The 144,179-nt window shown below is 41.2% G+C and overlaps 1 protein-coding gene across 1 annotated transcript; it reads right to left on the minus strand.

Annotated features, from left to right (window-relative positions):
• Positions 1 to 5,123: 5,123 nt before the first annotated feature.
• Positions 5,124 to 113,623, minus strand: LOC126272408 (chymotrypsin-1-like). The gene is made up of 5 exons (XM_049975281.1): positions 113,575 to 113,623; positions 111,572 to 111,728; positions 92,615 to 92,753; positions 74,420 to 74,558; positions 5,124 to 5,275 (listed from the first exon to the last, which is right to left on the minus strand). Exons 1-5 carry the CDS (start codon positions 113,621 to 113,623, stop codon positions 5,124 to 5,126), a joined length of 636 nt encoding a protein of 211 aa, XP_049831238.1.
• Positions 113,624 to 144,179: the final 30,556 nt, after the last annotated feature.

Here is a 144,179-nt window from a genome sequence, read left to right on the forward strand (position 1 = left end):
TAAACTCAATACAGTTAATGCCTACAGATTCGAAACAGAGGGTGCACAGACATGTCTTCTGAGCACCAGCTAATTGCTAATGACCGTGCTAAACGGATAACATTACCATCCCTCAGTATCCTCTTATAATACCCTGGTGCCACTCAATGCAGTCTTTTAGGTTACTGAATTTTTTTTCTGGCTGTGTACAATACGCATTTCGGTCATAAGCAGTTGCCACCCATTCCCCTATTCTGCCTAATGTTTATACACAAAATTGTGTAATTTAATTATGTTTCTGTAGCGCGTTAACTCTCTAAACAGTAGAGCAAGCTTTCAACTGAGAAATTGTTCTCTTTTTGCTTATTGGTAGCGGATTTTAGCGTGATATTCCCATTACTTGTTTACTTCAGATATAAACTAGTGTCTCTCTTCCATCACGGCCTCATTAGCAAACAAAACATTGATTTTACATTCTAACAACCGACTGGACGAAAATCATCTATAGGTGTATTTACAAATGCAAGTAACACCATGAACTAAAATTAAGTATTTGTAAACATAATAGAAGTGGTGGGAATAAAGAAGCACGTAATAAGAAATAGACGTTAACATTTACTTTCGTGTCGTGATGCGAAATAAGTCGTTTTTATGTGAGCTGAAGAAACTGAAAAAAGGTGGGAATTTAAGGAGATGGGACATGGATAAACTAAAAGAACAGAGGTTGTACAGAGTTTCAGGGAGAGCTTAAGGGAGCAGTTGACAGGAATGGGGGAAAGAAATTCAGTAGAAGAAGAATGGGTAGCTTTGAGGGATGAAGTCGTGAAGGCAGCAGAGGATCAAGTAGGTAAAAAGACGAGGGCTAGTAGAAATCCTTGGGTAACAGATGAAATATTGAATTTAATTGATGAAAGGAGAAAATATAAAAATGCAATAAATGAAGCAGGCAAAAATGAATACAAACGTCTCAAAAATGAGATCGACAGGAAGTGCAAAATGGCTAAGCAGGGATAGATAGAGGACAAATGTAACGATGTAGAGGCTTATCTCACAAGGGGTAAGATAGACACTGCCTACAGGAAAGTTAGAGACCTTTGGAGATAAGAGAACCACTTGTATGAATATCAAGAGCTCAGATGGAAACCCAGTTCTAAGCAAAGAAGGGAAAGCAGAAAGGTGGAAGGAGTATATAGAGGGTCTATATAAGGGCGATGTACTTGAGGACAATATTATGGAAATGGAAGAGGTTGTAGATGAAAACGAAATGGGAGATACGATACTGCGTGTAGAGTTTGACAGAGCACTGAAAGACCTGAGTCGAAACAACGAAACAAGGTCCCCGGAGTAGACAATATTCCATTGGAACTACTGACGGCCTTGGGAGAGCCAGTCCTGACAAAACTCTACCATCTGGTGAGCAAGATGTACGAGACAGGCGAAATACCCTCAGACTTCGAGAAGAATATAATAATTCCAATCCCAAAGAAAGCAGGTGTCGACAGAGGTGAAAATTACCGAACTATCAGTTTAATAAGTCACAGTTGCAAAATACTAACGCGAATTCTTTACAGACGAATGGAAAAACTAGTAGAAGCCCACCTGGGGGAAGATCAGTTTGGATTCCGTAGAAATGTTGGAACATGTGAGGCGATACTGACCCTACGACTTATCTTGGAAGCTAGATTAAAAAAAAGGGCAAACCTACGTTTCTAGCATTTGTAGACTTAGAGAAAGCTTTTGACAATGTTGACTGGAATACTCTTTCAAATTCTGAAGGTGGCAGGGGTAAAATATAGGGAGCGAAACGCTATTTACAATTTGTACAGAAACCAGATGGCAGTTATGAGTCGAGGGACATGAAAGGGAAGCAGTGGTTGGGAAGAGAGTGAGACAGGGTTGTAGTATCTCCCCGTTGTTACTCAATCTGTGTATTGAGTAAGCAGTAAAGGAAACAAAAGAAAAATTAGGAGTAGGTATTAAAATCCATGGGAAGAAATAAAAACTTTGAGGTTCGCCGATTACATCGTAATTCTCTTAGAGACAGCAAAGGACTTGGAAGAGCAGTTGAACGGAATGGATAGTCTTGAAAGGAGGATATAAGATGAACATCAACAAAAGCAAAACAAGGATAATGGAATGTAGTCCAATTAAATCGGGTGATGCTGAGGGAATTAGATTAGGAAATGAGACACTTAAAGTAGTAAAGGAGTTTTGCTATTTAGGAAGTAAAATAACTGATGATGGTCGAAGTAGAGAGGATATAAAATGTAGACTGGCAATGGCAAGGAAAGTGTTTCTGAAGAAGAGAAATTTGTTAACATCGGGTATAGATTTAAGTGTCAGGAAGTCATTTCTGAAAGAATTTGTATGGACTGTAGCCATGTATGGAAGTGAAACATGGACGATAAATAGTTTGGACAAGAAGAGAATAGAAGCTTTCGAAATGTGGTGCTACAGAAGAATGCTGAAGATTAGATGGGTAGATCACATAACTAATGAGGAAGTGTTGAATAGGATTGGGGAGAAGAGAAGTTTGTGGCACAACTTGACCAGAAGAAGGGATCGGTTGGTAGGACATGTTCTGAGGCATCAAGGGATCACTAATTTAGTATTGGAGGGCAGCGTAGAGGGTAAAAATCGTAAAGGGAGAACAAGAGATGACTACACTAAGCAGATTCAGAAGGGTGTGCGTTGCAGTGGGTTCAGAGAGATGAAGAAGCTTGCACAGGATAGAGTAGCATGGAGAGCTGCATCAAACCAGTCTCAGGACTGAGGGCCACAACAACAACATGTGAATTACCATGAGAAATGTGAAGACTAATCGACCGTCACCACTCCTGTAGGAACTAGCCTTCAGGAACTCTAAACCTCCAACGGAGCCTACGGCGTCAGTGTAGTTCTCATGAACGATGGTCTCTTCCACTTGGTGGATCCAGCCTCTTCTGGTCTGGGAGTTGTTACGGACCAACACGTGTTGTTGACAAAAACCTTTTTGTTCAGCAATCACAGAACAAACGTAACGCTCAGTATGTAGTTGTTAAATGTGACACGCATAGAAACTTTCAGCAGGTCGTTGAAGTTACCTACAAAGATGTTTTGGTAGAATAACATTTCAATTCCTCATTTTTCACTTTGAAGTACTTAGCATTCAGTTTTAGTAAAAATATCTCTTAACATGAGGAAGACACTGTTGACAGAACCTACTAATTCACAAATGTTAACAGAAAAAGTTTTCATTCTAGTGTGGAGTGTCCGCTAATTGAAACTTTCTGACAGACTGAAACCTTCGTGTTTCTGTCTGTCACACGGTTTTAATCTGGCAGGTAGTTACATTCACAGATTCTGTCAAATGTACGATAGTGACGGATTAAAAGTGGTTTGACTGCGATGAGTACAAACACTTCGTGGACTGAAACTCCATGACAGATGAAAAATTTCCAATGAAATTGAACACTCACCCGATCCACTGGTTTCAGGATAAATACTTCTGAAAACTGAGATATCCAGACATGATCCACGACCGTTCCTCACAGCATCAGGTATGCAATATCCGAAACATTAAGACTGACCCATCTCTAAACAGTTCAGCTAGTTAGAACATTAGGCAGAAAAAGCAAGATTTATGATGTGTCACTTTCCACAACCGAATGGTAGCTTCCTTATGGACAACGCTAATTATTTAGCAAAGAAATTTGTTCCACTTGTCCTATAACACGACCCTTAGTATATTTTGCGATTATGGGGGACGAACTGGCACCGCATTCTCTGAGGAGGCCAAAGTTACTCATTGATATTCTCGATGAATAGCAGGAGGCTAGTGTGAAATGAAAGTCAGAGGTATGTCAGTCAAGTAACTCTTCAACATTTCTAATCTGGAAGATGGTTATTGTGGTGTTCATAACTAATTTTATAACGTAATATCTGTGCTATACACGTACGATTAGTGCCACAAATCTCCAATACTTGTCCATAGCTCGCCCTTGCAGAGAAATAATAGTCGTAAAACGAATCCACAAAGCAGCGTACTGAGTCAACACATGTTTACGATAGAAACATCTTCCAGTACATAAATACCGACAGACTGATTGAAGGCGGACAGAAAAGGTTCATCAGTCAATGTTATTATCAATCCTTGATCCTAAAATGAGGCTTCGAGTGACTTCTTGGTTCCACAATGTAGTTTTGGTGACTGCAGTGCGAGCGTGGTTATTCACATTGCCTACACTTGCGTCTGAAAGAATAGTGATAAAAAGTGGTAGAATAAGGTAACTGAGTTTGTCCCCTGCGTCAAATAAGTCAATAGTGCGTAGATGTAATCTCCTTCAAAATTCGGCTATCCTAATCACAGTGGTCTGAATTCGATTTATCGTTTATGATATTAGGCCAACAATGCCAAATCCTTAAAAAGAAAGGAAACTTTTCATGATTGAGTCTGCTATCAATGTAGATATTTTGTGTGTAAAACCGCCTACTGTAGATAGCTTAATATAATTTGTATTTAACGTAGTTTATATTACTTATATTTCGGCTGCTGTCATCGTAAATCTCCAATCAAGATTGAAGGATGATGAAAATGAGAGGTGTTGGTTGCACGTCATCAAGTTGCAAAAGACGAAAACTTAAAACGTTAAAAGTTTGTAACAAGTTCACTCACAAAACTAGTTCAAAATGTTCAGATATGTGTGAAATCTTATGGGACTTAACCGCTAAGGTCATAAGTCCCTAAGCTTACACAACACATAACCTAAATTATCCTAAGGACAAACACACAAACAACCATGCCTGAGAGAGGATTCGAACCTCCGCCGGGACCAGCCGCACAGTCCAGGACTGCAGCGCCCAAGACCGCTCGGCTAATCCCGCGCGGTTTCACCGAACTTACAGCCCGTAAAAGAACGTATCAGGGAAACCTATTTCCATTTGGGCATCAACTGTTGGAATTACAACGTTAACTGCGTGATCAGCGTTGTCACAATATAATAATGATGCCCACCATGATACAGAAGTTTGCCCGCATGGCTATCCATGTGTCTGAATGGTAAGGACACGTGCCACAGTGGATCTCTGCCTATTTGTAGCGAGAGTTTGGCAGCATTAACTCTCCTACTTGGTCCTGCCGCAGTGTGCAGCGTGACCAGATAGTATTAGGACAGCACGTTGGCACGGCAGTAGTGGCTGCCGTTCATGTGCAGCGACGCCATCGCCGGGAACTCTTCGTCTGCTGCCGGCTCGCCGTTTACGATGAGGCCACCGTGTCCAGACACCTCAACAGCAGGCGGGACTAGTAGCTGGCAGTCTGGGAAATGTATCAGCTATAAATCGTCTCTGTGACGCAACCATCCCGTTTTCTCTTTCGGCCCTTAATTCACTCCTGTTATCTGTTGAGCTGGACGGACCTTCATATGGTGAATGATGAGAACACGAAATGCACCCAGGTACATCGTCGAACAAAATCGTTTTGGTGGTCCAGGTATTGTGGTGTGGGTAGGCCTAATGTTGCATAGGCGTACTCATTTTCAAATGTTTGAACGCGGAACACGCACCTGTGAACGTTATTGCGACACAGCACCCCTTCCTCATGTTGGACTTTTCAGGGGTGTATTAAGCCCTGTCTTCATATTTGTGGATGACAATGTGTAACAATATTGAACAATTCGGGTGGGGAACTCCTGGCACGAGAAGGTATTCAATGAATGGAGTGGCCTACCCTTTTGCCTGACTTACATCTCATCGAACAACATCAACGCGTTGGGGAGGCGAATTTCAGCATATCCACCTGCACCAACGACAAGCCAACAGTTCACAACCGCACTGGTGGAGGAGGAACGCCCTACTGCAACAACTCCTTGCCAACCACGCGGCCAGCGGTGGGCACATTGGGGCGCATGCTTGCCTACCCTGATGATCACACATCCTATTAACATCCACGTCCCGCGGTTAGTAAGGTCCAGGATACCTTCATGGATCGCAGGGAATAGAGAGTAAATATTGCCATTGAACAAAAGTGTCATTTCTGTTCGTTTAATTGCGTCTTTCTTTCACTTACTTCCTACGTATGATCTAAGTTTCATATAATGATGTTATTTGGCAGTTACACTTCATGCGAAAGTTACTTTCTTAAATTTTCCACATCAGTGTATTATGTGCCTCTAGAGACAAAATTCAAAGCCGGCCCGTGTGGCCGAGCGGTTCTAGCCGCTTCAGTGTGGAACCGCGCGATCACTATTGTCCCAGGTTCGAATCCCGCCTCGGGCATGGATGTGTGTGATGTCCTTAGGTTAGTTAGGTTTAAGTAGTTCTAAGTTCTAGGGGACTGATGACCTCAGAAGCTTAGTCCCATGGTGCTCAGCCATTTGAACCATTTTTGAACAAAATTCAAATGGTTTTGAGCACTATGGGTACACTATGAGTACATCTCAGGTCATCAGTTCATCAGTTCCCTTGAACGTAGACCTACTTACACCTAACTAACCTAAGGACATCATACACATCCAAACCCGAGGCAGGATTCGAACCTGCGACCGTAGCTGTCTCGCGGTTCCGGACTGAAGCGCCTGGAACCGCACGATCACAACGGCCGACCTGTAGAGACATATTTCATGTAAACTTGAGTATTACATACGGTAAGTAGTTGTACGGCTTATGCCATTAAATAAAGTATAAAATAAAATAATTATTTAAAATTTTTCCCTTGTCTGCAAGGAAACCAAATGTGACAGGCGAGCTTCATACCTAAGTATCACTGCGATTGTAATGGTAAGTGAAAAATTATGAGTAGTGCTTACAAAGAAACTAGATCTGCCAGTTCCCCAGTTTTAATTCATTCAAACTGCAGCAATTCGAACTCCAATCCTACATTTATTAATATTTCCTAAGCAGGAATGTCATTGTCAAAGTATTTATTTCTTGATGCTAAAATTTCATAAAAACATTATGAATGACTATAGGGCGTGGTAAAGACAATATATTGATACTTTAATTTTGCTTCATTATAAATTTAGTCTTTCACAACAGAATGTTTCGTTTACGTGTGCCCAACAGGTCTATTCAAGCAAGGAATTCCGTTGCAAAAGGCGGACTTTTTATTATGTGAATAATAAAGCGTAATTCAATATGTTTGTATCCCTAGCTATACAATCTTGAAATCTCGATTACACGCAGATCCAGGTTAGGGAGATACAAGAAGCCTGTGGACACCATTGTAGTGACACACAATAGAGCAGAATGCAAATTCAGGCGTGCATTAACTCATGGCGCCAAATTTTCGTTGAAAACTTATAAACCAATTTTATGTAGGACTTACGCGTTTACTCAGACGCCATACGATGATGAATGCTCAGAAAAGGAAGCGATTAGCTCCATCTTTAGAAATACGTCTCCTCTTTTATATCATCAACATACATATTAATTTATGTTGCGATGCATCCTAGATATGCTTAGAGTAGGAAATTTGATAGTAATTGGGAATTTCTGAGGTGAAGAACCACACGAATAGTATGAAACACCTGCACTGATAAAATTCATTTAATATCAACTCATAAAATTAATAAATTAAGCCAAAATGACTGAAGCATTTTCAATTTTTTTACAGTACCTTGTATATCAAAAATATGTATAATGAATAAAGGAAATAACAGTAGATACATCTAGAGTACATAATACTCAATAACACACTTTCGCATTCATACAAGTTCTAATCTGACTTTCGAAGAATTTCTCATCAGACTGTAAATCGATTGCAAATTTCAGCTTGCAAGTTACGTGTGGACTATCTGTATTAGTAGTGTAACAGCAGTCTACTAGAATATCAGGTCTCTTCCCTGTATCCCTCAACTCGATGACTGATGTACCCTGAAGGAAGTGCCGAGCTAGGCATTTCATAACGTGACAACATCTCTGTCACATGATCTTTGTACTTTTGGTCTTTCTTATTTCCTACGAAATTGAAACAAACAGTCCATAGAAAACTTCTCATTGTCATGTAACATGTCATTAACTGCAGTTCTCTGACAATATCTCGAACCTGTGTACCAACGCTGATACTCTTTTTTGACTTTTGATTCACTTATTCATTGGAATTTTTCCGTCACGTGCTTACAGACTTAGACTTCTTGAATGAGTTTCTAATACAAAATTTTTCATGAGTTATATGAATTCACTTTAGAACAAAACATGGAGTTACTATTACGCACGATATCAACTGAAGTGTAGTAACCTGAAAAATGAATGATTTTTTATTTTACATTCTTGTCTTAAATAACAATTATACATATTTTACTTTATGGATGGAAATCTTTGTACACCAAAAACCAGAACTAAGTTTAAATTTCCTTTGTGAAACTAATTATGAGCAAAAAGGAACAGAAAATAATTAGTTGTTTCATACAGTTTATAGTTTCATTGCTGTAGTGTGTAATATAAAGCCACGTACACACCTAGTAGCAAAACTCACGGAACACGTGTTCCCAGACAGGTCTCAGTGTTGTTCCGGGACATTTTCTCGTGTTGCGAGGCTGTCGCTATACAGAAGTCTAGAGTCACACGTTCCCCGTCAAAACGGGGAACATGATGTAATGTCGAGCGAAATTTCGCAGTCTGTACGTGTACTTTGACGTGTGTGCGTTATTTTGTACCTGGCGACAATGGAGGCAACAATGAAAATAATTGAAGGTTTTCAAGCTTGCCCTTCTCTTTGGGATATGACATGTGGGGAATATAAAAACAGAAATATGAGGAGGGATGCTATGGAATCTCTAGCTAAAAAATACCAGATGTCACACCATGTTATGGAGAAAAAATCCACAATTTAAAATCACAGTTTAGGCGCGAACATAAAAAGTTATCAGAGTCAAAAGAAAGTGGTTCGTCCCCCAAAAAGCGCAACTGGTTTTGGTACAAACCATTACTGTTTTTGTTACAAGGAACGGAATCCATAGGAAGCCGGAACACTGATTGTGATGAAGCAGAAGAAGAAACATATATACCGTAGTAAGTGAACTTTATTTAATTTTACACTTTTTACTCTTTCCACAAGTATTTTGTATATTTGTATCTTTCACAGAATTTTAAAAGTAATTTATCAAAGCTTTTAAATTTATTTCTAACTCGAATTTTGTGCACATCGGTAGGTGTTCTTACAGGAATACTTTACAATTTTATTAGAATATTTGGTGATTCAGATCTCCACTGTCCTTCTATCAAACTTCCGTCAATGTCTTCTAAATCAAACGATCCTAGAGGAGTATAAAACTTCCTTCATTCGAAATTTCTTCTTAGGAAGTTGTGCAGATAAATACATGCCATAACCACAGATTCGGGATCCAGTGCAATAGGTTTTAAGAGCACTCTGAATTTGGAACTTAAAGTTCCAAATATGTTTTCAATAACGCGTCGAGCTCTACAGAGCCTGTAATTGAAAATCCTTTCTGCTAATGTTGAACACAATCACTGGCCTGGGTAAGGTTTCATCACATGGGTGGATAATGCAAACGCATCTGCTACAAATACATAAGGAACAGGGATAGACCTGCCTGCCAATGCTTTATCTGTGGGGATATTTAGTTTCTTTAGCACCATTTTCTTGTACAAAGATGTAAATTTTAAGACACCACCATCCGATATTAGGCCCTGACATCCCACATCAGCATATATAAAGTTATAGTTGGCATCACCTACTCCAAGAAGCACAATACTAAAGTTTCCTTTATAACTGAAATACATCCTGCTTCTTTTTTCTGGGGCCACTATCTGTATGTGTTTACCGTCTATACTACCTAGACACTGTAGAAAGTTCCATCTCGTTGCGAATTGTTCTGCTATTGCTATCTATTCGGAGATCAGATTTTGGCGTCTGAAATATTGAACAAAATAGAATATCATTAAAGCAATAAATACAAGTAACAGGTGTTAAACAAAATAAGTTCAATGAAATTGTTGGTTTTTCCCGAGGAGGATGTCGACAACGGAACATAAGAAGAGCGATATGATGAACAACAGTCCACTCTACCAAAAGAAGAATTCAGAAGGTCACCGATACCCAAAAGGAGGAAGAATGCAAATCACAATGTTGAAATTGCAAGGGGTACAGTAAGCTGCATGAAATCTTTAACAGAGGCTTTTAGGAGCCAAGGTGAATTTGTGGTTTACGGAGAGCATGTTGCTAATAAATCGAGAAACTGCAGTAGAAGTCGCATCAAAATTGCCTTAGCCCAGCGTGAAGTTGATGACTATTCTTAAAATTGGAACTGGGAATGTACAGTGCGATAGGATATTCACCCCAGATCAGTTCAAACCAGTTACGCCCACTTCAAACAATTTCACCTCCATTCCATTCTTCACCATCAACATCCAATAGTACAGACGGCCAAACCTCATACTCTTCAGACTGTTCCTTTTCACCCTCAACATCTTCGCAAGATCTGGAACCTCCTTCTCAAAATGGAGGGACCAGAGAAGACCAAACCATAGAGGTTTTTTTGAAAATTTCAAATCATTGTAATTTAAAAAATGACAAAATTGTATACTTCTAATTAATTCATTCTTAAAATAAAAAATGTAAAAAATAAAGGTTGAGTTATTTCTTACGTTTACGAACCCTTTCCGCGAAGTAATTATGGCTTCACAGACTTTTGGATCTATACTTGAAATTGATTGTTTTGACGCTCGAAAGGAGCTGGTAAATTATTCGCGGCTAGAAGGGAACCGGAGAGTGATAGCTAGCCTGATTGAGGCTGGAATGGTTTCCCCAAATATAATGTTTTCTTTCGAAATCTTTTCTCCAACCATTGCAGAAGGGTTTCGAAATTGGTAGGGCTCATTCTGACAAAATTTCTGAAACCAATGCCATCTTCTAGCTTCAGTTTTTCAAGATGATTCCAAGCTGTAGTAACTCCGCCAGAAAATAAATTCCTCGTCCAGTACCGTTCAGGTTCACGCTTTTTGCTTCTTAGCAACATTAAATAATTTAACAGAGATGAACAGCACAAACAGATATTTCTTGTGACATCGAGTTCTGATTTCTGTATCACAACTGGCTTGGTACATGTGGACGCGTGACGTTGTTTAGCGACAGTCTCGAGACATTGTGTCACGACTGTCCCCATACAAACTCCCGTGACTTTACTGCAAGGTGTGTACGCGGCGTTACACAGGCAACTCAAGTAGGCTACGGTCAACAAATTTATGTGAGTCATCTTCCTTATGGGCTGATTGTTTCCATATGAGTCTTAGGAAATGTGATCAGTCTTAGTACAGTCAAAAAACAGTTATTGTCCGTGGCAGTAGAATATCAAATACATAATAGATAACCTGTTTCATTACTATATACACACATCAAAAACAGTTTCCCGTTACCCCAGTTCGCAGAACACCTGAAGATAGACGTTCACTGTGGGTATTGTATCACAGACACAGTCCCTTTGACTGTTCAAGGATGTCACTAAACCCGGACAAAGATGTAAACAACCATGCATGAGCAGCGTTTATTAGACGGAGGGGGTTCCACAACGGATCAGTTAAAGTAATTCCACCAGGAAGGAGGTAAACGGTTCAAATGGCTCTGAGCACTATGGGACATAACTTCTAAGGTCATCAGTCCCCTAGAACTTAGAACTACTTAAACCTAAGGACATCACCAACATCCATGCCCGAGGCAGGATTCGAACGTGCGACCAGAGCGGTCACGCGGTTCCTGACTGTAGCGCCTAGAACAACACAGCCACCCCGGCCGGCGAAAGGAGGTACACGGCTCGTGTTATCTGTAGTTCAATCATGCCTAGAGGGTCAATACTGCGGTTCGATCACGTCCGCATTGTAACTTTGCGTCAGGAAGGGCTCTCGACAAGGGAAGTGTCCAGGGGTCTTGGAGTGAACCAGAGCGATGTTGTTCGGACATGGGGGCGATACAGAGAGACAGGAAGTGTCGATGACAGGCCTCGCTCAGGCCGCCCAAGAGCTACTACTGCAGTGGATCACCGCTACCTTCGGACTATGGCTCTCAGGAACCCTGATAGCAACGCCACCATGTTGAATAATGCTCTTCGTGCAGCCACAAGACGTCTTATTATGACTCAAACTGAGCGCAATAGGCTGCATGATGCGCAACTTCATTCACGAAGTCCATGGCGAGGTCTATCTCTGAAACCACGGCATCATGCAGAGCAGTACAGATGGGCCCAACAACATACCGAATGGACCGCTCTGAATTGGCATCACGTCCTCTTCACCGTTGAGTGTTGAATACGTCTTCAACCAGACAATCGTCGGAGAGGTGTTTGGAGGAAACCGGTCAGGCTGAATGCCTTAGACACACTGTCTAGCGAGTGCAGCAAGATGGAAGTTCCCTTGCATACAGGCAAGGTATTCGTCTTCATGAACGTCAATTCGCGCCACAATCGTACTCATCTTGTGAATGACTTCCTTCTGAATAATGACATCGCTCGGCTAGAGTGGCCAGCATTTTCTCCAGACATGAATCCTATCGAAAATGCCTGGAATAGATTGAAAAGGGCTGTTTGTGGACGTCGTGTCCCACCAACCACCCTGAGGGATGTACGCCGAATCACAACTGAGGTGTTGGACAATCTGGACCAACAGTGCCTTGATGAACTTGTGGACAGTATGCCACGACGAATAGAGGCATGCATCAATGCAAGAGGACGTGCTACTGGGTATTAGAGGTACCGGTGTGTACAGCAATCTGGACCACCACCTCTGAAGGTCTCGCTGTATGTTGGTACAACAAGTAACTTGTTGTTTTCATGAGCAATAAAAAGAGCGGAAATGATGTTTATGTTGACATCTATTCCAATTTTCTGTACAGGTTCTGGAACTCTCGGAACCGAGGGGATGCAAAATTTTGTTGATATGTGTACAAGAATCTCCCACTCCATTCCCACCAAAAAGGCTTGCAGTTGGTCGATTTTTTTTTTTTTTTTTTTTTTTTTTTTTTTGGATCATCGGTCTTCTGACTGGTTTGATGCGGCCCGCCATGAATATGAATTCCTCTTCTGTACCAACCTCTTCATCTCAAAGTAGAGCTTGCAACCTACGTCCTCAATTATTTTCTGCGTATATTCCAGTCTCTGTCTTCGTCTACAGTTCCATCTACAGTTCCCTCTAGTACCATGGAAATCATTCCTGATGTCTTAACAGATGTCATATCGTCCCTTCTCCTTGTTAGTGTTTTCCACATATTCCTTTCCTCTTTGATTCTGTGCAGAATCTCCTCATTACTTACTTCAGCAGTTCACTTAATTTTCAACATTCGTCAGCGGCACCACATCTTAAATGCTTCGATTCTACTCTGTTTCGGTTTTCCCACAGCCAGTCCCACTACCATATAATGCTGTACTCCAGACGTACATTCTACGAAATTTCTTCCTCAAATTCAGGCCTATCTCTGATACTAGTAGACTTCTCTTGGCCTGGAATGCCCTTTTTTCTGCCTCTATTCTGATTTTGATGTCATCCTTGCTCCGTCCGCCATTGGTTATTTTACTGCCTAAGTAGCAGAATTCCTTAACTTAATCTACTTCGTTACCATCAATCCAGATGTCGAGTTTCTCGCTGATACCACGTATGCTACTTCTCATTACTTTCGTCTTTCTACGATTTATTCTCAGCCCATGTCCTGTACTCGTTAGATTGTTCATTCCATTCAGCAAATCCTGTAATTCTTGTTCACGTTCACTATGGATAGCAGTGTCATCAGCTAATTGTATCACTGGCATCCTTTCACCTTGAATTTCAGTTTCACTTCTCAGTCTTTCTTTTAGTTTCATCATTGTTTCTTCGATGTACAGATTGAACAGTATAGGGGCGAAAGACTACAAACCTGTCTTACGCCCTTCTTAATCCAAGCACTTCGTTCTAGGTCGTCCACTCTCTTTCTTTCTTCTTGTAAATATTCTATATTACCCGTCTCTCACTAGAGCTTACCCCTATGTTTCTTAGAATTTTGGACTTCTTGCACCATTTTACACTGTCGAACGATTTTTCCAAGTACACAAATCCTATGAACATGTCTTGATTTTTCTTTAGTCTTGCTTCCATTATCAACCACAATGCCAGAATAGTCTCGGTGGTGCCTTCACAATTCCTAAAGCCAAACTGATCCTCTTCTCACGTCCACAATTTTCTTTTCCATTATTCTGTATATAATTCTTGTCAGCCACTTGGATGCATGAGCTGTTAAGCTGAATGTGAGATAATTTTCGCACTTGTCAGCTCTTGCAGTCTTCGAAATTGTGTGGATGATACTTTTCCGAAAGCCAAACGGTATATTCTCAGATTCCTACATCGTACACACCAACTTGTATAGTCGTTTTGTTGCAACTTTCCCTAATGATTTTAGAAATTCTAATGGAATTTTGTCGATCCATTCTGCCTTATTTGATCTTAAGTCTTTAAAAGTGCTCTTAAATTCTGATTTTAATACTGGATCCCCTATCTCTTCTAAATCGACTCCTGTTTCTTCACATCAGACAAGTCATCCCCCTCCCAGCAGCTTTCAATGTATTCTATGCACCCATCCGCTTTCCACTCTGCATTTAACAACACTGTTCCCATTGCCCCGTGGTCTAGGGGTAGCGTCTTTGATTCATACTGAAAACGTCTTCCGTCCCGGGTTCGATCCTCGCCACTGCCTAAATTTTGATGAATAATCAGCATTGGCGGCCGAAGACTTCCGGCATAAGAAGTCAGCTTCATTCTGCCAACGGCCAACGGCCTTGTCAAAGAGGGCGGAGGAGCGGATGGAGGTTCAGGGCACTCTATTGTCCCAGGTGTGGGAAATTGCCCCTAAAGGCGGAAGAATCAGCAATGATCAACGACATGAGGATGCAGAAGGTAATGGAAACCACTGCATTAAAGACACGCAAAGTGTATCAACAGGACATGTGGCCTATAGTTGAAGCAGTTTCAAGATGATCTCTCCATTGGCAAAAGATTCCGAAATAGTCCCCCATTCGGATCTCCGGGAGGGGACAGCCAAGGGGGAGGTTACCATGAGAAAAAGATTGAATAATCAACGAAAGGATAACGTTCTACGGGTCGGGGCGTGGAATGTCAGAAGCTTGAACGTGGTAAGGAAACTAGAAAATCTGAAAAGGGAAATGCAAAGGCTCAATCTAGATATAGTAGGGGTCAGTGAAGTGAAGTGGAAGGAAGACAAGGATTTCTGGTCAGATGAGTATCGGGTAATATCAACAGCAGCAGAAAATGGTATAACAGGTGTAGGATTCGTTATGAATAGGAAGGTAGGTCAGAGGGTGTGTTACTGTGAACAGTTCAGTGACCGGGTTGTTCTAATCAGAATCGACAGCAGACCAACACCGACATGCCGACGTCGCAAGCTGAAGATGAACAGATAGAGAAAGTGTATGAGGATATTGAAAGGGTAATGCAGTATGTAAAGGGGGACGAAAATGTAATACTCAGGGACGACTGGAATGCAGTTGTAGGGGAAGGAGTAGAAGAAAAGGTTACAGGAGAATATGGGCTTGGGCCAAGGAATGAAAGAGGAGAAAGACTAATTGAGTTCCGTAACAAGTTTCAGCTAGTAATAGACAATACCCTGTTCAAGACTCACAAGAGGAGGAGGTATACTTGGAAAAGGCCGGGAGATACGGGAAGATTTCAATTAGATTACACCAGACAGAAATTCCGAAATCAGATATTGGATTGTAAGGCGTACCCAGGAGCAGATATAGACTCAGATCACAATATAGTAGTGATGAAGAGTAGGCTGAAGTTCAAGACATTAGTCAGGAAGAAACAATACGCAAAGAAGTGGGATACGGAAGTTCTAAGGAATGACGAGATAGTTTGAAGTTCTCTAACGCTATAGATACAGCAATAAGGAATAGCGCAGTAGGCAGTACAGTTAAAGAGGAGTGGACATCTCTAAAAAGGGCCATCACAGAAGTTGGGAAGGAAAACATAGGTACAAAGAAGGTAGCTGCGAAGAAACCAAGGGTAACAGAAGAAATACTCCAGTTGATTGATGAAAGGAGGAAGTACAAACATGTTCCGGGAAAATCAGGAGTACAGAAATACAGGTCGCTGAGGAATGAAATAAATAGGAAGTGCAGGGAAGCTAAGACGAAATGGCTGCAGGAAAAATGTGAAGACATCGAAAAAGATATGATTGTCGGAAGGACAGACTCAGCATACAGGAAAGTCAAAACAACCTTTGGTAACATTAAAAGCAACGGTGGTAACATTAAGAGTGCAACGGGAATTCCACTGTTAAATGCAGAGGAGAGAGCAGATAGGTGGAAAGAATACTTTGTAAGCCTCTATGAGAGTGAAGATTTGTCTGATGTGATAGAAGAAGAAACAGGAGTCGATTTAAAGCGATAGGGGATCCAGTATTAGAATCGGAATTTAAAAGAGCTTTGGAGGACTTACGGTCTAATAAGGCAGAAGGGATAGATAACATTCCATCAGAATTTCTAAAATCATTAGGGGAAGTGGCAACAAAACGACTATTCACATTGGTGTGTAGAATACATGAGTCTGCCGACATACCATCTGACTTTCGGAAAAGCATCATCCACACAATTCCGAAGACGGCAAGTGCTGACAAGTGCGAGAATTATCGCACAATCAGCTTAACAGCTCATGCTTCGAAGCTGCTTACAAGAATAATATACAGAAGAACGGAAAAGAAAATTGAGAATGCGCTGGGTGACAATCAGTTTGGCTTTAGGAAAAGTAAAGGCACGAGAGAGGCATTCTGACGTTACGGCTAATAATGGAAGCAAGGCTACAGAAAAATCAAGACACGTTAATAGGATCTGTCGAGCTGGAAAAAGCGTTCGACAATATAAAATGGTGCAAGCTGTTCGAGATACTTAAAAAAGTAGGGGTAAGCTATAGGGAGAGACGGGTCATATACAATATGTACAACAACCAAGAGGGAATAATAAGAGTGGACGATCAAGAACGAAGTGCTCGTATTAAGAAGGGTGTAAGACAAAGTTGTAGCCTTTCGCCCCTACTCGCTATGGCAAAAAAGGCATTTCTGGGGTAGAGAAGTCTACTAATATCAAATACCGGCCTTAATTTGAGGAAGAAATTTCTGAGGATGTGCGTCTGGATTACAGCATTGTATGGTAGTGAAACATGGACTGTGGGAAAACCGGAACAGAAGAGAATCGAAACATTTGAGATGTGGTGTATAGACGAATGTTGCAAGTTAGGTGGACTGATAAGTTAAGGAATGAGGAGGTTCTACGCAGTTTTGGAGAAGAAAGGAATATGTGGAAAACACTGATAAGGAGAAGGGACAGGATGATAGGACATCTGCTAAGACATGAGGGAATGACTTCCATGGTACTAGAGGGAGCTGTAGAGGGCAAAAACTGTAAAGGAAGACAGAGATTGGAATACGTCAAGCAAATAATTGAGGACGTAGGTTACAAGTACTACTGTGAGATGAAGAGGTTAGCACAGGGGAGGAATTCGTGGTGGGCCGCATCAAACTAGTCAGTAGACTGATGACAAAAAAAAAAAAAAAAAAAAAAAAAAAAAACCATTGCAGTCTTAATGTTACCACCCCTCCTTGTAATGTCACCGAAGGTTGTTTTAAGTTTCATGTATGCTGTGTCTGTCCTCCCGACAATCACTTCTTTTTAGATTTCTTTACATTTTTCATGTAGTCATTTCGTCTTATCTTCCCTGCACTTCCAATTTATTTCATTCCTGAGCGACTTGTATTTCTGTATTGCTGCATTTCCCGTTACATTTTTGTACTTCCTCCTTTCATCGATCAACTGAAGTATTTTTTCTGTTCCCACCGTTTCTTCGAAGTTACCTTCTATGTATCTTCCTTTCTAACTTGTGTGATGGCTCTTTGTAAAGATGTCCATTCGTCTTCAACTGTACTGCCTACTGAGCTATTCCTTATTTCTGCATCTATAGCCCAAGAGAACTTTAAGCGTATTTCGTCATTCTTTAGTACTACCCCTACTTCTTTGCGTATTGATTTTTCGTTACTAATGTCTTAAAGTTCAGCTTACGCTTCATCACAACTACTGTGTGATCTGTGTCCAAAATGTCTGACTGTGTGTGTTCACTTCGTAGGTGCTGCAAAGTGGTGGATGGCCTGTAATGTTGGTCTGTGGCGTTTGGTGAGTATCGTTCCTTGGTTTTCTGCAGTGTTACATCTTATCTGCTACTGAACACCCCTTGCTTCGAGGATTGTGCAAGCTTACTGCAGTCTCTGGTTTACTGCGTGTGACCGTACGTCTGTTCTTGGTATATAAGTCAGCGTCCTCTGCGTAAGTAGCTGCGGAGACATTTGTTGTTGCCGGCAGTTTCGAAGTGTACAGAAAGTAGAGCACAGTGTTGGTGTCGGCCCCCTGTGACACTTTCACATTTCTGCTTGTACTCTTCTAATCGTGAAAGTTGCTTCGTCTACTTTGACAACGAAGATGCAGTTCTGTACGCAGTGTGTCCCTAAAACGTTGCGACAATCATCAAGGGGTTATAGAGTTTGTCTTGAGGAACAAATCGAGGATAAGAATGTGCGTCCGGTAACGTCAGCAAACGACCCCACGTAGCGTCGAAGCTATAGCCTCCTTCGCCTGCCACTATGCCACCTTTTAGGCAGCGAGTGTCGCTTAGTACGGATCGTACGCGATGTCTCGCCATGTTGCTTGTACAATGATCGCGACTGACTGGCACGATCGTCATTGATTGAGCTGGCTGCTGCGTAGACAGGCCTTATCACCTATGGCTCTGAGCACTATGGGACTTAATCTCTGACGTCATCAGTCCCCTAGAACATAGAACTACTTAAACCTAACTAACCTAAGGACATCTCACACATCCATGCCTGAGGCAGGATTCAAACCTGCGACCGTAGCGGTCACGCGGTTCCAGACTGTAGCGCCTAGAACCGCTCGGCCACCAGGACGGCTTATCACCTACGAATGCGGTGCTCTTTGGCTCGGTGGATTATTGTTTCAGACACGGGTCTCAATCCGCAGTTTGTTTTTCTCCTGGAACTCTTTGAAATCGGCAATGTTTTAGGTATACGAAAGAAAAATAAACTGAAGATGGGAAGCTGTATCCGAAATCATCATCCACCTAGAAAAAGAGCATCGCATTCATAGCAGACAAGGCCTGTCTACGCAGAACCTAGCTCCATCTTCTCCACTGTCGGTCGTGGCAGTCAGTTGCGATCACTGAATAACGAAAAACATTGCCAAGCGGACCGCTTACGGTCCGACAGCGTACAAAGTGACGTTTGCATCTTAAGGGGGTGGCTTAGTGGCATGCAGTATAGCCTACAACTTCGACGCTCTGTAACGCCGTTGAATGACGTTTCCGGGCACTAGTCCCTACCCTCGATTTGTTCCTTAAGACAATCTCTACAACCCCTCGATGTTTGTCGCAACATTTCTGGGACACCCTGTGTAAGACACCAAAGCAGCACATATGAGCTTTCGATGCGAAGGTCGATTAACTTGTACAATAGCCCTCTGTGATAACTTCTATCTAATGCCCTAGTAACATTCAGAAATTTGTCACCGCAATATTCTTTGTTACTGGACACCTGTGTAACGTCTCCACGACTCGAAAGAGTTGTAGGGTTGTGGAACGCACCTGTCTAAACCCAAGCGGCTCCTGAGGCAAAAGGTTGTCTATTTTAAGAACCTGTTCAGCAGTACTTTTTCCGTACATCTTATTTGATAACTGTGCCAAATTGTTATTCCGAGGCTCGATTATGCTCTCTGCACGTTTCGGCACAGGAGTGATGATGTTTTGCTTCCGGGGTCTTATGACGCTACAAACAATACGTCACATGTGTAAATTAATCGTGGAGGTTGGGTTGAGGATCATGTTGCTGGCAAACGAAGTAGCTGGGATGGTGCCAAGAGCCGTGCGATGGGAACGGGTAGCGGCTGCCGGCTGTGCTCGAGGTTCTTGGAGATCACATGACGTTAAGTGCTCCGCACCGCCGTTTGCTTGCAAGAAACTCGGTAACATGGCAAAAACCTGATAGTATTAATTAGGAAACATCAGATATTCATAAAAAATATTAAAACTGTTTCCAGGCAACAAGAAAGAAGAAATATGTGGATCAGTGATCATAAACTATCCGTTTAACTAAGACTGTGTGAAACCGGAAGGAGAGAATAAATATCTACAGTTGATTAACACTTGCCGTTCCGATTTGAGCAAAGTAGAAAACGCAATTCCATGTTAGTTCTTTGACAATGTGTAAGAAAAAAGAAATGATGTTCTGTTGTAGTTGTTCAAATCTTTGTAGAACCGTATTCGTGGGCTGGTGTTCAGACATGGGGATACAATTTTGTTCAAGGTTACGAAAATGAAGGGGGCCACCAAAGAGAATTTCATAGCTCTCCGGCACTGCAGCCGTTATAATAATAAACCTGGCCAGATCAGAATTTAAAAAAAAATAAAAAGCCAAGTTAATCATGAATGTTCATGACTGCATTAGCAGCACCTGGGACCTCTGTCACATTCTCACTTCTAGCACGGATAGTGACAGTAATAATGCAAGGCATCATTTGGCAAAGAGAAACTCTGTTAAAAGCAAGCAATAAAGAGCTGTCACCACAGTCTTCACACCTAGGCATCACACTAAGTTACTTTTCAAGAAAGCACACACAGAGCGTTGAGCAAACACAGATGTGGGCAGGCTTGTACAGTTTCTGTAAGCAAAACAGACCCCACTAAGTAGTTCCAAACTTCCCGCAAAGCACAGCTCAGGAGAAAATCACATAGGGCAGGGCAGTAACAACAGAGTCAGTAGGTCACAAAACACGGCACGACAACAGGAGGGAGGTGCTCTATCAGAGCACCAGAGTCAAATAATCATAATCAAAGTAGTTCCCGTTGCAACGGATCTGTCAGAGCAAATCGGTCAAGATACCGCCCAAGAACGCATCAGAACACACGTTTCCTACCGCCTTCCTTCCTCCTCGCCCCCGGTGACTGATTATTCCAACCCCTGCGTCGCAAACATTCCAAAGCAAAAGGCGCGGCGCTAGAGCGCCGCCCGCCGAAAAGAGGGTAAATGAACGAGGGATACTATCTACAGACCGCAACTAATACGAGCCGACACACTTCACTGGTCTTTCCCGATTCAGAAGATTTTATCGGGGCACAATGCAACAATGTAAAATCGGTCCCCTAGATTAGTAGTCGAGCAATTAAAATAATATATGATTATGTTCTCACCATTCGGTGGCTGGGAAGTAACAAAATAGTTTGATTTAACGGTTAATTGCTCTTCACAGTTCTGTTATTGTGAAGCCATCCAGGTTCGGTGTGCTTACCAGGCAAGTCCTGGTCAGAATACTCGTAAATTTGTTGGGAAAGTGCCTCGAGGGAGGGATGCTGTTAGCATCTCTGGTCTGATATTTCAGTGCCCATCCTTTGACTCCATCGTGGCTGGGCGCCTTGTCGTTGGGAAATTTCTGTATTGTAATGCCGTGCCGACTGTGTCGCAGTAGCTGTCTGCACGCGGAGCGTGGCGTCTGCCATGTAGCTTCCAGCCTGGCACTGTAGAAGTGGGTACATAAGACATACATAGTGAAGACGCGAATGTTACAAGAGTCTGAAAGTAAAAGTGACAGCGGCACAAGTGAAACCTCTAATTTTTGTGTGATATATTAGGCCAGTTCTGGCCAAACACTATAATCTGGTCAGCAAGATGTATGAGACAGGCGAAATTCCCTCAGACTTCCAGAAAAATATAATAATTACAATCCCAAAGAAAGCAGGTGTTGACAGATGTGAAAATTACCGAACTATCAGTTTAATAAGTCACAGCTGCAAAATACTAACGCGAATTATTTACAGACGAATGGAAAAACTGGTAGAAGCCGACCTTGGGAAAGATCAGTTTGGATTCAGTAGAAATGTTGGAACACGTGAGGCAACACTGACTCTAAGACCTATCTCAGAAGAAAGATTAAGGAAAGGCAAACCTACGTTTCTAGCATTTGTAGACTTAGAGAAAGCTTTTGACAATGCTGACTGGAATACTCTCTTTCAAATTCTAAAGGTAGCAGGGTAAAATACAGGGTGCGAAAGGCTATTTACAATTTGTACAGAAACCAGATGGCAGGGACATGAAAGGGAAGCAGTGGTTGGGAACGGAGTGAACAGGGTTGTAGCCTCTCCCCGATGCTATTCAATCTGTATATTGAGCAAGCAGTAAAGGAAACAAAAGAAAATATCGGAGTAGGTATCAAAATCCATGGAGATGAAATAAAAGCTTTGAGGTTCGCCGATGACATTGTAATTCTGTCAGAGACAGCAAAGGACTTGGAAGAGCGGTTGAACGTAATGGACAGTGTTTTGAAAGGAGGATATAAAATGAACATCAACAAAAGCAAAACGAGGTTAATGGAATGAAGTCGAATTAAGTCGGGTGATGCTGAGGGAATTAGATAAGGAAAAGAGACACTTAAAGTAGTGAAGGAGTTTTGCTATTTGGGGAGCAAAATAACTGATGAGGTCGAAGAAGAGAGGATGTAAAATGTAGACTGTCAATGGCAAGGAAAGCGTTTCTGAAGAAGAGAAATTTGTTAACATCGAGTATAGATTTAAATGTCAGGAAGTCGTCTCTGAAAGTATTTGTGTGGAGTGTAGCCAGGTATGGAAGTGAAACATGGACGATAAATAGTTTGAACAAGAAGAGAATAGAAGCTTTCGAAATGTGGTGCTACAGAAGAATGCTGAAGATTAGATGGGTTGTTGTTGTTGTTGTCTTCAGTCCTGAGACTGGTTTGATGCAGCTCTCCATGCTACTCTATCCTGTGCAAGCTGCTTCATCTCCCAGTACCTACTGCAACCTACATCCTTCTGAATCTGCTTAGTGTACTCATCTCTCGGTCTCCCTCTACGATTTTTACCCTCCACGCTGCCCTCCAATGCTAAATTTGTGATCCCTTGGTGCCTCAAAACATGTCCTACCAACCGATCCCTTCTTCTAGTCAAGTTGTGCCACAAACTTCTCTTCTCCCCAATCCTATTCAATACCTCCTCATTAGTTACGTGATCTATCCACCTTATCTTCAGTATTCTTCTGTAGCACCACATTTCGAAAGCTTCTATTCTCTTCTTGTCCAAACTAGTTATCGTCCATGTTTCACTTCCATACATGGCTACACTCCAAACAAATACTTTCAGAAACGACTTCCTGATACATAAATCTATATTCGATGTTAACAAATTTCTCTTCTTCAGAAACGCTTTCCTTGCCATTGCCAGTCTACATTTTATATCCTCTCTACTTCGACCATCATCAGTTATTTTACTTCCTAAATAGCAAAACTCTTTTACTACTTTAAGTGTCTCATTTCCTAATCTAATTCCCTCAGCATCACCCGATTTTGTTTGACTACATTCCATTATCCTCGTTTTGCTTTTGTTAATGTTCATCTTATATCCTCCTTTCAAGACACTGTCCATTCCGTTCAACTGCTCTTCCAAGTCCTTTGCCGTCTCTGACAGAATTACAATGTCATCGGCGAACCTCAAAGTTTTTACTTCGTCTCCATGAATTTTAATACCTACTCCAAATTTTTCTTTTGTTTCCTTTACTGCTTGCTCAATATACAGATTGAATAACATCGGGGAGAGGCTACAACCCTGTCTCACTCCTTTCCCAACCACTGCTTCCCTTTCATGCCCCTCGACTCTTATTACTGCCCTCTGGTTTCTGTACAAATTATAAATAGCCTTTCGCTCCCTGTATTTTACCCCTGCCACCTTTAGAATTTGAAAAAGAGTATTCCAATCAACATTGTCAAAAGCTTTCTCTAAGTCTACAAATGCTAGAAACGTAGGTTTGCCTTTTCTTAATCTTTCTTCTAAAATAAGTCGTAAGGTCAGTATTGCCTCACGTGTTCCAACATTTCGACGGAATCCAAACTGATCCTCCCCGAGGTCTGCATCTACCAGTTTTTCCATTCGTCTGTAAAGAATTCGCGTTAGTATTTTGCAGCCGTGGCTTATTAAACTGATAGTTCGGTAATTTTCACATCTGTCAGCACCTGCTTTCTTTGGGATTGGAATTATTATATTCTTCTTGAAGTCTGAGGGTATTTCGCCTGTCTCATACATCTTGCTCACCAGCTGGTAGAGTTTTGTCATGACTGGCTCTCCCAAGGCCGTCAGTAGTTCTAATGGAATGTTGTCTGCTCCGGGGGCCTTGTTTCGACTCAGGTCTTTCAGTGCTCTGTCAAACTTTTCACGCAGTATCGTATCTCCCATTTCGTCTTCATCTACATCCTCCTCTATTTCCATAATATTGTCCTCAAGTACATCGCCCTTGTATAAACCTTCTATATACTCCTTCCACCTTTCTGCCTTCCCTTCCTTGCTTAGAACTGGGCTGCCATCTGAGCTCTTGATATTCATACACGTGGTTCTCTTCTCTCCAAAGGTCTCTTTAATTTTCCTGTAGGCAGTATCTATCTTACCCCTAGTGAGATAAGCTTCTACATCCTTACATTTGTCCTCTAGCCATCCCTGTTTAGCCATTTTGCACTTCCTGTCGATCTCATTTTTGAGACGTTTGTATTCCTTTTTGCCTGCTTCATTTACTGCATTTTTATATTTTCTCCTTTCATCCATTACATTCAATATTTCTTCTGTTACCCAAGGATTTCTAGCAGCCCTCGTCTTTGTACCTACTTTATCCTCTGCTGCCTTCACTACTACATCCCTCAGAGCTACCCATTCTTCTTCTACTGTATTTCTTTCCCCTATTCCTGTCAATTGTTCCCTTATGCTCTCTCTGAAACTCTGTACAACCTCTGGTTCTTTCAGTTTATCCAGGTCCCATCTCCTTAATTTCCCACATTTTTGCAGTTTCTTCAGTTTTAATCTACAGGTCATAACCAATAGATTGTGGTCAGAGTCCACATCTGCCCCTGGAAATGTCTTACAACTTAAAACCTGGTTCCTAAATCTCTGTCTTACCATTATATAATCTATCTGATACCTTTTAGTATCTCCAGGGTTCTTCCACGTATACAACCTTCTTTCATGATTCTTAAACCAAGAGTTAGCTATGATTAAGTTGTGCTCTGTGCAAAATTCTACTAGGCGGCTTCCTCTTTCATTTCTTAGCCCCAATCCATATTCACCTACTATGTTTCCTTCTCTCCCTTTTCCTACACTCGAATTCCAGTCACCCATTACTATTAAATTTTCGTCTCCCTTCACTATCTGAATAATTTCTTTTATTTCATCGTACATTTCTTCAATTTCTTCATCATCTGCAGAGCTAGTTGGCATATAAACTTGTACTACTGTAGTAGGTGTGGGCTTCGTATCTATCTTGGCCACAATAATGCGTTCACTATGCTGTTTGTAGTAGCTTACCCGCATTCCTATTTTCCTATTCATTATTAAACCTACTCCTGCATTACCCCTATTTGATTTTGTGTTTATAACCCTGTAGTCACCTGACCAGAAGTCTTGTTCCTCCTGCCACCGAACTTCACTAATTCCCACTATATCTAACTTTAACCTATCCATTTCCCTTTTTAAATTTTCTAACCTACCTGCCCGATTAAGGGATCTGACATTCCACGCTCCGATCCGTAGAACGCCAGTTTTCTTTCTCCTGATAACGACATCCTCCTGAGTAGTCCCCGCCCGGAGATCCGAATGGGGGACTATTTTACCTCCGGAATATTTTACCCAAGAGGATGCCATCATCATTTAATCATACAGTAAAGCTGCATGTCCTCGGGAAAAATTACGGCTGTAGTTTCCCCTTGCTTTCAGCCGTTCGCAGTACCAGCACAGCAACGCCGTTTTGGTTAATGTTGCAAGGCCAGATCAGTCAATCATCCAGACTGTTGCCCCTGCAACTACTGAAAGGCTGCTGCCCCTCTTCAGGAACCACACGTTTGTCTGGCCTCTCAACAGATACCCCTCCGTTGTGGTTGCACCTACGGTACGGCCATCTGTATCGCTGAGGCACGCAAGCCTCCCCACCAACGGCAAGGTCCATGGTTCATGGGGGGTAATTAGATGGGTAGATCACATAACAGATGGGTAGATCACATAACTAATGAGGAGAAGTTGAATAGGATTGGGGAGAAGAGAAGTTTGTGGCACAACTTGACCAGAAGAAGGGATCGGTTGGTAGGACATGTTCTGAGGCATCAAGGGATCACCAATTTAGTATTGGAGGGTAGCGTGGAGGGTAAAAATCGTAGAGGGAGACCAAGAGATGAATACAATAAGCAGATTCAGAAGGACGTATGCTCCAGTAGGTGCTGGTAGGTGAAGAAGCTTGCACAGGATAGAGTAGCATGGAGAGCTGCATCAAACCAGTCTCAGGACTGAAGACCACAACAACAACAACAAATTAGGATTAAACAAGAAGATATTAGAATCCATTGCAGTCGAGAGGTAACGAAGACACACGATACCGTGTCACCAGAGTTGGGCATCAATGCGTCACATGACATGTGTTATACTGTACTACACAGTTAATTCATTTATGGAAGTTGCCACATGCGTGCTCGTTCGGTTTTTCTACACTCTAGGTTCCCAGTGGTCGGTAAAAGGCTATCGCACGAAATGAACAACATAAAATGTTATCCTGATTTGTTACCGAATTCACATCTCATAACACGGGTCAACGTGGACAACTTTCTTTTCCTGCTTAGAATACTGTAACTGATTTTATATAATTTGAATTCGTTGCTTACATATATGCAACCAAATACAGCCCATTTTATTACATTTTTTCATAGAATTTCCTTACCAATGTTTATAATTTTTATGTGTTCAGCAGCTTACTATAAAGTAGAACCTTTACGCGGTTGTTCTCTCGTTGTCGATGTATAATGACTGTACCGGGTGACAACAAACTTCTCTACATTGTCTAGGAACCTAGCAATTCTGAAAATGCTTGAGGCAGATTGTCTTGAGTGAACGGCTTACACGAATGTGTTCTTCGGACGCCACGAACTTTATTTCCTGGAATAATACACTCGTTATTGGAAGTGGAAGTTAAAAAATTAAGTAGGGGTAGGAAAATTGCAGCAATGTGGTGTGTGTCTTCTAGCCGACCAGAAGGAATTATGTTGCCTGACATGCTTTGACTTTGTTGAAGCCCTTCAACCAGAGAAGTTACAGCCTTTAATATGATCTCGCAGTTTCCGCCATACCCCTGTCATTCCAAAGCTGAGAATTTTTTTGTGTCTTTTAGTCCGCTGTCTGATGTTTTCAACGCATATTCGGGACTCAGCATTTGTTCTGATCACCGGTTGTAGCTCTGTAATAAGCATAACAGATTTTGGACCCAGTCTATCTTTTTTCTTTTCCCACAAATGGAGCAAAATACGTCTAGGTAATATTTACGTTTTCTAACAATAGCATTCAACTTTCATAGTAAAACGAAAAATGGTATAAGCTGAACGTTTTGCATCTGATGGTATAAAATAGTACATAATGGAGACTTTAAGGAACACTAATCAACGCTTTCAAACTTGAATTTTTTCTGGAGAAGGGAAATGATTTATTTGTCTGGTAATTCTCTCAGGTGATTTTTAAATTATTTTAGAGCAAAATTTATACAAAAGTATATACTCTTTTTCAAAACGTACTTTGACGCTTGGTTTCTCTCCGACAATCAAAGAAGAATAAGGTTAATTTTCTTCAGTGAGTTCTGGGGAGCAACATTTTATTTATTCCGTCCACATATTAGGAGTATGAAGGTTACGTTTCCACATAGTGACTTCAATTGTAAATGAACAGGAGAGGGTCACCTGGGTGATGTAGAAACGGCAGTAATCTTTAGGTGGTACCAAAGAAATCAGTTCACTAGACAAGTGTGCCTTGATGCTAAAATTATTGCTGCCACGTACCTTGAATTCGTCATGGAGGCTGTGACGTAGTTGCAGATTTCAATTTGCTGCTGACACGATCTTGATTTCCGGGGTGTCGAAGCACATGCAACGTTAGAAAATTGTGTATTCAAAAGAAGTGCTTCTTGTTACTGTGAGTTTTTTAAATCGATTCCATTAATTTACAAATCCCTGTTGCGGGAAATGTTCTTGAAAAAACAGTCCAGCTGGTGTACCGCATACCATTACGGTCCGAAGATTGGGATCACTTTATTTGTTTTCTCCATTACAAACTTGAGAGTTCCTGATGCAGAGCAAGTTTCCCACGCGCACTTCCTACAACACAAGTGAAACTTTTGTTTAGAATATGATGAGGTGACAAGTACTCAATCATGTAACAGGCCTATTTTCAACCATCCAGCAGTAAAGTATTATTAATTTTCTATCTACCTAGTCATATTTATTTTTTGTCTTCTTGTGAATAAAAATGTTGTATGAGTTTGTAATATCCTTCCGTCGATGCAACTATATGCATGATGATGATGATGATGGTGATGTTTGGTTTGTGGGGCGCTCAACTGCGCGGTTATCAACGCCGGTACTAAGTCCCAATTGTTTTACAGTCCAATTTTTTTCACAGTGCAATCTAGCCACTTTCACGAATGATGCGGATGATGATGAAATGATGAGGACAACAAAAAACATCCAGTCTCCGGGGAGAGAAAATACCCAACCCGGCCGGGAACCGAATTTGGTGTCCCGTGATCCACAGATAGCAATGCTAGCCACTAGACCACAAGCTGTGGACGTAATTATAAGGAGACATGCGTGTGCAAAGTTAATTGGTGGAAAAATTAATTGTTTTGAGAAAAGCAGAACAGTATTAGTAGCGGTAGAAAGTGGACAAGATTGAGAAGATCATCTAAACTGTGTATGTAGATGGAGAATTCAATAATTACACAGAGACGAAAAGAACACAAGATGTGTAATGGTTTATGTCTTGAATTTAGAAGATACTTACGTAATCTTTTTTACAAATCGTGTTGGAATAAAATGATTTATTTATATTTATTTTCAATATGTTGTTTTTAATTCCTTGCGTTTTGATAAATGTAACTTTCTTAACTACATTAGAACTAAAGGTTTTAGGTTTTATTGATGCAACAACTGACCGATATGTCGAGAAGAAAATTAATTCCGAATTTCGACACAGAAGAGGATTCACAACAGTGGAGCTAATATGAAGAAAAGAAAAGATCAAAAGAATCTGAAGAGGAAAGATTAACTAACTTATGACATCCAGATATAAATACAAATTTACAGAAACAGCCAAACAAGTATTGAAATTCTCTTCGGGTTTACTGTCAGATTCTAAAATCGACGTGATTCAATATTTCGGCGATACAACTGTCCGCCATCTTGAGGACAACGCTGCTCCTGCTGCATAGTTCCCATAAACTCCTCAGTTCTCAACGGGATTCAGCAGCAAAAGCGTTGTCCTCAAGATGGCAGACAGTTGGATCGCCGAATTATTGAATCGCGTTGATTTTAGGATGTGGCAGCAAACCCGAAGAGACTTTCAAGACTTACTATTCCAGAAAAGCCTTCGAAGTCGCACCAAACAAATATTATTTGTATATGAGTATACCTACACAAACGTAATAACAAGAGATATAAAAAACTAACTGTATACAAATAAATGGATACATAATAAAAAGGATAGCCTCTTGCTGGGAAGTGGATGGGGCCGGCCGATGTGGCCGGACGGTTCTAGGCGCTTCGGTCTGGAGCCCCGCGACCGTTATGGTCGCAGGATCGAATCCTACCTCGGGCATGGATGTGTGTGAGATCCATAGGTTAGTTAGGTTTAAGTAGTTCTAAGATCTAGGGGACATGACCTCAGATGTTAAGTCCCATAGTGCTCTGAGCCATCTAAACCACTTTTTGTTGTTGTTGTTGAGGCTTCCTCCAAACATTCACCTGGCCGTTGCTAATGCATGTGTTATACTAGCGGCAGCACAAGCAGAATCGCCCAGCGTTCGTTGGTTGGTTGGTTGGTTGGTTGGTTTGTTAGTTTGGAGAGTAAAGGGCTAAACAGCAGAGTCATCAGTCCTTTTTTCTTTATTCAAACATATCTCGAAGTAAAACCATTCCCCAGAAGAGGCTGGAGAAGTAAAAAAGCGTAAAACCAGCTGCGAACAACACTGAAGGAGAAAACGAAAGCAGCAAGCTTAGAGGGGAAAAGGTTCTAAAATAATAAAGCAGGTAACTCGGGATGGTTGATCACAAGAATAAAAAGGGATGAGCCAGCCTCTCTGCAATACACTAAAACCTTCAGCTTAAAAACACAAGGCTAGAGAATCATATATAGGAAAAACTCGAACATCAAGGACAACAAACAGCAAAGAAAGAGCAACGAAGATTTAAAATGGAGGGAGCATGAAGACCTAAGAGAGAAGGCCACAACCCACCCTCAGACTGAGTGATAGAATCACCCTTCTGAATAAAACATAAAACGTCGCCAACGCCATAGGCAGTGAATTGGGAAGGTTAAATGAGAGGCTCAGTGCGGCTAGATTGGGACAGTCAAACAGAATGTGGACTACTGCTAATTGTGAGCTGCAGTGACAATGGGACTGGTCTTCAAGACGGAGGAGATGACCAGCCAAGAATGGCGAAGCTGGCAAAGGACAACAGAGTCCCTGCACGTGGCTCACTTGGTTGATCTCCATACAGTCTTCGTCTCCTTTATGGCACATAATTTATTTGGCATGTTTAGGGTATGCCATTCGATATTCCAGGTCCTGAAAATTTCACTGTGTAAGACTTGTCAGAGACCAGTCTCCTGTGTGTCGATCTCCAGTCGATTTGCCAGTAGCTGCTCAATTTCTGGTATTCCGACATGTCCTGGGGTTCACATGAAAGCCATTGAACAGCCATGGGTAGAGGGCGTATATAGATAGACTCCTGGATACTCATTATCAGAGGATGGGAAGGGAAGCAGTGGTCGAGAGCTTGTAAGCTGCTTAAGGAGTCACTACAGATGAGGAAGGACCCACCTGCAAAGGAGCAGGTATGCTCAAGAGTGCGAGAGGGTGCTACCAACTGCAGTGAAAACACTGCAGCCATTTGGCAGTGAACACTGTTCAGTATGTCCAGCGTCAGTGTAATTTCTGAGCCCTGTAACTCGCTGAGAGTACACAAAAATTGGCGGCGGAGGGCCTCAGGAAGAAATGAATCTTTTGAGTCTAGCAATAGGTCCAGACGAAGCTGTGTGCAAGACATGGATCATGGAGATGTACGAGCTATGACAATAAAGTAATGAAATTGATTTTATTTGCAAGATGTGGCAACCCTGCAGGCTTGCGTAGGCACAATATCTTGGACTTTGGTCTATAAGCTGCTTCTGGTCCAAGTGGCACATCGATGCAACTGCTCAGTTATGAGTTGTGCTGTAATAAGTTAACACGTGTTTGTGTCGCTCGTCATGAAATGGAACCACATAATATTGCGCAATCATATGCTATTACTTTTTGCGTTAAATTGGGTGAAAACGCGACAGCAACTTACGGCACGCTTCAGAAGGATTTAGGTTAAGAGCTCAAGTTTTTCGTTGGCATAAAGTGTTTAGTGAAGGCAAAACTAATGTTGAAGATCAAGACCGCAGTGGTCGACCATCAACCTCATGGACGAATGACAACTTGGTTAGGGTGCGTGAACTCGTTCGATCTGATCGAACATTATCCGTGAAAATGATTGCAGAAGAACTGAACATCAATCGAGAGACGGTTTGTCTAATAATAACAGAAGATCTTGGTATGAGAAAGATTTGTGCAAAAATAGTCCCCAAAAATCTCACACCACAACAGCGAGAAACACGGAAAAATGTGGCAGCAGATCTGTTAGAGAAAACGGAAATCAATCCAGAATTGTTGAGCCATGTTATCACTGGTGATGAAAATTGTTTTTTCTCAGTACGATCCAGAGACAAAAGGCCAAAGTTCGCAATGGTGCTCAAAGGGATCACCCAAACCAAAAAAAGCTCTCATGTCAATGTCCAAAGTGAAATGCAAGTCTGTGTGCTTCATTGATTCACAGGGAATTGTTCATAAAGAGTGGGTGCCTCCTGGACAAACAGATAACCAATGTTACTACAAAGAAATTTTAGAAGGACTTCGTAAAAGAGTTCTTCTTGTGTGAGCCAACATTGCTGATAAATGGATTCTACATCACGATAATGCGCCATCCCATACTGCTCTGTCAGTGCAGCAATTTTTAACCAAGCGATATTTCTATTTCCAAGCGTCAAAACGGCTGTCAAGGGACACAATTTTCAAACAACACAAGATGTCCAAAAAGCTGTGACGAGAGTCTTGGAAGATATTACAGAAGATGAGTTCCAGAAATGTTACCATCAATGGCAGAAGCAATGGAAAAAGTGTGTGCAGTCAGAAGGGAACTACCTTGAAGGAGACAATACTAAACTTGACTAAAACGGTAAGCAACATTTTTTTTCATATCAGTCTCGTTACTTTATTGTCGCATCTCGTATGTGAGTGTACCCAGAGGAAAGGTGGTAGTGGAAAAGGCTCGAGTTCAGTGAGAAGGGACTGGTTACAGACCTCATTTGTAATCTCTGGCATGGGCCACCATTGTGTGAGATGGATTGCCATGTTAGGGGAAAGAAGACAGTAACTGAGCTGTTGAGCTGAGTTACGAATGTGGGCTGTATAATTGGCAACCAGCTGTTGCTACCTGATGTGCAGTGGAGGAACCTCAACTTTAACCAGGAGGCTGTTCAAAGGGCTTATATGGAAAGCTCCCCTCGCAAGTCAAACTCCACAGTGGAGTATAGGGTCCAGTTTCTACAATGTGGAGGGTGTTGCTGAACCATATGCCAGGATCCATAATCAAGGCAGGCCTGTAAAAGGGCTTTGTAGAGCTGCAACAATGGAGGGCAATCTGCATCCCAGTTGGGTTGAGTCAGCTATTGAAGAATGTTAAGATGCCACCAGCACTTTAGTTGACGGAGATGGCGAAGCTGAGCTACGTAGGCGTTGAAAACCAGTCCTAATGAGCGATAAGTCCTTGTTACATTAAGAAGCCGGTCATCAAGGTAAAGTTCTGGATGTTGATGGACTGTACAATGATGACAGCAGTGCATGATGCAAGTCTTGGCGGCTGAAAACTGAAAGCTGTGAGTGAGGGTTCATGCGTGCACCTTTCGTATGTCTCCCTACATTCGACATTCAGCCACACCAACATTAAATGAGCGAAGTGAAATATAAATGTGATAAGCATATAAGAAGGGTGATTTTAAGGTTTCGAGGGGTGATGTTAAGGTTCTGACTGCAGCTCAAAGACGATTAATGACTACTAAAAGAAATGGGACAGTCGCTACAGAGCCCTCTGGGATCCTATTCTCTTCGACATGGGAGAACTGTGTGAAGCACCGACTCGATTACCGCACGAGTGGAGCGGAAAAAATTTCTAAAATTGGGAGTGGCCCTGGAGACCCCACTCATGCAAAGTTGCAAGAATGTGGTGTCGCCAAGTGGTGTGGTTTTCGTCAGGTCAAAAAAGACGGCAATAAAGTGTTGAAAGCAGGAAAAGGCCGTCTGGATGGCGGACTCCAGGTATACTAACTTGTCAATGGTGGAGCGTCCATGGTTGAAACTGCCGTGGGATGGAGTCAGAAGGCCCAGATACTCACGGAACCAACACAACCGCCAGCTCACCATCTGTTCGAGCTTGCACGTTGGTGAGGCTGATAGGACATTAGCCAACCATATCTAGCAGGTCCTTACGACGTTTTAGCACTGGAACGACAATGCTTTTCCGCCATTGCGACGGGAATTTGCCGTAGCTCCAGATGCGGTTGAAGACGACAAGGAGATGGCACTGGTACTCCGGTGACAGATGTTTAATCATTTGGGGATGGAAGCAGTCTGGTCTATGGGATGTGTCAGAATAATCAGCAAGGGCACTGAGAAATTTCCACTTACTGCTTAGTGAAAAAATCGTTATGTGGCTCAGGGTGCCGTGTACCAAAAGATAGGTGTTGTTCCACCCTTTTTTTAGGGTATAAAACGAGGGGTGCTAGTTTTCAGATGCTCGGCCAAACGGTCTGCAAAAGAGACTGGAGCGGTACAGATAGTTCAATTTGCGGAAATTTGAAAGTAATGATGTGCACAAGCGATGCAGCTCACGACGTTGGAGGACCACCTACAGTCTGTAATGGCCACTTCAATTTCCAGCAACCTTCAAGGCTGGGGGCAACCTCGGGAACAATGGGTTGCCTATTCAGCTGCAGCAGCAATGTTAGAAGTGATTATATGGATCACCTCAAAGATGTTGCTAGGCAACAGAGAACCGGTAGTGGTAGCAGAGATGAAAGAGTCCCAGTGAGTGTTGGTAAGAGCCCATCGGCAAGTATCCAGGGGGGTGACTCTGGGGGAGGGACAGGAAGAGTGGAAAGTGGTCACTACCACTCAAGGTATCCTGAGCTCTCCAGTGGAGAGATGGTAGAAGGCCGGGATGGCAAGTGGAGATATCAATAGCTGAGTATGTGCCATCTGCCTCACTGAAATGAGTGGGGGCATCTATATGTACAAGGCAAAGGTCAAGCAGAGTTAGTAGATTCTCGACAACTTTACCACTGTCAGTAATCTTGATTAGACCCCACAAAGGGATATAGGCATTAAAATAACCGAGCAGTAGAAAAGGTGGGGGGCAGGGGAGGGGGAGTGCAGTTGGGAAATTAGCACAGTACTTCACCATCTGAAGGAAGGTAAGCGCTGCAGATAGTAATATCCTGCATTGTCTGCACCCTGAGACCCACAGTTTCTGAAGGTGTTCGAAGGGAGATGCAGTGTCTACGGAGGAACTTAGATAAAGACTTCATCTGACATCCTGTTGCAGTCAGTATGATTTTTGTAACACCCCCCATACCTATGAAGGGTGTGGGTCTGCATTGCTAGAAACCAGGTTTCTTGAAGAGCGATGCAAAAAGGAGGTGTAACGCATAAGAGCTATCATAACAACCAGTTGGAGAAAAAGCACCTCATTTCCACTGGAAGATAACTTTTTCTGTGATCTAGGAAGTCATGAATGGACCAAGGAGGCAGGTTATGCATCAGTGTCACTTGCCACCACCAGCTGCGTGCAGGTATTCATTTCCATGAAAGCTGAGGCACCAGCAAGATCTAGGTCCACTGAGGATTCTGGAATCTCCACCTTGATCTCAGACGTGGAACTCTTTGGGAGAGGTGGTATGGGGGCCACCAGCGTCTCTTACAGAGGGAACATAACCCTCTGACCGAACTCGCTGAGTTACCGTGCCGGCTAGTAAATGGCTCTGAGCACTATGGGTAATCATCGATGGTAATCAGTCCCCTAGAAATTAGAACTACTTATACCTAACTAACCTAAGGACATCACACAACACCCAGCCATCACGAGGCAGAGAAAACCCTAAACCACGGCTTCACCCTGAAATTACCATACCGTGCGATAAAAGAAAGTCATTTTGAGAAAAACACGTTTGAAGTTTTGACTGCATATAAATGCAATATTGTGCAACTTAGGTTCAATCTTCTATTCCGGATCCATAAACTAGTTCTTCCTCTTCTTCATAGAGGGCGTTCTGCTCGATCTGCGCCATCCTGCGCTGTTCCAGAGCCGCTCGTATGCCCGTGACAAGCGAGTTTCGGCCGCTTGAATCCGATAGTCGTCCGAATGCTGTGCGAACTGCATCGAATAGAGTCCCAGAGTGACGTCCATCGCTACCATGGTCTTCAGAATTGCTGAATACCCTTCGTTGAAGCTGCTCACTGCCAGAAAAGTCGCAATATCCACAGTCTTCGCACCATAAAGCAAATTTTTGGGGGCTAACTTTCAAACAGACGCGTCCAAACTTTCATTTGAATGTTGTGTGTTTCCTCCCAAGCACCGGTAAAATAACTCGTCCTCCGAAAGGGCCTCGTAGATAGGATGAATCACTTTTTGAACTTCTTTGGAGAGCGGCTGGTGGTGTTGATATTCGTCCAGATGTCCGGTAGCCTCTGCAATGCGCCACTTGCACCAGCAAGTTTCGCCAGGCGGACAATTTTGGTGTTGTGGGTGGTCATTCGTCGAACACTTGTGGAAATAAGTTGCCCAGATTGCCTTCTTCATCTGTTTCATTGAATTGGAATGCCGTCGGATTGCCAAACCGTAGTACGTCGTAAGCTCCTTGATCACTTTATCAGTTTTAGTCATGGGCTAGCAGACAGAATAATTTTCGTGGCTACAAAGCAGAAATTCCCGAAAAAAACTGGTGTGTGAAGAAGGCCGATTTCAGGCAGATACAATTTTTTTCTACCGTGAACAACAAACATTTCCGTTCCGTATTCGGAAAAACTGTTTCAGGGATGGATTATAAACACTTTTATGGATCCAAAAATGCAGTTCAAAAAAATAGATTTTTTGAGCCAAAAGATAGAAAACCTCCCCTTAAGGTGTCGTAGCCCAAGTAGCTGGATTGCGGATGGAGTTACTAAGCCGTCACAGTAAGAGGTGCAGAAGGGTCTTACCGCACGATGGAAATATGGTGCACCCTGTATGCCTCATTCCACAAATGGCTCGCACTTCGGAAAAATTTGGACAATGTGGAGGTCAAATACTGAAAGGGAAATACATTAAGCCAAAAGGTAGAAGACTCCTTTCCTCGCATCTTACGACAGGCGGGAATACCTCGAGCCTATTCTAATTCCAGAACCTACAGGGGAATCATCCAATTTCTCATTACCAATGACGCATGCTGATACGGAAACGTGTCATAACTGTCTCGTCCTTACGAAAAGATGCATGCTAACCTTATACATACCATCACACAAAAAGCAGAAATAAAAGAAATTACACCATATACTCCTGTTGTGCTCCCTTTCTCCCGAGTTCTCTTCCTGGACACTTAACACAACGGGTAGACTACACAAATAACTAAGCAATAAGCAAAGAATCACACTGAATTCCGAAATTTAGCATGAACACACAAGTACCTTGTAGTACCTAGATGCATATCACCTCGTTGTCCTCTTGCAAAAATTCTCTTTGTCTTCTTACTATCCCTTTACTGTTATCATAATATTCAGTATTTCACTTCTCTTTGGAGGATACGTACTATGGACACACACTTCAAACTTCATAAATGATTAGTTGTGATACGAAATAGTACACTGGATCGTAAGGGTTAGCGATTAATAAACCCCTTTGTTACTCTCTTGCAATTGTTCTCTCTCTTCCTTGTACCTGTTCTGCTTGGTTTAGGTCTGATTGGTTAACGTACACCAGCTTGCTAACTTGCCCCTCTTTACGTTGCTATTGCTGTTTGAATGTCCTTCTCAGGGTACCATCACACGCGTTCTTAAAAGAACATGCTACAACCAGAAATACATTACCATTATCTTCAGGCAATTGATCAAGCTCGGATTTATGACTTAACCCTACTCTGTAAAACAATATCAAAAATCTTATCTCTGGAATCAACCTGCAGGTACTAAGCTCCGCGCTTTATCTCTGCCTTCGTAGGGCAGATACTCAAAACTTTCCCCAGCGCGCTCCCTGTCCACTGACATACATTCCCTTCTCCCCCATCTGCAATATTCATCCTCTTCACAAATCGATAATTCATAACCCCAGACCAGTCTTCTTCCCTGTATCGACGCCAAGATTTCTTCCGTCACTGCACATTTTGTAGCTCACACAGTGAGATAACCTAAAAGCGATCTTCGACCACCACAATACATTAAAACTTGCGAAAACTCCGCAATAAGCACAGATAACTAAATTATGAGTCGCACTTAACAAGATGATAGCCTGTCAGACTCTCACGTATCGAATTACTATTTTTCTGGAGTACGTTTGAGTGCCGGACTTCACGAGCTCGCCGGCCGGGCTGGCCGAGCGGTTCTAGGCGCTACATCTGGAACCGCGAGCCCGCTACGGTCGCAGGTTCGAATTCTGCCTCGGGCATGGATGTGTGTGATGTCCTTAGGTTAGTTAGGTTTAAGTAGTTCTAAGTTCTAGGGGACTGATGACCTCAGAAGTTAAGTCCCATAGTGCTCAGAGCCATTTGAACCATTTTCACGAGCTCAAAATGAAACTTAATTGTACTTCCAATTGTCATTCGCACAAACTTTGTGTGCCTTTCTTTCCCGATGGGCGAAAAGTCAACTACATCATATCTTAAGACCACATATTCCCCAAAATCACCACAAAGCCACATGACACGAATTTAGAAATCGAATAAATGCGAAGTCTCCAATCGCTAACCAAGAACATAAGTAACCAACAACGTTGACCCATCCTGAACACTCACATGTACCAGTGAACTAAAAGGCAAGCAGCTGTAAAATCAAAATTCGCTTCCCCACATAAAAGTAGAGAACCATCATATCATCCTTACAACTGTAGCTATACAACCAGAATAGAAAATTCAAACGAATGTAACTGTTCGTAACATGTCAGACAGGTCCTATCTTGCAAAACGGAGATTTCCCCAGTCAAAGAAGACTTTTATTCACAAAAAGTTGTAAAATAAATATCTGAAAAAACTGAACATCGCTGGCATAAATTGTCCTTACAGATAATGTAGCGAAACCTCATTGCTGTGTGTGCTCACGCACTACAGCCGAAGACTCGCAACAAACAGAAAAATCATCTTGTATAACTAGCTCACTACATCATATTCTACGAGAACACTGCGTGGTACAAAACACATACACAAAGTGCCTGGCACATCAAAACACAATGAAATGAGGGCTAAAAGAGAACACATCTAAACTGCCGGGTACTCAAAATTACACTGTAAAAGCCTAATTATTGAATGATACTTAACTAGCGCATATTTACGAAAAAACTAAACAATTTACAGGTAATACACGACAGCAGAAAGGCAGCAACAACATTTTTTTCAGCAACAACATGACACATGTACAAGTCTTACTCATTGTAGGCAGTAACTCCAACATTCCTCTGCAAAGATGCCAGATATTAAACTGTGAAGCATTTTGGATGGTGCAGATGGTATTTTATGCATTTTCAGTGTTACAAACTTTACTTTAATATGTATGCGCAGCCTCAAGTTACATCCACAGACGTCTCTGGAATAGTTGTTACCGGTTCTGCGTTCGATCACTGGTTGTCAGCACGTCATCTGGGCTTTCTTCAGCATTAACAGTCACCTGGCCCACAGTGGTAATCGAATCAGCTTCTGCTTCGACCTTCACTTGTCACTGTTGGTTTTTCATTACTCACATACTTGCCATGCTCACACATTGCGTATCATCAGAGGCATAAAAACCTGTCAACACAGAAATGTTACCCATCTCGTTCCTTAGTGCCTCTGCTTGACACAGCATCATAACGCTTCCCGGATCTTTCAAGCACACTAAACCTCGTTCGTTCGTTTTTTCTACCGGCTATATACCTTCTTTTAGGGCCACGTTTCTCAACATTTTTTCGCGCGACCCATATATGTGATCCCTTTTCCTAGATGCAAAAAAGTAAACACCTAACACACATACAATTCAGTTTGTTTAGTATAGAACGACTCTGAGATACAAATTAACAAATTTATTACATAGGACTCTTGAATAGGAACATATGAACATAAACATAAGGCTTGCAGTAAAATAAACTTATTAATCTTAAGCAGCAGCAAGTAAAACAGCAGCAGTCACAGAGTATATAAAATACTGTCATTAGGAGACGTCTGTGAGATACGAATCCCACGAACAAATTACGGAAGGCTCTTAGTAGAAACATATGAACATGAAATAAACTTGTGACTTTTAATCAGGAACATAAACAATAAACTTTAAGATCAGAAATATAAAAATACTTACAACTTAATACTAGTAAGGTGCTTGCCCCTGACAATTTTTGTAAACTAAATCTATGAATGGACGAACTATTGATTGGCGCACGCTTATCTCGCCGTCTACATCGAGGACGCAATATCTATAGTCATATTTTGTATTCTGCTGTGTAGAGAATCCAGATTCGCCGAGGTAGGACGCATAAAGGGCAGCTAAAAAGATATTGTTTTATTCGCCTTTACAGGATATTCACTTTTTGTTGAGATAAAAAACAAAAAACAAAAAATCAGAAGAATTTTTTTTTTATTTGTAAAGTCTGTATTCGATAACATTTCGATAAGTTACTCTTTTCTGGAGCTAATTAGTTCTGCTTTGGATACATTTTCCTCGTCAAGTGCCATCAACCGCTCCAAGCCAGTAGTCGAGATGAGAGACAGTACTGGGATATCCCGTCTGCCTACTCAGGAGAGTGTCCACTTATGTGTTCATTTATCTGAGTGTTTTCTTTTCTACTCAACTCACTTGCTGCTGTAGCCGTAGCTGGAGAAACAGTTAGATCGATGCCTCCCGTTTCCGAGTTCCAAAGAGTGTTGATTTTATCACTTGATGATATGATTATTTCATGGCGTCCTTGCATACCTGAATTCAAAGCAGTAATTTTTTGACAATATCGGAGTGGTACGCCAGTGAAGCTGGGTTTTTAAGATATTCACAGAAATCAAGCTTATTATTGTTATTACTTTAAAAAATGTAGGTCGTTTTCCTTAAGTTGTGGAACTCTGGTAAGTATTTTTCCTTTGGAAAGCCCACGAATTTTTCTACGAAATAACAACACTTTATGATCTGTACCCATTTCTTTGCCGAGTTTCTCAAACACTAACGATTTTAGAGGACGAGTTTATACAAATTTGATCATTGACACAGCCGTCTGAATGACGTCACCAAATTAACCCCGTCCGTAGCCTTCACCATTTAAGTCTATATCTGTAAAACGCAATGAGTCGCTATTACTGATAAGTTTTTACTCCGCACCAAAGTTAGAAAATCTTTTGATACTTCCTTGCATTGCACCAGCGCCATCAATACGTACATCAGTGCAATCCCTCGACTTAAGATTGTTATCTTGAAAGAAACTCTCAACTACAGTGAATATATCAGCTCCAGTGGTTGTTGTTTACAGTTATCGACAAAATAGGCATTGCTCAATTATTTCAGGCATACAAACAAATCTTACAAAAGATAACAATTGAGCGTGTCTAGACATGTCAGTGATTTCATCTAACTACAGAGCTAACTGCGTATGTGCTAAGTTTTCTATAGCATTACCCTGAATGTCAACTGACATGTCCATAACGCACGTTTCACAAAGGCACTTTTGATATCTGTTAACTATTTGCGGTCCCAACACAGTAACAAGAATTTCTTTACATGCCGATAAGGTAAACTCTTCGCCGATGTTATGGGGTTTCTGTTTCTTGTCAATCATTTCAAAAATTTTGAATAATGCCGAAAGGAATTTGCCTGAGGGGTTTATTCGTGTTTCCAACATGACCGAAGATGCTTGAATCGAAGTATACAGACGTTGAAATTAGTCCCACAGTTTTTTAGACACGCCATGGTGTTTTCGTTCCAAATGCCTTCTCTATTTATCTGGTGCCATAGAGTCATCTGACAATACTGTGGCGAGCACTAAATATTTCAATGTATATTTCACCTCCTCGTCTGCCCAAGTAAATGCGAAGTTTAAATTCTCTTCTTTACAGTGGCGTTTATGTTGGACCTTGCTAGATCCTGGTTTTATTTTTTACTGGTTAGTAGATGATTAAGACGGTGGTAACTAGCAAATGCACGAAACTAGTATGAAGGTGCTCCGGTGCCGAAACAAAAGACACGCAAAGACTGATTATCAAAAAAATTAATTGTATGAGATATTAATGTCGGCTCTCTTATATATACGATGATTCCGTGATCATGTTACGGCCTTTCAGGGGGACGGAGAGGGTTAAATGTATCACTTTGACGCCGTGGGTCCTAGTTCGGCAGCGACCGGATCGGAAGTTAAAAGCGAAAATCTTTGTGTGGACTAAAACAGGAAAAAAAGTACAGTAAACATGGGCTGTAAAATGTGTTCTTGAAGAGTTACGGGCGCTTGTTGGGTAGACGAGGTGTGTTTCAGAGTAGCAAAGATGGACAAGTACTTATTGTTCTCAAGATATGCACTTTAGAGCCCATGTTTACTGGACATTCTTTTTGCTCTTGAAGTCGATACTACTTCCTACCAAAATATGGGAAGCAAAGAACTTGTGCTAGAGGAGGTCCTCTGTCAGAGATATCACAATGATTTTCTCTTATAACTTTTGTTCCCAGACCAGTCCCTTACCTCGAATTGATACATTTACCTACTTCTGTCATCCATTAATGTTTGTTGCATCATCAGGGAACCACTCTATAGCTAACTTAAAGGGGGAAAACCAGATTTTTCAAAAATCCACTTTGACTGTCCATCAGCATTTTCTACTGACGCAGCTGACAACGTCGACAAATTGTTACACCAACAAAATGTCAAAGGATATCGTCCACCACGGCAACGCGTTCTTTTTTGGAGAAAATTATTCATTGAATAATGGATGGTTCATTTTATAGTTCAACGCAAAAAAATATAATAGTTACTACATGATACATTTTGAAATGTTGATAATCATGTACAGTGATAGTTAATTTATTGCAAATTGGGCTACTCAAGGATGTTTTTGCAGATAAATATTTTACGTTGTAGACATTTTATCTGCGGAAGATTAGAAGAAGACAAAAATTTCTTGATACACCTGACATTTATTCGTGGCACGCCAATGTGTCGCGACACAGCAGTTGAGAAAATGTTGATTTAGGGATAGCGCTGTTTTCGTCTCCTGTCGTACTCGCAGCATTAATGGCTGTGTCCCCTTCATTATTCTCATCCTGAATGTATAAGTAGCTGCAAGCCTCGGTAGAAACAGGCTCACATACGCATTTCACGATCACAGTGTGATTATCCTTCAGCACCTCGAAAATTACTGCAAAAACATCACGAATTTGGTCCGGTAGTGCCTCTTTCACTTGCATATACCTGCCTTGTGGATTCGTTCCGCTACTGACGGCAGACATTCACCCCATTTGTGCTTATTTCTTCAATTTTGGCATAAAGTTTCGTGTTTTGCGCTTCGACATTTGCACTTAACGTAGTGTCTTTGCCTTCATTCCCGTACCGTATTCGTTTAATAACTGACTTATCTTGGTGCCCTGTGCTTGTACTCCAGTTCTCATCTCAGTTGACCTACTGTCCTGTGCCTACATTTCAGTGGAACTTCATGTTGTCGAAGAATGTGTGGCAGTGTGTACTGTTGCCACCAGAGTTACCTCGCTTGCCGCCGGAGGCACGTTCTCGCGTCGTTGCGTTCTCTCATGACCTGCGTAGCCTGCTTCTCAGATAACGTCTGCGATCCTGTCACTCGAATGCTCCGCTTCCATGACGTGTACACATCCATCTTCTTGTACGATACTGACAGTGCTTCATGGCTGGTTATGGCTTGCTAATGGTCTGTTCGGGATCCATTCAGAAAACTTTTGCATACGTGGTTTCATACATATTGTACGCATCACACTACTCAGAGTAGGAACCAAATAGTATCAGACGAATTTTAATAACCAACCCTATTCTGCTTAACAACTGATTGTAGACACGACGTTGTTATGATAACGGAACTCCAAAACTGTACCTTTTGCAACACAGAAATTGCATTAATACTGTAAGAGAAAATTATCCATTAAATATTTCCTATCATCCAGTCCTTCCCAAAGATCCACGCTGTCTACAGTATCTTGTCAGGCAACGCCAGATAAAAGCCGCCGCTCTGTTTATTGATATTTGAAAATGTTTTCATACACCTCTACCAGTCAGAAAATTTGTTGACTACGAAATTATTTATTTAGCACGTTTCGAGGTGATTTCCTTTGATCTCTTGAACTTCACCATTGTCCTAAACATCACAAGAGTGACTTTAAAAACGCTATAACACAAAACAAATAAGCTGTGCAGAAAACAAGACGGTGGTAAAAAAAGGTAGTTTCGATTTGACTATCGATACGTCGATCCTGGTTTTGTCAATAGCAATGTCTTCTACATGTCTTGCTATCTTATCACTTATGTTGGTTGGCGTAATGTATTACAAAATAAGTAACTGTGACAATTTTATAATGCAAATGAAAATATAAAAAAATTTTATTGTAAGAGTTACAAACGTATTTCTGGAATCTATAGTCATGTTTAATCTTAATGTAACACACCTACTGTTGTAAGAGTACTGAATTGAAATTCGTAAAAAAGCGTCAATTTTTTAACTCTCTCATCTCATTTAGGATCTCGTTTGTCCATTTCCTCTAAGTTTTCAAATTATTCTCTGCCAACCAATGTACGAAATTTAGCCTAATTTTCCACCAAAAGGAAAAAGTGCAGCGTTAATCCAACAACTGAATTCATATTAAACGATCGGGGTTAACACGTTATTAAATGTTTCCTAGTAACTCTCTCTTGCATGGCACGTGAGGTTACAGATCACAGAAGGAGGGAAGGACTGCTAGTATGTACATTGCGGCATAGTTAAACGAACGAAATAGCTGCATGATAAATATTTATTTACGAAGTTGAAGTGTACTCCTGAATGGCACGTAACTTGCAGCACATACAAAATCCTAACCCTATGGTCCCTTACAACAAACTGTCACGGCTTAAAGATCACCATCATTCGGCAAGGACTGAGTTGGTAAAGATGCACAACATGGATACGCAATTGCTCACACACAAATATTTAGGTAAATGACTGAATCGCCAAACCCAACTTCTGGCTCACATCAAAGAAAATCATGTAAGTAAATTGCGCACGTGATGCAAAAAGTGAATCGCGGCCAATTAAAGAACAAGTTCGATTCCATTTGAATGTAAATAAAACAGTAGCTGAAATATAAGTCGCAAGTATCCCGCACAGCTCCTAAATATAGAAGTTAATCATTGCAGAGAATCTCAACTCAAAACCGATCTGACTTCCATTTAAAATTGTTGCTCAAGTACGCACAGAAGTTCGACAGCACACTTACTTCAACATAGAATAGCAGCTGCTCTGTTACGACCCATGTCGTCAGCATCGCCGTAGCTTATGTACAGAATTCGAACTGCCTCGGCTCTGTGTACCGAAATCGAACAAAGCTGGAAGCGCGGGCTCACCAGTTGCCAAGACGAACGTGCCAGTAGTTTCAGGCGTCTCTTCCAATCACAAATCAGGAGGGACGATGTCTGGCTCCTTCGCCTGAATATTTTCCTCCTTGTTTAACGTTCAAAATTCGAACACAGCGTCCCTAACACGTGGGTTAGGAGCAAAAAGTCACGACGCCCGAAGTTTAAAACGCTTGCGCAGAAGACTGTAGCGGGCTGTCTGCCGCCATGGGCCGGCTGCGGAGATCACTTTCAGTGATCTTTCCCAACCTGCTACTAGGAGATTAATCCATGAATTTCCGCCTGAGCTGACCCAGCCGCATGCACTTATAACTACGCCAATTTTCATTCAGTCTAACGATCATCCATTTTTAGATAATTATCGGTACATAGTGAGCTGGATATCAAGTGTAGTAAAAATGAGAAAAAAAGAAAAAACCACTCATTTTCGATTCGCAGCATGATCATCCTCCCTGGCTTGTGAAATACTAGAAAACGCGAGCAGAGGAAAGATACTCTCCCGACATTATCAGACCACGAAATTTTACGACAAAATTATATGAAAGGTGGATTGATTGATTTCAGTAATACAAGAAACGGATCGACATACTTTTCTGTAGAAAAAACGAAATTAAAAATAAATTTAACATGACCTACACTCTATTGTGGCAAAGTATACCGTATACATTGAATCGCAGACTTTAATCAAAAGTGCTTTGATTTCATTGACTTTAGTGTCATTCTTTGTTACGATTACCACATACTTTCACTTGTCGCCATTGAATTAATTCAGTGCCCTATTGCTGCTGAGAAACGTAGTTCTCTTAAACACTCACACACACACACACACACAGTGCCAGGTACGAGTAGGTCTTGCGAGTTGAGGGTTCTGTACAAGCATAACTGTTTATAAAGACACTTCATCCATTGCGGAAATCTACATTCTATAAGATTTTTGCTGTTATCGACACTGATATCGGCTTCAGGGATTCCAAGACTTTGCGCGAATGTTTTAATTTCAAGTTTGAGGTCGAATAATAAATGACAAAAAATATTATTTTCATATGATAAAATTACAAATTAACAATTTTCTGATTTATTTGCTTTACTTTTGATAACTTACTTTTTGCCTAATTTCATGGTTCCAGGTGAACAGCAAATACCCTATTGGTTTTAATGAGTGCGTCTGCGAGTGTCAGAATATGGATATACATAATCATATCTTTCAATTGGTTCGATTTTAAATATAAACATTTTTACACCGCCAAGGAACCGTAGACCTTAGTAAGGGACATAAATTTCACTTTGATACGTCAACCCGTTCGTGAGAAAAATGGTTTTCATCAGTCGGACTAACAGACAGATAGACGGACGGACGACAAAGTGATCGTATGTGGGTTCCGATTTCACCGATTAATGTACAGAACCCTAAGATATACGACTGCTGTATTAAAAATGGTGTCTGCTCCGGTGGACATGTGTCACAGGACAGACGCCACACATATAATAATACATTAAATACACGTCATTAATGCACATCTATTCATTTGCGCCTTGAGTAACAGCTCATCAAACGTAACTGATACACTTCATCACATTTTAGTAATTATCATTACAGTAAACCTTCCCGTGTAGACATACACACACAACTACACACACACACACACACACACACACACACACACACACACACACACAGCCGGCCGTAGTGGCCGAGCGGTTCTAGGCGCTTCAGTATGGAACCACGCGGCCGCTACGGTCGTATGTTCGAATCCTGCCTCGGGCATGGGTGTGTGTGATGCCCTTAGGTTAGTTAGGTTTAAGTAGTTCTAAGTGCTAGGGGACTGATGACCTCCGAAGTTAAGTCTCACAGTGCTCAGAGCCATTTGAACGATTTGAACACACACACACACACACACACACACACACACACACACACACACACACACACCTACTTATTAGCAAGTAAGAAAGCGTAGGCGAGTGTAGTTTTATCCTTACCTGACTGATGCAGAAGGAAAGCTAGCCACAAGACGATTTTATAAGTATCTTGCCGTAAGCATCTTGCCGTAAGCCGTATCTGATGAAGATGATGTAGAAATTTGAAATACTTTTGCTCATTAGGGTTTATTTGTGACCTCGTAGTGTTCTGATATGCGACAGTACATTAAACACTTACTGTTAGTTCGTTCTACACAGTGAGGTGACAGTACTCGGTTCCGAAATTACATCCAATTACGTCAGGACGTATTCTTCTTTATGTCAACGATTTAAAACTTAATTGAAACTTATGCAAGGTAAAGCGTTGCATGTGCACTACGGAGCTATCATGTAAATAATCACGTAACTTGTCTGGTCGTGATTAACCTAACTGATTGTATCGGGGAGTGACATGCTCAGGTAGACAGATGTGCCCAATGTAACAAACAAAAGTATTCAAGGTTACTTCCAACGATGTGGTGTTCTCATTACTTCTGTGTTGTATTACAACGGAATATTGGAGACTCGATGTAACGAGTGACTGCAAAAATAAACGTTTCACATCCTGTAGAAACTTGTTCCGAGATACTCATCAACAGTTACCCCAAATTTTTCACTGGCTTTGTTACTGAACTAAACACCGTCAAGAAGAACAGGAGGCAACTGTTCGCGGAGTTCAGAAGTTATTAATGTCTGATGTGGGTTTGCGCCCATATTACTAACGAAGACAGATCATAATTCATTTTGAAGCTCGCACTATTTGCGTCATAAGGACTGCACTTGGACATCGTTAACATAGAAATGATGTTCATAAGTGCACAGACCCAAAACATTACTGACATACAAGAAAAACGATAATGGTTCCACGACAGACCCCTGTGGCACTCCTTAGAGACGATGTTTCCAGGATGTCTTTTCACTACTACAGACAACGCGTAGCTCTTCGTTTTTCAAGTAGCTTTCAAATCACTATTTGAAAATTGTGTTTTACTGAGTCAAGTTAACAGTAAAGTTGGCGGTATCTAATGCTTTGATGAAGTCCTGTAGTGTCAACATTATGGTATAACCGTTATAAGTGGAATATTTTAGGTTAACAGTTACCTTAGTCAATGACGTGTTTGACTATGGTATATATGGAAACGAGACAGTCATTTCTTACATAAGTTGAATTTGCGTAAGCATTCAGTATTCGTGAACAGTACATTCCAGAGATTTGGATATGGCGATAGGATTCTGACTGTTTGGTAAAAACAAGTTAACTGTGGGGTTTCGTTCTTAGGGACGTTTAGGGCTACGTTCCTTTTCATGGCGTGGGATATGTTCCATTCACGAGAGAACAGTTTAGTACGTTTGTTAGGAAAGGTACTTAGCTACCTGCAAAGTTCTGGATGATGGTTACGCTGACATCATCGTTGCCTATCTCTTCACAAGAGATTCTCATTATTGATTTTCTATTGTGTTTATTGCAACATGTTTTAGGAGAAAGGTTTCGTGGTTAGTTACATAGTCTGGAGATCCCCGTGGACGATATCTTTTTGAAACGCTGCATTGACTGGTGCTGACAGTTCGTTAAGTTTGTGAATTGACATCTGGAAAAGACTTTCTGATTTTGGCTTTCCGACACCTAAGCTATGGAAACTCCACCACAGAATAGCAGGTGCAGTATGGCAACGCACAAATGTACCAACATGCTATATTCGGTATTGCGAAAGTAATCCTTCCCCTTTTTTCGCACTTTTCTACATTCGTTGTAGCGTTCCGATTTCAGATTTGCTTTGAAACGTCTGTGAGTAGTGTTCCTGTTCTTAGTCATTTGACGTCAGTTGTCAACCAAGGTACAGGGGTTTCTTGTAAAAGGACTGTACGTATAGGAGCACGTTTGGCTTAGAGAGTTTTGAGCTTAATGCCAGGTTCAAAGGGTTACCATCAGTTGTGGGCTCTCTGATTATTTGATGACATAGTGTTTCTGAGTTTCACGATCTATGTGCTTAATGTCCCTGCATGTTATGTTATGCAATTTGAGCTTTGCAGTACGGGGAATAGATCAAGAATATTCCATTACGAGCTGTGAGTCCTAGAGCCGAGGTCTGACCTATACTTCTTACGTTGTCAGTCTTTTTGTTGCGGTTAAATCTGTAAGTGAACCTGTATGCCGTGTACTGTGTGGATTGTAATGTGGGAATGCTAATATTACTGCAAGTAAACGATCTAATAGATTTCTTTTGGAGGGAGCATCGCTCAATGAGGCAATGTTCATGCCACCCATTACAATGACGTGTTCATATTGACAGGGAACCGAATGTAATTCCGACTAGAAGGGAGTCATTCAGCTGATTTTTGGATACTATACGACGCATTTAAGCACTGTATATATAGTGTGTAGGAAAACAATTTGACTGAAAGTATAGGGCAGAAAGACAGAATTAAACAAAGGAATTTGAGTATGAGAACTAGGGATCGCATTTGCATATCTTAGGAGGCACTGGAACCTACCTGAAATTTAACATATGGACGTAGTCTCTCAAAATGAAATGTAATTCACAACAAACGTATACGTAAATGATACGTTTGGATTCAACAGTCGTCATAATTAGATCAAGAGATACTTAAAGCATCCCATACAAGTATCATAGCTGACGTTCAGTACACTAGCTCTTTAGAAATGAAAACAAATGTCCATGTTTCATGTTACAGTATGTCTTAAAAAAGTCAAAATAAGTGAAAAATGAGTATGCTCTTGTACACAGACTTGGCACCACTTAATGAACGTAAGTATGTCGTAGCAAATGTTCAAACCGACTACCGTATTCACGCTGGCATAGCGCTGTGAATATTCAACTGCGACCCTTAGTTCCTATATTCAGGTTCATTAGACAATGTAACACGCAAAGTGAATCAACTAAGCCCGGTGGGGCGCAACGATAAATAAACAAATGACAAGCTAATTATCATACAGGCGAAGAGTTCGCAAAATCTGTTGGTCAGCTGGCTTATGAAAATAGATAATTTTTCCACCGGTGTATTGCATACGGTTTTTATGAATGTCACCAGATCGACAAAAGCATACAATAAAGTCGCTAATAAACTATGCATTAATTGATGGCTGATGTGTCCTGCAGTCACCTGTAAGCAGAACTAAGCACTATTCCATTTAAACATAGAATCAGTGCATAAAAGAAGTTTGACAAGCACTGAAAGTGTTAACAGTACTGTAATAAAATACTGAAGACCAATGAATGAAGTCAATTGGCCTTGCAATAAGCGATAAATACTTTTCTAATGAAATGCTAAAATCATCAATGCGTTAAAGACTGGTGAGCATTGAATAAATACTGTTTATGTAAATCACGAGACGCTAAATAATATGTGAGGTAGATAGTTTAGAACTAAGCTTAATAGTAAGTGTCTTGAACACTTTTATACAAGGCTGTCAGGTATGACATAAATCAATCAGGGCAGTGGATCTACAGAATGATGTGGCAGAAAGTGAACTCAACAAGACAGCCACACTGCTCAGTTACGCGGCGAGCAGAAAATAATATTTGAAATTTAATACACATTTGTCACAAATAGTGAATACATATCCAGAAAATCAGCCAAATACGGGCAAACATCGAAACAAAAACGAGCTCCTTTGGTTCACTAGAGGGGCCGGAAGAACGACGCAAATAATAAGTAGATCCAAAAGAAACGAAGATGCAGTGGTTCAATCATACACTGAGAACTTACTGCCCATTACAAAAAAGACCTCACCATATAGTCCACAATACGAACACGCAACGGTTCTCTGAACTGTAGTTGACAGTAAACTCCTAATGGCGTGATGGCGCTAACAGTGCTTCACAGGCTTGGCCTCCATCTTCAAACTAATTTCGGCCCAACAAAACGCTCATACGTCCTCGGTAAATCTGAATCTCTAACTGCCCAAGGTGCCAGCAATTGCATTTCCAATAGCTAGCCGAGCAGAACCCTATATCCACGTCCGCCGCTGCTTATGCACTCCTTTTAGCGGCTAGGAGTCCTCTGGTCTCTCAGCAATGGACCAGAGACGAACACAGTGTAGATACAATCGATACTAGAGCAGAAAATATGTTATTCTCTCAGAGCACACGAGTTTCTAAAGAAACAGCAGTTGAGACCCTGTGCCTCGAACTTGAGAGCTTTTTCTCACAAAAACGTATGGGACACTAATGCAAGAAAGGCCTCAGGTGTACTTGACTCATGAGGATATAAAATTCACCATGAAAGCAGAAAAAGATACGTAACTGTCTCCCGTTCCTTGACATTTCGATTCAAATGGTTCCAATGGTTCTGAGCACTATGTGACTTAAATTCTGAGACCTACTTGAACCTAATTAACCTAACGACATCACACACATCCATGCCCGAGGCAGGATTCGAACCTGATACCGTAGCGGTCGAGCGGTTCCAGACTGTAGCGCCTAGAACCGCTCGGCTACCCCGGCCGGCTTGACATTTCGGCATGAAAGAATTACACTGGCACCTTAGGTCTTTTCGTATGCAGAAAACGAATGCAAAGGGATCTGTTTTTTGCCTACAAGTAGGAGCCACCACCTAGACCAACGCAGCGCTATTTTAAAAACCGCTGTTCACAGAGCTCAGGCCATAAGTGACCAGGAAAGCCAGTCTGCCATCCTGCCACTCTGTCATATGAGAGGAAAGGCTTCCAGAGTAATGGCTCCAGTAATACACGAATCAAGAACGCAGTGATAAGAAAGTGGCGCTGTAATGAGATGGGAAGGGAGCAGGAGAATGGCGTTTCTGTCATACCGACGGCGAAGACGGCAAGCGTTTTGGTATTATCCATTTTATAGAGTCTACTGAGGTGTAAGTTGTGTATCACATAAATAACGCAATATTAGTATCAGCATTACCACGACTTATCATTCTTAGAACAGGGAGGACGGTCGATGATTCGTCGAATTCGTCTGACCTCAGGTGCTTAATCTTCTGATAACAAATGAACTCAGTTGAAGACACTGCTGAAGAAAAGGAGACACATTGGTGAACAAGTAGTAACGAAATGGATAGAAGAGTGGAACGCAAGTTTGAATTTTTTAACTAAGAGAGATTTCATGTTTTGACGGCTACATTGAAAAATTCAGCTGCTTTTCATTCGTGAAGTCGATTGATGGGAGCGTGATGTCTAAAGCCGTAGTTGTGTCTTAAAAGTGATTTAGTGTATGTTGTATGCGATGTAAATATAACAGTCGCACAGATTCATTAGGAATACTATGTAAAAACAATATTACAACCACCACAGAAAATTAGATATCTCGTAAGCTAGCCAAGGATCTAGTGGAACTGTTCACGATTGGCTTCTACAGTATCATTGTAAAATGTGGTCTGTGGTACATTTTGCAGATACAACGCTGCTTGGAGCCGGGTCCCTACGTTCAGCACCGGTAGAAAGAACGCCAATGGTCACTGAAGATAAGCCAGCTTGGACGAAAGCTACATATTAGATATGTGACAGCCAAGAGTGACGAGCAGAGGCAATGGATTTTCGGACAGCGTAATAAAGGAAGCCATCGAAATTACGTGTAATGATAACCTCGAAAACAGGATCGGAGGTGCTGTCTGCTTGAATCTCGTTACTGGCCTCAACAGGCTTCGGGACCTTCCACGTGAGATGGAAGACTATAGTCTGCCGTATCTGAGGAAAGGCTTCTATAGTAATGGCTCCAGTATTACACGAATCAAGAACGCAGTGATAAGAAAGTGGTGTTGAAATGACTTGTGAAAGGAGCAGGAGAGTGGCATTTCTGCCATTTCTGGAACACCGACGGCGAAGACGGCAAGCGTCGGATAGCCGGATAGTCGAACACACACACACACACACACACACACACACACACACACGCACACACTCGTTCGTGCTTGCAGTAATGGGAGAGGGAGCATTGTTTTCCACCATGGCTTATTTAAATATGATTTAAAGGCATTTTCTATAAGGTGATGGGAGTGACAGTCATACCCACATGGGACCTACCTACTCCCTCTTGCTGGAGACGTGAAAACTTCCTATCTGATCTGGATAACTTCCGTGATGTCGAAAATGGATTGGAAGAGAGGGCAGGAGCCTAGTACTGGGACATGGAGTCTGCGTTTAAACATTGGGCATGTCTGGTTTCGTGGCTGGTGGTCTGTCCACCACGTTGTCCTAAAACTGTACCGGAACCTGACGACTGATGTGCCCATACACGAGAGCCCATAGGTGAGTGCCTAGATATAAAAGTATTCTCTAGCGGCGGCCAGATCTGTGTACCATCTCAGGAAGACTGCGGAGGTAAATTTTCAGATACGTAGAGATGGCCCCTTCTTCGAGTTCAATCTAAAGTGGTTTCTACACCTGTGTCTTAAACGGATGAGGAAGTCATTCTCGAGTTGGATGCAGACTGAAATGAAGCGATTGTCATGTGTAATCCTATATCTATGACAGCGATTTTCTTATTATGCTGAAACAAAATGAAGACCATTATCAGCTACTACAGTACAAGGATTCTACTCTAATGAATCTTCTCCAATAGAAGTATACAAAGAGGGGGAATGTACCTTTTGTTAACTCGCCTAACTGAACCTTGCAGGCTCTTCTTTCCTGCTGGTACTGTTGGCTAGTTTCGCAAGGGTGTTCACAATCGTAGGCACTCAACCAAGAAAGCTGGAGCACTCTGAAAGTCTAAATCTTGTCTCCCTGCGACCTTGCCTAATCATCGTCTATAACAAGAACAATCCTGGAAGCGTGTTCAATGCTAGACGAAGTTAAGGTCATCGAAATACATATACTACACTTACCTTTTTCTCTATAATCAAAAGTATTCCCATGTAAAACTAACTTCAGCAAAAATCTAGATAGACAGGGTGTTTGAGAATTCCTATTACAAGTTACTGGGGATTATAGAGGAGACTTAGTAGATGGAGTTTTGATAAGGAATCCATGTCCAGAATTATACCGTTCGGATAGAAAATAAGTTTCAGGATGGAATCACTTACATATTTACCGTTTCACGGTACGTACACAAACGGAGAACAGGGCGCCGTCGTCAGTACCCCGATGTATGTAACCTCCTTTTACAGCTGCTGCTTCGGCGCTCTGGCAACGTGTCAGTACGTCGTTGAGCAGTAAAGACGACTAAGGCAGTACAGGATGGCGGAATACACATTTGAAGAGTACATAGGGCTGTTGTTAATTTACAATGAAGTGTCCGTTTTGGCTGAGTACAACAACGGCTGTAGAAAATTGGTACGTTCACAACTAGGAGGGTTTCTGTTATGCTCCTCGGACGTGCGCCAATCTCGACTTTAAAGAGGCTGTCCTTCCTCAAGCAGAAGAGAACCAGACAACCAGTACTCGAAACACTGCCCATACTATGACCTGCGTGACCAGTAACACCACCCGTGCCACTGACAGAATGTGAGTGAGGGACTCTTGCAGATGTCTCGCTGCTTGAAAATTTATGTGCGTGCTTTCTACATCACTGTGTGACCATGCTCGAATTTCCATGCCACGTTCTTTTCACTGACGACTTTCACTGCACCGTGGAATCTGTTTTGAACTGTTGAAATACCCACATCTGGGCTGACGAGAACCCTCAACCCACACTTTCAGGTGGATTTCAGGAAGTTTCGGTGTCAGTACATAGAATGGTACATCACTGAAGGTGGTCGGGTGTCAGATATTTGAGAAGAAGTAGTGGTGGAGTCACCGGAAGACAGGCCGCTGTGCCGGCCGGGCTGGCCGAGCGGTTCTAGGCGCTACAGACTGGAACCGCACGACCGCTACGGTCACAGGTTCGAATCCTGCCTCGGGCATGGGTGTGTGTGATGTCCTTAGGTTAGTTAGGTTTAAGTAGTTCTAAGTTCTAGGGGACTGATGGCCTAAGTCACATAGTGCTCAGAGCCATTTGAACCATTTTTGAACAGGCCGCTGTCACAGTTACTCCCTGCGCTTCCAACATGACGGCGCGCCCGTGCATCTTGTACACAGCTTCTGCGAACCTCTCAACCAAACATGCGGTGTAACGTAGTAGGATGAGGTAGACCAACTTCTTGGCCGCCATGGTCAACATGTTTAATTTCTGTCGACATTTCCTTTTGCACAATATGAAGAGTTTTGTGCAGGTGTTTTGTACACTCAGAAGAAGATCTCTTTGAACTACTGGCGGCAGCAGAAATTATTCAGCACACATCAGGGTTATGAAATCCTGCTTCGCAAACACAGATTGTGCAACGAACTGCATAGTCGCCACCTGCAACAGACACTATAGAGCACTTGAGTCAGAGCACAATGTTCCGCTGTGTGCGTAGATATGATGGTGATCCGATCTTCGAACTTGTTCTATATTCAAACGGTAGATTTCTACATTTCCGAACATAGGCTGAAGTGGTACATTAGCGCTCAGGGCTTCCCTTTCTAAACTTTATTTACCACGTCCCCTCTGCAACCCGTTGAAGATTGAATAGAAGTTGTCAAACAACCTGTACATTTTACTTTTATTATGTTAGCTGTATGGTTTGCCGATGTTTGATTCAAAAGGAGACAAAAAGCGCAGATAATGCATCTCTACCGTGGCAGTCCATTCAGTTGGAACGCTTCACAACACCTCCACCGTTTCTTGAAAGATGGGTTGCTTGGTACAGAATACAAAGGGTGAATCACCTAAAAATTAAACGGGAAATGTATCGGGAGTCTTAAGTGCTACTGATGTGTGTTTTCACTGAACGATCAGGTAGTCAGGGGTTCGTATTTTTAGCCAATAAACAAATTATATTCATGCTATTTTGTGTTAACATATACTTCTTTAAATGACACATTGCCTATTGACTCTAAAAACTCAGAGTAGTGTAAATTAGAAAGTCAGTGGTGTTTGTTTCGGGATTCTAATGTGTATCGTTTACGAATTATCGTTATTTTGTAAAGTTTCCACGCCGACACTTGTTAGTGCCATTCAGCCTATACCGTTTGCTATGTACGATGTTCCTATGTCTGCTTACAGTGTGCCTGCGTGTTCTTTGAGAGCACTGCGACTTGCTAGTCAGTTAGTGTGTGACAGTCCAAATAGTGGCTGGCTCTGAGCACTATGGGACTTAACTTCTGAGGTCATCAGACACCTAGAACTTAGAACTACTTAAACCTAACCAACCTAAGGACATCACACAGCACCATGCCCGAGACAGGATTCGAACCTACGACCGTAGCGGTCGCGCGGTTTCAGACTGTAGCGCCTAGAACCGCTCGGCCACTCCGGCCGGCGTCCAAGCAGTCAGTCGTGAGTGAACTATGGGATTTTCCAACGCAGAAAATGCCGACATGCTCATGGTCTATGGAGAGAAGGAAGAATGCAGTTCATTCTTGCACCGTGTATGCGGCAATATATCCCAACAGAAGTCAACCATCTCGACAATTATTCATCAGCCTCATCAACCAGTGGTAGTGTTACTCCTTGGTAACATAACGGAAGGAAAAAAGTGACGACAGAAAAGTGGGAAATTAATGTTCTTGCGTCTGTTACAGTTCATCCGCAAGTTAGCTACCGCAAAATTCCACGAGAAAGTGGTATGAGTCGGGAAAGTGTCCTATGCACTTTCCATCGACATAAACATCTCTCTCCATCAGGAGCTGCATAGAAACGATTATGAGAATTGTGTTAACTTCTGTACATGGCCATTAAGACAGAATACTTCATGTATCTTGTTTAGTGATGAAGCCACATTTACCAATCACGGGCAGGTAAATGCACTACTGATCTGTCGAATATCCTCGTTGGCTTCGTCAGCTGGAAGTCAACGATAGTGAACCATTGTGTCTCATAGACGGAACACTGAATGCGCAAAAGTATCGCAGTTTCGTAACAGACTATCTTCCACGGATGCTAGAAGCCGTTCCTCTGCAGACTGGGAGAAACCTATGGTATCAACCTCATCGCTGTCCACCTCACAGCGCACGAAATAATACAGTATCTCTTCTAGAATTGTTTCCATATCGTTGGATTGGGAACAGAGAATTTATATTTTGGCTGGACCGTTCCTTGGATTTGACACCCGAAGACTTTTTTGCGTAGAAAAAGCTGAAAACTCTGTCTACAAGAACATACCAACTACGACCGATGATATGCAACGACGTCCTGCTGCAGCCTGCTCTGACATCTCCGCTGAAATGCTAGAAAGTGTGCAGCATTCGTTCCATACTAGACTGGAAATGTGTATTGCCGCAAGTGGTGTTCATTTTGAACTCAAACTGTGATGATCAACTGTCTCGTTAGTGGTAAGAATTGACATAACTAGTGTATGCATTTGTGGTTTTCTTTAGTGTGTGCTAAAACAGTTATTGTACAAGTGTCGGTACGGGAATATTACAGAGTACAATATCTCGTAAACGACTCGCACTAGAATCCTGCAACAAACACTACTGACATTCTAATTTACCCTTCTGTTAATTTGTTAATGTCAATAGGCATTGTTTCATTTCAAAAAGTGTATTTTTGCACAAAAATTACCTTCTTTGGCATTATTACACTCTGTTTGTTGGCTAACAATACGAGACCCTGATTACCAATCCATTCTGTGAAACCGCACGTTAATAGCACTTTCCATTTTCACAATATTTGCGGTGCAGGTTTTAGGCGATTCAGCCTGCATACTTGCAGATTGTCTGCGACTTCAAGAGGGGCGAAACACAATCAGTACTGAAAGTTGTCAATGCGACAGACAACTTTCAGTAAGAGAATCTGTTTCTACTATAACAGTGTCACTTGAATTTGGACTGTCTGAATTGTCTGTTGCGGATGCCTATTTTAAATTTTTGCACTTTTTATTTATGAAACGTTTCTGTTTATTACATCATCTCCTACGCAGGGATGTTCTTATTAACGTTTAAAAATTCCTGTAGCGACGTAGATGATGCTGAGTGAAGTAGTTTAAAATAAGACTCATGGGGCTGCGAATGTCCGGAAATACCTCAAAAGTGGATGACTAATACTGAACGTGAGACGTCACATCTAAAATACGGAAGGTATTTTCGAACGCGTGTGTGAAGCGATAATTGAGTGATACAGTAATTGTATTCAAGGTAACTGTGCAAATTTCGAACACCTACTGTAAATGTAGAAATTGCAAAATTATTCTCGCTGTAACCAAGCAAACGATGATCTCATTTTGGGTTTATTTCATTTTCCCCTGTTACATAAATTATGTAGTAAAGAAAACGTGGGTCGTTTACTGGTAATGATGCAATTTGGAAGATTATACTCATTTACCTTTCAGGCAATACGATATGTTTTTGCTGTACTTGTAAACCAGCGGAGACCGGAAGACCTGTAAATAAATTAATACCTCATTGTAAACACATAATTGTATCACCGAACGAAAGTCCGCTCCAGATAGCTGAGTGGTCAGCGCGAAGGAATGTCATACCTAACGAGACGGGTTCGATTCCTGGCTGAGTCGGAGATTTTCTCCGCTAAGGACTGGGTGTTGTGCTGTCCTTATCATCATATTTCATCGCCATCGATACGCAAGTCACCGAAGTGGCGTCAACTCGAAAGACTTGCACCAGGCGAACCGTCTACCAGACGGAAGGCCTAGCCACAAGGCATTTCCATTTACCGAACGAAACAAAAAGAACGCAAAAATAATCTGCCTGCTAGACGCATGATTTGAAGCCTGAGCCCACGCGCTAAGGGCGCCCAGGTATGTGCGGAGCGACTACAAATTCAATACTTTGGTTGGGATGGTCAGGTGCAACAATCCGATAGGCTAAATAGCTGCAAGTGCGGCGAGATACGTCACCTGATAACATCACATGTTCGAGTTCTGTAATCCACTTCTATCTACATCTAGATCTACATCTACATCTACATCTACATCTACATCTACATGACTACTCTGCAATTCACATTTAAGTGCTTGGCAGAGGGTTCATCGAACCACAATCATACTATCTCTCTACTATTCCACTCCCGAACAGCGAGCGGGAAAAACGAACACCTAAACCTTTCTGTTCGAGCTCTGATTTCTCTTATTTTATTTTGATGATCATTCCTACCTATGTAGGTTGGGCTCAACAAAATATTTTCGCATTCGGAAGAGAAAGCTGGTGACTCAAATTTCGTAAAAAGGTCTCGCCGCGACGAAAAACGTCTATGCTGTAATGACTTCCATCCCAACTCGTGTATCATATCTGCCACACTCTCTCCCCTATAACGCGATAATACAAAGCGAGCTGCCCTTTTTTGCACCCTTTCGATGTCCTCCGTCAATCCCACCTGGTAAGGATCCCACACCGCGCAGCAATATTCTAACAGAGGACGAACGAGTGTAGTGTAAGCTGTCTCTTTAGTGGACTTGTTGCATCTTCTAAGTGTCCTGCCAATGAAACGCAACCTTTGGCTCGCCTTCCCTACAATATTATCTATGTGGTCCTTCCAACTGAAGTTGTTCGTAATTTTAACACCCAGGTACTTAGTTGAATTGACAGCCTTGAGAATTGTACTATTTATCGAGTAATCGAATTCCAACGGATTTCTTTTGGAACTCATGTGGATCATCTCACACTTTTCGTTATTTAGCGTCAACTACCACCTGACACACCATACAGCAATCTTTTCTAAATCGCTTTGCAGCTGATACTGGTCTTCGGATGACCTTACTAGACGGTAAATTACAGCATCATCTGCGAACAGTCTAAGAGAACTGCTCAGATTGTCACCCAGGTCATTTATATAGATCAGGAGCAGTAGAGGTCCCAAGACGCTTCCCTGGGGAACTCCTGATATCACTTCAGTTTTACTCGATGATTTGCTGTCTATTACTACGAACTGCGACCTTCCTGACAGGAAATCACGAATCCAGTCGCACAACTGAGACGATACCCCATAGCTCCGCAGCTTGATTAGAAGTCGCTTGTGAGGAACGGTGTCAAAAGCTTTCCGGAAATCTAGAAATACGGAATCAACTTGAGATCCCCTGTCGATAGCGGCCATTACTTCGTGCGAATAAAGAGCTAGCTGCGTTGCACAAGAGCGATGTTTTCTGAAGCCATGCTGATTACGTGTCAATAGATCGTTCCCTTCGAGGTGATTCATAATGTTTGAATACAGTATATGCTCCAAAACCCTACTGCAAACCGACGTCAATGATATAGGTCTGTAGTTAAATGGATTACTCCTACTACCCTTCTTGAACACTGGTGCGACCTGCGCAATTTTCCAATCTGTAGGTACAGATCTATCGGTGAGCGAGCGGTTGTATATGAGTGCTAAGTAGGGAGCTATAGTATCAGCGTAATCTGAAAGGAACCTAATCGGTATACAATCTGGACCTGAAGACTTGCCCGTATCAAGCGATTTGAGTTGCTTCGCAACCCCTAAGGTATCTACTTCTAAGAAACTCATGCTAGCAGATGTTCGTGTTTCAAATTCTGGAATATTCCATTCGTCTTCCCTGGTGAAGGAATTTCGGAAAACTGCGTTCAATAACTCCGCTTTAGCGGCGCAGTCGTCGATAACAGTACCATCGGCACTGCGCAGCGAAGGTATTGACTGCGTCTTGCCGCTTGTGTACTTTACATACGACCAGAATTTCTTCGGATTTTCTACCAAATTTCGAGACAATGTTTCGTTGTGGAACCTATTAAAGGCATCTCGCATCGAAGTACGTGCCAAATTTCGCCCGTCTGTAAATTTTAGCCCATCTTCGGGATTTCGCGTTCTTCTGAACTTCGCATGCTTTTTCCGTTGCCTCTGCAACAGCGTTCGGACCTTTTTTGTGTACCACGGGGGATCCGTTCCATCTCTTACCAATTTATGAGGTATGAATCTCTCAATTGCTGTTGCTACTATATCTTTGAATTTGAGCCACATCTCGTCTACATTCGCATAGTCAGTTCGGAAGGAATGGAAATTGTCTTTTAGGAAGGCTTCTAGTGGCACTTTATCCGCTTTTTTAAATAAAATTATTTTGCGTTTGTTTCTGATGGATTTGGAAGAAATGGTATTGAGCCTAGCTACAATGACCTTGTGATCACTAATCCCTGTATCAGTCATGATGCTCTCTATCAGCTCTGGATTGTTTGTGGCCAAGAGGTCAAGTGTGTTTTCGCAACCATTTACAATTCGCGTGGGTTCGTGGACTAACTGCTCGAAATAATTTTCGGAGAATGCATTTAGGACAATCTCGGAAGACGTTTTCTGCCTACCACCGGTTTTGAACAAGTATTTTTGCCAACATACCGAGGGTAGGTTGAAGTCCCCACCAACTATAACCGTATGAGTGGGGTATTTATTTGTAACGAGACCCAAACTTTCTCTGAACTGTTCCGCAACTGTATCATCGGAGTCTGGGGGTCGGTAGAAGGAGCCAATTATTAACTTAATTCGGCTGTTAAGTATAACCTCCACCCACACCAATTCGCACGGAGTATCTACTTCGACTTCACTACAAGATAAACCACTACTGACAGACACAAACACTCCACCACCAATTCTGCCTAATCTATCTTTCCTGAACACCGTCTGAGACTTCGTAAAAATTTCTGCAGAACTTATTTCAGGCTTTAGCCAGCTTTCTGTACCTATAACGATATCAGCTTCTGTGCTTTCTATTAGCGCTTGAAGCTCAGGGACTTTTCCAGCGCAACTACAACAATTTACAACTATAATTCCGACTGTTCCTTGATCCAAGCACGTCCTGTAATTGCCAAGCACCCTTTGACATTGCAGCCCATCCCGCACTTTCCCGAAGCCTTCTAACCTAAAAAACCGCCCAGTCCACGCCACACAGCCTCCGCTACCCGTGTAGCCGCCAGCTGAGTGTAGTGAACTCCTGACCTATTCAGCGGAACCCGAAACCCCACCACCCTATGGCGCAAGTCAAGGAATCTGCAGCCAATACGGTCGCAAAACCGTCTGAGCCTCTGATTCAGACCCTCCACCCGGCTCTGCACCAAAGGTCCGCAGTCGGTTCTGTCAACGATGCTGCAGATGGTGAGCTCTGCCTTCATCTCGTAAGCAAGACCGGCAGCCTTCACCAAATCAGATAGCCGCTGGAATCCAGAGAGAATTTCCTCAGATCCACAGCGACACACGTCATTAGTGCCGACATGTGCCACCACCTGCAGCTGGCTGCACCCTGTGCTCTTCATGGCATCCGGAAGGACCCTTTCCACATCAGGAATGACTCCTCCCGGAATGCACACGCAGTGCACACTGGATTTCTTCCCCCCCCTTAGCCGCCGTATCCCTAAGGGGCCCCATTACGCGCCTAACATTGGAGCTCCCAACTACCAACTTCTGAGGGTATTTCCCAATATTTACCACCCCATGTGTCTTGTATTAAATGAGTTCTCTCAACGCCATCTACGTTACTTCGGAGGTTCTAAACGTCAATAAGAATTATCCTTTATATTGGCTCATAAAAGTTTTGAGTCCGCCTATTGGACGTAAACTTTTATTTAACCTCGTCCGCAGTGCTCGACGAGGGAGGTTTTGCCTCCCACTCCCTGGTTCTTTGTTAGTCTTTCCTCACTTCTCTTGCTTTCCTGACTCTTGAATTGCCTTTTCAGAAGTTTCCCGATGCGTATTAGTTTTCTGATGGCTTTCTTAATCTATAGTGTATCTTCACCGTGTGTATGCTGATGGGACGTATCTATCTCTGTGGATGAATGTCGTTGCCAGAATTTACGTGTAGTAATGAACAGCTTATAGTCAAAATCATCGTGTCGGCGAGTCGCATATCGGTCATTGTTACGTCGTTTCGGCGGTTCCATCTCAAAATTCGATGTACTTTGCCAATTTCTTTCATAATCTCCAAAGTGCCCTGTGTTGTTATTTTGTGGCAGTCCCGTATTTTTATGTCCCTCTTCCCGTATTGGAATGCGAGTGTCCTCTGAAATACGTAATTCTTGTATTACCTGTGTCAACTGATCTTGTACTTCCCGGATTTCTCTTTGGTGTTGCGTATTAATTTGATTCTGATTTTGTTTGAATTTCCTAATTTGTTCGAACTCTTCTGTGTCATTAAAGACTACCGGTTTTGTGTCATTCAGATTATTACCTACCTTCGTAGATAAATTAGTGAACTGATCCGAAAGTTCGGCTACTTTCTCCGATAGTGAACACATTTCCTCAGTGTGTTTTTCTGAGCCAAGTTTCAGAGAGTCCATTTGTGTTGAAATCGAATCTACTGTGTCCTTTAAGTTTTATTGAGTTCTTGCAAGTTGCATAACCGAATCGGTGGATGCAACTGAGTCCATTTTAGCTTGCAAGGTGTCGTGATTTTCACGAAAAACAGTTTGCAATTCTTTTATGGCTGCATCGTGATTCTGTAATGAGTTTTCATGCCGCGAATAAATAGGTTGAAAATGCTCACAAATTTGTGTTTTTACGTCATTACAGATTTTTTGACACTTCGATTCAATGTTATGTAACTCAGTAGTTAAATCTTCACGTGTTTGTTCAAGTGTGGTGTCTAACTTCCGAAGATTATGTTCCATTCTGTCCAACTGTTGCTGTGTTTGTCTCTGATTTTGTTCCATTGTGTCTAAATTTTGAAGATTATGTTCCACTGTGTCTAACTTTTGAAGATTATGTTCCATTGTGTCCAACTGTTGCTGTGTTTGTCTCTGATTTTGTTCCATTGTGTCTAACTTTTGAAGATTTTGTCCCATTTGTTTCTGATTTTGTTCAAGCGTTGTGTCTAACTTTTGTAGCTTTTGTCCCATTTGTTGCATTAACTGTAATAACAGCGCACTGGTGTCTGAAACATGTTCCTCAGTGCTTCTCGGCAGTGCATTTGAAACGGCAATATTCGCATTTTGAAAAGCAGAAAATGTGTCTTGATTTATTTGAGAAAACGGTGAGGACGCATAATCTGAATCTACAGTATTTGCAAGATTGTGTCCTATCATTTCGGAATCCTGAGGCGAGCTGTTGCCGACCGATCGATCGATAACGCTTCCCTGTTCACTAATTGTTTCACTGCCTACACCATTATTTGCAACCCGCTCCATTTCCCTATGCGCTATTACCAAATTACTACTTTGAACATTAGTGAATTCATTACATGGTGACGTTAACACACTGCTTTCGTCTTCACTGTCATTTCTCAGTTTACTTTGGAGCCTAGTGTTACGTTTTTCACACGCCATTATTGTCACAATTTTTCGCACGACAACACAGAAAAACACAATTTGAAGAACAAAAAAAAAGAGAACACATTAATGTAGCACTGAAAATAATATCTAGTTAATTGCGAGCGCAGCTGCGAAATACTCCGTGCAACTCTACATGCATGCCACAACTGTTTTACTGTACAACAATGAAAGACTACAACTACAAAGGAATTCTCTGTATGATTACGCGCTAGCAATAAAAAAAATCTACATTAATTACACAAACTACAAGAAAAAATCAGAAGATTCCAGTGAGGTATCCTCGGCTAAGGGTCGACATATGAAACATCCCCTTAGAAAAACTTATACAAGACTGTGCTTAAACTGACACACAATATTTTTTTAGCGCAACGCAATCTGACTTTCAGTAATCCCTACAAGAGAATGGCCCTGACTAACATTAACCTATATGTTTCACAAATCACTTACCTCACAAAAATCTTCGTTACTCGAACTACTGCAATACAGCGAGCGCCACTACTGCCAGCTAACTAAAAGATTCAAACTACGGAAGTTCTAACTACTGATAGGCACTGTTAGCAAATGAAAGATTTTAATAGAGAACAAACAATGTATTTACCTTAATAGTCATCATATATATATATATATATATATATATATATATATATATATATATATATATATCTCAGTTCATGGCACCAATTCTTACAAATTTCAAAATTCCGCCATCTCTCTCCCCACGTCCACCACTGCTGGCGGCTCACCTCCAACTGCGCAACGCTACGCGCTGTTAGCATCCAGCTGCCGCTGCTCAACACTACAATGGCAGACAACAATGCAAACTAAACACAGACTGCGCATAGCACAGCCAGTGATTTTTCACAACGAGCGCTAAGCGGCATTACCAATAAGAAAACCTAAACAGCCTACTTACAGTTTCACTCTCTAGGAGCTTTGGCTCTCCTTATTGATTGTTCCACTGACTTAGTGGCAAGATCTGTTACTGTTACAGTTCACTGTAGTAGCGCCATTCTTTCAGCCTCGTTGTTAAACGCGATGAGCACACATTCTCTTACTGCTGCGGCTGGAGCGAATTGGAGTTGTACTGGGTACTACTGTAGCCAAGTATTCCTTACGGCCGTCCCGTTCTCCACTACACTCGGTGGCATAGTCCACGTTTCCTAGCTTTGTAACGTTGTGAATGACACCTTGCAAATTTCATTTATGCTAAATGTCAAGACTTTTCCCTCCATTTCACTTAAAGTTACAACTAATATGTCCTTTTATAATTCCGTTGGAATTTCTAAAACCATTGCGGAAAATCGCAACTAAACAATTACTGACGTTGGTGCGTCGAATTTATGAATCTGAAGATACACCATCAGACTTTCAGAAAATTGACAGTCACACATTACCGAAGATAGCGAGAGCAGGTCATTACGAGAACTGCTTCACAGCCAGTTTCGTGTCTCTCGCATCCAAGGTATTGAAACGAATAATATACAGAAGAATGTAGAAGAATCTGAGCTTCTATTAGATGCTGATCAGTTTGAACATAGGATAAAACCATCATAGACACAATTCTGACGTGCTTTATAATGAAAAAAGATGTTAACAAAAATCAAGGATTCGAATTTCTGAGGAAGATATGTGTAAGCTACAGGAAGAAGCGATTGTTATTCAGTATGTACAAGAAGCAAGAGAGAGAAACGGGAATTGAAAAGCAAGAAAGAAGTGCTGGGATTACAAAGAGTGCGAGAAAGGTATGTAGACTTCCGCCATTATTGTTTAGTCTATACCTGTAACAGGCAATATTGGAAGTGGAAGAGAGATTAGGAGTGGGGTGAAAATTCATAAAATGAGGGAAAATTGCAGGATTTGCTGAATGGAATGAGCACACACTTTGGACTGAGAGTAAACCAAAGAAAGTCGAAAGTAATGAAGAGCGGTAGAAATGATTTAGCAATAGACAACCTCAAAACTGGAAAATGTGGGACATGAAAAGCAGACCTACAGGGAGTTTCTGATCAACAGAAGTCTACAAGTCTCCATATGAGCCTTAATTTGGGAAAGAGATTTCTGAGAATGGACGTTTGCAGAGCACCATTCTACGGTAGTGATTCCCGGACTGTGGAGAAACTGGAAAAGAGAATTGAAGCATTCGGGTGTAACGCTACGAAAAAAATGTTGAAAGTTAGATGGCCTGATGAAATAAGAAACGAGGAACTTCTCCGCAGAATCAGTGAAGAAAAAAATGTATGGAAAACATCAATGAGAAGAAGGGGTATGATGATAGTAGTTGTGCTAAGACATCTAGGGGGGGGGGGGGTTATGGAGGGTGAAAACAGTATGGGAAGACAGTGACTGGAATATACTGAGCAAATAATTAAGAAAGTTATACGTGCTTCTACTTCGAAGAGATGAGGTCGGCGCAGGTGAGGAATTCACAGCAGACCACATGAAACTAATCTAGCGTCTGATGACAAGAAAATAAAAGATCATGATTAAAGCATTCGCAGCAGTTGTACAGTTATTTATTGACTGAAGTCTTTACATTACAAAGTTTCAGGGACTCAGCCCCATCTTCAAGTGTATTTACAAGTTAAAATTGTATCTATGAATTGCAAGACCGTAAACAAGGTAACAGTACTAGAGGAAAAAAGATAACTGTGGGCTGAGGGGGTCACATAAATCCACTTCACTGAACATGTAGGTCGAAGTGTCCTTATCAAAACTAATAATAAGACAACGTATCTGCCGGACATGGCTCGTCATAATGAATATCCAAATGCCCCCGCACAACAACCGACTTTCAACTGTAACTGACGTAAATCACCGAAACAAACCACGCCGTCCAAACAGGCCTTGAAGGCCGAACGGTACCGAGCGGCCGCCGTGTCATCCTCAGCCCTTAAGCGTCACCAGATGCGTATACGAAAGAACATGTAGTCAGCTCACTGCTCTCCGTTGTTACCTTTCCGCGACCGATAACTCGCTGAATTAAAATAAAAAAAAGCCAGGTTAGGCACTACGTGGGAGGCAGAAAGCTGGAAACACGAGGCAAAGCTTCCACGAAAAGTACAGCCTAAAATGTGAACTGGTTGTGCGTAACGTGCCACGTAGTTCAAATGTCAGTTCTTGCCATTTTTTGTGTTATCAGATTTTCCGTCTGGAGTACCTCTGGAGTACCGATTCTTTCGGAAGTGACGTGTTGATCACAGAAAAACTGGAAAATAAAAAAATAGAATCATCTGAAGTATGATGCTATAAAAAAATATTAGATATTAAGTGGGTCAGTGGGTCAACTGAAGACGGGCGTGGGGGAAAACAGCAAAGAACATTGCCCTGCTTATGTGGTGATTGGTCCATCAGCCAAGAATTTTATAGCCTGTCATATTCAAAAAATACCCCTCAACGCTGGAGTTTGTGTACCTAGACTCTGTATGTGTGACCATCCTTACAACGGAGCAGTGAAAACTGAAAATTTTTTCTACCTATTCGCACTAGGAGAAGGAGTAGAATCATAAGTTTGATTCCTGTAACCCAATGAACACATGCTTCTGTTGTGATTAAAAAGCAATAAAAGTAGGATTCTCTATTACTTTATCACATGAACTTTCATCTGAAATGTGCTATACTGTACGATACCGTGTAATGACGTACTATGTCCCAGGGGATAGTAAAAGTTAGAGGAGTTTAGTAATATGATTTAGACACATCGTAAGCCATTTTCACACTGCAGCTCTGGACCTACTTGTACCTTCAACGAACATATCGCCTGTCCTCCCATCCGTCACAGGATGGAATGAAAAGCGGACGCCATTGCTATCAGGAAAGGGCATTCTAAATAAGACACGGACATGGGAGCATTTTTTGAGAGATTGTCACCCGTCAGAAATGAGTCAGTGGTCTCACTGTAAAGTGGAAAAATCAGGTTAGCACTGTGTCCCATCTTTACGACGGTAGGCCAAATGAGTGACGTGGAATCACATTCTAAAGTCTATCGTTCGAATCTTTTTTTCTTCAACAATTCTTTATTGAACATAATGAGAATTACACACACGGAAGAATAGTGTTTTATCTATGCACCCAATTCTTCCACGTAATCTCCATCCCGTTCTATGGCCTTCTTCCAGCACGAAACAAGGGCGTGTATGCCCGGTCGGTACTAATGATAGATCTGGTGACGGAGCCAGTGCTCAGTGCATGAATGCTCGCCCTCAAAATGTCTTCCACGATTGGGATCCTTTAATGGCCCAAGTGGAAGTCCGAGGGGGCTAGGACAGGTGTGATAGTCGTGGATGGTGTCCCCTACCGCGGAAAGTCGTGGAGTTCTGCCAAACCGCCTTCTGCACACCTCACCCTCTGTGCCCTGCGACTAACTGTACTTCTGCTGACAGCAGCTGTTCCATAGGCTTTCCATTAGTGTTTGTGATTATTCCTAACTAATTCTTTCCCTGCAGAGACAAATTCAATGACGACACATTGCTTCTAAAGTACATCACCTATGGGGACCGATGACCTAAGCAGTTTGGTCCCTTAGGAATTCACACACACATATCGTACATCACCTACGTACGTCGGTTTGAAACTGTCCTGCAGCTGCGCTATCTGTCGGAAGTGACGGAAACTTGGTGCGCTCAGTCAGCAGACTTCAAGTAATACACACTTAACGCTTCGAATTCTTAGCATTGTTTTCAGCTGAGAAGAAAAAAGGCGGTGCATTACTCATTACTTTCTGGGCAACGCTCGTGCTTTCCGATGCAGGGCATAGTAGAGGCCCGTGAAGCTTCTTACACAAAGTGGACGGTTTGAAATAGAATATTTTCTGCATCAACATGACTGTATCCTGTATACAAAGAAAGAACGCTTACCTTGTGTTTCGAAGGACTTGCGAAGCAATGGCAGGTTTGAACAAAGATCCGACATGAACATCAGAGTCACTGATGCAGGCTGCCTGCAGCATCAGACGAAACGTCGGTAATTTTATCACATACGACGCTGTCACATACCAGGGAGAATTTTGTTGAAACTATCCCTGGCTGCTAAAACCTACGCTCTGTTATCGAACTTCTTTGAGTGTTTTAGAACGTCGGTCACATGTACATGGATTAGAAACCGCACAACGTGCTTTGATCGTTTTACAAGGAGAACGGAAAGACATTTCGCTTTAAGTATGTCAAAGTATTAATGGACTCGTTCCAAGATTATTAAATACTGTGCAACAGCAGGGAAAATAAATGTTACACACTATTAACAAACGGATGATGTACCTGGAACGAACGTAAAAGAGTCATGCGTCAATGGGAGGACGAGTGGTTGGAAGTGCATCTAGTGAAGACCCGCAACTCTGCCGTGGCGCACTTTCTTCCTGTCACGTAGGCGGCATGAGGTCCTGCTTACTCACATTTGCGTCGACGTTTTCTTGCCCTGGAGAGAGGACCCTCCAATATGTCGTACTTGTGGAGTACAGATCATGTTCTTAATGTGTAAACAATGTGACCGGATGGACCACGTTATTGTATGTGCTCAGATACTCAAAATTCCCAGTGCGGTTATTTTAACACCCAGGTATAGCACCTATCACCCTTTCTCAATTGTGTTACGGTATGTGGGATAGAGTGCTTGTGTGGGTCGCAACTAATGACATGCGAGTGAGCGAGTTAGTGTGCAACATTTTGTAGCTTAACTCCTCACTGTGTGATAACACTTTTATCGATTTTGTCCTGAGTCATTTTTTCATGTACTTGTAACAGCGCTGATAATCTAGTCGTTGAGGGCCCAGTTAATTTCAATTTACATTTGAAAAGAGTTACAGATGGAGGAATCGTACGTGTTGTTCATGTCGCGGTATGGAAATGTCCCTACCACGTGATTCAACAGAAACTGAACTACGTCCTCGTGCGCACAAGTGTGATATTTCGTTAGTGAGGATCCATTCATAGTAATTACAGAGAGTAATATGCTGAGTTTACGGAACAGATTTGCCCGTGAGTGCAAAAATTCTCTTCAGACTCTTTTTTTGACACATTAAAAGTAACAGATAGAAACTGACAATCATTTCTTGCTGTCAGAGGCCAATTTATTGCTAATCGCTTTTTACCTTTCGACTGCATTACGGCATTCCATCAACGATGGAAAATGTAAATGAAGTAATATGCAGTTTCTCAACATTTATGCTACACAGAAATGAATTGTTGATATGTAAACTTGTCATACGAAAAATGTTAACCCTTAACTGGAGAGGTGACGTATACCACGAGGTGGCGTCTCTGGCACCCTTATATCTAAACCGCGATTTAAGGCAAAATCATTTGAAATTTTTAATTTATGCTATATAACATTTATTATTACAATTATTTAAGTGTTGTTTAAATGTTTCTATTTTATTTTACAGGACTAAAAAAAGCCTGCAGCATTTTACTATTATCACACAAAAGCACATAATTTTGTGTGGTTCTTTTAAATAGTTTACATAGATTGACTGTTAGAATAGTGAATTTTCATTCCGAAAAACTATACAATCTCTTTAGCAAATAAATACAAAATAAAACTAAATTCCTGTGTTTAAGTTTGCGCTTAAAAATTCCACCCGATAGGTACAAAAAGAAAGTCTGTCAAATCGACATTCAATGCTGGGAACTACATTTTTATCACCACTCGGAAGACATTCGATTTTAACAGACACTTTAAGTATTTCATTGAAGAAACAGACAGATACCCATCACAACTTTCCTGAAGTTCTTCGTCTGAATGATACTCTTGTTCGATAGCAGAACTGTGATCACTGGCTAATGTAAAATCGTCATCTTTTTCTTTTATTTCTTGATCTATATCCCTGAGACCTTCCTCCATAGACCAACTAACAATTTCATCAAACACAGACACTTTAAGTATTTCATTGAAGAAACAGACAGATACCCATCACAACTTTCCTGAAGTTCTTCGTCTGAATGATACTCTTGTTCGATAGCAGAACTGTGATCACTGGCTAATGTAAAATCGTCATCTTTTTCTTTTATTTCTTGATCTATATCCCTGAGACCTTCCTCCATAGACCGACTAACAATTTCATCAAACTCGGTAAAGTTAAAAATGACACATTGTGCCAACACATTTTGAGCTATACGGTGCCGTACTGCAGAAAACAGGTACGTAGTTCACGAGGAGACTCCAATTCCTAACCGTAACACGTGTCAACAATAGACACAGAAGGTGATAATGCAACCGACAGCAAAACATCGTGGGCAATTTAAGAAGAACGAGCTCAAAAATTTTCGCGCGGTCTTTGAGACCACACCTCGTGAGTTAAGGGTTAAGGCTTTGGTGGTCACTCGTTGATCCTGTATTCCATTGCTGCAGCGGAAGTCCGTTTCAGGTAACCAGGAGAGAACAGTAGTGATTAGATTGAATGTTTCAAAAAGAGCCACCTGATTTGAAAACTGATATTTATTGACAAAAACATCCTAAAAACCTGGGATGAATTGCAAAATACTTACAGACTATTATAGTTTTACGTATGCTATTACAAATGCTCTACATGTCCACCAGAAAGAGTCTGAACAACGTCTAGCCGATAGCTAAATTCATAATACTGTACATAATATATCTGCCTTTACAAAAGTTATGGCTGCTGTTATTCTGTTCTTTTAATGTTCTGTGTATCGAGATAAAAGGGGAGAGAACACACTCTCCTTCACATATCCCCCGCAAGAAAAAATCGCAGAGGTCATGTCTGGTGATCTTGGAGGCCAAGAATGCAGGGCAGTGTCTCGGAGTGGTATACGCCATATCCAGCGTTGAAGAAAAATGGCACTGACAAACTGCAAAATTGGCTTTTTCCACAACTTCAGGAGGGCTCCGATGACTTCATTTTCCAATAGGATGGAGCTCCACTAAACTGGCACAACAACATACGATAGTTTCTCAATGAGACTCTGCCTCAACGCTGGACTGCACCACGGTTTCCCTAAACATTGCCATACATTCGTGGCCTCCAAGATCGCCGGACAAGACCCCATGGGATTTTTACTTGCGGGGATATGTGAAGCACAGTGTGTTCATCTCCCCTTTACCTCGTGACATATAAGAACAGAATAACGGCAATCATAACTTCTCTAAAAGTCATAACTTTCCTAAAAGCGTATCGGGATATTGTGTACAGTTTATGATAAATTTAACTATCGTCCAGATGTGGTTAGTGTTGTTGCTGATGTGGACACATAGAGCATTTGTAATAGCGTAGCTAAAACTGTAAGGTTTTATGAGTCTTTTACAATTCATCCCGTGTTTGTAGTTTACTTTTGTCAATAAAAATGTAGTTTTGAAATGAGGTCATTCTTTCTTAAATACTTTGTGTATACAGAAAGGCCCTCAGACACTGTCGTGGCAAGTACATAGAACTTACGCCTCTGGGCTCGTCTCTATCGGTAACCAGCAGTGGAGGGTGAATTTTTGACAATAACATCCACACGTGGTGTAGAAACGTCACAAGAACCATTAAACTAACGTCGGCCGTAGATCACTTGACGATAGCCAACAGACAATACTGAAAATCAATATTTCACAATTCTGAATTTGGTTTCTCAGGGTCTTGTCGCGATTATCTTTCGTTTCTTTAAACTTTATCCCTGTCAGCAAAAGCAAATGTGCACAAAAAATCAGTTTTGATAAGAAGACAAATCTCCCTCATCAGTTTTCACTTGCATTTCCTTAGGTTATGAAGGTTTATTTTCAAACTGATTATTTAGAACAAGGAGTTTCGCCACATACAGTGTACCATCTTCAGAGTGATTGCACTGTAAAGGTTATAAAAGTGCATGGCAATTAAAAAAGTCAATCTTTCGTAAAATTTAAAAAGATTAAACTAGAAAGGGGTGCTGTTCTAACCATTTTCTGGAAATAGCGACCCGCTGAGCAGCTGCATGTTGTCAAGACGATACTTGCTGCCTCGCGTTATACAGTGCTTGATAGCGCGCCAATTGGCTGCGTTACGTCAACTGGGACCTTACTTTACGTAAAAATATTTATGAAGTGCAAATGAACTATAAAACTAACCGTACAGTTACATGCATATAATTTTAAAAGTGCTGCTGTTTAAGTAAACAGAGTAGGTCATTAATAAAATTGCTTAAATTTAAATACAAGTGAACCAATATAAAAGGTTATGCGAACATTGAACGTCAGATGGTGGTCCTTGTTGGTACTTGAAGGCGACGGCGTTTCTATGGATATGGCGATATGTTGGTCGTTGCTTGCCAAAGTCCATTCTGTAGCACGCTGTTACTTAGGCTACGTTGTGTATTGCCTATTGGCATCCAGAGATGTACAACATGTAGACAACGTTGTTCCCATGGAGACTTGTCCAAGACCATGCTGTAGGATGATGTTGTCTAGACGTTATTGTATAGTGCCTATTGGCGTCCAAGATATATGTTGATTACTTGGTTCCCATAAAGACGTTGTCCCAAAAGCCGTTATGTATGTAGATTATGCGGTTCCCATGAAGACATTGTCCCGGTAGCTGTTACTTTGGTTGATTTACCGTTCTGCTCGAATTTTAAACTTTGTGCTTGGAGAATAACGTGATTTATAAAAGACTGGGAGAATTAGAAAACACTTGTGATAATTATAATGTGTGAGTAAATGAGTGTAGTATGAGGGCAAACACTTTTGAGACAATTAGTTACAATTTGTAATAAGAGCTATGTGGCTATGTCAGTCCTAAAATAAACACAATGATGTTTTGAAAAGTGTTTTTCACTGTAAAATATAGTATCGGTATTCGTAAAAAAATTTAGGAAATAAAATACAGAAAATATAAAAAAAGTGACGGAGTCGTTTGGTAAAAGCAAAATACGTAAAATCTAATAGGTTAAGTGAAACATTCTATAAAGCTTGTTAGTAAGCTTATTTTATGAGAAACCGAAGAACCAGCAATCCTCCCCACGTGATTTTTCTTTAAAAAAGCGATAAAGGTCGTTCCGTGAAACTTCAATTGTTCATTTAAGAGACTTGAACAATTACTTTTTCGGCGGATAAAGATTTCAAGCTCCGTGAGTGTGTTCAAGAGAAAAAGTTATATTTTTTTGACCCCAAGTGTTACTTACATCTTTCCTCCCTATTTATATCGACCATAATCAGTAAAATACCTGAGGTTTAACGAAAGAAATTTAAATGAGTGCCAGTCAGCAGATGTTCTCGAAAATCTATATGACAACTGTCACCATGGAATGAAACAATTTCGTCAAAGGTGTTACAGTGCAACATAATTCATTTTCATGCTAGGGTTTTTTATTGAGGAGAAAATAAAGAAAACCTTGATCACGATTCACTTTTCCAGACCTACTGGATGTTGTTATGTATCCACTCACGAAGGAAGCGACCCTCGTGAAGACGCTGGGCGGCGTGATGCCGCCACAGTGCTGGCTGAAGTCCACAGTGCACACCAGCTGCCCGTCCACGTACAGGGGACCGACAGAGTCGCCCTGGAAACAGATTCACTGCGTACAGTTGTTCCGATGGCAGTAACAATAAAAAGAAAATTTAAAACAATCTATTTTAGTACGCTAATTAAGCTCCTTCACGGCGTTATTATCATTATTGTCATTATTATTATTACATTGTTATTAGCGAATTTTGCCAGTTAATGAAAGGCTTTAAGGAAATAAACTTTTCTTTAGGTTTTTATCGTTGTTCTAATAGGCTTTTATTCTTTCCGAGAAGGCTTGCTCAAGTTCTTCCGACAACTTTGGTCGGCTATGAAATCTTCACGGGTTATCAGCCGAGAGGCGTCGTCTTCTAGTCGCAACATTTCAATGGATTGTGTAAGCATCATCTTCGCCTGGAGATGATGGACACCACTTGGCTGATAACCCGTGAAGATTTCATAGCTGAAATACACCGAGAAAGCCTGCAATCGCATATAATGTTGGTCTGTACCGTTTTTGTTTCCGTTGCTCTGATGCAACTTCCCCTTCGTCTACATTGTGTCTCAAGGAGTCTCTTTCCAAAATCTTGGTTGGCCTTATGTTTGCATTTTTGAGGTCCTTTCGAATTTCGTTCGACCAAGGCACTGAGTTCTTAAATAATGTTACATAGTCTATTAACCTTTTGGTCTGCCGCTTTCCTTGTAGTGTGTTGGGATGACCAAAGGACTTCATTCTCCTTTTCTTTATGTCAGTTTCGACATTTGAAATATTTTCTGTTGTTCTGATTTTTCTAATGATCTTTCTCTCTTCTTTCTTGATTTCTTCGAGTTCCTATTTTCTGATGCGTGTCAGTGTTTCGCTTGCGTAGAGGACTGTTGGTTTTATGACTATGTTGTAGTGGCGATTTTTTTTCCGTTTTGACACGGATTTTTTGTTCTAGGTGTTCAGGACTAACACCAACGCTTTTTTGACAGTTTGGAGGCGACTTCGCCGTGATATTTTTTCAAGGGCTGTCCGTTAGATGAATTCTCCGAGGTATTTAAAGTACGAGACCCTGTTGATTTTATAGTAGATTGTTTCAGGCTCGCAATTTCTATCTTAGAGCATAAGAATTCAGTTCTCTCATATGAGATTTATAACCGTACATTTTCTGCACATTCTTTACGTTCCTGTAGCTGTTTTACAGTTTCTTCGTCCTCAGTATCGCCAGATCATTCTTAAACGCGAGGTATGGCATGGAGAAGCTGTTTTGGGAAAGCCTTCTTTCTCACATTCGTCAATATCGATGTCTAGTACGTTATTGAACAGAATGAGAAAGAATCCAGGACAGCGATATTTCCTCTTCCAATATATCGACTCTTAGATGAAATATCGGAGCAAGAAATACCGCTGTCCCGAAAGCACACATGAAAGTTGGTGGAAGATTCTATGGGTAGGGAAAAGTTCAAGAAACATAAAGCACTTCTCATTCAAACTTTAGAACTGGAAGTCTTGGACATATTTTAGTGTATCTGAACTCATAACTGGTTTCGGATGTACAACCATGATCAAACCTTGTAATAGAACGACATGTGAGGTATAAAGTCGTAAACTGATCTGCTCATGACGCAAGGATAGAATCATTTATTTGTTCACAAAGATTAAGATGTGATCGAAACTGAAAATTCAACAGTTAATTTACATAACTAAGTCAACCGACTCCTCGAAAGGTCAAGGTGACCTCATTATAATATGAACTTTGTAAAAGATGTGCGTGTAGGCATATGTCTTTGCCTATAAAATGGTATAAAGTCAAAGATTTAGCAGCATGCACACTACTGCACACTCCTCACCATTTGACATGCAATACTATGAAGAAGGCGTCCTGTAAACGTTAAACTGGCATCAAATGTGCCACATCTTGAGTACGTAAATGATTTGCGTTCCAGTTCAACTGTTCAAAGTAACTCCATTTATATTCTGTATATAAAAAAGGTTATAATGTGGGTTTCTCAGTCAGCAGCTACTTTTCAATGTTGGTTGTTTCTGAGCTGAATGCACTGTGCCTCGTGTAAGAAGGAAATGTGTCTGCCAGCAAATGTCGGGACGCGACTGCGGCAGGATCGTGGCCCGTCTAGAGTGACGTTTACTGTTCCGCCATACTGCGAGTCGGTTTGGTCAGGATCCTGCTACCGCTACGTGAATGTGGAATCCATTGGCACTGGAGGGCCATGCTCAGCGTCATGCAGGATCTCAACGGCCACACGTGACTAGCGTCCAAGAGGAGAGAGTAAAGTTCACTCCACCTAGCACTATCGCGCAACCACACCATTTACATTGAATCAGCAAGTATGCTTATTTGAAGGAAGACAAATATCCACATGGAAAGTACGATGACTCAAGAGCACCACGTGCTGTCTCCATGGCAATGATTCTTACGTCTTCCCTCGACGCGCCAGCACAGAAGCGGACGGACGGTGGTGCATCCAACGACAACACTGGATGGAGGGTTGACACCAACTTGTCTCCTTAGAGGAATCTGCGCACAACATCCACAAGCTGCTTTTCTGAGGAGATCTAACGCTACCAGATCCCAGTCGTCATCTTCATACGGGCCTGGCAACTGGTGCAATAACACGAGGCGACATCGGGAATACAACACGGTCACCACCAGTTCACGCTGCCGGTAGTTTTGACAACAACCGCTACATTTAGAAGTCTTAAGGCCTGTGGATATGCCCTATTTTCGAGGTTTCCTTGACATTATCTTCCAACAAGAAACACCAACACCAAATGTTACCTAACTCAATAAAGAGGTTGTTCGGCTACTGCGCTGGTCAGAGCATTCTCCTGGTAAAACATTTAGTAGTGGGATGCCGAGAAACACACCACAATACACGAAGTAGCACAGACTGTCATCAGATCTCAGTTACGATTAGATGTCCAGCCAGGTTTGTGCTCCATTTGCTGTGTACTAAAATTCGCTTCCTGTATATCTGCAAACCAAATACAAATTTAATAACGCGTGATAGGTGAACTTTGTGGCCCACGACGTGGCAAATGGCACCGATAGATTGTTGTACGATGACACTGGCTTAGCTAAATATATTACTCTAGATAATAGTACCCACTAAAAATTAATTGCTGTAAGACATAAAAGACAAACTAGTGCAACACCTCAATAAAAATGTCTGTCTTGAAACTTTATCTACAGAATTGATACGTTATGAGTATAAAAATGTCTGTCTTGAAACTTTATCTACAGAATTGATACGTTATGAGCGTAAAAGCAATAGGAAAAGAGATAAAGAAACAATTACAATATGCAGATTGATGCTTCATGACAGCTCACAGTTTAATAACAGTCGAAAAGCGACGACCACCACAGAATTGGAAAGAATCGTTTAGTAACAGCACTATAACTTCCTGTTTAAATTGTGCGTTGTTCAACAAAATATATAGTAGAGAATATGTATTAAATGTGCAAGTGTTACACATGCAAATTTCATGTGATAAGATCATATGAGTGAAAGAGATTTAGAATTCTGAAGAGAAACGGAATTCCTCTTCTCAGTAATATGGTTTCATAAAAAATAAAGAAATTTGAATATAAACTGGGTTTAGCCAGTCTGCTGTCAAGAAACCAAATTACACAGGACGCCACATAAATTGGTTAACTTTAATGTTACGGCAACCAAGGAATAGCTGGAATTAGGAGACACTGGTACTGCTGAGGAGATACGGATCAGCGAGTGTTTATACACTAGGGATGAGACATCATTTCATATCTATTTGCGTGAGAAAAAGAAGGAAAAAAATATAGAGCTTAATGTAGCTACGTTGTCACAACGTACTCTTGTAAGAGTATCCACGTTTTTCAAAAATATAAGTATAATGTAACTATAATTTGGAGATCAATGGTTCACTCATAATTATTGATATTGGTAGTTTCCTCATTCTGTTAAGAAGATAAATGCAACTCAGAGCAGAGTATAGTGGATGCTGATTCAACAAGATTAGTGCACAGGACGCTTACGACTGGTACACGAAGACACTGAGAAGAAGTCTCCTTCTCAGAAGTGCCACGTTTCCTGCTAGACAAACGTTCAGTATTCCCCCTTTTGAAGAACTACAACGAATGCACCATGACACATACACAGATAATACTGATACATGTATATATGGGATTCAATGGAGGCTTTGCTACCCAACGAACTATAGAATCTGTGGGCTGTCTGAATATTATTACCGCAGCACATGTCGAGTTCTGGTCCAAACATTCACCAAATCAGAGTACAAAAACACACTCGTCTTAATATTGCTAAATGCTCTACTTTTTTCTACGAGTAGTTACATCGACCTCTGGAGACATACCATACTACCATAATTTATGATATGAGGAAAAGCAACTGTTTCGCGCAACGGTTATGTACGTCCACGTTATATGGTGCATCAACGTAGTGCCCTGCATTGTCTGATGCAGCTGGGCAAAGCGTGTATCATCGAATAAAATAATATAATTCAATATTAGCCTAACAACTTTACTTTTCGAAAGTCTAGATTTGTACCACATTTCTCAATAGTGATAGGAGTGGTCAGTTCGCAAGATGTGATAGCGTTGCATCGTATTAATATTTAAAATGTAGTGTGTTGAAACCTGTTCTCTCCATATCTTATGTTACTGACCTGGTAAATAGCATTAATGAGACTTTACTTGTAATTAAGTACAATGAAAAAACTATACATTCAGTCAGATCAGTAAGATTTCAAAGGGCTAAAGAGATAGACAACTAGCTTTCAGTTTTCAGAAATATAAGCTCGTGCACTCTAAAAGCGCTTAAAATTAGTACACTATGTGTAAAATATCACAGTCATAGTATGTGGGCAACAACAGATTGGCTAGAATTAGAATGATCAGAATGATGACTTGCTTTGAGTTGTAGGTAAGGCAGGACCGGTCATTGCCAGCATACTGGGAAAATGCAGCTAGTCTACAAAGGAAGTTGTTTACATAACACTAATGTGTCCTATCCTGAACATTTCTCAGATCTCTAAAATCCGTATTAAGTAGGTTTAACTGGAAGTATTGAACGTATACAAAGAAAGACGGCAACAATGGTCGTAGGTTTGTTAGACCTATAGGAGTCGTTACGAGAATGCCTAAAAACAATAGAACTTACTGCAAAATTTTATCAAATCTGTAGCTCTCAAATCACTTACATGAATGTCAGGACACAGAGATAAATCCTTGCCTATTGATTTACTGAACTGTTTTCAGTAAACCAATATTATTTTATAACAAGACAATTGGCTGCCTAGTGATGACTGGGTGCTGTGTGCTGTCCTTAGGTTAGTTAGGTTTAAGTAGTTCTAAGTTCTAGGGGACTGATGACCAAAGATGTTACGTCCCATAGTGCTCAGAGCCAAGACAATTGTTTTAACAAAATTACTCCATGTTCCCTTTACAACGGATATGTAACTGCTTTCTTGTACGTTGAATCTTCAAACTGCTGAGTGAACTGGCATTGAATGACGCATCCATTTGCTATGATACACATTGTCTCCGCCATTCAAGAACTCTGAGCAGCGAAACATTTTATTTAAAACAATCACCCTGTCAGAACTTGGTATTTCAGTGTGAGACATAAATTTACGTTTCAGAAAATAACATCTTTGTATCTCAGTTATCTGTGAATCACATTTTCGACCACTTATGTTAAACTCATCATCATCATCATCATTTCCTTGGGCCTTTGTCCCACTTCAACGCGGGGTCGGCCTTGTTGCTATGGATTTGGCGGAGGGTGGCTGGATGCACTTCCTGTCGCCACCCAGTACCCCTCGGGACAGAATTACTGTACCCCAGCTGTCTGCGTCTAGTGTAAGCCGTGAAATAGTGCGAACGTTTCCAAACGTCTGCAAGTCGTGTAACTGAGACAGAAAATGGTGACCTGCCCAGTATTCATCTAGGGGGACGTGGAAACCGTCTAGAAACCACATCCAGGCTGGCCGGCACACCGGCCCTCGTCGTTAATTCGCCAGGCGGGTTCGATCCGGGGCTGGCGCGCTTCCTGGAAGTAGCGCATTAGCGCCCTCGTTTAACGTGGTGGGTCGATCACTTTTCTGAAGCTAATAGAACTAATATTTCTTCCTACTTCTAATTTGAGTACTTTGATATAAGTTTGTATTTGTCCTATAACTTTCTTTATGTTAAAAAATGATGCTGTTCTAATTATTTACTCTTTATTTAGTTAGCATAGTACGAGTCCTGTACTAATGAAATTGGTTTTGTATAATTTGCCCCATAGGAAACAGTCAGGAGGCTGTACGTCAGATGACCTGGTCGGCGAACGGAACTGAGCCACATCATCTTCACCACTGCACTCAGTAGAGTGATGGCGAAGTTTGCTTAAGTGGTGACAAACATCAGTGGTCGAGTGAGGGTATTCTCCATTTAGTTGGATGATGAAATTCTCGAAGTCAGCAGTCAGTTGCGGAAACAACCACAATTGTAATACATGAAGTTAATGGGTACCCGTCATGATCTTCTCATAGAAGGAAACGTCCCAAACAGCTTCGTCAGTCAACGTTTTTACAGAAACAGTGGAAATTCGCAGCTCGACTAAAAAGCTTAACAGGGACATAGGATACAAGTTCAGCTCGGCATGGGATACAGTGCTGGTCATGTTAATATCACAGCGACGACAAAGAATGGTCGTACGAGAGACGACGGTGCTGTGGCGACATAGATATTCGATTGACAACGGCGACGATGGGCGGCCGACGCAGTACGATCGACAGCCTCTTCGCGTTCGTTTGTCTTCCGACAGATAGCGTAGCTGTCTCTTTCGCTACCGACCAGCGTGTCTGCGCCATTGGTCAACGAATTTAGCGCGTTAACGCCTGCTCAGTTTCTTCTCAGATTGTCACAAATAGGAGGCTCGGTCACAGCCTCAGCTTGCTACGAAAATGTAGAGTAAAATTTCGCTTCTCCCTCCTTTTACCACGTCCTACAGATCCTTGAACCCCATCCACTCTGCCTACCCTTCTGAATCTGATACTCTTCGCCACCCTCATTCCCTAACAACTTATAAAACTCCCCTCTCTCCTCTTCCATCTTGAACACCTCCAAATATTCTACATAACCCTTAAAATCGACACAACCCACCACATAGTCTTCCCCCTAATCACTGCTCCTGGTACTCTGGCGCGTCTGTACCACCATATTCACCCAACGCTATGTCTCCACACACTCTGCACATCCTCTCCCAACGAAATTTAAATCGCGTCCGTTACCTGACCATGAAATCTGCCCTGATGTAGTCGTTCTGTCAGATCTAATCGGAACCCACCCACCTCTCCCGCTCAGAGCTTCCATCCTCTCCAGTCCTCTCCACCCACACGCTAACGTTTAGTAAGAACGGCATGCCTCTTCACTCTCCCGCATTCGTCCTCCTAACATCCGGCCCCACAATCACCTTCTTACTCGTTACCCCAACCGTTAAGATCCCATGATAACCCTCTTCCTGGCAATGTGGGCCCAGTCGTCATTTCACTCATGTATGTCTCTATATTAATCAACCAGCACACCAGTGTTTTACTTCTTAACTTACGCGACTCTGCTTCCATCTTTTAACTTTTCTGAAACTTTCATTTGCCGTTTCATCTGTGCTAATCTTTCACTTAATCAACAAATCCGTTTTTTGTATATATCAAATTATGCAACTGAATCTCTGTCTTTTCATTATGTCACTCACTTCGTCAACCACCGTGTCCAGTTTTATAATATGCTTTAAACTTTTACTCTTCTATGGTGGCTTGCATCTGCTGACAGCCCAATCCCATCACATGGGGCGATGCGAATTAAATTACAATAAATGAAAAAAAACTACAGCTCCGGCGGTACGTTCGCCGCCGAAATACAGTGGAAACTCCCCGACGGTATACAGTGCCTCGCCCGAGAACTATATTTGCAATCAGTCCGTCGGGAAGGCCTCAAACAATGCTAACCTAAATATTAATGCCGGTAGAATTTAAATAACTCTTTGCAGCGGAGTAACTGTATGTGGCCCAGAAACAGGCTAACACTCCAGTGATTTACTGTTGCTACAGTTTTCAGTCGGAAGACTGGTTTGAAATAGCTCTCCATGCTTTTCTATACTGTGTCAGCTTCTTCATGTCCGAACAACTACTGCATCCTACATCCTTCTGAATTTGTTTACTTTATTAATCTCTTGGTCTTCATCTGCGATTTTTGCTCCTCACTTCCCTCCAATATTAAACTGGCGATCCCTAGATGTCTCAGAATGTGCCCTACGAACCTATCCCTTCTTCTAGTGAGAAAACGCCACAAGCTTACTTTCACTCTCCAGTTCTGTTTAGTTACGTGATCCATCCATCTAATCCTCGACATATTTCTGAAGTACTATATTTAAAAAGCTTCTATTCTCCTTTTGTCTAAACTATTTATCGTCCATGTTTCACTTTCATGTATGGCTACACTCCACACAAATACTTCAGAAAAAGGTTTGCTAACACTTAAATCTATATTCGATGTTCACAGTTTTCTCTTCTTCAAAAACGCTTTTCTTACCATAGCCAGACAACATTTTATCTCCTCTCTATTTTGCCCACCATCAGTAATTTTTATGCCCAAAGAATCAAAATGACCTATTACTTTAAGTATCTCCTTTCCTAATCCAATTCCCCTAGCATCACCTGATTTAGGTCAACTGCATATGGAGCGTCGCCTTGTTTCCAGCTGTTTGCTATACCAGCACAGCAAGACCATTTTGGATGATGTTGCAAGAGGAGATCAATCAATCAGACAGACAGTTCGGCCTGCAACTATTGAAAAGGCTGCGTTCCCCCTTCAGGAATCACACGTTAGTCTGGCCTATCGACAGATACCCGTTCATTGTGGTTGCACCTACGCTATGGCACCCGAGCGACGGCAAGGTCCGTAGTCATGGGGGGGATTGACGTGGGGCGAGAGCGTAGTTGAATTCATGTCGATATCTCGCCCCAATATTCTCCAAATAAGATTACGAAAACTTCCCCTTCGTAATAGTGCGTAAATGCGTTATCTTTATCGAGTTACATTCACCTTCAGAAACGTACTAAAAACTATCAAAATTCATGTTACAGGAAAATACAACTGTTTTTTGTAACTGACGTATAGCTCGACACTACGTGGTGTATCGCAGTAGTGTTCCAGATGCTCTGATGCAGTTGAGCAATAGGACGAGGAATTCCTGCTTATGCAAGACATCTTTTTTCTGTTTTGTTTCACCCAGACACGTTTCAGCGCTTTTTGTGCTATCTTAGTGGGTTATTTTTTATTTTCTAACTTACAAGATGCTACTGGACATTTATTTTGGCACCTATTGTGCTACACACTCTACAACCTGTCATGGTTTTGACATCATGGTGCTTTATCATATGTTGTTGGCGAAGTGAATAGGCTGAGTTAGTGACCTTTGGTCGCTTGGCACTGCACTTTCCCCGATTTTTCAAAACAAGTATTTTTCAGTATTTCCTTTAACTTGTCAAACAGTTTCTCGCACTCTTCAGATCAGATAAATTTGATGCCGTTTTCCAATACTTATTTAACACCTCGTGCTTTATACGCAAATCCTGTCAAGAATTTTTTATAACAGTTCATTAGGTCCAGGGAATCCCTGTTACTTAAATATCTCTCACCTCCTGTGTTCAACCGCAGATCAGTATTCACACGATCCTGATTAATTACCTGATCCTAGTAATTTACTTCTTCCAACACAGAGTGACACATTTTAGTACTCAGTGTTAAATGTGCAGCCCGTAACATCTTGAACACTTCCCTGAGATGCTGCCTACGTTCCTGCATATCCGTTGAAAAAAAAAGCGTTGTCGGCATACACTAAACATTGACGCAATATCAGTCCCTTCAACACTCCATTTTGACACATTCCACCTCTGCAATCAACATTTTGTTCATTATCTTTTACTGGGAACGCCTTTCGGCGGTTCTAGGGTTCTGTTTTAAGTTTAACGCTTGCTTATTATCATCCAGACCACCCCTACCATTATTACCATAATACTGCTTCTGGTTCATACCTCCCTACTTTTATTTCCACAAAATCGCTCATAGTCCCTACTACCCGTACAATTCCGTGGCTGGTGGCACTGTCTCTGCTCATCCCTCATACACAAACAATTAAATCACCTTATATCCGATGCAAACACATTTCGTCGAATTCTTTCCTCTCTCGCAGCATCAAATTCAAATTCCATTGCTAGCATAACTGCCTCATGAAGATCCCTAAAGGAACAAGTGCGGATCCTCCTCGACACTTCTGGTTCTAAATCCCTGTTCGTTTTCCTAAAACATCTTGTAGTGTACCTCATCACTCTGCGTCAATTAATACTTATGCTTATATTTTTTTCTGATTCTGTCTTCAAGGTTCTCCACAGATTTATTAGGTCGCTTGGAAATTGCACTCAACTGGTCATGGAAAAACCTCGAAGTATTCCGCTTCTTACCGTATATCTTTGCACCAATCCTTGCCTGAGCTGCTGAAAATTTTCCACCTTGTGCATCATACAAAGGACTTTGCTCCTCCCGACAGGCGCAATCTTGCGATTTCCAACAATTGATTTTACGACCAACCCTCTATGTAACTGCTGACAAGAGATTCTCCACAAATGGTAGCACGTCCTCGGATGCCCTACTGGAAAAGGGAGCAGGAAGATTCGCAATAGCTGGATATATTTCATGATTCCGCGATTTCAACCACCCCAATCCCTCATTCTTCTCTGCTAGCCTCTTATTCACAAAATTGTTCTCTGGCATCTTATTAACTAATGATTAGATAGCTTCCTCACCGGTGAAACGTTGTGTCTCTGGTTTCCCAATTGCATTACCTTTGTCATATTTACAAATTCAACAACGACAACCCAACAGGAAGAAGAACTCAACATTTATCAGGCTTTATCACTAACATACTTAATTTTAAAGTCTAATCATGAGCCACCTGGATCCCTCATTGTCTTGATATATGACCAAAATGACGAAACTTAAAATAAGCAACTGCCACCCCTTCAACGCATGGGACAGAACGCCCCAGTAAATAACTCTACACGTTCCTCAGGGTCCATAGTTATCTTTAAAATGGGAGACATCCACTGGTTTTTCCGGCTCCACATAAATTTTGCAGTTATAGTGACCCCTAACTTCCGACCACCATGATGTTCACCAAAACACACACACCCCACTACAAAGATACTGTAGGGTGTGGTACGAACGTCATGCTGCAAGGGGTGGTAAGCACTCCGTTGTCCACAGGTCGCGAAGTCAGTTCCCCCTACACCACTCGGTAGGGGAGGGGCCAATTTCTGGCGCCACTCAGCAGGGTGCGATGTGGAGTGATGGGCTGGTTGGGCCCAGTGACTGACTGATGGTAGAGATAAATGTTTTATTGCATCTCATTTCCACATCTCATCGTTGACAGTGTGAGGTAGTCTCTGGGTGTGGTAGGCCAACACGCAGTAGGGGGCAGGAGGCACTCAGCAGGCTTCAGCCTCAGTGAAGAGTTTCATGCATCAGCGCCTTGCTGCTGGCGTCAGACATAGCAGCGGCTGGTAGTCTGCAAGAGGCTAGGCCCAGTCATTGGCACGTTTCTTCCTCTTGCTATAACTGTGTTCTGTGGTTAAGCACCTGCACCCAGGCGACTCAGGCCTGGCTCACATCCATCACAGTGACGAGGGAAGACTGCCGTGCATAGGACATGACCCACTGTCTGCTGCCATGAGTCTTGCTGGTAGGCACGGATGACAAGTCAACGGCGCTGTTGCACTAGTCCCACAGGTGGCGACTTAGTGGAGAAGGAAGCTGGCCAGACCTGTTCTCGAACCACAGCTGCAGCTGGTGGAGCCTAGTGATCTCATCGTCTGGCGTGGCCCTGGAATCGAGGTGGTGCTCCGGGGCTCCTAATCAATCTGCTTCAAAGTTCACAAGTAATTATAAGCCTCTTGGGCATCTATGTTGCTCTGTTGTCCCATCATGTAGCTCATAAAATGGTTCCTGCCATGGTCTGGTGACGACTCTTGCCCGCTCCAGCCATTATTCCATCACAATGCAGCGTTTTCAAAAGATGTGGTCAGGCCTCTTCACAGTCTTTGTGCATACTTGTTGCTATATCCTGATCACGCAACACGATGCTTACTGGTCACAGTCAGCTAACATCACACTTTAAAGTAACTTTTTTACAAATTCCAACACGTTTCCCTGAAACTAGGCAGTGACACTACAATGACTTCTCTCACGAGACCTTGAGAGTACTGATCATGAAGAACCTGAAAGAGAAGATACAGGCCCTCAAGTTATATTTTGATTCAATTTTTCTATAAAGCATCTTATGACGACAGTCATTTATGGATAACTAGCTGGTATGTATTTACACAATTTCTATTAGTCTATCTCCTCTGCCCCCTAACTTGCCTGTCTGGTCTGTCACCCCCATCTGTTCATCTCCTTCTACCCCCTCTCTCTGTACACCTCCTTCTCTCCCAGTCTATGTCCTCCTCCCTTCTCTCTCTATTCATTTCCTCTTGCTTGTCTCTCTCCATCTCCTCCTCTCCCAGTCCATTTCCTTCTCTATTCTCTCTATCATTTTTTCTCTTTCTCTGACCATTTTCCATTTCACTCTCTCTGTCCATCACTTTCTCACCCATATCTCCTCTCTCTCTCGCCTTCTATTCATGCATTTCACCCCCTATTCTCTCATCATCTTACCACCCCAACTCAGGAAGAGTTCTTATACCCACAGTAAGTAATAGGTATATCAAATTTGTTGAAATTGATCCAGGTGTTTATGAAAGCTTTTTATCTGTAGCTTTGCCTGCAGACGCGTATGTCACTTATATTTAAGGTATTTCCAAATATTTGTCTCATATTTTACCTGCATCTCTGGCTAATTTCACTCTGCAGTTTCGTTTTCACGTTTATCAATGTTTACGTCATACCTTCTGAACTACGTGTCCTATAGTGATATAACTTTGCAGGTATATTCAGCGGCATATGTGGATATCGTCTTCGAAATATGTTGACAATAGTTTTAATAGAAATGAAGCAATAAATTCACACGTTATACCTGATGTCACAATTTTACTGCATGAACAGCGAAAAAGTAGTAAGCGATAAACCTTTTTCCTTTCATAATTTTGTGTGGGTTATCAGCGAGGAAAAGTTTCGTAAAGGTTTGAAACAACGTGTTCAGTTTGAAGTAGTAAGCGATAAACTTTTTTTCCTTTCATAATTTTGTGTTTGTTATCAGCGAGGAAAAGTTTCGTAAAGGTTTGAAACAACGTGTTCAGTTTGTCGCAAGTCAATAAGTGCTCTCATTATCAAATACTGCTTGAATAAAATCTGTGTGTTGGAGCGTCCTGGACTACACACCACCCCTTTGATAGGTAGGTGTTTCTTGTTCCTATAACGATTTTCTCCAGACTGTAAGGGATATTTGTACCCAGTTCGGTAGAAAATCACTCCAGTGGTTTAGGAGGAGGTGCGGAACATGCATACACACATACATATATACCTGTATGACAGTTTTGTAATACATATGGGTTAAATTATCTGTATAGGGACTTGATGCACGTTGATTAAGAACATTTTGATCCACTCACGCTTGATTTATCAATATAAAACAACTTCGCGACTAAAGTGACGTAACATCTGATTTGGTTGCGATAGTATATTTTATTTCCTTGAGTTAACTACAAGAGAAACAGGTTGGAAAATATATAATTACTGTGACATTACGATCGTTCTATGTGTGTTTGGTCTTTCGCTTAGTGTCCAGACTAATAATGACTTTACGAGTCTTTACTCGGGTGGCTTGGTGGATCTGATACGGGACTCAAGGAGTCTAGAACGGAGAACACATCGTGTTATCGTGGTTCGCACTTCACTGACAGGTGCAGAAGTAATTACAGGTGTCCCTCAGGGAAGTGTGTTGGGATCTATGCTGTTCACTGTTCACGTTTTAATGACATGTTACACTATATTAACAATAAAGTCATATATTTAAGAATTGGCATTTATCTGTAGTTATGTACACTGAAAACACACTACCTTCAGTAAGATCAGTAAGATTTGAAAGAGCTGTTCAGAAATACAATGGCAAAACGTAGAAAAGTAGCATCATAACACCAGTGAGAGATAATTTATGTGTGGTAATGGATGGCATGAATTACAATGTTCACATCGACTGACTCGTAGGAAAAGCTGTTTTAGTTTCCTTGGGAAAGTGCAGTTAGTCTACAAAGGAAGCTGCTTAGACAACACTCTTCTGTCCTATCCGAGAAATCTTCTCTGGTTTGTGAAATCCACATCAAATACGTTTAACAGGAAGTCCTGAATGTGTACAGTTTTGTTTGACCCATGCGAGTCGTTACGAGAATGGTTAAAAGCAATAAAACTGACAGATTCTTGAAGAGAGACATCAACATTTCCTCGTCAGCCCACTTACACCACCTTGAGAAATTAATACATCGCTGGTTTTAGGGATGCGAAGACAAAATTAGACTACATAAAACGCACGCAGTGACCAGCATTCTTCTTGCCATCCATTCGCTAACGGAAAAAGAAGGAAACATAATACGTGTTACAGTGGGAAGGAATTTTTGCCATACGTTTTACAGTGCTTCCCAGAGTTTGGATGTAAATGCAGTTCTAGAACTAGACTTAGTAATGGAAACTACGAACATCCAGAGTATGTTCTGTAGCAAACAAGTAGGGTTACAGCCATTCACAATACGGAAATGATAGGTTGAAATCTTAAAGCTGACAGAAATTCAAGGCTCTGATAGGCATAAATCTTTCTACGTCGCACAAAATGTGGTGGACTGTTGAGACTAGGAGGAAGGCGAGGTTAACACCATTAGAAAAACTAGCAATTGGTGGGCATGTGAGTATATGACGAATACATCCCAGTGTTTGTTGCATGTGACAGTCAAAACATTAGTTTCAAAAACAAATGGACATTGAAATAAACTTCCTGATCGCCCAAGCATACGGTAACTTTGGCAGAAAGGAGGTTAAATGAACACAGCGATTGAAAATGACAAAGGACGAGGTCTCTTCCATCATCTAGTCATTATGACACATGCAAGATATCATTCGTTTGCATTATTTCCACTACGTCAGGCCGTTACTAATTTCTGAGAAGCGAAGTTTCATTCAAGCAGCAGATTCATATCGTAAAATTAATAAGTTATGTACACTGTAGATATGTACGAATCTTTATTGTAACAGTGATGGGAGGTGGAAACGTTCCAGATACTCACCCCGCACAGTCCATGCCGAGGCTGCGGATTTGCTGCACAAACGTGTTCTGGCAAGATAATGTTGAATCTGTAGTCCTGACAGTCTTCGTCGTTGATAACGATAACGTCGAGTTTCTGCAGCCATGGAGCCAGAGTTTCGTTCCCGTAGTCACTCTGAAATGAATTCTATCTACGTATTGTACACGGAAGATTGATACTGAAGTAGATCTCGTTGTTTCATTCACTTGGTCGTACACCATTTTGAGCCGACTCACAAGCGTACTTTTATTTGGTAAGCGTATTGCGAGTGGAGTATGGGAAGAAGCAGCCAGCCCGCATGACCTGTGCTCACCGAGAGCTACTCCCAGCCAGCGGCGACACCGGCAGCTCCGCCCTCTGTCTCCTGGCCCTGCGTGGGAAGCCGCACTGTGGAGACGGTCACACCGTCCAAGGACAGCGGCGGCGACACCTGCATGAGGGAAGTAGTTAAAAGCGCACCTGACAGTAACTTGTGGACAACTTTTGTTCCCTATACCTTCACTTGCCATTAATACATTGCAGTTATAAATATCGTTCCAGCTTCAACTGCTATTTGGCTCAATATTATTAACAATTTTCGCATTGAAATCATTGGAGATTTTTTTCTACCTGTTTTATTATTGTGATTTCGGCTTTAGAACCATTTTCAAGTGCAATGGCGAAAAAAAAGCAATAGATGAGCAAACATCCAGAATGAGATTTTCACTCCGCAGTGGAGTTTGCGCTGATATGAAACTTCCTGGCAGATTAAAACCGTGGGCCGGACCGACACTCGAATTCGGTACCTTTGCCTTTCGCAGGCAAGTGCTTGCGAGTCTCGGTCCAGAACACAGTTATAATCTGACAGGAAGTTTCATATCAGCGTACACTCCGCTGCAGAGGGAAAATCTCCTTCTGGAAACATCCCCCAGGGTGTGGCTAAGCCATGTCTCCGCAAATACCCTTTCTTTCAAGAGTGCTGGTTCTGCAAGTTTCGCAGGAGAACTTCTGCAAAGTTTGGAAGGTAGGAGACGAGGTACTGGCAGAAGTAAAGCTGTGAGGACCGGGCGTGAGTTGTTCTTCGGTAGCTCAGATGGTAGAGCACTTGCCCGCGAAAGGGAAAGGTCCCGAGTCCGAGTCTCGGTCCGGCACACAGTTTTAATCTGGCAGGAAGTTTCAGATAGCAAACATTTCTGATTTTCACCGCTGTACTCGAAAACGCCTCTACTGCCGAAATCACAATACTCAAATCGATAAAAAATAATAAAATCACACTGTCAAATGGTCATTTCATCCAAAATAAATATTATGACTGTGGTTTCCAACAAAGGAAAAATCGTCAGCTCTTAACTAAAGGCCGTTATGTGTACGACACTAACAACGGTACAAAGGCGACGTCGAGCATCTTTTAAAAATATTTTCGTTTTTCACCCCAAGGAGTTGAGCGGGCTATTCGAGATCCAACCCATTGTGAACATCGAAAACTCATTAAACATTTTGTAGTACATTGTCTATCGTTAAGAATGTTGTACCAGATAAAAAACAAGAATGAAGTTACGTGTAACGTGTGTATTAATTCTTGTTTGAGTGCGAGCGAACGGCGCGATGAACTACGTGACGACCATTAATACCGTACGGAAAACAACTGCGAGAAAAAACAGAAATGCTAGCAACTTAAAGAAAGCCTTAGAAACATACCACGTAAAACACATCCCGGTCGCTTGAAATACAAATTATACAAAATGCACCGCTAGAAAAGGACACCTCAGTAATTTCTGATTTCCACTTCGGGTAACTGAAGCTCCGTATTCCTATTTCTTTTGTGTCTCTTATAACAGTTTTCTCCCATTCTTTTCCCCTTCAGCGACAATGGAGTCGGGTCTGAGAATTTTAGCATTACCCGTTGTTGTTTCCATGTTGTTGTTGTTGTGGTCTTCAGTCCAGAGACTGGTTTGATGCAGCTCTCCATGCTACTCTATCCTGTGCAAGCTTCTTCATCTCGCAGTACCTACTCCAACCAACATCCTTCTGAATCTGTTTAGTGTATTCATCTCTTGGTCTCCCTCTACGATTTTTACCCTGCACCTTCCCCTCCAATACTAAATTGGTGATCCCTTGATGCCTCAGAATATGCCTTACCAACCGATCCCTTCTCCTATTCAAGTTGTGCCACAAATTTCTCTTCTCTCCAATTCTATTCAATACTTCCTCATTAGTTATGTGATCTACCCATCTAATCTTCAGCATTCTTCAGTAGCACCACATTTCGAAAGCTTCTAGTCTCTTCTTGTAGCATCATCCACAGATTGTAATCTACTCTATCTAATATTTCTCCACCAACATATGGATGTTGTGTATACTCCTGTAAAAATTTCTAAATAGCAGCGTGCGTTTTTTTCTGTTTTCTTAACGTTTACGATCATGATGTTCTCCACCAAAGGCCTACATCGTGATTTCACATTCATGCAAGTGAAGTGGAAAGGATTATAATGATGCCTGCCATTTTATCAAGGACTTGCATGGAGAATATGATTCACCACTTATAGCTACATAATTACAGCGCACACTGTCCGACATCAGTCAGAGTGAAGATCACATCCAGAAATACTTCAACAGAATTTATGAAAGTAACCTAAAAAGTAGTGCGCACCATGATTGATAAAAACTTCGGCCCTTAAAATTAGAAAATGAATTATAAAAACAGATATTAACAACTTATTTTGTATCCTATTATGACACTGTTTTGCTTGCGAATTTACGAGATGCGTAGGCATTCCTCGTACATAGATATTTCGCATGAAACTCACCCTGATCAGTGCTATATCTGCGAAAAAGACCGGCATGCCAGTGTAGTTCTCGTGTATGATGACCCGTTCCACCTGGTGGACGGAGCCTCCACTGGGCTGGGAGTTGGTGCCGGCCAGTATGGTCTGCTGAGACCAACCACTGTAGAAACAAGTACATGACATCAAGGTTTTGTTCAGTTACCGGAAAAAGCAGCCTTTCCACCATATATGAGACCCTGTAATATTTTCCCATTTACGTATTTAAAATGAACTGTGTCTGAGTTAAGTTGCTAGCCCAGGTAAAGTGCCCTGAAGTTTTAATTGGACATGACGCAGAGTTGCTGAATGTCACTTGAGAGATATCAGCTACTCCATGGACAAAAGACCCTAGAAGAGCGTGCCATGTGCGGAAGCCGGCCGGAGTGGCCAAGCGGTTCTAGGTGCTACAGTTTGGGACCGCGCAACCGCTACGGTCACAGGTTCGATTTCTGCCTTGGGCATGGATGTGTGTGATGTCCTTAGGTTAGTTAGGTTTAAGTAGTTCTAAGTTCTAGGGGCTGGTGACCTCAGCAGTTAAGTCCCATGGTGCTCAGAGCCATTTGAACCATGTGCGGAAGCATCCCAAAAGTAATTTTGTATTTTCCAGACTTTGTGACCCTCTGGTGTAGTCGGTGGTGGTATAGATTCCCTTTGCCAGAGAGTAACTTGCGTGACGTGGTCCACTATGCAGCATGTGCCGGTTAGCGAATATATTTTGTTGTTAGCAGCGGCACGAGGAAGGTGGTGACCCAGGCCGCTGCTTGGAGAAGACCCCTGTTTATGTCTGAAAACGTCTTGTCTGGATTTCGTTGAGGTTGAGGACCGTTTCTTTGAAAAGAACCAGCCCTTCTAGATTCAGTTGTTCGGTGGTCGTACCGTACTGGTGTTTGTAGATGAGTTGAAAGGGAACGGTGTCTACTCTTTGGGCTCCAGTATCCGTTGTCCGGGATAGATTGTAGGCCAGGGCAAATGTAGCAGGTCTGTACAGTCTCACTATATTGTCGCTTCACACTGCTTGCATTTATGGAAGAGTTTTTTTTTATCTGCTCATGCTGTAAAGATTGTCATTGAGTCTGCCTTTGTGGGAGCTATTTGCACTGTATGTATTACGGAACCCGTGGTAACCCACTTACGTTTCAGGTTTTTATCATCCGATTTTATGGCTTGTTTAATGAATCACCGAGAAGTGTACTCACGACTGAAGAGTGAAATAAAACATGATTGCAAGTTTAAGGCACTGTAAACCCTATCATGTAACCGTGGATGAATTCAAATGCTCCAGATAGCTCTTTAAGTAATCACCTTTTTAAATGAACAACACACGTCTCCTTATTTGGCCTTCATTTGATGGCGATCGGCCCCTAAGTTTGTTTTGAAATTGTCGGACATTTCTTTACAGTACTTGAGTAAATTTTATATTGTGCCACGACTGTAACTGACGTGTGTAAACCTTTGGTAGGGATCCCGCTTTCATTTTAATTGTGTATTATAAGTTCTATTGCTAAACTGATTTTTTTCTGAAGAGTGTTTTGAAATTCGAGCTGAAGCCAGTTTATCATTATAAATTTTGTTTAAGGGTTTACTATATGCATTTTTAAGACAGACAAAGACTTAAATTTTATCTTAATGTAGTTACCTAGTTTCATCTGAAACTTTTAATTGATGGCATTTTCACTGTCTTGGGCTTAAATTTGGCATCATTGTATCACCGCTATTTGCCCTCTGTATTGGATCAGCGCTAATATTTAATCGATGGTGTTGTAATAGTTATCTTGGAAAAAAGTAGAAAAGGGGTAGCGATAGAATCTGTTATTAATATTAACTCAAAGTGAAAAGTGCACTCATGTATTACACACTCATACATTAAGTTAGAGCATATTTTGAAATGATGGATCGACTCGTTAGTATTCAGTTGCACTCTAACTCTTGTTAGCTTCATATAGGTAGTTACCCACCACTGGATTTCGAGAGCTGTTCATACCTCACTGTACTTGTCAAATTCCAGTTTCACACTATTCTACCAAGGGAAGGCTTCCATCGTTTTTCGGGCTTTATACCTGTTCACACCTTTAGGAAAGTGTAAAGACTATCACTTTCCATGGAACACAGCAGTATAACAGGCGCTATCTCAGATGGCAAGGATTGCCTGTGACTTGTAAATACTGGCTCCCGCGCACGCAAGTGAACTGCATTTGACTGACGACAAGTAGTGGGACTGTCACCCCTGAACCATGGCTCTCTGTTCAGATGAGAAATCATAGCGGTTGAAGGGGTAGCACAGCAGAGGGTCAGATAATATGAGCTAGGCAGAAACGTATGGGTTAATCTAGAGATGAAATGATAATTAAATGGACACCCTAGCTGCAAACAGGCGTTTCTAGCAAAGCTGCATGGTCATCTACGGTAACTGTTCTTTCGGGAACAGATACTATCGTCATGTATAGTTAAAATATGGCTTCCTGGTCATTGACCTTCTTGTGCGAATGCACACACTATGCCCGAACTCGTGTGGAACTTGGTAGATTAATCTGCCACGAGAAATGAGTATGATGGGCAAACATCTCTTAGGCGCACTACGAATGTAGTGGTGTCGACATGTTTGGAATGTGGGTCTCACGGGGAGCGTGCAAGGGATAAGTCCCTGCAGTCGTGCTATCCTCTGTGCCCTCGGTGGCTCAGATGGATAGAGCGTCTGCCATGAGAGCACGAGATCCCGGTCGGGGCACACATTTTCAACCTTCTCCGTAATGAAGTACATCAACGCCTCTTTGCAGCTAGGGTGTCCATTTAATCATCATTTCATTTCTAGCAAAGCTGCTGTTCTTTCGGGAACAGATACTATCGTCTTGTATAGTTAATCTAGAGAGACTGACGGAACAAAGGACAGTGCTAGAGTCAATAAGTAGCCCTTGGGATACATATTATCAGAAGTTCTGTGTTTAAAGACCCATCTGATAGCAAAGATGAGAATGAATAGGCTGAAGTGAAGGTAAAAGTGTGTACACGATAGTACAATTTGAATTAGAGATAATAGGATTATTCTGTTCGATGGATTGTGTAAAGAGGTATGCTTGGTAAATTGCTCATAAGTCAAAGACCAAACTGTTCTGAGTGTTAGTGATACAATGTATTACTTTTAACGTAATGTATGTCTTAAAATGGACCAATCTGCCTCAAGTGCTAGTGCTACGGCTATGTATTTTGTGAAAACAAAGCTGCCATGAATGCTAGGGTACAGAACGTTGTTTTCCCTTTATCATTTGAAATCAAATGGACTGGGAAGCCATTAGTGCCACTGTGACATTGGAAGTTGTAAAATACATTACATTCAGGGGTAATTAAGGTGACCGGAACCGCGCGACTGCTACGGTCGCAGGTTCGAATCCTGCCTCGGGCGTAGATGTGTGTGTTGTGTCCTTAGGTTAGTTAGGTTTAATTAGTTCTAAGTTCTAGGCGACTGATGCTCACAGATGTTAAGTCGCATAGTGCTCAGAGCCAATTAAGGTGAAGGTGGTAACCTCGAAGGTGTTATACATGTTAATACAGAGACTGAATCAAAATTTTGAAGTACCCGAGTACAACGGATTATGTTTGTCTTAATTCCTAAAATATTGTCAAAAGTATAGAGTGGCTTTCAAAGTATTCACGGTAAGCGAAACGTACAAGAAGGCTGATCTCATGCAAGAAATTGAAGAGAAAGTAAGAAGGGGATATTTCGCATAGGATTATTGTTACATGGATTAGGACACTATCGGAGAGCCAGATTTTGTGTGTGTTAACTTAGTCTGGAGTTGAATAAGAGCCAAGTCAATTGGGGTAGTCACGAGTGCAGTTGGAACTGAAGAGGGAGGAGTCGTCAGAGGCCAGGTGTGCTGGGCAGGTATAACCCTCAAACAGAAAAGTGACCACTGGAGAGCTCATAGCCCTCTACAGCCATCTCTAATTATACCGACCATCATCATCAACTGTACCATAAAGTTTGTGAAACTCTTCTGAGTTTGGAAAGATTTAAGAGTATTGGTGCAAATGAAGGGAGAAAAACAAAGTACGAGGGCGAGTCAAATGCAAACTTCATTGATTTTTTAAAATATTTTTTATTGTGCAGAGGTGGCACAAAGCTGTATAAATTTTCAACATAATCTCACCCACGCTCAACGCACGTCCTCCAGCGCTTACAAAGTGCATAAATTGCTTTAGAAAAAAATTCTTTTGGTAGTCCGCGAAACCACTCACGCACCACGTGGGGTACATCTTCATCAGAACGGTGGTGGTGGTGGTGATTGGTGTTTTACGTCCCGTCGACAACGAGGTCATTAGAGACAGAGCAGAAGCTCGGGTTAGGGAAGGATTGGGGAGGAAATCGGCCGTGCCCTTTCAAAGGAACCATCCCGGCATTTGCCTGAAACGATTTAGGGAAATCACGGAAAACCTAAATCAGGATGGCCGGAGACGGGATTGAACTGTCGTTCATCAGAACGGGACTTCTTTCCTCCCACTGCGTCTTTGAGTGGTCCAAACATATGGAAATCACTTGGGGCAAGGTCTCGTGAGTATGGTGGAGGAAGACACTCAAAATGCAGGTCTGTGATTGTTGCAACTGTTGTACGGGCAGTGTGGGGCCTTGCATTGTCACGCTGCAGAAGGACACCTGCTGACAGCAATCCACGTCGCTTTGATTTGATTGCAGGCCGCATATAATTTTTGAGAAGATCTGTGTATGACGCACTGGTGTTAGTGGTTCCTCTAGGCATGTAATGCTCCAAAATGACACCTTTCTCGTCCCAAAAGAGAGTCAGCATAACCTTCCCTGCTGATGGTTCTGTTCGAAACTTCTTTGGTCTTGGTGAGGAATGGCGCCATTCCTTGCTCGCTGTCTTCGTTTCCTGTTGGTGTAAGTGAACCCCGGTTTCTTCCCCAGTAACGATTCTTGCAAGGAAGCCATCACCCTCTCGTACAAAGCGCCGAAGAAGTTCTTCACAAGCATCAACACGTTGTTCTCTCATTTCAGGAGTCAGATGCCGTGGCACCCATCTTGCAGACACTTTGGGAAACTGGAGCACATCGTGCACAATCTGGTGTGCTGACCCATGACTAATCATGCTAAACATGCTGCACTGTCATTCAGCGTCACTCGGCGGTTTTCCTTCACTATGGCTTCAACTGCTGCAATGTTCTGTGGAGTCACAACTCGTTGTGCCTGACCTGGACGAGGAGAAACTTCCACTGAATTCACGCTATTTACGAACTTCCTGCTGCATTCGTAGACTTTCCGCTGTGACAAACATGCATCACCGTACTGAACCTACATTCGTCGATGAATTTCAATATATTTCACGCCTTCACCACGCAAAAACCAAGTAACAGAACGCTGTTCTTCCCTGGTGCAAGTCGCAAGTGGGGCGGCCATCTTTATAGTGATACTGTTATGGTATGTGTGCATCTGCACTATGCTGCCACCTACAGGCCACTCTCCACGCTGTTTGTAGCACGCTTACCAACTTACAGGATAACAGCGCGAAATTTCGATTTGTTATTACAAATATAAGGCTTTCCTTTGACTAAGTCTCGTAGTAATGTGAAACATTCTACTGTAAATCTAATTTGTATATTTTGTCTATGTCTGTTTGTTTTTTTGTACTATAGAATATTGGTATGTTATTGGTGTTGTTTATGAAAAGAAATAGTATGTTACTCGGTACAACCAAAAAGGTCCTGTGTAATGTAGATTAAGAGCAAATGAAAAAGGTAACAAGATCAAGGATTTAAAGAAATTCTTTGACAGTAAGGAGTTGTAGTCGTTTTAAAAGATTGCAGTTTGTCCAGAAATTGTTCCTGATTTTCAAAAATAAACTTTAAAGTGTTTGGAGACACGGTTAAAATTAACGGTGACATGCTGTTTTTTTGTCATTTCCGAACATTCTATTATGTAATGTCTGGAGCTGAGAAAAAGGGTAACTTGTTGTAGAACAAACCATGAAAGATGTGGCTGGAATTTTTAAATTTCAACCCACTTCGGAATCCGAAGTTTGCCTCGACTGTTATCGGTGCTTTGTTTCCGGTATTATGTGATTTTTCAATCAATCTGACCATTAGAATTTAGGGAGGCGAGCAGCAGCCATGTCTGAACGATAGTCAACGCAAGGTGATGACGCGCGGCCATGGGAGACCCGCGATCCTTTTAAGTAGGAGAAAGTCTGGTGCCAGAGAGGAAAGTGAGAGGCGTCTAGAATGTTCTGGACGTTTACGTAGGAGTACTTCCATAGAAAGTACAAAGTAAGATGCAAAAGCAGCTGTATGGACTTGTCCATTTCCCTACAAGGTGTTAGTAAGGGAATAGCCCTTCTTGTACGAGTTAAAGCGATTTCAAAATTGCCAAAAGAAGGGTGCGGAGAGATTATAGCGTGGGTTGGGGTTGTCACCCATGAATGTACATTAATTATGAATGTTGGTAAAAGTAACAAATCTAATGACGCAGGCTCAGAAAAGCTTAGGAGTGGGGCAATGTCCCATTGTTCTCAGCAGACTGCAATGGGTTTTGGCTGAGATCAGACCATGTAACTGGTGGCCGTTCAACCTCCGTGGCGTAATAATTTTATTGTTAGTTCTTCTGATGTTTACGAAGCATAACAATGTACACTCGCTTGGGAAGTGATTTCAGATAATCGCCAAAACTTATGTTTTGAACTCTGACAGAAAGTATAGACTGACGTGGTTAGATCAGATGAACAAAGCTGATGTCGTTCCATTGCGTTGTGCCTAACACCGATACTGGTAAGTAGGGTTACGCTGATTATCTTACTGTGCATATGCTCAGAGTTGTAATGGATAACCGCTAATGGTATTCTTGTTGCGACTGACTGTGGAATTTTAATACCAGTGGAGAACTTCTGCAGCGAGGTGCAAGCAGTATTACAAGCATCGTGACGATTCACGTATATACACGCTACAGTGCCTTACTTTCTGCGATATCCCTCTGGGATTGCTAGTACATCAGAGTTGCGTTGTCGAGACGATTTCTTCGGACTAGTAGCTTCCGTCAAAGCTGCTAGAATTCTGGAGTGATGCTCATATATCTTTGATCTGAAACTGATACTCTGTACAGCAAGCTAGTTGAAGGATACAGAATTTCAAGAGTTTAGGCTGTTTTTCCAGACGAATATGATGCTTTCTGATCACGAACCTCTATGCAGGCCTACCTTTACATTTAAAGGCTGTGCGTGTACCACCATTTGATGTGAAACGCCAGACCTCGTACAGGGCAGGTAAGGTAGGTGAGTTTTCCGCAGGTGGTGGTGCTGCTGACGTGGGTCGAGTGGCACCAATGTGCAGTTGGGTTCATAGTAACGTACGTAATAACTGCTTGCTCCTGTAGCTCTATACATCTGGTTCGTAGAGACTTTGCACGTTTTGTGCTTTTTGCGTAACTCGTAGAAATTGATGCAGAATTATCAACTGACGGATGACTACGGTGTACGCCAAGAATTGATTTAATTTTACAGAATAGTATGGTCAATCGGTCTACGTAAATCACGAATGTTCTCATAAAGCTGCTGGACATTAATACAACAAAGTCAGAATGATAGTAAATAACGAACCGTTCGTCAATGTGCGTAAAAAGTATAGTGCACGTAGGAAGAACAGATGGTCAAATTTGTGGGTGATTAGGGAAATACAGAAAGCAATATTTCGTACATGAGCTGTCATAATCAGTTGGGCGCAGAGATGAAACACTGCTTCACCTGTCCGGGCATGCCGGGGTTCAGCAATCGTACAGTTTAGCGAGAATAGGCATTCTATTCACTCGACAAACTATCACATATGTTACCAGCAGGTGAGGCATCACGGAAAGGTTATGACTAAGGCAACTGCTGAAGCCTCTGTGTGAGATTGTCAGTACAAGACGGGCAACGTGCGATCTCACTAAGTCTTGTTGAAAGATAACGCCATGGAGAACTCGAAGATAGGGCACTGACTTCGGCCTCAGAAAATCAGAAATGCTGGGTGGCTATAATTAATGGCTATAATGAAAGTACTGCTGCTCGCGGAGGCGGAAGAGGATGTAGATGAAGATGAAATGGGAGATGTGATAACGCGTGAAGAGTTTAACAGTACACTGAAAGACCTAAGCCGAAATAAGGCAACATTCCATTAGAACTACTGAAAGCCTTGGGAATACTGACCCCTGACAAAACTCTACCATCTGGTGAGCAAGATGTATGAGACAGGCGAAATGTCCTCAGACTACAAGAAGAATATAATAATTCAAATCCCAAAGAAAGCAGGTGTTGACATATGCGAACTATCAGTTTAATAAGCCACGTCTGCAAAATACTAACACGAATTCTTTACAGACGAACGAAAAAACTAGTAGAAGCCGACCTCGGGGAAAATCAGTTTGGATTCCGAAGAAATGTTAGAACACGTGAGGCAATACTGACCCCACGACTTATCTTAGAACATAGAGTAAGGAAAGGCATACCTACCTTTCTAGCATTTGTGGACTTAGAGAAAGCTTTTCACAATGTTGACGGGAATACTCTCTTTGAAATTCTGAAGGTGGCAGGGGTAAAATACAGCGAGCGAAAGGCTATTTACAATTTGTACAGAAACCAGATGACAGTTATAAGAGTCGAGGGGCATGAAAGAGAAGCAGTGGTTGGGAAGGGAGTGAGACAGGGTTGCAGCCTATTCCCCATGTTATTCAATCTGTATATTGAGCAAGCAGTGAAGGAAACAAAAGAAAAATTCGGAGTAGCTATTAAAATCCATAGAGAAGAAATAAAAACTTTGAGGTTCACCCATGACATTGTCATTCTGTCAGAGACAGCAAAGGACCCGCAAGAGCAGCTGAACGGAATGGATAGTGTCTTGAAAGGTGGATATAAGATGAACATTAGCAAAACGAATATAATGGAATGTAGTCGAATTAAATCGGGTGATGCTGAGGGTATTAGATTAGGAAATGAGTCGCTTAAAATAGTAAATGAGTTTTGCTATTTGGGGAGCAACATAACTGATGATGGTCGAAGTAGAGAGGATATAAAATGTAGGCTGGCAATGGCAAGGATAGAGTTTCTCAAAAAGAGTATAACATCGAGTATAGATTTAAGTGTCAGGAAGTCGTTTCTGAAAGTATTTGTATGGAGTGTGGCCATGTATGGAAGTGAAAAGTGGACGATAAATAGTTTGGACAAGTCGAGAATAGAAGAAGTATGGTGTTACAGAAGAACGCTGAAGATTAGATGAATAGGTCCCATAGTTAATGAGGAAGTATTGAATAGAATTAGGGAGAAGAGAAATTTGTGGCACACTTTGACTAGAAGAAGGGATCGGTTGGTAGGACATATTCTGAGGTATCGCGGGTTCACCGATTTAGTATTGGAATGCAACGTAGAGGGTAAAAATCGGACACTAAGAGATGAATAAACTAAGCAGATTCAGAAGGATGTAGCTTGAAGTAGGTACTGGGAGATGAATCAGGTTGCACAGGATACAGTAGCATGGAGAGCTGCATCAAACCAGTCCCAGGATTTAAGACCATAACAACAACAACAACAACTTTTGCAGGCCGAGTGTGGGCAGTATTATACTATGGGAGGGAAACCTATTCGTTAAGTTAATACGTAAATGTGAAGCCGATCTACGCTGGAATAAAAGTAGTTTCAATGCTGGCCACAAGATGCAGATCTGGCACTTTGTAAGAAAGAGAGACGGACAGAAAGGTTTCCATGTTGTTGTTGTTGTGGTCTTCAGTCCTGAGACAGGTTTGATGCTGCTCTCATTGCTACTCTATCTTGTGCAATCTTCATCATCTCTCAGTACCTACTGCAACCTACATCCTTCTGAATCTGCTTAATGTAGTCATCTCTTGGTCTCCCTCTACTATTTTTACCCTCCACGCTGTCCTCTAATACTAAATTGGTGATCCCTTGATGCCTCAGAACATGTTCTACCAACGGATCCCTTCTTCTGGTCAAGTTGTGCCACAAACTTCTCTTCTCTCCAATGCTATTCAATACTTCCTCATTAGTTATATGATCTACCCATCTAATCTTCAGCATTCTTCTGTAGCACCACATTCCGAATGCTTCTATTCTCTTCTTGTACAAACTAGTTATCGTCCATGTTTCACTTCCACACATGGCTACACTCCATACAAATACTTTCAGAAATGACTTCCTGACACTTAAATCTATACTCGATGTTAACAAATTTCTCTTCTTCAGAAACGCTTTCCTTGCCATTGCCATTCTACAGTTTATATCCTCTCTACTTCGACCATCATCAGTTATTTTGCTCTCCAAATAGCAAAACTCCTTTACTACTTTAAGTGTCTCATTTCCTAATCAATTCCCTTTGCATCACCCGACTTTATTCGACTACATTCCATTATCCTCGTTTTGCTTTTGTTGATGTTCATCTTATATCCTCCTTTCAAGACACTATCCATTCCGTTCAACTGCTCTTCGAAGTCTTTTGCTGTCTCTGACAGAATTACGATGTCATCGGCGAACCTCAACATTTTTGTTTCTTCTCCATGGATTTTAATACCTACTCCGAATTTTTCTTTTGTTTCCTTCACTGCTTGCTCAATATACAGATTGAATAACATTGGGGAGAGACTGCAACCCTGTCTCAATCTCTTCCCAACCACTGCTTCCCTTTCATGTCCCTCGACTCTTATAACTGCCATCTGGTTTCTGTACAAATTGTAAATAGCCTTTCGCTCCCTGTATTTTACCCCTGCTACCTCCAGGATTTGAAAGAGAGTATTCCAATCAACATTGTCAAAAGCTTTCTCTAAGTCTACAAATGCTAGAAACGTAGGTTTGCCCTTCCTTAATCTAGCTTCTAAGATAAGTCGTAGGGACAGTATTGCCTCATGTGTTCCAACATTTCTACGGAATCCAAACTGATCTTCCCCGAGGTCGGCTTCTACTAGTTTTTCCATTCGTCTGTAAAGAATTCGCGTTAGTATTTTGCAGCTGTGACTTATTAAACTGATAGTTCGGTAATTTTCACATCTGTCAACACCTGCTTTCTTTGGGATTGGAATTATTATATTCTTCTAGAAGTCTGAGGGTATTTCGCCTGTCTCATACATCTTACTCACCAGATGGTAGAGTTTTGTCAGGACTGGCTCTCCCAAAGCCGTCAGTAGTTCCAATGGAATTTTGTCTACTCCGGGGGCCTTGTTTAGACTCAGGTCTTTCAGTGCTCTGTCAAACTCTACACGCAGTATCGTATCTCCCATTTCATCTTCATCTACACCGTCTTCCATTTCCATAATATTGTCCTCAAGTACATCGCCCTTGTATAGACCCTCTATAGGCTCCTTCCACCTTTCTGCTTTCCCTTCTTTGCTTAGAACTGGGTTTCCATCTGTGCTCTTGATACAAGTGGTTCTCGTATCTCCAAAGGTCTCTTTAATTTTCCTGTAGGCAGTATTTATCTTACCCCTAGTGAGATAAGCCTCTACATCCTTACATTTGTCCTCTAGCCGTCCCTGCTTAGTTATTTTGCACTTCCTGTTGATCTCATTTTTGAGACGTCTGTATTCCTTTTTGCCTGCTTCATTTACTGCATTTTTATATTTTCTCCTTTCATCAATTAAATTCAATATTTCTTCTGTTACCCAACGATTTCTACTAGCCTTCACCTTTTTACCTACTTGATGCTTTGCTGCCTTCACTACTTCATCCCTCATAGCTATCCATTCTTCTTCTACCGTCTTTCTTTCCCCCATTCCTGTCAATTGCTCCCTTATGCTCTCCCTGAAACTCCACCCCAGCCCCTGGAAATGTCTTACAATATAAAACCTGGTTCCTAAATCTCTGTCTTACCATTATACACTCCTGGAAATGGAAAAAAGAACATATTGACACCGGTGTGTCAGACCCACCATACTTGCTCCGGACACTGCGAGAGGGCTGTACAAGCAATGATCACACACACGGCACAGCGGACACACTGTAAGTAGGCTGATTAGGTTTTTTTTTATTTGTAACGCCATGTAGCGCTCTGTATGAAGATCACTGGCTGTGCTGTGTGCAGTCTGTGGCTGGTTGGCATTGTTGTAATACTCGCCATTGTAGTGTTGGGCAGCTGGATGTTAACAGCGCGTACCGTTGCGCAGTTGGAGGTGAGCCGCCAGCAGTGGTGGACGTGGGGAGAGAGATGGCGGAGTTTTGTAATTTGTAAGACTGGATGTCATGAACTATCATATATTTTTTGACTATTAAGGTAAATACACTGTTTGTTCTCTATTAAAACCTTTCATTTGCTAACTATACCTATCAGTAGTTAGTGCCTTCCGTAGTTAGAATCTTTTATTTAGCTGGCGGTAGTGGTGCTCGCTGTATTGCAGTAGTTCGAGTAACGAAGATTTTTTCTGAGGTAAGTGATTTGTGAAAGGTATAGATTAATGCTAGTCAGGGCCATTCTTTCGTAGGGATTTTTGGAAGTCAGATTGCGTTGCGCTAAAGATATTGTGTGTCAGTTTAAGCACAGTCTAGTAAAAATTTTTCTAAGGGGACGTTTCAACACCGCTAACCGCGGTGTTGGCCGTCGAATGGCGCTACCTGCGCAGCATTTGTGCACCGCCGCCGTCAGTGTCAGCCAGTTTGCCGTGGCATACGGAGCTCCATCGCAGTCTTTAACACTGGTAGCATGCCGCGACAGCGTGGACGTGAACCGTATGTGCACTTGACGGACTTTGAGCGAGGGCGTATAGTGGGCATGCGGGAGGCCGGGTGGACGTACCGCCGAATTGCTCAACACGTGGGGCGTGAGGTCTCCATAGTACATCGATGTTGTCGCCAGTGGTCGGCGGAAGGTGCACGTGCCCGTCGACCTGGGACCGGACCGCAGCGACGCACGGATGCATGCCAAGACCGTAGGATCCTACTCATTGCCGTAGGGGACCGCACCGCCACTTCCCAACAAATTAGGGACGCTGTTGCTCCTGGGGTATCGGCGAGGACCATTCGCAACCGTCTCCATGAAGCTGTGCTACGGTCCCGCACACCGTTAGGCCGTCTTCCGCTCACGCCACAACATCGTGCAGCCCGCCTCCAGTGGTGTCGCGACAGGCGTGAATGGAGGGACGAATGGAGACTTGTCGTCTTCAGCGATGAGAGTCGCTTCTACCTCGGTGCCAATGATGGTCGTATGCGTGTTGGCGCCGTGCAGATGAGCGCCACAATCAGGACTGCATACGACCGAGGCACACAGGGCCAACACCCGGCGTCATGGTGTGGGGAGCGATCTCCTACACTGACCGTACACCTCTGGTGATCGTCGAGGGGACACTGAATAGTGCACGGTACATCCAGACCGTCATCGAACCCATCGTTCTACCATTCCTAGACCGGCAAGGGAACTTGCTGTTCCAACAGGACAATGCACGTCCGCATGTATCCCGTGCCACCCAACGTGCTCTAGAAGGTGTAAGTCAACTACCCTGGCCAGCAAGATCTCCGGATCTGTCCCCCATTGAGCATGTTTGGGACTGGATGAAGTGTCGTCTCACGCGGTCTGCACGTCCAGCACGAACGCTGGTCCATCTGAGGCGCCAGGTGGAAATGGCATGGCAAGCCGTTCCACAGGACTACATCCAGCATCTCTACGATCGTCTCCATGGGAGAATAGCAGCCTGCATTGCTGCGAAAGGTGGATATACACTGTACTAGTGCCGACATTGTGCATGCTCTGTTGCCTGTGTCTATGTGCCTGTGGTTCTGTCAGTGTGATCATGGGATGTATCTGACCCCAGGAATGTGTCAATAAAGTTTCCCCTTGCTGGGACAATGAATTCACGGTGTTCTTATATCAGTTTCCAGGAGTGTATAATCTATCTGAAACCTGTCAGTATCTCCAGGCTTCTTCCATCTATACAGCCTTCTTTTACGGTTCTTGAACCAAGTGTTAGCTATGATTAAGTTGTGCTCTGTGCAAAATTCTACCAGGCGGCTTCCTCTTTCATTTCTTTGCCCCAGTCCATATTCACCTACTACGTTTCCTTCTCTCCCTTTTCCTACAACCGAATTCCAGTCACCGATGACTATTAAATTTTCGTCACCCTTCATTATCTGAATAATTTCTTTTATTTGGTCCTACATTTCTTCAATTTCTTCGTCATCTGCAGAGCTAGTTGGCATATAAACTTGTACTACTGTAGTAGGTGTGGGCTTTGTATCTATCTTGGCCACAATAATGCGTTCACTATGCTGTATGTAGTAGCTTACCCGCATTCCTATTTTCCTATTCATTATTAAACCTACTCCTGCATTACCCCTATTTGATTTTGTTTTTATAACCCTGTAGTCACCTGACCATAAGTTTTGTTCCTCCTGCCACCGAACTTCACTAATTCCCACTATGTGTAACTTTAACCTATCCATTTCCCTTCTTAAATTTTCTAACCTACCTGCCCGTTTAAGGGATCTCACATTCCACGCTCCGATCCGTAGAACGCCAGTTTTCTTTCTCCTGATAACGACATCCTCTTGAGTAGTCCCCGCCCGGAGATCCGAATGGGTGACTATTTTACCTCTGGAATATTTTACCCAAGAGGACGCCATCATCCTTTAATCATACAGTAGAGCTGCATGCCCTCGGGAAAGATTACGGCCGTTGTTTCCCCTTGCTTTCAGCCGTTCGCAGTACCAGCACAGCAAGGCCGTTTTGGTTATTATTACAAGGCCAGATCAGTCAATCATCCAGACTGTTGCCCTGCAACTACTGAAAAGGCTGCTGCCTCTCTTCAGGAACCACACGTTTGTCTGGCCTCTCAACAGATACCCCTCCATTGTGGTTGCACCTACGGTACGGCTATCTGTATCGCTGAGGCACGCAAGCCTCCCCACCAACGGCAAGGTCCATGGTTCATGGGGGGAGGTGTGTTACCATAAGTAATGTATTAGTAACGGCATGTGGGTAGAAAAGTGCAAACACGTGGGAAAGGCATAAGGTCGATTTTATTAATCGCCGCTTACGCAATTTGTTCAGTATGAGCACCGGAGACGTCGACGAAATGGTGCATCAGTAAAACGACCCTTTCAACAGTCGCTCGCGGCAGTTTCGGTGGAACCTGAGCAACATGTTCCTACACTGAAGCGGCAAAGAAACTCATATAAGCATGTATATTCAAATAAAAAGTTATGTTAACAGGCAGGATATGGCGCTGCGGTCGTAATGCCTATTTAGGCCACAAGTGTCTGGAGCAATTGGTAGATTGGTTAGTGCTACTACAATGGCAGGCTATCAAGATTGAAGTGGGTTATAGACGGTGAATAAGGGATGGAACAGCATCTCCTAGGTAGCGATGAAGTGGGGATTTTCCGGTACGACCATCTGACGAGTGAACGATGAATATGAGGAATCCGGTAAAACATCAAACCTCCGACATCGCTGCGGCCGGAAAAAGATGCTGCTAGAAAGGGACCAGCGACGACTGAAGAGAACCGTTCAGCGTGACAGAAAACCAACCTTTCCGCAAATTGTTGCAGATTTCAGTGCTGGGCCATCAACAAGTGTCACCGTGTGAACCGTTCAACAAAACATCACAGATATATCATAGATATGAGCTTTCGGAGCCGATGGGCCACTCGTGACTTGGTGACTACACTGCACCAAGCTTTACTCCTCGCCTGGCCCGCTCAACTTCGATGTTGAACTGTTGATGGCTGGAAATATGTTGCCTGGTCGGACGAGTCTCGTTTCAAATTGTATCTAGCGGATGGATATGTACGGGTATGGAGACAACCGCATAAATCAGTGGGCGCTGCATGTCAGCAGGGAACTGTTGAAACTGGTGGAGTCTCTGTAATGGCGTGAGATCTGTGCAGTTGGAGTGATAGGGGACCGCTGATACGTCTACGTACGATTCTGGCATGTGATACGTACTTAAGCATTCTGTCTGACCATCTGCATCCATTCATGTCCACTGTGCATTCCGATGGACTTGGACAATTGCAGCAGGACAATGCGAAAACACAAGCGTCCAGAATAGCTACAGAGTGGCTCGAAGAGCACTCTACTGACATTAAACACTTCCGCTGGCCACCGAACTCCCCAGACATGAACATTACTGAGCACATGTGAGCTGCCTTGCTAAGTGCTGTTCAGGATTTATGGCGTCAATTCCCTCGAGCACTGCTTCAGACGTTATTCGAGTGCATGGGACGTCTTGTTGCGGCACTTCTGCGTCCTCACGGGGGCCTACACGATATCAGGAGGTGTACCAGTTTGCTTGGCTCTTCAGTGTATGTGCTGACCTTCTGTCAGGTAGAGACCGAACATGCCCCTGGTAAACCTGTTCTTTTAGATATACCCGGAGCCAAGACTCACATGGATCCAGATCAGATAATCTTGCAGCCCATGCATGTGGAAAACCTCTGGAGATAACAAGTTCGTGGAAGATTGCATGAAGCAGATGTGTCACTGGGCAAGCGATGTGAGATGTCTCCCCATCTTGCATGAAGACAGTTGTCTCCTATTCCAAAGCAGGAATCACATGCGGTACGAGGAGGTCTCGAACACATGCAAACGTCGCGGTACAACTGGAAGGCCCTTTCAGTGTATTCTCTTTAAAGAAGAACCGACCAAGAACAAAGGTTCTTGTGAATCAGTCGAAAGAGGCGAGTGCAGTGGACCTCCGTGCACAAGAAACACTTGAACACTACCCCAAATTCGGCAGTTCTGTGTACTGACTGCGCCCTGTAATGTAAAATGCGCCTCATCACTCCACAGAGTATTGCCCGGCCAAGTGTCATCAACTTCGATGTGTACCAGAAACAGAAGAGCAAACACAGAACATCGCAACACATCATGAGGTTTCAGTTGCGCACCCTCTGGATTTTGTACCCGTACCAGTGCACAGTAGACCACAAAACTTTCCATTCTGTTGACCGTGGGACAGCCAATTCTGGTGACCCTTCACGAGCACTACTACTATCCAGGGCACGTGCTGCATGTTGTTACAGCAATAGCAGTCAATAACTTCCACCGCAATATGACGTCTTTCTCTTTCAGGTGCCACACCAAACTCACCTGCGTTTTTGAATTTCATCATCTTTTTTATAACATTTAATGATATTGGACTTCCCCTGTGACAGTTCAGTCAGCGATAGTTTCTCAATGCTGCATTATAATTGCTGCTGTACACAGAAAACAGCTGCAGCAACGAATCACGGTCGGTCTTCTCATATGGACATGACATCACTCACTTTATGGCTTGTCAAATGACAGCGTTGATGTCACACCGTCATAAAAACTCCGTACAGTGCCAGATTTGTCTAATTTTTTCACAGTGTAAATCTGTTTCCCTTCATGCACTAACATATCCATCAAGTTTCGCTGCCAAACGATAATTGCAGCACACACTGGACCTCTGTGAGTAGTTGCACTTCAATCGTAATTACGCAGTACAACGGTTGCTTCCCAGAATGCGGCCAATGTAAACCAGAGATAATTGTGTTTTGTGCTCAGTGGTATGCCATACCACTATGCTAGTTGCTGGGTTTGTATGATGATGACGAATGCAGTTCTCGCAGCTTCTATGTACACAAGTCCATCATGACTTTGATACAGAACCTGGATGTAGTGTCATATCTATGTCAAATGCTGTCGTTGGACGCACCATTGTCGGCGCAACTTTCTCGACGGAAGCTGTGTTGGGTTGGGTTGTTTGGGGGAGAAGACCAGACAGCGAGTCATCGGTCTCATCAGATAAGGGAAGGATCGGGAAGGATGTCGGCCGTGCCCTTTCAAACAAACCATCCCGGCATTTGCCTGGAGCGATTTAGGGAAATCTCGGAAAACGACGGATACTGCAACAATGGTTGAGCTACTGACAGTCCCTGATGTTTCTGATGTGGCCGCTCTGTACCTGTCGATACTCGCCTTGCTGCAAGCAAGTTCATTTCCTGACTCACGGTAGGTGACGTAGCTGTCGGACCCTGCCTAGCAAAGCGAATATCATGTCACATGGGAAATGCCAATGATATTCCGCATGACGTTGAATACGGCCCTCCTGAATCCACCAGGTGCGCATTTCTGTCGCACTTGTGTGGTACCGGCTATCAGGAGCTACGGAACGATAAAACAGAGCTCCACAGCGGCGACAGCCACTGTCTCTCCTTACACAAGGAATTGCATAGTCATCTTTCAAACAATCAGAATACTAAACCCACTGCTTATTCTTTCCTCGTAGAGTGAATGTAAATGGCATTACGTCTTAAGGTATATTGATAATTTTTACTTATGGACCGACTGACAGCAACTGAATAAAACAAAATTTTAGCAGCATACGCGTTTCGCCTTCATTTTCTGCAAGGCATCATCAATGGCAGATTGCGTATTTCGCTTCTGTTGAATTTTTGGTATTGTACTTCTTCTTATGAATGCCAATTTGTGGTTTTTTCCCTCGTTCCATAGCACTATGAACTGAACGCTTGTTTCAATGCAATGTTTAATATGTAAGAAATTGTCAACGCAACCTGCCACTGATGATGCCTTGCAGAAAATAAAGGCGAAACGCGTACGGCACTAAAATTGTGTTTTATTCAGTTGCTGTCAGACCGTCAATAAGAAAAAATTTACAATATACCGTAATATTACACGCAAATGAGGAAGACAGTACTACAAAAGATGAAGATGGCATTACGTCTATTTACTTTGTACGAATGCGTTGAGATTCTACTAGTTTTCATATCCAGGGATGTGGCTTACTTCACACCAATTTGACGTTTCTTACAATATTATTCATGATCATATAATTTTAATAGTCACCAGCATGTATCTGACACTGGAAGTACATGTCTGCATGTTTGGATAAACGCCTCTAAGAAACCTAGGAAATTTTCTACTACTGAGTCATCTCACTGCTGCTCTCCACCTGTTTGTTGTACACGTTTGTCAGCGGCCCTTTAGCCCTACCTGGCTATGACGCAGTGTGCGGCGGTGACCAGCCAGCGCTCGTTCAGCACGTTGGCGCCGCAGTAGTGGCTGCCGTTCACGTGCAGCGACGACAGCGCCGGGAACTCGTGGTCCGCCGCCGGTTTGCCGTTCACGATCCGACTCTCGTGTCCAGACACTGCAACAACAGGCCGGAGTATCAGTGCAGGCTGGGAGACGTTTCTGTGACTAAGTCACCCTGTTTCCTTCCTTTGGATTTTTTCTGATTTCCATTCTGGTGCTGGACGCCAGTATTTCTTCGCTATGAGCATGACTCAGATACGGGGTGTGGTGTGTCGAGTCATAAATCTTCTATGACGCAGATTTTTATCGACCTAAAAAAAAGACTCCACTCTGAATATTCGGTGATACGTGTAACAGGATACCAGTACTGTTTGTCATAATACCAACCAATAAACATGGTATCTACTAATCAGGAGAGTAGAATGCCTCTAATAAAGTGAGTATAGTTGTCTTTCCAAGCACTAGATACTCTGTAGTACTAATGGTGGCTTGGGTCCTCATATGTTCTTCGGGAACACGTTTTTTATGTTAGCTGCCATATCACATTTATATTACAACCTATTATCTTGTAGTAATAAAGTCATGTAATACTAAATCACTGGTTGGTAAAAGGTTTTGGGAGATTATAACAGTAATGTTAAAGACTCTAACAGCTGCGAGATACCACAAAATCATAAATCTGGTCCAGAAAGACCTTTCAGAAAAGAAACGCTCATTACAGGAAGAGTGGCTTCAACATCAGATTCCTTCGTATACACAAATGATTGCTTAGCCTCATTATGGACTCAGTCACGGTCATTATTCTGTTCGGTTACTTACACACCAAATAGTAACTGTTCACAATTTCATTATTGCAACTGTTTAGTCTTCAGGTGTACACCCGTGGACAAAACGAGCGAGACCTCTCGCCTTTTCGTTATGCTGATCCGCACAGCTTTAAAGTCTGCTACACAGCATAACAGGCAAGGCGACGAAGTGCTACCAACATACTATGTACAGGCGTGAAAGTGAAGAACTATCCGAATTTTGTCGGACTGTTTTCAATCATGTGTAAGACTATAATGTTGATAAGTGTGTTAAACGCAACACGTAAATATAAGATATAAATGAAAGAAGAAACGCTAATTAGTGTGATCTGTACTAATAAAAATGAATTTCAGCTTATCGATATAACATACTGTTTTAGTAAGACGAAGTACCCCAGATCGTTACGAATTAGGAAAATGTTACGCGCATTCGGCCGCGAAACGGTCTGTGTCAAAGTTCGGACCGGTCATACTGGATTACCGTTGTTCACCTACCATGAAAGTGTGCAAATTTAGCAATGCGTGAAGATTCATAACGAAATTCAATTAGAAGTCATTCAGTGCCACACTTAAGTCAATTCAGTTATTGACGGAAGCGGAAAAAGTAGGCAGTAACAAGTATGAAAGTTTCGTATTGACATCCAAAGGGCGCCGGTACAGAATAAAGGTAACAATAAAACGTATTGGGGGTGCGAGAATTTCTTAAAATTGCTTTAGTGATATATCTGGCCTCCATCGAGATTAGAACCGAAAACAAACCAGACCTCCCTTGCAGCAGCAAACACCTTTCACTACATTAGCAGACAACTCAGGCAAGCAGTCCTCTATTATTACCCCAGACATGAATAAGCCGGCAATTTCGTGATGAAAATGGCAAAATGGTGCAGTTTCCGTTGCGTAGAGCTTTCTGGACTGAAAACAGTCTAACAAAGTTCGGATAGTTTTTCAATTTCACGCCTGTGCGTGATATGTTGGTAGCACTTGGTCGCCTTGCCTGTTATGCTGTGTAGCAGACTTTAAAGCTGTGCGGATCAGCATAACGAAAAGACGAGGGGTCTCGCTCGTTTTGTCCACGACTGTACAAGCATTGAGAGATGCAACTAGTCTAAGTAGGTATGTGTATAGTGCCGCGATAAACATAGAAAGCCAAGTTACCTAAAGCTGTAGCCCCAAAGAGGCAGTAGACCACCAGCAAGTTCCTCATGTTTGTGAAATCCATTGACTGCATCAGTGTCTCCAGCGGTTTCAATTTATATTTGGCAACTACCGCGTTGCTTGGCACTTAACAGATCAAATTTATTAATTTACTCGTAACCTTACTGATAAAATACGTTACTGCGATCACATTTTTGATCCCTATCTCTTACTGCGTATGTCACCTAACTTTTTATAGCAGCATCTAAGAGCTATCATTGGAATAGTCTACAGAAGACAGTAATATACTCTTCACAGTATTCCCCCATATCAGCTTGAACTGCGATACAGTTACCTTCGACTGTTGTCTGATTTTTTGAGAACTTAATTAGATACCTGGTACTGAAATTCAGGATAACAATAAAGATTTTACTTTCACAGGAAGCTGGCTATGAGTTCTGGCAATAACGCAAGTACGAAAGCGTTTAACACTTCAGACCCAAACGATTTTTATTTTACGTTATTCGGAAAATTTGTTATTTCAGACTTTTAAAAAAAATTAAGTCGTCACGAGTAGAAATGTGTGTTACGCAGGGCAGTTTTCCCACTGGGTCTCCATGCAGGGAAGAGGGGACCACTTTCTGTTCTTATAATTACTTTCTAGGTATGTTGTAGCACTGCGAACCGCCAGAGTGGCTATAGTCTGAAATATTTGTTAACAATGTTTGCATGAAATATTCTACTTGCGCAATAAGATCATCTTCATCATCAGCCAAATAAATCACTTTGTGATGTGGCCTCTCTGAGACTACGTGCAACAAAGTGTCCTAGCAACTTCATCCATTTCTACCGATCTTTAGCTTCTCGATGCCAATCAAATCCAACTGTCTTTCGTCTTTGTTCCATGTGTATGATGGTCTTCCTCTCTGTGCTCTCTGTTAACTTAGCATTTGTTTTGGTCATCTGGTATTTTTCCAAAAATAAAAATGGTTCAAATGGCTCTGAGTACTATGGGACTGAACATCTATAGTCATCAGTCCCCTAGAACTTAGAACTACTTAAACCTAACTAACCTAAGGACATCACACAACACCCAGCCATCACGAGGCAAAGAAAATCCATGACCCCGCCGGGAATGAACCCGGGAACCCGTGCGTGTGGCATTTTTCTTCGATTGACATGACTACCTCACAGCCATTTCAAAGTATATATACATACTCATTCCTTTGCGTTACTTATATCTGTTGTATGTTTGACGTCTACTACTTTCTTTCTGTGTTTCTTTGTGTAGCCCAACACTGAGCTTTCCATAGCACTTTGACCTACTGCCAGTTATTTTAAAAATGAACACATTTAATGTCCATGTCCCATAGTCATAGTAACTAATGGAAGGGCAAATTAGTCAAAATATGAACACTTTTAATGTCATGTCCAGTAGTCATACTTTGCTAATGGCACGATAAATAGGTCAATTGTGATGCTGCTAAATTCGTTTATTTCTGTTTTGTGAACACTTTCCTTATAGGCAAAGGGTATTCCTTAGGGATCCTGTCTGTTTCGAGTGACAATGATAAGGCCAGCACATGAAATAAAATGGTATCCAGATTTATTGAAGACTTTACGTATCGTAATCCACATTTAATATATATCCACTACTATCTTCTGCAACAGCCATCATCTGTGAACATTCCCATTAGATTAGTTCACGTTTGTTCACGTCTGTCTAGGGTGAACCAGAACACCACCGACAAGAATCGAAGATTTTTCAGAAGTTCTTTCGAAATATTTCAGTATAAGGGTCTCAAGATATCCGTTAGCTCGTTGAAAAGTAGGAATGTGTAATTTATTCACTTAGTTACACCAGTTGCCATAGGTATGGCTTTGCAATAAACATTATCTGCGACTGATTGCTGCCTGGTCATCCGCTACTCACAACATGGACGAAAATGTGTATTGAGTGATAGTGGCGGATGGTGATTAATGGAGGTTGTGAGGAAAAATAAAAGAACGATAGCTACAGAAGACGCTGTTAAACTGAATGTAGAACTTGCTAACCCAGTCAGCACCAAAACAACCAGAATAGAGCTCCATAAGCGAGCTGGAATTCAAAACTACTCATCTGTGATGGAAATGCCCATGACAGGAAAACGTTGTGACAAAGCTGTAAAACCCGGACTATAGAGCTATGGAATAGTGTCATTTGATTGCATGAGTTACCCTGGTCACAACTTGTGGCCGAGTTTACGCCTCAAGAGGACAGCCACATCGAGGTATTTCATAGGCGCCGTGATTGCTGTGCAAGGTCGCATTACTGCGAAGGATAATGTGCGCATTTTCTCCATCAGGTCCATCCCATGGTACAATGCTGGTTCCCCAATGGTGATGTTATCTTCCAGGGAAACCCGTCACATTTCTCGTCGTCCAGGACTGGTTCCGTGAGCACGAGGATGAACTGTTGCATTTTCCTCGGCCACCACAATCACAAGATCTCAATGTTATCGAGCCATTGTGCTTTACATTCAAGAGAGGGTTGCATTGCCGCTATCCGCCTCCACCTTTGTTACCTGAACTTGCCTATATTTTTCAGGAAGAATTATATGAGATTCCCATGGAAACCATACAGGACCTGCATTTATCCGTCACGAGAAGACTGGAAGTTGCTTTCAATGTCAGTGTGTTTCTTGAGCCATATTAAGCGTGGTAACATGCTGTGTGTTCCATGTTTCCATCTTTTTGTTCACTCCCCTCTAGTCGCAGGAACAGCTCAGCATAATGTACGCACAAGGTGTGCATCAGCCAACTCTTTATCGGTGAATCTATCATCACTGTTAACGTAAAACTAACACGCCCTAGAAACAACCCCGAGACAAAACCTGGCAGTTCTAAATGAAAGCTGAGAGCTCAGGGTAAATCGGGCATTATTGTTATGAACCACAGGTATGCAGAGGGAATGGAACAAGTGTGGTACCGAGATCCACAGCGGATACCTTAGACATTTACAAAGTTGTGCAGGTATGTTCAGTGCAGTGTTGTGTTGGTCCAGTTCCGTCACGTCACCGAGCCGTTTAACACCCGCCAAGATCGCGATGCTGCTGCTCATTTCACTGCGAACCGTAGTTTTCGAACTTAAAATATGTGGGAATCAAAGCCCCAAGGGAAGAGGTGGTTGCATTGTCGTCATTTATGCCATCGTCTCAGGTATTTTCGAGTCGATTCTGGGCTGCGATTCGTCTGAAAATGTTCTGCTCGGCCACCCACAAGAAAACCGCGTGATTCCAACGCGATCCTGACGTACACAACAGAGGTGTCAAAACAAGGGGTGAAACGTAGGGTCGTGACGACCTTGCCATTACGTGACGCGTCCACGGTGGCATTGCGCAGGGTTTTGGTAAAATTCGGTGCCAAAGTGATATTTTTAACCCACTTTACAGCTATCACGAAATTCTGGGCTGTGGCCTTTTTCTTGTACTTGTCGATACATTGTTATTTGAAGCGTGGCCGGGCCTGTTGATGATGCTGCAAGTCTCCACGCTTTTGCGTCATTAACAGAGGAAGGTTGTAGGCAACTTTGAGCCAAATTTCAAACTTACTTGTCGTAATGGGTGACAATTACAGAGTTTCGAAAAAGTGATAATTCAATTTGTTGCACAGTGTAGCTTAATTTGCATGTAAGTTTACATAACAAAAAAGTGTAATTTCATAACAATGCAAAAGCTCTGATGCCAAAAGTAAATATCGTAAACAAAACTGGGTATTTCCATAACACCACATAAGCTCTGATGTCGCAAGTGAATATCGTCAACAAAGCATAGTAACTGTCTCAACTTCATGCAAGTGTCTACGCTTCAGAGCGACTACGTTGAACCCCTTGCATGTCTGTAAACAGGTTAATTTACCTGTAATTTAACGTAAGTAACCGTGTAATTTCATAACAGCTCATAAACTATGATACCACAAGTAAATATCGTACACAAAACAGCGTTGTCTTAACTTCATGCAGTTGGTATAAGCTACGGAGCCCCCAGGGTATTGAGTTCCATCCCTTCAATATGTGTAAATAGCTTAATTTGCATGAAATTTCACGTACGGTACTAAAACAGTGCAACTTCATAACAGAGTTTAAGCTCTGATGCCAAAGTAAAAATCGCAAACAAAACAGCGTTATAGTCTCAGTTTCATGCATTTGTTCCCAAAACTCTAAGCTACAGTGGTCTGAGGTCTCAGGCATGTGTATGTAAGAACGTGTATTGCGTTAAGCTCAGGAATCTTCAAGGCGCCCTGTCACCTCATACTGCTATCTAGAGGCATGTAAACCTTGCAGTAAGAACATAGTATCAGTCCAGTTAAAAAAATTTACCAAAATGCACCTGTTAATGGCATGTGGTTCTAAATGAGTGAGTGTTGGTATAGCACTACCTTATGATTGTAACATTAGAACTCAATAACGTTCAATGTCATACTGATTTCCTTGTCAATTTCCTGGACGGGGAAAGAAATACGTGAGTCAGATGCAGATTTAAACTGTATGTTGAAGATTAAGCTGCACATTTTTAAAACCACGCCACACAAGGTAATGAAAGAATTACTCCTGTGTATAAATATATACATGTAGAAATTAGTTGAAATTTTACACAAGAATGTTTATGGAGTTCCACGACAAAGGAGGATAGGACGAGCAACTTCGATATGAAATATTTTTATTTTTGCCACTATCCATCTCATTTGCTCACAGTAGTCATGTCTTTGGGGTGACTCAATTCGTACCACCACGTCCATTTTCAAACCATACCCTTAAAAGTAAGTGTAATCATACTATCCTCCAAGGTACATATGACTAACAAGTGCTCATATTCATAGTTAGAAATCGTAATATTAGACTTGATTTGAGTATATAGCATGATTTCCTTTCATTTGAATGCATCGTTCCCTATCCTGACAAAAATGTTAAGGGAGTCTCATATGTATGATGAACTACGTGGTTGAGAATTAGGTAATTGCGTAACCTTGAAAAGAAGTCGAAACAAGATAGCCGAAATCAACACTACCCTTGTGTCGTATCTGTGTGAAGCTTCGCGCAGTATCATGGACTAATCGTTGTGTGCGTAATTTTGATTAAATTATATGAAAATTAAGATATTTGGATGTGCCAGGGTTGAAACCTAGGCATTTGGGTTCCAGAGCATAGGTATTATTGCGAAGTAACTTGTGCCAGCATGCCCTTGGTCTCTGTTGTTATTAAATGCTTTAACAGTGGAGGGAAATTGTTTAAAATCGAAAGTAGGTTACAGTAGAATGTGAACTTGGGGAGGAAGTGAAATCTCTCCTCCCACTGCTAGCAACTGTTTGTGTCACTCATTGCACAGCTAGTGGAGCGCCAAGGAAAATAAATTCACTGGGAAACATTTTCAGACGAAGACTTTCAGTTTCACTGCGTACCACAACACAGTGACTCGTGTATTGCATGTGTAAGCTTTGTAAGTAGGCTGTTTGGGTTTTCTTATTGGTAACGCCACGTAGTGCTCCGTATGAAAATCACTGGCTGTGCTGTGTGCAGTCAGTCAGTGGCTGGTTGGCATTGTTGTAATACTCGCCATTGTAGCGTTGGGCAGTTGGCTGTTAGCGGCGCATAGCGTTGCCCAGTTGGAGGTGAGCCGCCAGCAGTGGTGGATCTGGGGAGAGAGATGGCGAAGTTTTGAAATTTGTAAGAATGGATGTCATGAACTGCTATTTATATTATGACATTTGATGATATTAACGTAAATACATTGTTTGTTCTGTATTAAAAATTTTCATTTGCTAACTATGCCTATCAGTATCTAGTGCCTTCCGTGATTCGAATCTTTTATTTAGCTGGCAGTAGTGGTGCTCGCTGTATTGCAGTAGTTCGAGTAACGAAGATTTTTGTGAGGTAAGTGATTTGTGAAACATATAGGTTAATGTTAGTCAGGGCCATTCTTTTGTAGGGATTTTGAAAGTCAGATTGCGTTGTGCTAAAAATATTGTGTGTCAGTTTAAGCACAGTCTTTTATAATTTTTCCAAGGGGACCCTTAGCCAAGGATACCTCACTGGAATCTTCTGACTTTTTCTTGTAGTTTTTGTAGCCTTTGTTTTTTGCTATCGCGTAATTGTAGAGAGAATTTCCTCTGTAGTTGTAGTTTTTCATTGTTGTACAGTAAAACAGTTGTGGCATCCATGTAGGTTTGTACCAAGTATTTCGCAGCTGCGCTTGCAATTAACTAGATATTATTTTCAGTGCTACGTTAATGTGTTCTCTTATTTTTGCTCTTGAAAGTGTGCTTTTCTGTGTTATCGTGTGAAATATTGCGACAATAATGGCGTGTGAAAAACGTAATACTAGGCTCCAAAGTAAACTGACAAATAACAGTGAAGATGAAAGCAGTATGTTAGCGCCACCATGTAATGAATTAACTAATGTTTAAAGTATTAATTTGGTAATTGAGCATAGGGAAATGAAGCGGGCTGCTAATAATGGTGTAGGCAGTGAAACAATTAGTGAACAGGGAAGCATTATCGATCGGTCGGTCGGCAACAGCTCGCCTCAGGATTCCGAAATGACAGGACACAATCTTGCAAATACTGTAGATTAAGGTTTTGCGTCCTCCCCGTTTCCTCAAATAAATCAAGACACATTTTCCGCTTTTCAAAATGCGAATATTTCCGGTTCAAATGCACTGCCGAATAGCACTGAGGAACATGTTTCAGACACCAGTGCGCTGTTATTACAGTTAATGCAACAAATGGGACAAAGGCTACAAAAGTTAGACACAACGCTTGAACAAAATCAGTAACAAATGGGACAAAATCTTCAAAAGTTAGACACAATGGAACAAAATCAGAGACAAACACAGCAAAAGCTTCAAAACGTAGACACAATGGAACAAAATCTTCAAAAGTTAGACACCTTGGAATAAAATCAGAGACAAATACAGCAAAAGCTTCAAAAGTTAGACACAATGTAACAAATTCAGAGACAAACACAGCAACAATTAGAAACAATGGAACAAAATCTTCGGAAGTTAGACACCAGACTTGAACAAACACGTGAAGATTTAACTACTGAATTACATAACATTGAATCTAAATCTCAAAAAATCTGTAATGAATTAAAAACACAAATTAGTGAGCATTTTCAACCTGTTTTTTTCACGGCATGAAAATGCATTACAGAATCACGAAGGAGCCATAAAAGAACTGCAAACTATTGTTCGTGAATATCACGACACCTTGCAAGCTAAAATGGGCTCAGTTGCATCCACCGATTCGATTACGCAACTTGCAAGAACTCAGGAAAACTTAAAGGACACAGTAGATTCGATTTCAATACAAATGGACACTCTGAAAGTTGGTTCAGAAAAACACACTGAGGAAACGTGCTCACTATCGGAGAAAGTAGCCGAACTTTCGGATCAGTTCACTAATTTATCTGCAAAGGTAGATGATGATCTGAATGACACAAGACCTGTAGCCATCACTGACACAGAAGAGTATGAACAAATTATGAAATTCAAACAAAATCAGAATCAAATTATTACGCAACACCAAAGAGAAATCCGAGAAGTTCAAGATCAGCTGACACAGATAACACAAGAATTACGTATTTCCGAGGACACACCTCCAACACGGGAAGAGGAACTTAGAAATACGGAAAAGCCACAAAATAATAACACAAGGCACTTCGAAAATTATGAAAGAAATTGGCAAGGTACACCGAATTTTGAGATGTAACATCCGAAACGACGTAACAATGACCGACATGCGACTCACCGACATGATAATTTTAACTATAAGCTGTTCATTCCTGCCTGTAAATTCTGAACATTTAAGAATTCTGGCAACGACTTTCATCCACAAGCGGGGCTCCATCTATTCTCTCATTGTTTTCCTCCCAACTGGTCATTAGAGCACAAATGAGAATTTATGTGTGGCTACTTGGAGAATGAACCAGCTGTAAGAATGCGATCGGTCATTCACGATTGTCACAGTGAAGGAGAATTTTATCATGCTTTCCTCTCAGCATATTGGTCTCAAGCTACACAAGACCGAGTAAAACATAGTATCATAATGATTAAACATTCGAACAATCTGCATTTTCCAGTCTTGTGAAATATTTCGAAGACATGTTACATAAGAATCAGTGTCTTTCGAACCCATACAGCCCCTCAGAGCTCATCCGCATTTGCTTAATCAAATTACCCGAACATTTACGGCAGATTATTTTAGCAGGACGATGCAAAGACGACATTGAAGCTTTTCAGGGGCTGTTACAAGAACTGGAAATTGACACTGACAATCGCGGAACGCGAAAACAGGAGCACAACAATTGCAATGACAGAAATAATACACGACATGGCTATTCGTACAACGTAAATCGTGACCAAAACAGACACCACCCGTGTGACAACCGTTGGCAGAGTAGTAATTATTACAGGGAAAGATCACCTCTCCGCGGTAATGACTATCACAGAGACAATCAGAGAAATAGACAATATGGAAACCAAAATAATTATTATCAAGGGAGACAGAATAACTTAAGACGCAACAGTCCAGCACGCAGTTACGATTCAGGGAGAAATTCTCCACCACGTGACCGACAAGAAAGAAACTATGGAATCTACCGACATGACGACACACGATATGATCGTAACGACAGACCTGAATTGCAGCAGAACTGGCGGGATTCAAACAGAGCAGGGCCCTCTCGACAAGGTGAATTTGTAGAAGTTAGGTCTCCAAATCCCAATAACGACGCGCGCCAACAAAGACACAATAGGCAATGACTCATACCGCTGGCAGCCACAGAACGTACGCATGAAACTGACGACGCAGCTGCCGTAGCTAGTAATTACGTAAAAATGGAAGACATTAGGGACATCTTACTCCAGGAACACGACGTAGAACATAACAGCATTGCATATCCTGTGATTCACATTACTGTAAATGACGTAAAATTTACGGCAGTACTTGACTCAGGCAGTCCCATTTCAGTAATTAGTGAAACAGCTTTTAGCACATGCAACAAATAAAATGATTGCCCCACACTTCCGTTACGCAAGATTAAATTACAAGGTGCAGTCATTGGAAAAAGTGTAGATGTACGCCAACAAACCAACTTAGAATTCTTTTGTCAAAGCCACAGCTTCTCTATGAATTTTCTTATTGTTCCATTATTGTCGACGGAAATTATACTGGGAGTAGACTTTTTGAATGAATACCAAGCAATCTTAAACTTTCACGATGCTGAAATAAGTTTAGAGAAAGAATGTAAGTCAATAGGTTTGAGATTTGAAGATTGGCTCTCAAACCATGACGAGGAAATTAATCGGCTTTACCTTCTGTTAGACAACAGTTCGGAATTTTCTATGGAACTAGACAATAACAATCACTCTGCAAGTACTGACAGGGATGATATCGACGGCACATTTGAAACTAATGAGTTAATTCAGAATAAAATTCAAACAATTGAGAATTGTAATGACACTGATAGGCAGGACCTTTTTCAGATTTTACAAGCACATTCCACAGTTTTTACCTACAAAACAGGAACAATCAAGGGATTTCAGTAACAATTTCGTGTTCGTGAGCATACTAAATTTTGTGTTAGACCATACGTAATTCCAGCACATTATAGGGACCGTGTTAGAACAGAAATACAATCTGTGCTTGACGAGGGCATTATTGAGCCTGCAGTAAGCTCTTACAACATTCCATTACATGTTGTTGAGAAGAAAAATGGATCGATCAGGCTTGTCTTCGATTCGAGACAAATCAATACTATCATTATTCCTGAAACAGACAGGCCGCAAACGTTGGAAGAACTTCTTCAAAATTTTAATGGTGTAAAAGTGTTGTTTTCCATTGATCTCAGATCCAGCTTTTATCAGATCGAACTTCATCCAGAATGTAGAAAATACACAGCTTTCCTTTGTTTCGGCGTTTGTTATCAGTTTCGGAAACTTCCTTTTGGTTTGAACATTTCTTCGACAGCATTCATTCGCGGGCTAAATTCCGTATTACCTGAGACCTTAAAACGACACATCACCTTATATGTGGACGATATTCTGATAGCAGAGGCCTCATGGGAACAACATAATCGCATCCTCAACAGCGTATTACATATTTTTGCAGAATCTGGAATTACAGTTAACTTGGGAAAGTCTGAATTCGGTAGGACAAAAGTGAAGTTTTTGGGACATATTATTTCTTCTGAAGGCATTCAGCCAGATCCTGAAAAGTTAGAAGCAGTCAGAGCCATTCCAGTTCCATCCACAAAAAAACAAGTCCGCAGTTTTCTAGGTCTCGTAAATTTTTACCGTCGTTTTCTGAATATGCAAATTCTAGTTACACCAAAACTTTGTTCTCTCACTGGCAAAAATACTATTTGGAACTGGGACGAACAAGCACAGTTGGAATACAATTCTTTGAAAGAATCGCTACTTAACGTGCCAATACTAGCTCATCCAGATCTGTCACAAGATTTCTGCCTTAGCACGGATTCTTCTAAAGTCGGTCTTGGTGCCCATTTATTTCAGAAGCCACAGAAAATGACACTACCATTCAGAAAACCGTTGCTTTTGCTGGCCGAGTGCTAACAAAATCTGAAAAATTTATTCCGTTACTGAATTAGAAGCTTTAGCTATCGTTTGGGCGTTTAACAAATTCCGTTTCTTTCTTTATGGTAAGCACGTGAAAGTATACAGTGATCATCGTGCATTACAATTTCTTATGTCTTCAAAATTAAATCATGACAGGTTAAAACGTTGGGCATTGTTTATGCAAGAATTCCACTTCACAATAGTCTACATTCCCGGCAAGGAGAACATTGTTGCGGACGCACTGTCACGCGCACCGGCTGGGCTTGAGGAAAGTAACACAGAAAGCAACCTCGAGAAAAATTTCAGTATTCTTTACATTCAGAAAGTCGCCTTTGAAAACTTCATCACCACATCTTTAAAGGACATTGCTCATGAACAACATAATGATCCGATTTGGAAAGACATCAGAAGTAAATGGCATGGAAAGACAGACACACAGATTCGGCATTATTATCTGGTTAGAAACAACATACTGTTCAAACGCTGCACTGTTGATGACAAGCTATGGGTACTTTGCATTCCAGACGACTTCGTTAATAAGCTCATTTGGTACATTCGTTTTAGCTATGTACATTTTGGTCCACGAAAATGTTATCATATTCTTGTTATTTTAACAATATGGAAAAGAGAATTCGAAGAGTCTTGTCTATTTGTAAACTTTGTCAAAAGGCGAAACCATCTACTGTCTCGCATTGTGCTCCATTGTTTCCTATCATTCCTTCTAAATTAAAAGAATTTCCTCCTGTTGATCTCTTGGGTCTGCTTGCCAGAACATCTAATGGATTTTCATATGTTCTGGTCGCTGTTGAACTTACTTCAAAATTTGTTTCTTTCACTCCGTTAGGTAAAGCCAATGGACGGTCTGTATCCAACGCCTTTGTTAAAAATTTCTTACGTGAAGTTGGACACGTTAGTAAAGTAATTTCAGATAACGGACCGCAATTCAGATCTGCTGTTTGGTCACGCATGCTTCGTAACCATAAAATCAAATCTGTTTTTATTTCATTGTACTCACCACATTGTAACCCGTCTGAACGGATTATGAAAGAAATTAATAAGCTTTGCAGACTTTATTCTCACAGAAAGCATCAGCATTGGGACAGATATTTACACTTATTTCAAAACGTGCTGAATGAAATGCCTCATGACTCCACTGCTTTACCATCTTTTCTTGTACTGAAGAATAAAGAACCACCGCACAGAAGCAGAGAGCTTGTACCTTTTCCGAATACATGTAAACTTCGACACAAACACATAATTGATTTGTCTATTAAAAATATAAATTCTGCTGCAGACAAAAGGAGAAAATTACATGGTAAAGCAAATGCAAAGAAATTATATATTGGTCAGAAAGTTCTCATTAAAGCTCATTCATTGTCACATAAGAAGAAACAATTGAGTCACAAATTCCTTCTAGTTTACAATGGATCTTATAGAATCCGACGTATACCACATGATAATTGCGTTGAAGTTGAAACTCTGCGTACTAGGAAGAGTAAAGGTTTACACCACATTTCACATGTAAAACCGTTTATTGAAAGTTAATCTGCTTTTTAACTTTGTCTTTGCCATAAAACATTTCACTTCACATTTATAGTATGCTTTGTCACACTGAGAAACTGTTAACATGCAACAATGTTTTGAAGTTAACTATCCAGTCTAGAACCTAGGGAACATTTTAAACAGAAATTACGAATGCATTGTTATAGTGAACAGACGACACAGTGTTGTTATTTGTGCATTCTTGCTTGTTAGTTGCACGATTGCTTAGTACATATACTGGTAATGAGATGTTAATGCAACATTTTGGTTTAGTTGAAAAGACATTCTTTATTTGAAGTACTTTCTGTGAGATTAAAGATGACTTAGCATTTGGTTTCTTTGATAGCTACACGATTATATCACGATGCTACTAATGTGTGACACAATTTACATTGTGCTTTTGCGGTGTATCTGTTTTATACAACTTTGTGGTATAGCTACAATGAGACAGCCTTTTCTGTAGCACAACAAACGTTACAGTACAGTACTTACTTCGTCATGGCAATAAGCATAGGAACTACGATATCTATACGCAAAGTTGAAACGTCCCCTTGGAAAAATTTATACACGACTGTGCTTAAACTGACACACAATATTTTTAGCGCAACGCAATCTGACTTTCAAAAATCCCTACGAAAGAATGGCCCTGACTAACATTAACCTATACGTTTCACAAATCACTTACCTCACAAAAATCTTCGTTACTCAAGCTACTGCAATACAGCGAGCGCCACTACTGCCAGCTAAATAAAAGATTCAAACTACTGAAGGCACTAACTACTGATAGGCATAGTTAGCAAATGAAAGAATTTAATACAGAACAAACAATGTATTTACCTCACTAGTCATAATATATATAGCAGTTCATGACACCAATTCTTACAAATTTCAAAACTCCCCCATCTATCTCCCCACGTCCACCACTGCTGGCGGCTCACCTCCAACTGCCCAACGCTACGCGCTGTTAGCATCCAGCTGCCGCTGCCCAACACTACAATGGCGAGTATTACAACAATGCCAACCAGCCACAGACTGCACACGGCACAGCCAGTGATTTTCAAACAGAGCGCTACGTGGCGGCGGCGTTACCAATAAGAAAACCTAAACAGCCTACTTACATAGCCCCCATGCTCCCCACAAAAATTTTTTACAAATTGTTTTGGGCAGTGGCCAATAATGATTTGATAAAATGTTTCATAATTACTATAACAAATATATCAAATGCACACACTTATTGATACAATGTTGGTCAAAAGCTAAAATTCCATAACCACCACTTGTGCACTCACAAAAATTGTTTTTGAAATGTCCTTACAACCAGCAATGCTGTTATCCAGTCCCTTAATGAATTATGAACACACGTGCAAACACTATCAGTCTCTACTTCTCACATATTGTCCATATACAATGACCAACAGAAACGTGTGCAGTGGAATGTAATTTACAAGTTACTTAATTTGATGAACTGATGTCAATTACAATTTTATAACATGAAAATACAATAACAAAGGTACAAAATACATCTTTAAATAACATAACAATACAGAGAACATTAGCAGTAGTACAGGCTTTACAAAAGAATCGAAATAGCAAATACATCAGTGTTACAAAAATTACGACATAAGTACATACATAAAAGATCAGAATAACTTTTGAAACATCAACTTCACACATGAGCATTAGAACAAAACAGAATAAATAATGTGTAAACATCTTTACAAAGTAAATAACATGTTATTAATGCAAATTATATTTGAGGATAACAGTACTCCTCATCATAGTGAATGTAGCTTAGTATTACAAAAATTCTGCAACATAAGTCTTATCAGATAAACATATAAAGACAGGAAGAACATAAATACACAAGGGTACACAAACACATAGTGGGATAACACAAGGAAAGGACAGGGTTTGTTTTACTGCTGTATTTTGCCAACATAACTTTCTTTACTTCTCAGAGATCTCCCTTCGTTCTTCATTATTTCCAAGAAGTCCTATCTATACCTGCTTTCTGTACTTTTCTCATATAACCTCTCAGTGCATTTCTTCAAATTCATCGCAACTCATTCTCTTATATAGGTTACCCCCTCTTAAGCTAACTTAAATCTACTGAGCTCAGATGCTTAACTAAGGGACGAGGCAATGCAGCAGCACAAAACAATTTACACAAACAGCAATGATGAAAAAAATGGAAATTGGCAAAAAAGGCAGCAATATTACAACTAATATAAGGCAATGCGCAGCAAACAAGAAAAATAAATCAGTAATAAAATTGGCTTATCCTAGTAATACAAAGTGACATTCAGTAGCACTATGAATGGCAAACAGCCGCAGCAAATGCTATAACTTATACCTAAACATGACAAAGCTACAAGCAGAAAAAAATAGTACACTAAATACAAAAATGCAGATAAGGGAAAGATTAAATCACATCTTAATGGCTATGTAATTAAAGTGGTGCACCACAACTTATTCTATGAAATAAATTACCAAGTACTTGAAAAGAAAATTATGTATGCAGTTCCTGTTACTAGTTCCTTCTTATTGTTCTTTCCTTTCCAAGTGCTCCTTTTTTTTTTTTTTTTGAAGAATGTGGATCATTAAATTATTATTTAACAGATCTGTTGACAGAAAGTTTTCACATTAGCAAATGCATTTACTTTTATTTTATAAAACCAATGTTGTAACACAGCTGGAAAACAGATATCAACTGAAATAAGCAATAATGCAAAGTAAAGAATAAAAACATCATTCAATAGCTATTTGGCATTTCATAAGTCAGAAGAAGTTCTCTCAACTCTCGTAGAAAGACACTTGTCATAATCAGGTGTGCAGATGTAAGAATGTTTCCGAGAAATGAGCGTGTAGTATTTGCGGTGCTTTCTACAAAGGAATGTCAATAGCGAGGATAACGGCATCTTTTTTTTTTCTCCACCTGTGCCTCTGACAGGCACACACTAATGGCTTTCTTTTGTCAGGTGGTTGTCGCGCAGCATTACATGCAGGTGGTCACTTAACTGTCTTATCGAAATATTTACGACACCAGTTTCCCCTACAGTGGCAGTCTCATATAAAAAAATTCACAGGTCAAGAATTTGCGTTACAAATATGTAGAAACAAAATCCTTTAAATAGAATAGTGTCCAAATAATTTTCGCCACATAGTGATACATTCACGCATATACACTCATTTCATAACTCTTAAAGTACGATTCTCGGTTTTCAACATCCTTTCTCACAAATCAGAGTCCATAACCACTACTCTTTATTCCTTACCTTATTCGTCGATACTTCTTCAATATTTCATTATAATAAATAAGTAGCATAATAAAATTCCTCAAATAGCATCAGCTTAAACATACCTCAGCAGTATAATTCACATTGTCGTCGTAATAATAACATCATAACACCTCAGTCAAATTCTCAAAATCGTCGTAGCTTCCTCCAATAATTTCAAAACCTAAAAAAATTCTCTGCTCATGTCAAAAGTGTCATCTACCTCAAACGTACTTTAAAAATCGTGATCCCATACCAAATATGTCATTCAAAGCTCTCATAGTATCACAATGTTTCCAAAAAAATATGAACAGTTCACAAAATACAACTTCGTAAGTGTGAAGTTATCCAACTGTGTAATTACGTAAACATCTGTCACTGATGTAGTATAATAAATGTTTGTTTCTCTCAGTTAAATGATCAGATAGCTGTGTAATTTTGTGTTAGAGAAATACGGTACCGATGTGTAGAGTTGTATAAGCAAATACCATATTAGTTAGGGCTCCTTGTGCTTGCCAAACACATGGTACACAAAGCAAGCGTGTACCCCCCTGAGGATTAATGTGATTATATCCTCAGGTGTTACAGATCACAGCAATGGAATGAAATGTATCACAGAAGACCTTTGTATCATTATACTTCAAATATCTTTAAAAATAAATGTTTTAAGTACAAAATTAATCACTCAAATACGTGTACTGTAGCGATAAACTGCGCGTCTTGTTGCAAGATAATTATGTGTAGCTATCAAAGAAACCAAATGCTAAGTCATCTTTAATCTCACAGAAAGAACTTTAAATCCAGAATTTATTTTCAAGTAAACCAAAATGTTGCATTAAAATCTCATTAGCAGTACTGGTAACTGTTCTAAGTATGTCAGCCTTATAGTCGTTACGTAATTGTGCAACTAACAAGCAAGAATGTACACACACAATAACACTGTGTCGTGTGTTCACTATGACAATGCATTCGTAATTTCTGTTTAAATAAGTTCTCTTGGTTCTTGACTGGATATTTAACTTCAAACATTGTTGCATGTTAACAGATTCTGAGTCTGACAAAGCATACTGGTAACGTGAAGTGAAAAATTTTATAGCAAAGACTAAGTTAAAAAGCAGATTATCTTTCAATAAACGGATTTACATGTGAAATGTGGTGTAAACCTTTACTCTTCCTAGTACGCAGAGTTTCAACTTCAACGCAATTATCATGTGGTATATGTCGGATTCTGTAAGGTCCATTGTAAACTAGAAAGAATTTGTGATTCAAGTGTTCCTTCTTATGTGACAATGGATGAGCCTTAATGAGAACTTTCTGACCAATATATAATTTCTTTGCATTTGCTTTACCATGTAATTTTTTTTCTTTTGTCTGCAGCAGAATTTATATTTTTAATAGACAAATCAATTATGTCTTTGTGTCGAAGTTTACGTGTATTCGGAAAAGGTACAAGCTCTCTGATTCTGTTTGGTGGTTCTTCATTCTTCAGTACAAGAACAGGTGGTAAAGCAGTGGAGTCATGAGGCATTTCATTCAGCACGTTTTGAAATAAGTGTAAATATCTGTCCCAATGCTGATGCTTTCTGTGACAATAAAGTCTGCAAAGCTTATTGATTTCTTTCATAATCCGTTCAGATGGGTTACAATGTGGTGAGTACAATGAAATAAAAACAGATTTGATTTTATGGTTACGAAGCATACGTGACCAAACAGCAGATCTGAATTGCGGTCCGTTATCTGAAATTACTTTACTAACGTGTCCAACTTCACGTAAGAAATTTCTAACAAAGGCGTTGGATACAGACCGTCCAGTGGCTTTACGTAACGGAGTGAAAGAAACAAATTTTGAAGTAAGTTCAACAGCGACTAGAACGTACGAAAATCCATTAGATGTTCTGACAAGCGGTCCCAAGAGATCAACAGCAGCAAATTCTTTTAATTTAGAAGGAATGATAGGAAACAATGGAGCACGATGAGAGACAGTAGATGGTTTCGCCTTTTGACAAAGTTTACAAATAGACAAGACTCTTCGAATTCTCTTTTCCATATTGTTAAAATAACAAGTCGTTCGAAGAATATGATAACATTTTCGTGGACCAAAATGTGCATAGCTGAAATGAATGTACCAAATGAGCTTATTAACGAAGTCGTCTGGAATGCAAAGTACCCATAGCTTGTCATCAACAGTGCAGCGTTTGAACAGTATGTTGTTTCTAACCAGATAATAATGCCGAATCTGTGTGTGTGTCTTTTCATGCCATTTACTTTTGATGTCTTTCCAAATCGGATCATTATCTTGTTCATGAGCAATGTCCTTTAAAGATGTGGTGATGAAGTTTTCAAAGGCGACTTTCTGAATGTAAAGAATACTGAAATTTCTCTCGAGGTTGCTTTCTGTGTTACTTTTCTCAAGCCCAGCCGGTGCGCGTGACAGTGCGTCCGCAACGATGTTCTCCTTGCCGGGAATGTAGACTATTGTGAAGTGGAATTCTTGCATAAACAATGCCCAACGTTTTAATCTGTCATGATTTAATTTTGAAGACATAAGAAATTGTAATGCACGATGGTCACTGTATACTTTAACGTGCTTACCATAAAGAAAGAAACGGAATTTGTTAAACGCCCAAACGATAGCTAAAGCTTCTAATTCAGTAACGGAATAATTTTTTTCAGATTTTGTTAACACTCGGCTAGCAAAAGCAATGGTTTTCTGAACAGTAATGTCATTTTCTGTGGCTTCTTGAAATAAATGGGCACCAAGACCGACTTTAGAAGAATCCGTGCTAAGGCAAAAATCTTGTGAGAGATCTGGATGAGCTAGTATTGGCGCGTTAAGTAACGATTCTTTCAAAGAATTGAATTCCAACTGTGCTTGGTCGTCCCAGTTCCAAATAGTATTTTTGCCAGTGAGAGAACAAAGTTTTGGTGTAACTAGAATTCGCATATTCAGAAAACGACGGTAAAAATTTACGAGACCTAGAAAACTGCGGACTTGTTTTTTTGTGGATGGAACTGGAATGGCTCTGATTGCTTCTAACTTTTCAGGATCCGGCTGGATGCCTTCAGAAGAAATAATATGTCCCAAAAACTTCACTTTTGTCCTACCGAATTCAGACTTTTCCAAGTTAACTGTAATTCCAGATTCTGCAAAAATATGTAACACGCTGTTGAGGATGCGATTATGTTGTTCCCATGAGGCTTCTGCTATCAGAATATCGTCCACATATAAGGTGATGTGACGTTTTAAGGGCTCAGGTAATATGGAATTTAGCCCGCGAATGAATGCTGCCGAGGAAACGTTCAAACCAAAAGGAAGTTTCCGAAACTGATAACAAACGCCGAAACAAAGGAAAGCTGTGTATTTTCTACATTCTGGATGAAGTTCGATCTGATAAAAGCTGGATCTGAGATCAATGGAAGACAACACTTTTACACCATTAAAATTTTGAAGAAGTTCTTCCAACGTTTGCGGCCTGTCTGTTTCAGGAATAATGATAGTATTGATTTGTCTCGAATCTAAGACAAGCCTGATCGATCCATTTTTCTTCTCAACAACATGTAATGGATTGTTGTATGAGCTTACTGCAGGCTCAATAATGCCCTCGTCAAGCACAGATTGTATTTCTGTTCTAACACGGTCCCTATAATGTGCTGGAATTACGTATGGTCTAACACAAAATTTAGTATGCTCACGAACACGAAATTGTTACTGAAATCCCTTGATTGTTCCTGTTTTGTAGGTAAAAACTGTGGAATGTGCTTGTAAAATCTGAAAAAGGTCCTGCCTATCAGTGTCATTACAATTCTCAATTGTTTGAATTTTATTCTGAATTAACTCATTAGTTTCAAATGTGCCGTCGATATCATCCCTGTCAGTACTTGTAGAGCGACTGTTAGTGTCTAGTTCCATAGAAAATTCCGAACTGTTGTCTAACAGAAGGTAAAGCCGATTAATTTCCTCATTATGGTTTGAGAGCCAATCTTCAAATTTCAAAACTATTGACTTACCTTCTTTCTCTAAATTTATTTCAGCATCATGAAAGTTTAAGATTGCCTTGTTTTCATTCAAAAAGTCTACTCCCAGTGTAATTTCCGTCGACAATAATGGAACAATAAGAAAATTCATAGAGAAGCTGTGGCTTTGACAAAAGAATTCTAAGTTGGTTTGTTGGCGTACATCTACACTTTTTCCAATGACTGCACCTTGTAATTTAATCTTGCGTAACGGAAGTGTGGGGCAATCATTTTATTTGTTGCATGTGCTAAAAGCTGTTTCACTAATTACTGAAATGGGACTGCCTGAGTCAAGTACTGCCGTAAATTTTACGTCATTTACAGTAATGTGAATCACAGGATATGCAATGCTGTTATGTTCTACGTCGTGTTCCTGGAGTAAGATGTCCCTAATGTCTTCCATTTTTACGTAATTACTAGCTACGGCAGCTGCGTCGTCAGTTTCATGCGTACGTTTTGTGGCTGCCAGCGGTGTGAGTCATTGCCTATTGTGTCTTTGTTGGCGCGAGTCGTTAATGGGATTTGGAGACCTAACTTCTACAAATTCACCTTGTCGAGAGGGCCCTGCTCTGTTTGAATCCCGCCAGTTCTGCTGCAATTCAGGTCTGTCGTTACGATCATATCGTGTGTCGTCATGTCGGTAGATTCCATAGTTTCTTTCTTGTCGGTCACGTGGTGGAGAATTTCTCCCTGAATCGTAACTGCGTGCTGGACTGTTGCGTCTTAAGTTATTCTGTCTCCCTTGATAATAATTATTTTGGTTTCCATATTGTCTATTTCTCTGATTGTCTCTGTGATAGTCATTACCGCGGAGAGGTGATCTTTCCCTGTAATAATTACTACTCTGCCAACAGTTGTCACACGGGTGGTGTCTGTTTTGGTCACGATTTACGTTGTACGAATAGCCATGTCGTGTATTATTTCTGTCATTGCAATTGTTGTGCTCCTGTTTTCGCGTTCCGCGATTGTCAGTGTCAATTTCCAGTTCTTGTAACAGTCCCTGAAAAGCTTCAATATCGTCTCTGCATCGTCCTGCTAAAATAATCTGTCGTAAATGTTCAGGTAATTTGATTAAGCAAATGCGGATGAGTTCTGAGGGGCTGTATGGGTTTGAAAGATACTGATTCTTATGTAACATGTCTTCAAAATATTTGACAAGACTGGAAAATTCAGATTGTTCGAAATGTTTCATCATTATGATGCTATGTTTTACTCGGTCTTGTGTAGCTTGAGACCAATATGCTGAGAGGAAGGCATGATAAAATTCTCCTTCACTATGACAATCGTGAATGACCGATCGCATTCTTACAGCTGGTTCATTCTCCAAGTAGCCACACATAAATTCTAATCTGTGCTCTAATGACCAGTTGGGAGGAAAACAATGAGAGAATTGATGGAGCCACGCGTGTGGATGAATGTCGTTGCCAGAATTCTTAAATGTTTTGAATTTACGTGCAGCTTATAGTCAAAATCATCGTGTCGGCGGGTAGCATATCGTTCATTGTTACGTCGTGTCGGCAGTTCCATCTCAAAATTCGGCGCACCTTGCCAATTTCTTTCACAATTTCCGAAATGCCCTGTGTTATTATTTTGTGGCTTTTCCGTATTTATAAGTCCCTCTTCCCGTGTTGGAGTGCGACTGTCCTCTGAAATATGTAATTCTTGTATTACCTGTGTCAGCTGATCTTGCACTTCCCGGATTTCTCTTTGGTGTTGTGTATTAATTTGATTCTGATTTTGTTTGAATTTCATAATTTGTTCGCACCCTTCTGTATCATTCAGATCATCATCTACCTTTGTAGATAAGTTAGTGAACTGATCTGAAAGCTCGGCTACTTTCTCCGATAGTGAACACATTTCCTCAGTGTGTTTTTCTGAACCAAGTTTCAGAGTGTCCATTTGTGATGAAATCGAATCTACTGTGACCTTTAAGTTTTCCTGAGATCTTGCAAGTTGCGTAACCGAATCGGTGGATGCAACTGAGTCCAATTTAGCTTGCAAGGTGTCGTGATTTTCACGAACAATAGTTTGCAGTTCTTTTATGGCTGCTTCATGATTCTGTAATGCATTTTCATGCCGCGAAAAAATAGGTTGAAAATGCTCACAAATTTGTGTTTTAACGTCATTACAGATTTTTTGGCATTTCGATTCAATGTTATGTAATTCAGTAGTTAAATCTTCACGTGTTTGTTCAAGTGTGATGTCTAACTTTCGAAGATTTTGTCCCATTGTGTCTAACTTTTGAAGCTTTTGCTGTGTTTGTCTCTGATTTTGTTCCATTGTGTCTAACTTTTGAAGCTTTTGTTGTGTTTGTCTCTGATTTTGTTCCATTGTGTCTAACTTTTGAAGCTTTTGCTGTGTTTGTCTCTGATTTTGTTCCAAGGTGTCTAACTTTTGAAGATTTTGTTCCATTGTGTCTAACTTTTGAAGATTTTGTCCCATTTGTTTCTGATTTTGTTCAAGCATTGTGTCTAACTTTTGTAGCCTTTGTCCCATTTGTTGCATTAACTGTAATAACAGTGCACTGGTGTCTGAAACATGTTCCTCAGTGCTATTCGGCAATGCATTTGAACCAGCAATATTCGCAGTTTGAAAAACAGAAAATGTGTCTTGACTTATTTGAGAAAACGGTGAGGACGCAAAATCTGAATCTACAGTATTTGCAAGATTGTGTCCTGTCATTTCGGAATCCTGAGGCGAGCTGTTGCCGACCGATCGATCGATAATGCTTCCCTGTTCACTAATTGTTTCACTGCCTACACCATTATTTGCAACTCGCTCCATTTCCCTATGCGCTATTACCAAATTACTACTTTGAACATTAGTGAATTCATTACATGGTGACGTTAAAACACTGCTTTCGTCTTCACTGTTATTTCTCAGTTTACTTTGGAGCCTAGTGTTACGTTTTTCACACGCCATTATTGTCACAATTTTTCATACGACAACACAGAAAAACACAATTTGAAGAACAAAAATAAAAGAACACATTAACATAGCACTGAAAATAATATCTAATTAATTGCAAGCGCAGCTGCGAAATACTTCGTGCAAAACTACATGCATGCCACAACTATTTTACTTTACAACAACGAAAGACTGCAACTACAGAGGAAATTCTCTCTACAATTACGCGATAGCAATAAACAAAAGCTACACTAATTACACAAACTACAAGGAAAAAGTCAGAAGATTCCAGTGAGGTATCCTTGGCTAAGGGTCGACATATGAAACGTCCCCTTGGAAAAATTTATACACGACTGTGCTTAAACTGACATACAATATTTTTAGCGCAACGCAATCTGACTTTCAAAAATCCCTACGAAAGAATGGCCCTGACTAACATTAACCTATACGTTTCACAAATCACTTACCTCACAAAAATCTTTGTTACTCAAGCTACTGCAATACAGCGAGCGCCACTACTGCCAGCTAAATAAAAGATTCAAACTACTGAAGGCACTAACTACTGATAGGCATAGTTAGCAAATGAAAGATTTTAATAGAGAACAAACAATGTATTAACTTAATAGTCAAAATATATATGGTAGTTCATGACATCCAGTCTTACAAATTACAAAACTCCGCCATTTCTCTCCTCACATCCACCACTGCTGGCGGCTCGCCTCCAACAGCGCAACGCTACGCGCTGTTAGCATCCAGCTGCCGCTGCCCAACACTACAATGGCGAGTATTACAACAATGCCAACCAGCCACAGACTGCACACGGCACAGTCAGTGATTTTCAAACAGAGCGCTACGTGGCGGCGGCGTTACCAATAAGGAAACCTAAACAGCCTACTTACAAAGTATTTCACTTTTGTTTATCATGAGGCAAGTACATTGACTTCTGCAGAATTTAGCTTTCGGAGGACGATAACTACGACACTTCCACAGAGATTATCTTACAACACGACGCACAGTTTAACGCTACAGTACACGTATTTGAGTGACTAATTTTGTACTTAAAACATTTATTTTTAAAGATATTTAAAGTACAATGATACAAAGGTTTTCCGTGATACATTTCATTCCATTGATGTAATCTGTAACACCTGAGGATATAATTACATTAATCCTCAGGGGGGTACATGCTTACTTTGTGTATCATGTGTCTGGCAAGCACAAGGAGCCTTAACTAATATGGTATTTGCTTATACAACTTTACACATCAGTACCATATTTCTCTAACACAAAATTACACAGCTATCTGATCATTTAACTGAGAGAGACAAATATTTATTTTACTACATCAGTGACAGATGTTTACGTAATTACACAGTTGGATAACTTCACACTTATGAAATTGTATTTTGTCTGTACTCTGTGAAATGTTCATATTTTTTCGGAAACCATTGTGATACTATGAGAGCTTTGAATGATTTATTTGGTATGGGATCATGATTTTTAAAGTACCTTTAAGGTAGATGACACCTTTGAAATGAGCTGAGAATTTGTTTTAAGTTTTTAAGTTATTGCAGAAAGCTATGACGTTTTTGAGACTTGACTGAGGTCTTATGATGTTATTATTACGACGACGATGTGAATTATGCTGCTGAAGTACGTTTAAGCTGATGCTATATGAGTTATTTGGTTATGCTACATATCTGTTATGATGAAATATTGAAGAAGTGTCGACGAATATGTATATGTGTAATAAGGTAAGAATAATGAATAGTTGTTAGGGACTCTGGTTTGTGAAAAAGGTTGTTGCAAACCAAGAATCGTACTTTGAGAGTTATGAAATGTATGTAAATGCGTGAATGTATAACAATGCCGACAAAAAATTTTTTGGACACTGTTATATCAATAGGATTTTGTTTCTAAAGATTTGTAACGCAAATTCTTGACCAGTGAAATTTTTTATATGAGACTGCCACTGTAGCGGAAACTGATGTCGTAAATATTTCGGTAAGACAGTTACGTAACCACCTGCACGCAATGCGTCGTGGGCACCCAGCTGCGCAACAGCCACCTGACAAAAGAAAGCCATTAGGTGAAAAAAAAGGAGGCCATTAACCTCGCTATTGACATTCCTTTGTAGACAGCATTTCAAAAACGACACGGTCATTAATTGTAAAGATACTTACATCTGCACACCTGATTATGACAAGCGTCTTTCTACGAGAGTTGAGAGAATTTCTACTAACTTATGAAATGTCACATGAATATTGAATGATATTTTTATGCTTTGCCTTTCATAGTTGCTTATTTTATTTGATATCTGGTTTCCAACTGTTTTGCAGCATTGGTTTTATAAAATAAAATTAAATGCATTTGCTAATGTGAACACTTTCTGTCAACAGATCTATTACATAATCATTTTACGATCCACGTTCTTCGAAAAAGGAGCACTTGGAAAGGAAAGAACAATAAGAAGGGATTAATAACAGTTACTGCATACTTAATTTTCTTTTCAACTACTTGGTAATATCTTTTGTAGAATTAGTTTTGTGCTGCACCACTTTAATGACAGATATTAGTATGTGAATAGACATTTCCCTTTTCTGCATTGTTGTCTTTACTGTAATATTTTTCTGCTTGAGCTTTGTCATGTTTAGATATAAGTTATTGCATTTGCTGCTGCTGTTTGCCAGGCATAGTGTTACTGAATTCCACTTTGTATTACTCTGTTAAGCAAATTTTACTACTGATTTTTTTTCTTGTTCCTGTTCATTGCTTCATATTAGTTGTAATGTTGCATTTCCTTTGCAAAGTCCTATATTGCTGCTTTTTTTGTCAATTTGTTTTTTTTTTTGTCATTGCTGTTTGTGTTAATTGTTTTGTGCTGCTGCATTGCATCGTCCCTTAGTTTAGCATCTGAGCTCAGTAGGTTTAAGTTAGCGTAAGAGGGGGTAGACTATATAAGAAACTAACTATGATGAATTGGAAGAAAAGCATTGAGAAGCTATAAGAAAATGTTTTGGCCAAAAAAAGAGTAGTGTACAGTGGAGAAAACTATTTTTGAAAGAAGATGTGAACAGAATACAGAAAGCATGCTTGGATAGGATTCTTTTTTTTTTTTTTTTTGGCTGGAGCAAATGTTGAAAGAGGGACAATCTATGGAATGAAGTTTTGGGTTGGACTGCAGTACCAAATGTTACCCTGAAAATAAACCCTGTCCTTTCCTTTTGTGTTATCCCACCATGTGTTTGTGTACCCTTGTGTATTTATTTTCTTCCTGTCTCTGTGGACGGTTTCATAGAAGTTTTTCTCTTCTAATACTAAGCTACATTTACTATGATGATGAATAATGTTATCCTCAAATATAATTTGCATTAATAACATGTTATTTACGTCGTATAGATGTCTACACATTATTTATTCTGTTTTGTTCTAATGCTCATGTGTGAAATTGATGTTTCAAAAGTTATTCTGATCTTTTATGTATGTACGTATGTCATAATTTTTGTAACACTGATGTATTTGTTATTTCGATTCTTTTGTAAAGTCTGTATTACTGCAAATGTTATCTGTACTATTATGTTCTTTAATGATATATTTTGTATCTTTGTTATTGTATTCTCATGTTATAAAATTGTAATTGACACCATTTCATCAAATTAAGTAACTTGTAAATTACATTTCACTGCACACGTTTCTGTTGGTCATAGTATATGGACAATATGTGAGAAGTAGGGACTGATAGTGTTTGCACGTGTGTTAATAATTCAGGGACTGGTTAACAGCATTGCTGGTTCTAAGGACAATTCCAAAAACTTTGTGAGTACACAAGTGGTAGTTTATGGACTTGCTATATTCTCCACAAGACTCTTCGATGGTGATTGTGCACCTGCACAGTGGCAACAGTTGGCTGCTGGCCGTTTCTACAAGGACTACAGTGGGTCTCACCTTTGATGACCCACCAATACCATTATTTCTACAAGGACTGCAGTGGGTCTGCACCTTTGATGACCCACCAATACCATTATTTCTACAAGGACTGTCGTGGGTCTGCGCCTTTGATGACCCACCAATACCATTATTTCTACAAGGACTGCAGTGGGTCTGCACCTGTGATGACCCACCACTACCATACTCTCTAGCAGGACTGCAGTGGGTCTACTCTGTGGCGATCTACCTTCCAATATTCTTCAAAACTTCGACTGACTCTGCTGTGGGTTTGCTCTGTTGTGGCCCATTACCTGTCTGCATGTCAAGAGTCAGCACTGTCTTTCCGTTGGAAGGACAACACTACATCTTCAAGTCTGCATGGAAATCCACTACTTCCATGTGCATTTTCTTTTACTGCTCAGACATTGAGCAAAAACAGTGCTATTTTACTGTGATGAACGATCAGGACTGTCTTTATGGACTGTGAGAAAATTTTAGCTTTTGACCAACATTGTATCACTAAGTGTGTGCATTTCCTATCTTTGTTATCGTAAATATGAAAATTTTTTTCAAATCTGTATTGGCCATTGCCCAAAACAATTTGTAACATTTTTTGTGGGGAAAGTGGGGGCTATGTAAGTAGGCTGTTTAGGTTTTCTTATTGGTAACGCCATGTAGCGCTCCATATGAAAATCACTGGCTGTGCTGTGTGCAGTCAGTGGCTGGTTGGCATTGTTGTAATACTCGCCATTGTAGCGTTGGGCAGTTGGCTGTTAACAGAGCGTAGCGTTGCGCATTTGGAGGTGAGCCGCCAGCAGTGGTGGATGTGGGGAGAGAGATGGCTGAGTTTTGAAATTTGTAAGAATGGATGTCATGAACTGCTATATATATTATGACTTTTGATGATATTAAGGTAAATACATTGGTTGTTCTCTATTAAAATCTTTCATTTGCTAACTATGCCTATCAGTAGCTAGTGCCTTCCGTAGTTTGAATCTTTTATTTAGCTGGCAGTAGTGGCGCTCGCTGTATTGCAGTAGTTCGAGTAACGAAGATTTTTGTGAAGTAAGTGATTTGTGAAAGGTATAGGTTAATGTTAGTCAGAGCCATTCTTTTGTAGGGATTTTTGGAAGTCAGATTGCGTTGCGCTAAAGATATTGTGTGTCAGTAATGCTTTGGTTGCCATGCTTAAACTGTTCCTTCAGTGTCGCAGTGCGCTCTGGTTTTGGATGTGTTTTTCACTATGATGATTAGTTCTTTGCCAGATGCTTAAAGAGTTTTAGTAAATCGCTGCCACTGTGTCTAAAAATCAGTCCATTGTTGATGGTTCCTATATATAATATTGCCAGATTTACATAATTTTTCCAGACTTATCAAAGATCTTCATATTGTTTGTTTTCATACATTCTTGTTTTGTACGTTTTATCGTTTCCACGCTTTGTGATTTTTCCAAATGTAGGTACCACGTATGACCATTTACTGCCTGAGATTGCCAGTGCATCCAGTGGGTACGTCTACTCTTCTAACAGGAGCCACATCTTTGTTGTAAATTGGCTGCAGTGGCCCACATTGTTGCAAAGGGCTTTAAGTGTTAGTGCAGCAGGTGATTAACTCTCATGTATTTGTTGTAAGCCTCTCGGTAATGAACTTGTGTAGACCTTAGTATTTGGTACAGCAGTGACCTCAAAACAATTTTGATTTCGGTAAATAGTTTTGTCAGTGGCACGTAACAGTCTCAGCTCTTCACTGTCTTACTTCTACTGAATCAGTTATTAAAATGTCCAAAAAATTAGAAAGCATATGGAGAAAAGATAACTTTGAGTTAAAAGAGGGCCATCAAAGTCAGAAACCCATTAATGTGCCTATATAATACAAAGGAAAGGTGTCAGATAAATAAGCGCAAAAACTTCGAAAAAATTCGGTCAGCTGTAGGCTCCACGTAAGAAAAACGTAGATTGAAACATAGAATAATTAAATGAAATCGTAAAATTAGTGCATAAGGTGTGTATAAAATTAAATACAACGACTGTTGTAAGCGGTATGTGGTCAGTCTGACAGAACTATTGACACCCATTTTAAAGAACATTCTAATAAAAAATAGTAAGATACTGTTTAGAGACCGTCTAAACTAAATACTTGGTAGGACCAGCTGTAACTACCATCTAGATCGCTATATGCTGTACCCCTCATTAGGTAGATATGACAGTCGCAAATACACCACCACCCTCCTTTCTTTGGCTTTGTCAATGTAAACAGAGTCATTGTACTCAGTTTCATGATTGTACTTAATATTTCCTTTGGAGCACTATCTGCTGATTTCTTAATTCTGAAGTTCAATAGCTACTATTAGTTAAACAACATTTCAAGTGGGACATAATAAAGGAATAAGCCTAGGGTGAATTTGGGGCTGCAACGAAAATACAATTTATTCATGTTTCCTCACACAATGCCTGGACACATGGAGCCTTTGTAGAATTCCTCTTCCTGTGGACTGGGCATGGCCACTGCCACTTTGTCACGAAAAGAATAATGTATCACTTCAACTGTTAGCTACCTCACCCACTAGCTTCTCAATCTGTATTTGACAATATGTTGTAACTCAGCCTCGCCACTCCTATCTAGTGCTGGTAATGTCAGAAGACTTTGGTTATCTTTCTTGATAAAGAAATGCAGATTCTTATTTGTGACATGAAAAACAATCAGATAACCGAATTTCGTTATTAATACTGCACACTAAGTAAGGGCACAAAGCGGTGCACACAACGAATATAAAATCCAAATAGAGCTAGAGGCAACTTAAATTATATTTGAATAGGTGAAGACAATTGTTTTAAGATTCATATATCACAGAAGGTGATGTAAAGTTCGTCTTTTGGATAATGGTCATGAATACCTTTAGACTGCTAAAGAAGAAAATACAACTACAATAACTTTTTTATCGTCTCTTCAGAATGTTATACCTAGGTAACTGATAATAATCGATTATGAAGTGGAAATCGACAAGAATAAGTCAAGAAGAAGAAACATGTAGATGTGGGCTTTCAAGTCATTTTAAAATTCATTTTATAATACATGAACGAACAGTGAGTGGAAAACATTAGCAGCATGGAATCCCTACATTGACAAATGATAAATGTTCTCTGGATGGCAGTCACTCAAAGCAAAGATATCGCTGTCACCAAGTGTTAATTCCTACATATTCTTAACATATTTCAAAACAGACAAGAACGTGGTATAATACAACTGTCCATTAATGGTTTCACTTGCCAGAAGTTGAGAACTATGAAATTGTTGTTCAACTCCAATACTTCCTGTGCTACAAGTTGAAAACTGTTTTGAGTCAAATAATATTCACTTCCCATTTACAACTATCGACACACAATCAGCTGACCTTTAATGGTTTGCGCACTAGTGATTAACGTCTCATGTTTCTAAAGTAACTGATTGAATTGAGGTCAATCTGCTTCTCTTACAGTTACGAATTTCGCTGAAACCGGGCAAGTGCTCTATCATAGAGCAACTGTCCATGAAAGTCAAAGGTTCCGCGTTCGAGTCCAGGTGCGGCATAGAGTTTTAATCTGCCAGGGAGTTTCATATCAGCACACACTCTGCTGCAGAGTGAGAATCTCATTCTGGAGCACGAACATTCCGGATACGTATCAGTCCAGCAGCCGACAAAATGTTCACTACTATAACTGTCACTTCTTTTATTACAGTTTAAAATTTTTTTTATATGTGGCGTCATTATCACTCATAATGACTACAGTGTTGCTTATCTGATTTTATAACTAACACTTTAAGCTCTTTTAACTTCTAATTCAAATACTGTATTATCTTTAAACTAGCTTAGCGCCCGCTGCTTCGCTCACGTAGAATGTATAGCTTGCAGAGATTTTTTGTTGTTTTCATTTAATCGAATTTTTATGTTGTTGGCTCTGCTGTGGGTTTGCTCTGTTGTGGCCCATTACCTGTCTGCATGTCAAGAGTCAGCACTGTCTTTCCGTTGGAAGGACAACACTACATCTTCAAGTCTGCATGGAAATCCACTACTTCCATGTGCATTTTCTTTTACTGCTCAGACATTGAGCAAAAACAGTGCTATTTTACTGTGATGAACGATCAGGACTGTCTTTATGGACTGTGAGAAAATTTTAGCTTTTGACCAACATTGTATCACTAAGTGTGTGCATTTCCTATCTTTGTTATCGTAAATATGAAAATTTTTTTCAAATCTGTATTGGCCATTGCCCAAAACAATTTGTAACATTTTTTGTGGGGAAAGTGGGGGCTATGTAAGTAGGCTGTTTAGGTTTTCTTATTGGTAACGCCATGTAGCGCTCCATATGA

Source organism: Schistocerca gregaria, chromosome 1, assembly GCF_023897955.1.
Source record: "Schistocerca gregaria isolate iqSchGreg1 chromosome 1, iqSchGreg1.2, whole genome shotgun sequence".
NCBI classification, from domain to species: Eukaryota; Metazoa; Arthropoda; class Insecta; order Orthoptera; family Acrididae; genus Schistocerca; species Schistocerca gregaria.

Bases quoted from the DNA above. Each gene is read 5' to 3' on its own strand.
- LOC126272408 (XM_049975281.1), bottom strand. From the start codon at position 113,623: ATGAGGAACTTGCTGGTGGTCTACTGCCTCTTTGGGGCTACAGCTTTA. The intron at 92,754-111,571 runs GTAGGGCTAAAG...TTGTTTCTACAG, and splicing joins GCACACTGCGTCATAGCCAG to TGGTTGGTCTCAGCAGACCA. The intron at 5,276-74,419 runs GTAGGTCTGGAA...TACATTTCCCAG, and splicing joins TGGATACATAACAACATCCA to ACTGCCAGCTACTAGTCCCG.